We start from the raw sequence: 121,896 nt of genomic DNA, 5'->3' as shown, positions 1-121,896 counted from the left end.
ACTCCCTGTGTATTGTTTCTTCTATGGTGTCTCTTCAACTATAGTCGGATATGGGTTATGACCAGTTCTTGGTCGCTGTGTATATCTGCGCTTCGTTTTGTACGGACGTCCGTTAAGGAGCTTCCCCATTGCTTCCGGATACAAATGTGATCTATTTGGTTTTTCGTGTTTCCATCTGGCGATGTCCAAGTATATTTGTGGATTTCCTTGTGCGGAAATAGCGAACAGCCTATGACGAGGTTGAAAGCTTGGCACATCGCGATAAAACACTCTCCATTATCAGCCCTATTCTGAACGCATGGGAGTTGGGAATTTTTTCCCATTCCCACATTTTCGTATTCTGAACAAAATTTTTTGGGAGTTTTTTTCCCATTTCCCATCTCCCCTCATTCTGAATGAAGTTCGAATTGGGAATTTGTTCCCATGGGAAAAAAGTATACATTCTCTATCTTGAATTGTGGGAGAATTTTGTGTCTTTTTGTGGGAAAAATCTCCCCAGCAAACAGTGTGGGAGTTTGAAAAAAAAATTCAAGAAATTTCATATTTTTATGAAATTTCATATTTTAAGACATCTACACGACAAAATTATTGCAAATATTTATAATCGCCATGTGTTTGCTTAATAAAAGCATACAAAATGTACTGTAAAATATGTCATTAGTAGACTTCGGATTTTGCATATTCTTATATGATACAAAAACCTGCAAGAATCTAACATGTTTTACACCGATAAAAAATTTTCCTTTATGTTATCGAACAAAACAAAAAAGTAGTAAAAATTAGTAGATTTTTGCAGTTCTGGAACAGACCATATGTATTGAAATACGAGAAAAAGAGTCATGGTTGATTCTATTAACGCAGAACAACAAGTAAAAACAAATCAATTTCAAAAGAATTTTTGGCAATAATTATTAAAATATATTGGAAAATAACCATAATATACAATCTTACCAACAATACCAACGTTCTATTGAAAACGTGTTAGTCTCCTCAACGACACGACAAAGATCACAGGCGTACATACATATATGCCAAATTATTGCAATGCTATTCCATTTTCCGAAATGCCTTTTCTTGAATAGGATCGTTATTTTTGAACGTAGAAGCTTGAAATTTTGCAAGGGCATGTGTTTTAGTTTTAGATTCAATCACAAACGTATTTTATTATTATTATTATTTATTTTTTTTTTTTTTTTTGAGATACGTCTTCGGATATTTATGGTGACGATATGTAATAACAAGCAAAAATATGTAATAATCGAGAAAAATATCCGAACTTATCTTTTTGAATTTTTTTAAAAATATGCAAAATACGAGTTCTAGCGATCATTAGGAATAAGTAAAACTAGCGATATACTCGTTAAACCCCTAACTAAAATTACTCGGTATCAACATACAATTTTTAAATTCGTTACAAACTTAAAAAGTTCCTATTACTTTTTACATAAAAATTATGTTTGCCTACTAATTAAAAAATGCTTACACCAATTCGCACAATCTGAAGAAAATGTGCTTATTAGAACAACATCACACATCGTTGACTCCATTCACTTAAAAAATCCATAAATCAATGCACGGTTATTGAATTAAGTAAGTTGTGCTTTTGCTAATCTAATTCAAAAACCGCGAATTCAATGCAAATAGGCATTTTGTATTACAAAACAAAATTACAGCCCCCTAAAAGTATGCTATCATAATTTGGTGTAACTAATTTCGAATTTCGAAAATTCAATTCCCATGATTTGATGTTCCCACGTCGTTGAGAATATGGAAAACGTGGGAATGGGAAATTTCGCTCCCATGGGAAACAGTTCCCATGGGAATGTTCAGAATAGGGCTGTATAATTTTTTCCCATACCGTGTTTGCCCATTATTTGTGTTAAGGCCTCGACACATAAGCCGCTCCGCTTTCTTACTTAATTCATTTCTGGTAAAGGAATAAAGAAATGTCAGAACCACATTTCAATTAGGTCGAACTTGGTCTTTTACCAGAAATGAATTAAGCAAGAAAGCCGAACGGCTTATGTACCCAGGCCTTTATTCCTGTGTTTTCAAAGCCAATTATGGCATTGAAGTCGCCAATGACTAGTAACATGTCCCGACTAGGGACTTTCGCTATAGTAGCGGTCAATTGTTCCTAGAACTGGTCTTTATTTATACTCTCAGCGTCTTCTGTTGGGGCATAACATTGAACAATTGTAACACATTTCCTCACTGCAGTATTGAGGCGTGCCGTCAAGTTCCTATTCGTGTCCTTTTCCGTGTGCCAAAGCTCGTCAACGTTACGGGTGTTGTTATTTCATTCATTGTAGACATTCTTAAGTTTCAGGTAACTGGGTGATTGGTCCACTGTACCCCAGAATGGCAATGGGGCTGCCACCTTTAAGCCACCATTCTGGCTTTAATTGTATTTATTGGCTTTACACTCCGGCGCCAATTACTCGCCCTGTCACTACCGGGATCTCTGGTAAACTCGGGAATTTGTGGCTTTTATAGCCCCCGAGACTTTCCCCCTATAGTCGCTGAGCTGTCCGCTACTGCTTATTTAATTCGCAGCTACCCAATATATCTACTGGGCTTTCCACTATCCGCAACCCGTGGACACGTCCGTTAGCATTCAGCCATGCTTCCCGACAGGGCGGGAATTTACATCCCCGTAATTAAGTAAAAAATGGTTTGTATTACTATTGAATAGTATTTGTTTTATTTGATGTATATATAGATGATCTATATAATATATATTTTTTTAACAACAACTAGAATATATAATCGATTTCCATTCTCTCTCTTCTTTTGCTTATTACTTGAAAAAAACCACATAGAAATCTTTCAAAGAATTGTTATTATTTTATAAGTCTCAAAATGTTTTAACACGGTTATAATAATTTTTTTAGTGATTATAGAGTGGATGACTAGAATTTGGAAAAATTAAGAAAAATAAACAGTTTTTTTATTATTCATAATAATAAATAGGCGTTAAAAAGTAAGTAACATTGATAAATAGGAATATTTGTAAGTAGGTATGTGGAATAGGTATAGACATCGAATTGAAGCCCTTTATTCTTTGGTAATAAATATTTAATAATAACTTGCCGTTCATTCAAAATGTGTATGCTTTTTGTTAGGGGGTGGTAAATTCTCTTTGAATAAAGAATTTGTTTTTGTAATAATAATACAATAATAATAATGTAAATAACTATTACTTAAATGCATAAAAATCTCATTTTAATTGTATGCAATTTCTATTATAAATATGCTAATAGACTCAATTTTAATAGACTTAGTTAAATTTAGGTACAATTAAGCCTTTTAACATATCAAAACTATTGCCATCGGGATGGACAACTTCTTTAGTGCCATTGGCAAGCATAACCTCCAAATAGCCATATTCATCAATACCAGCAACTTTGGCTTCCTTTTTGGAACCATCTTGATCACATATGGTTATTGATTGATCGCTGGAAATTAGAAGATGTTAAAACATGTCATGATATATGTATGTACATAGTTCCTTGTGTCGTACTCACCCATGTAACCACAAATTATAATAAATTTGATAAAATTTATCAAAATCTCCTTGCTGTACCAGCTCCAGCAGCCTTTCAATTTCATTGAAAATCATTGCTAAAAATTCTTCATATTTAAGCGGAGGAAGTTGTTTTTGATTTGTATGATTATATTCCCTGATCATGTCGTTTATACAAATGGTTGGCTTGCCATTATCCAAATTGATACCACATCCTATATTAACAATAGCATTTGTACCAATCAATGTGGTTTTAACAACAAGACCACCAATTTTTGTAACACCATTGGCATAAGTATCATTGGGCCACTTTAAACCAATATTGAGAACCTAAAGAAAAAGAAGAAAATGATATTAAAGATTAGATTTCTCAAGGTACAACAAGGAACAAATATCGGGTTGACATTTCTAACATTAGTAGTCCTTTTAATTTAGTTAGCCGGAAATCGCCCTCGATTTTAAAACTTCATCCTATGGATAGGTGCAAAAGACGGCTTCGCGAGCCAAACTTTCCTTTAAATAGTAAATTTATTTTATAGTGCGTTTGCCTATAACCGGATTTCATAAATCCACTGGATTTCAAATGCCAATTCCACTGAGTATACGACAACTAAATTCCCGTAAGGAAGGTTATTTAATCCGACAAATGGAGTAATTCAAATTCCTTTAAATGTTTTCTTATTTTAAATATTGTTTTGGAGTAGTCAGAACCCAATGATATAGTTTTTTTATTAATTAGATTTTTTAAATACTTATTATTTTATTATTAACTAGCTGACACGGGTCCGCGTTGCTGGCCCGTGGTTTGTGTTCTTCTGGTAAACTATCTGTGGCTCTCGGCCGAGTTTTTTATGCCTTGTTCATACTAAGGCTAATTCGCTCTCTATTCGTAGTTCGAACCCATATTACTATAGCTGTGTTCCAGAACTAAAAAGTTTTTACAATTTTTACGACTTTTACGCATTTTACTTGAAAAAGCGTTCCCGTACACAAAAAAGTTGTAAAATGTTCACTTCTCTTTAAACAAAAATGGCGCTGAATGACGCTCTCTTTAAAAACTTTTTACACGACAAATTTGGGCGAGTAAAAAAATAGTAACATGGTTGCCGGCGTGTGATTGGCTGATACGCCGACTTTTGTTCCAGTTTTTTGACGTTTTTTCCGTTCCCGAACTATTTCAGAAAACTTGTGTGTGAGAACAAAATTTTTGCAGTTCTCTCTTTTACGAGTTTTACCATTAAAAAGTACGGGAACGAAGCTTATATAATTACTTCATTTCCCATGCAAAATTTTGAGAACGAACAACGATTTTGATTTTTGTACATTGTTCAATTTAAATTACTCTCTGAACGACAATAAAATATGTCCCATCTCTAACAAATGAGAGAATTTATCGAAGAAAATTAATTATGACAGAGAAAATACAAAAATTAAACATTTATTGTAAAACTGCAAAACATGAATGAAAAGGAAACGGTTTAACGACTAGTATACACTCAAATCAAAGCAAATGTAGTCTTCTCTTTCATTGAAGTTACTTTTCCATCGTTTCAAATTCGCGTTCAAATCCAGAAACAAAGTCTTGTGCCAGACTATGAAAATTTTCATGAAAATGTTTTGAGCTAATGGGTAAGAAGGGAGAAAGGGAGCTTCTTCACCTCCGCTCTCTCCTAAAAGCTAAAATATTTTCATGTGTTACTTTCAGTGTCTGGCACAAGAGAAAAATCAAATGCCTGCCACAAAGTCTGTACCTATACCAAAAAGATATTTTGGCAGGTCTCTCTCTCGTTAATTTTGAAAATAGAAAAATTAAAAAATTTACTGAAAACACCAAAATTGTGAGAAAAAATAGAAAATATGAACGAAAATAATATAATTTAATATTAATATTAAAGAATTTACCTAATTAATTGCGTGTTGCGTGCGTTCAAAAAAAAAATACATGTATTTGTTTTTGTTTTCAATTTGAAATACATGTACTTTGTTTTTTCTGAAAGAAGGACAAATATTTTTTCGGTTCGTGTCATTAATTTTAATCATCTTTTTGCTGAAACCTTCGGTAAGTAAAAAGTATGAAAAAACAATTTCCCGGAAAGACTTTTCATATCAATGATATGTAACCTCCTCCAAGTCCGAACGACGAGCTGCACAATAAAACACCGCTTATAGAGGCGGTACAACGTTTGTTAATATGTGAGGTATTTTGTTAAATTTGAAAAAAAAACAAAGCCCTAATCAACATGTGCTTCTTTGATTTCAAAAACAAAATATTGAACCAACTTCTCCTTTTTCAATAAACTTCCAGCGACACCCAACATTTTTGCAAGAATTCTACTTTCTGCGAGAAATTATGCATTTAGTGAAATGATGTGGAAACATTCATTTTGGAAAAATGTGTGCGTTGAACTCATTTTTGACAGTTCTCTCTTTTGCAAATTTTACCATGAAAAAAGTACTGGAACGGAGCTAGTGTTTTGTAGACGGCCATTTGCCACAAAACTGTGAAATATTTTTCACAAAAAAAAAAAAAAAACCAATGGTAGCTTAAGGTCTGATCTATCGGAAGACAACAAAATCTTCTGTAGTGGTATTCTGTAACTCATTTTTTGAGTTACCGACAAAAATCGGTAACATTAAAACGCAAAATTATGAATGAAAAGTATCAATAAAAGTTGACAGCACTGTTGAAATCGGTAGGATTTTGCAAAAGCTTTATTTTGGTTGTTAATTTATCAAAAATTTTCGTTAATTACCAAAATTATAAGCATTTTTATTTTACCGATATTTGTCGGTAACTCGAAAAATGAGTTACAGAATTCCACTACTGAACGAATTTTGTAGATTTCTTGTAAAAAAAATGTATGAAAAATTTCATTTTTCGTGCTCAATAAGTGGTCCACTGGGTTGGCTAGAGTCGAAACGTACTGTAAGTTTATTTAAGTAGCCGAACTTATGAATTTTCCTTAGCTGAGAAATTGTCCCTAAGTACTCCCCATACGCTTTAAAATGATATCCATATTGACCAACTTAGAATAATAAAATGTCAGGCCCATATTTCGAGAGGTATGGACTTCACCCAGAAAACTACACAGAACAAAACGAAGAGACAGTTAAGATGCAATGGCCAAGTTATATTCCATGAGTAGATTATCTTCCAACAGCAGAGTCTCTCCCACGATAGGATTTATTCCGAAAAAACACACTTCTACTGTTGTGAAAGGTTTTAAAATTGCAGAAAATAATACCAAGTTTACACTGGCGCTCCAAAATCCACTGGATTTCACGAAATCCTGAAATACACCCCGGTGTTTACACTTATTTTTTATTGATTTCAAACATATCACAATGATCAAGGTAGATGCATATGCGCAGCTGATCGAACATGACTGTTTAAAGTTGTTGTAAATTGAATTAATCATCAAAAATATAAAAATATAGAACTTTACAACTTTATTTGGAAAATTATCGTAAAATTATATATATATTGTATTAATTGTGTATAGTACTAACAAATGAAAAAATAAAAAAAAATGATTTTATCGTTGAGACATCATAATAATAAATTTTGATAGATAAAAGTTGTGCTCAGAACCTGCATAATATTTGTACTTGCAGTACATTTCCCGTTTAGTGCTAAAAATGCGTTCCCGTGCTCCGAAATCTAGCAAGACTTGCACTTCTTTTTAAACAAAAAATAGCGCCGAATAACTCCTTCTTCTCCTGTTTCCTGCCATACAATTTTGGCCTAGTAGAAACTAGCAGCAAGTATTTTCATTGGCATCTTATATGATAGCTAATACGTTGATTTTGACATTTATGCAATTTCCGTCATTTTTCCGTTCCCATATTCTTTAAGAAATTTGTATGGGGAAGCAATTTTTGACAATTCGCTCTTTCTTCTAACATTACCATTAAAAAAGTACGGGAAACAATGCAAAATAGCATTGTAACGAAGTACTTTAATATTTTTTTCACATTGTTTACAAAATTTGATACTAACATTTTTTGTTGCAGCGATTCGAACATCTACCTTGTTTGTTGTGATACGTGAAAAGTGTTGCAACTTTTGGTACTTTTTTAGGCAAAAGCAAGGTTGTATATCTGTGTACTGTGATTTCGATGTTGATTTCGCTGAAATCACGAAATGAGATGATATCATTTTTGCATGCGAAATCATGATAAATTTAGCTTGATTTCGCGCGAAATCACGAGACGCCTTCGAAATCACGAAACGACGCCGAATGTAAACTAAGCATTAGCATTATTCTGCCATGGAAGTTACTGAACTTGTACACATTTGTACAAATTGTTAATGGGTACTTTACACGATATGTTTTTTACATATGAGCTGTCACTTTACATATATATTTTGTATGGGAGAAGTGACAAATCATATGTAAAAAACATATCGTGTAAAGTACCCATGAGTAAACGAACACACCTAAAGTCAGATGTATCTATTCATAACAGAAGGCATGGTGAGGGTGTATCTTAAGAATAATAGCATGTTTGTACTTATGAAGATTGACCCACTGGATCTATTAAATCCAGTGGATTAGTCGTTGTATATCTTTACCGATATGTATATCTTTACCGATATAATCCATAATAATACGTTTATATATAACCGGATTTAATAAACCCACTGGGTTTCAAATGTCAATTCCTTTGCGTATACTTCAAATAAATCCTCATTAAGAAGGTTAACTCTGCAAAAGGCTATAATATAAACATGGCCTAACCCAACATAATTTAAGTGTCAAAGAAATATTACGATGCGCAAAGGTTGGACCAATGTAAACCACTTCGATAGTTATCGTGCCCATCAGGCATTTTAGTTGGTCACCGTTTATTTTTAGACCTTTTGGACTATTATGTCAGGAAGAAAGGACTTGCCCACAAAAACATTATAACGCTGTAAACATGGACTACAAAGAGTACTCTCGGTAAAAATTTGCAAAAGATACTCGACAGCCATTAAATGTTCTAAGCACAAATGTTGAATTTTTGTGAGGATGGTACCCGAAGATGTTTTCCAATATGTGTATGTGGGAACTGGGTATAATATACTTACTATACATATGCTCTGTTCCAGAACCTGCAAGAAGCTACTATTTTTTACTATTTTTTCCGATAACATAAAGGAAAAAATGTTATCGTAGTAAAAAACAGTAGCTTCTTCCAGGTTCTGGAACAGAGCACATGATAAATTTTGCTTGATTCCGCCCGAAATCACGAAAAGCCTTCGAAATCACGAAACGACGACGAATGTAAACTAAGCATAACAGCTAAAACTGACGCCGTTGAAAATGACGGCGATAAACCGACGACTTACGCATATCGATAACTCGATAACTTTGTGAGGGTTTTCTGTTGCAAAAAAGACGTCGTCGATAAGACAATAGTCAACACAGATCCCTAACTACGAACGAACACAAAACGAAGAGGACAAATATTTTTCTTTGCTGACAAAAAAAGTTTATCCATCAAACGAAAAATTTTGTGAAAAATTAAACAGAAAAATCGGAAATAAATTAACGAAACGATAGAACGCAATGTCCCCGAGAAAATTGTTGTCAATGTATGCGGTTGTTTATGCGAAATAAGAAACGAAATACAATAACAATTATGTAGGCACCACTGAGGCCAGGCACAAAAGAAATGGAAAAAAGTTGGCGACAAATTTGCAAAAATTGTTGGTGTTCTATACTAATCCCCAACGATAGAAAAAAGTGATGAAAGATAAAGTTTTTTAAATGAAAAAAAAATTTGTAAATGATACAAAAAACACGAGTGCTTGTATTAAGTAATAATGATTTGAATTTCTTTTAATTAAATGAAAGCCAAGTTTGGTGCTACTACTATACAAAAAAGAATAATAAGAAGAAAATACTATACCTAGCAGAGAGCAGAGTCGTCGCCGCGACGTTGTCATCACCCCACCTCCTCCCACTCTGTTATACTTTCGCGTAATATGTTGTAGACGACCAACGTCGCGCTGCTGCTGCTATTGCGCTGGGCCAGACGTAGAAAAATAAAAGGCAACACAACCAGCCGATTGACGAAAAAAAAAGAAGTTTACCAAAAAAATAATACCTTAAAAAGTTTAAATGTCTTTATCGATTATGGATAACAACAAAAGCTGCAGTACAACGTTTGTGCATTGAATTTGGAAAAGGTAGTTGACAAACAATGAACAATTATTTTATAAGTTATTGTTTTGAGTTCTATAGAAATAAATACATCCTTGTTTTTAGATGGTCATTACTCAATAGCCAGCAAAGGGGTGGGCTAGACATTATTGCTCATAATTAAAAACAGTTTATTATAAATTAAGAACGTTTGTTAATCATCTTCGTAATTGTGCGTTTATAATAAATAGGCTGTGAGTGGTAGTTTATTGATGACAAATATGTAACTTAAGTGGTTTCTATTGAGGGAGTTATGTGTCAATTGAAATATGAATAAATAATCAAAACAATTACATATATTATTTTATTCTAAAAGATTTACGATTTTAACACCTTAGAAAAACCCCAAAACTAAGTTCATTATGTACATTCTTATTAGAACATTGTTCTGTCATTATTTTCTTTTAAACAGCAGACAATTGGAATTACTTGTTTGAGTACCATTTACACAAGACCTTCCTATCGAGATATCTTGGTTTAACTGATGTAAACATAAACTATACATATATAAATTACTAAGATTACTCTCTTCTAAACCTAGTCTCATTTATTCATGTTTGTTTACAACATCAACAACACTCCGTAACTATGCCTTCCCTTCAATCCTTGTCAAACCGTTTTTCATTACAACAAGGATTTTCATCTGTAAAAAGTAAACATGTTTGATTTTGTCTCTTCCTTCGGTGTGGCATCCTCGTTGTATTCATCTCTTATTAACGAGAGATAGTTTGGATCAGCTATGCATTGTTTTTTGTTATAAAAATGATGATCATGTCTTGACCATGATAATTTCTAGTAAGAATCTTATTTTCCGTATCAAACATGTTTGTTACATTTCCCTAAAATCAAGTGCTCTCTCACACCAACATGAGAGATGAGAAACAAAGCGCCGAATGTCACTAAAATTTACTTAGAGAACTGCTGATCTTTTGCATTTTATAACATAGAGAAGGAATTAATTTTATATTCTAAACAAAATCTAATCTATTTCCCCATACTAATAAATTCTTTTTTCTTTCCTTTTAGGCATTTTGGAAATTTCCTCATTATCTCGCAGACGGCACCAAACACAAACATCATACATGTAATTATACATTGTGTGGTCATGATAAATAGCAGTGCTACATTGACGACGACGACAACTACGATTCCAAATAAAACAATGACACCCACTAATCCCACAGCACAGCCGCCATCGACTACGACTATTTCTACTACTAATCATCAACAGCAGCAATCCGTTTCAACACACTCAACGCCGATACGCAGTCAGCCCCATCAATCCAGTCCACATTCAGCCTCTGCATCATCTCTGCCAGCCAATGATTTGGATGTAATACAAGATATGATCGATTGTTCAGCCAATCGTTTGGAGGGATTGCGTACACAATGCTTAACCAGTACCCTACTAACGCAGCGAGAAATACGCAGTTTGGAAACCAAATTGTTGCGTATGTTCTCCGAGTTACTACTAACCAAAAGTAGATTAAATGAACGTTTACCGGCTAGCGGTCTACCACATACCTCAGGCAATGAGCTACGACAATGGTTAAGGGTTGTGGGCCTTAGCCAGGAAACATTAAATGTTTGCCTGACACGGCTGTCGACCTTGGAACAACTATTGGAATTAAACGAAAATGAACTAAAGGAGCTGCTACAGCATAATCCCAATTATCGTGAAGAAGAACTGAGGCGTTTAACCAAAGCCATGCAAAATCTAAGGAAATGCAAAGAACTGTTAAGCACACCTACACATGAAGCTGCCGATACTGATGTGGTGGCCAACGACATGGACAGTAAATCTTCAAGAGAAAATAATGAACACCTAATTGAACAACTATTTTGGGATTCATGGGATCGTCATCATCGTGGCAGTGTGGGTAATATTGGTGTTACCGCCTCGCCACGTACCAATCGCAATGCTTTAAAACAAGCAAAACAACAACAGCAACAACATCAATCCAACAGACAATCTCCCTCAAATGATAATCAACAACAGCATACATACAAGTCATCATCCAGCACCTCAGTAAACAACTCCATGAATGATGACAACAACTCCACACAAAGTAGCCAGAGCTCAGCATTAACATTAACCCTAACACCATCGCCACCAAATTCACCATTTTCCATATCAACTTCAGTATTTGGCGGTGGCAGTTTAAATGGTACACCACAAAAAACCAAAATTGCCGGAACACCGCCACCAATGAAAAAACACATGACCTCTCTCAACAATGCCCAACCTTTGACACCAACACATGCTGCATCACTGCAACATAGCAGTGGGGTTGGTGGTGTTGGAGGTTATCACTATCAACAGCAACACGATCACATACCCATACCTTTGTCAAAATCCAAATCAAATGAATCCCAGTTTCAGGATACTTCATTATCCTCACTTTCGACAGTTATTAATTCACCAACCATGGCCAACAGTGTTGGTGGTACCTTAAAATATAACTCCGGTTATGGCACCAATACCGCGACCAGATCAAGACTCAACACAGATCCCAGTCCTGACAGCCACTCATCAGCAAGTTCCGATATCTTTGTGGAATCATCAAATAACAGTAGCAACAACAATAGCCTACAAGTCCCGCTGTCACCTTGTACACCCATTGTCAACCTAAGCATGAGTCACAATATTGCTCATCGTTTTAATACGGTGGTGAAAATGGCCACATGTGATTTATGCCTGAAGCCCATGTTTATTGGACGCAAATGCAAGGAATGTAAATATCGTTGCCATAAAGTGTGTGAACCAGATGTTCCACCCTCTTGTTGTTTACCTCCAGAGTTTATTGATGAATTTAAAAATGCCATCAAGGATCAAGTGGCTGCCGGTTATCATAATCAGCTGACGCATACATTGCAAACTCAATCGCCCAACCAAAGTCATGGTACTTTGGGAAAACAGCGTAAGGGTCGAGCCACTGGTGGCGGCGGAGGAAGGCACCAGAAGCATGGTTCCAATGTCAGTGCGGCTACCATGGGCGGTGTTGTACATGCCGACAGCAGTTCCCCTGGCTCCAGTTGTAACAGTTCTAGTCCTTCAAGTCCTGCTTTGTTTAATCTACAGCATCATCATTCTTCAAGTGATATGCAGGCTGCAACAATTATGAGCTCCTCGGCTGGTGGTTCAAGTACAAGCTCAAACATGTTGTCCACACCTTCATCTCACAAAAATGCCAGTCAATTTAATTTTCCCGATGTTACCATTACCTCCAATTGTAACAATCCAGCTGGGGCCACAACGGAGACAATTCTCTCCGCCCAAAATGCAAATACCTGTTCACCCAATCATGAATACTCCTCCAGCATGGATGGTCACCGGTCACGTAATAACAGTCATGAGGCATTGATTTCATCAACAAGTAACAATTCTAACAATTTGAGCGGCGGTGGTGGCGGAGGAGGATCAAGTGGCATGCAAGGAAATAGTTCAAACACCAATGCATCAACATCTTCAACCAACACAACACCATCACATCATAACAACATTTCTGCGGCAAACAACATTGTCAATGCTGGACCTGCAACATTTTTCCCACGCAAGCTAAGCTCGGCTGGTGTGGATAAACGTGGCAACTTCACCGAATTGTCCGATACACATAAATCAAATGACAGTGACAAAACTGTCTCCCTATCTGGCAGTACCTCAGCATCCACGGATTCGGATAGGACGCCAGTGAGATTAGACTCAACAGAAGATGGTGATTCTGGTAATTGGCCACGGCAAAATTCCTTATCACTCAAAGAGTGGGATATTCCCTATGGAGATTTGAAAATGCTGGAAAAAATTGGTCAAGGAAGATTTGGCACAGTACATCGGGCCATGTGGCATGGTTCTGTGGCTGTAAAACTTTTAAAAGAAGACTATTTGGCTGATGAACAAATGCTGGAGGTATTCAAGGCTGAGGTTGCCAATTTTAAAAAGACTCGTCATGAAAATTTGGTGCTGTTTATGGGTGCTTGTATGAATCCTCCGTATTTGGCCATTGTAACATCCCTATGCAAGGGTAATACTCTCTACACACATATACATTCTCGGCGTGAGAAATTTGTCATCAACAAAACAACACTGATTGCCCAACAAATTACCCAGGGTATGGGTTATTTGCATGCCCGCGGCATTATACACAAAGATTTGCGTACCAAAAATATCTTCCTGGAGAATGGCAAAGTTATTATAACCGATTTTGGTTTGTTTAGTTCAACAAAGCTGCTGTACTGTGATAAGGGTCTGGGTGTACCTCTGGGTTGGCTGTGCTACTTGGCACCCGAATTAATGCGTTGTCTCATGCCCAGCAAACCAACGGGTGAGATATTACCATTTTCGGCTGCATCGGATGTGTATTCATTTGGTACGGTTTGGTATGAGCTGTTGTGCGGAGAATTTCCTTTCAAATCCCAGCCGCCGGAGTCGATAATTTGGCAGGTGGGTCGTGGCATGAAACAAACATTGGCCAACTTACAAACCTCTCGAGATGTTAAGGATATTTTAATGTTATGCTGGCATTACACTGTCGACGATCGACCTGACTTCCCTAAACTGCTAACGTTATTTGAGAGATTACCCAAAAAGCGTTTGGCGCGATCACCTTCACATCCAATACAGTTATCCAGATCAGCTGAGGCGATATTTTAAGGAGTACATCATTTCTTTGAATGTGGTGATAGATGGAGATGCATCCAACCAACAACCTAAGATTGTGTGAAATTTACTTACAACAGCCAACAAGACATTGGCAACAACAAAAACAAATTATATAAATACATGTAAATATATTTATAAATTATTGACAAAAACAAAAAATACATACATACATATATGAAAAACAAAACAAAAGGACTTTTTTCCGAAAAAAGGCATTCCTCCTCTTTTCTAGCAATTGCATGCAAATTAAATTATAATAACAACAACACACTTAACATCTTTTACGTTTACCAAACAAAACAAAAAACAAATATATAAATATATAATTTAAAAAAATGCAAAGTACACTGATTGTAAATATTTATTGAGTTAGAAACTTAAAATGGCAAATCAAATAAAACAGCAAAAGAAAACCCCATCATAACACATGAGTAAAATTATTTAAGCAAAACAAAAACAAAAGAACTATGCTTTAAGTAATTACAGAAATCATCATATAAATAAAAGTACTATGTAATATTATTAGCTAAAAGACAAGCAAAAACAAAAATTAAATTTCAAGAAAAAAACCGCAAACAAACAACCTCTTAAACAAAACATGTGAAACTCCTCTATATTTACATTATAAATAATGTAAGCAAAATATAATTTAACTAAAATGAAATTACATCAACAACAACAAAAGATAAATAAAGTAAAAATATATGACATTACACCATAACAGACATAAATGGATATTTCATTTTCATATTCTCCTGAGTTGCAAGGGTGGGGTTTAAAGAATATTTTCAGCAGAAGCACAAACGTGGATTTGGCTGACTTCCGTATCGTCAGTTGCTTTGTGTTGTTTAAACTTCGTTAAAATATTTCAGTTGCACACTCATACATTGTTCCTCGAAAATGCAACTAAGTACTTTAGAAAAGACCACAACACGAGAAGTTTTAAAAATATTTTTGCCAAGTGCAAATAACCACAAAACGTGGGTTTTGAGAACATCAGACGTCAAACATCAACTGTTTTAAAATTATTTTTCCAGGCCCAGAAGAGCCATAAACTTCGATTTGTTTAATGAGCAGCAGACCAACATAGGCACAATCTGAAATTGTTGAAAATTTAATTTTTAAAGAACCAACAAAAACAATGATGATGCTGTCTGGCAGTACTTCAGCATCCACGGATTCGGATAGGACGTCAGTGAGATTAGACTCAACAGAAGATGGTGATTCTGGTAATTTGTCACGGCAAAATTCCCTATCACTCAAGGAGTGGGATATTCCCTATGGTGATTTGAAAATGCTGGAAAAAATTGGTCAAGGACGATTTGGCACAGTACATCGGGCCATGTGGCATGGTTCTGTCGCTGTAAAACTTTTAAAAGAAGACTATTTGGCTGATGAACAAATGCTGGAGGTATTCAAGGCTGAGGTTGCCAATTTCGAAAAGACTCGTCATGAAAATTTGTTGCTGTTTATGGGTGCTTGTATGGATCCTCCGTATTTGGCCATTGTAACATACCTGTGCAAGGGTAATACTCTCTACACACATATACATTCTCGGCGTGAGAAATGTGTCATCAACAAAACAACACTGATTGCCCAACAAATTACCCAGGGTATGGGTTATTTGCATGCCCGCGGCATTATACACAAAGATTTGCGTACCAAAAATATCTTCCTGGAGAATGGCAAAGTTATTATAACCGATTTTGGTTTGTTTAGTTCAACAAAGCTGCTGTACTGTGATAAGGGTCTGGGTGTACCTCTGGGTTGGCTGTGCTACTTGGCACCCGAATTAATGCGTTGTCTCATGCCCAGCAAACCAACGGGTGAGATATTACCATTTTCGGCTGCATCGGATGTGTATTCATTTGGTACGGTTTGGTATGAGCTGTTGTGCGGAGAATTTCCTTTCAAATCCCAGCCGCCGGAGTCGATAATTTGGCAGGTGGGTCGTGGCATGAAACAAACATTGGCCAACTTACAAACCTCTCGAGATGTTAAGGATATTTTAATGTTATGCTGGCATTACACTGTCGACGATCGACCTGACTTCCCTAAACTGCTAACGTTATTTGAGAAATTACCCAAAAAGCATTTGGCACGATCAGTTACATCATTTCTTTGAATGTGACGGAGATGGAGATGCCTCCAACCAACAACCAGATTGTGTGAAATTTACTTATAACAGCCAACAAGACATTGGCAACAACAAAAACAAATTATATAAATACATGTACATATAGGTACCCAGCAAAATAAATTGGAAGTAGTGCATTGTAGACTAGTTCTTTCACGGCATGTTTTTATGCAGTTCAAACGGAGTCGTGAAAAAGGCACTCCATTCCTCACATTTTAACCGCATTTGGATGCAATCCAAAGAATCACATCCATTTCTCACATTTTAACAACATCCGGAGGCAGTTCAACGGAGTCGTGAAAAAGGCACTCCAATTCCTCACAATTTAACAGCATCCGAATGCAGTGCAAACGGAGTCGTGAAAAAGGCACTCCGTTCACTACATCCCAGCAAAATTTGACGGAAGGGGTTCTTTTCGATGACGTGATTTCATGTCATCTTTTGCATTGGTTCAAAGGAAGTCGTGAAAGATCCGATCTTTTCATTAGGATTTGAACCAATGCAAAGGAAGTCGTGAAAGATCCGATCTTTTCATCAGCATTTGTACCCATTCCATCGATCCAATAGAGATGATGTTTGTGTTTTTATTTACACACCTGTTTATTTTCACTTTGGTATGTTCCAGTACTGCAAAAATCTACTAATTTTTACTATTTTTTCCGATAATATAAAGGAAAAATTGTTATCGTAGTAAAAATAAGTAGATTCTTGCAGTTTCTGGAACAGACCAAAGTTGTTAGAACTGTCGTCGTGATGTTGTCTTACATTTCCTGCATATCAAGCAACTAAAACTTCTAAACAATTGGTATTATATGAAGTCTCAACCATCGATCTAAAAATAGAATCGGACTGCACACATTGCTATTTTAAAAGTTCCCTTGTCTGTTCTAAATATGACATAGAATGAAATCAATCAAATCTCGCTTCTTGGAATTTGAAACAAAAAGTCCGAAACGAAAAGGAACAAGAATCTGAAAATAAAGAAGAAACTACTTTTGGAAAGAAACAATTAAAAATAAATTAATTAAGCATAAATGGTATTTTCCATAAAAATCTCTCCTCCCCGTTCGTTACATTTTGTTCTTAGAGATCCCTAAAGCAAGCCGGGTTGTAGATCCCTACATATTTCCGTCACTAAGCAAAAGAGTATAAATTACCAAAATGTTGTTATAAAATAACAAAATTATAAAATAAAAGTAATTTACGAAAAAAAAAAAATACTTAAAGGAGTGCATTTGGAGTCCATGTCGATATCTGAACTGGTGATGGGAAGGTAATTGAAAAAACCTTTTGTAAGATGAAAGAATATCAGTTGCGGAGAACGGAGGAAGTAATCTTTTGCGTTGCTGCGGTGGTGATTACATTGCAATTTTGGATGTAAACTTTTGAAAAACTAAACTGATAAATTAATTGTAGTTATTTCATGAATTCGTTTGAATTAATAAAGAGTTTTGTTTTTCATGAAAACCATATTTCAATATAGCATTTCCATTTTCCAAACAAGACATGAAAATTTCATGCCAAGGGGTTGGTGAAAATGACATGCCAAAGCATTGGTTAAAATGACATGTCAAAGCATGGGTGAAAATGACGTGTCAAAGCATTGGTGAAAATGACATGTCAAATCATTGGTGGAAATGACATGTCAACGCATTGGTTAAATTGGCATGCTTAGGATCCAGAAAAGAACGTCATCTTTTGGGGTCCACGCTCATATGAAATTCATCGATGAAGATGCTAAAAAGATGACATGCTAGATCACTTGCACCCATGATTGAATGTCATCTTTGGCATCGAACATTTTGCTGGGATTTTATTAGCAGTTGTTAAAAATCCCTACATGTAAATAAATCAGTTTGTACATCTCTACAGGCAGTGGAACCCAGCAAAATGTTCGATGCCAAAGATGACATTCAATCATGGGTGCAAGTGATCTAGCATGTCATCTTTTTAGCATCTTCATCGATGAATTTTATATGAGCGTGGACCCCAAAAGATGACGTTCTTTTCTGGATCCTAAGCATGTCATTTTAACCAATGCGTTGACATGTCATTTCCACCAATGCTTTGGCATGTCATTTCCACCAATGATTTGACATGTCATTTTCACCAATGCTTTGACACGTCATTTTCACCCATGCTTTGACATGTCATTTTAACCAATGCTTTGGCATGTCATTTTCACCAACCCCTTGGCATGAAATTTTCATGTCTTGTTTGGAAAATGGAAATGCTGTATTGAAATATGGTTTTCATGAAAAACAAAACTCTTTATTAATTCAAACGAATTCATGAAATAGCTACAATTAATCTATCAGTTTAGTTTTTCAAAAGTTTACATCCAAAATTGCAATGTAATCACCACCGCTGCAACGCAAAAGATTACTTCCTCCGTTCTCCGCAACTGGTATTCTTTCATCTTACAAAAGGTTTTTTCAATTATCTTCCCATCACCAGTTCAGATTTCAACATGGACTCCAAATGCACTCCTTTAAGTATTTTTATTTCGTAAATTACTTTTATTTTATAATTTTGTTATTTTATAACAACATTTTGGTAATTTATACTCTTTTGTTTAGTGACGGAAATATGTAGGGATCTACAACCCGGCTTGCTTTAGGGATCTCTAAGAACAAAATGTAACGAACGGGGAGGAGAGACTTTTTATGGAAAATACCATTTATGCTTAATTAATTTATTTTTAATTGTTTCTTTCCAAAAGTAGTTTCTTCTTTATTTTCAGATTCTTGTTCCTTTTCGTTTCGGACTTTTTTTTTTCAAATTCCAAGAAGCGAGATTTGATTGATTTCATTCTATGTCAGATTTAGAACAGACAAGGGAACTTTTAAAATAGCAATGTGTGCAGTCCGATTTTATTTTTAGCTCGATGGTTGGGACTTCATATAATACCAATTGTTTAGAAGTTTTAGTTGTTTGATATGCAGGAAATGTAAGACAACATCACGACGACAGTTCTAACAACTTTGGTCTGTTCCAGAAACTGCAAGAATCTACTTATTTTTACTACGATAACAATTTTTCCTTTATGTTATCGGAAAAAATAGTAAACATTAGTAGATTTTTGCAGTACTAGAACATACCAAAATGAAAATAAACAGGTGTGTAAATAAAAACACAAACATCATCTCTATTGGATCGATGGAATGGGTACAAATGCTGATGAAAAGATCGGATCTTTCACGACTTCCTTTGCATTGGTTCAAATCCCAATGAAAAGATCGGATCTTTCACGACTTACTTCGAACCAATGCAAAATATGACATGAAATCACGTCATCGCAAAGAACCCCTTCCGTCAAATTTTGCTGGGAATACATTTCCAAAAAGATATAATCGTGTTAACATTTCCAAACATTTGTTAATACAAACTAAATAATATTTAATTTGTGAACATGAAGCAAAAGCACATAAGCTTGGATTAAATGAAGAGCGGAGGAATTCAATAGAGAATTTTCATAATTTGTGTTAATTTAATAAAGTTATTAATATTTGGGTTTTACACAAATAATAAATCCATTTTATTTTGTTATTCAAAACACGTGCTCTGGACTGCCTCCTATTCTACCCCAAAGGGTCAGTTAAAATGCAATGCCAAAGGGTCAGTTAAAATGCAGTGTCAAAGGTTCAGTTAAAATGCAATGCCAATGGGTCAGTTAAAATGCGGTGCAATGGAGTGCATCTTTCCGGGGTCACTCCCTTGTAAAAATCATGAGTGAAAATGCATAATTTGATGCACTTCCAAATTACTTGTACATATCATTTAATTGCCTCTTTGGAGGCAAACTTTTCGCTGGGTATTTATAAATTATTGACAAAAACAAACAAAAAAATACATATGTATGTACATATATGAAAAACAAAACAAAAGGACTTTTTTCCGAAAAAAGGCATTGCTCCTCTTTTCTAGCAATTGCATGTAAATTAAATTATAATAACAAACAAAACGCCACACACACACTTCACATCTTTTACTTTTACCAAACAAAACAAATATATAATTTAAAAAATACAAAGTACACTGATTGTAAATATTTATTAAGTTAGAAACATAAAATGGCAAATCAAATAAAAAAGCAAAAGAAAACCCCATCATAACACATGAGTAAAATTATTTAGGCAGAACAAAAACAGAAGAACTGTGCTTTAAGTAATTACAAAAATCATCATATAAATAAAAGTACTATGTAATATTATTAAGCTAAAAGACAGGCAAACAATTGCAAGAAAAAACCGCAAACAAACAACCTCCTAAACAAAACATGTGAAACTCCTCTATATTTACATTATAAATAATGTAAGCAAAATATAATTTAACTAAAATGAAATTACATCAACAACAACAACTAAAGAGAAATGAAGTAAAAATATATGACATTACACCATAAAAGACATAAATGAATATTTATTTTAATTTATTTAATTCCAAGGGTGGTGTTTAAAGAATATTTTCAGCTTGGCTTTATTAAGGATATTTTTAAAAATACTTTACAAAAGACCATACACGGGGAGTTTTAAAAATATTTTTGGCAAGTGCGAATAACCACAAAACGTGGGTTTTGAGAACATCAGACGTCAAACATCAACAGTTTTAAAATTATTTTTCCAGGTCGAGTAGAGCCAGAAACTTCGATTTTTTTAATGAGCAGCAGATCAACGTATCCAGAACATGAATTTGTTGAAAGTTTCATTTTTAAAGAACCAACAAAAACAAATTTTATTTATTGTTGTCTTAATAGGTGTGTTGTTTCAAGTTCAAATTTCAAGAGGTAGTTTTGTTAAAGAATTTTTTAATTATATTGTTCTATGTCTCCCATATATAGCAGGTATTTGTCGCCAGAGTCATTTTTGGGGGAGATGGTTCTACTTCCAATGTGATATTTCACTGTGCAAAATTTTTAAGGCGATCTTGTGCAAACAATTCGAACTGAGGGTTTTTTGAAAGTACAGACCCAAACGACAAGAAACCCTAGTTGGGTTTTGTTGTGTCAGATCCAGCTCGGATTTTATGGCCCCATCTAAACATGGTTAAATATTGAGTTTTTAAAGAAATTCGGGGCTATATCTCTGCAACCAATGCGAATCTTCTTCTGACCTCTGAAGCAAATTTGTAGATAAGGACAAGAATAAAATATTTGGAGATATAATGAACTCGAAAAACTAAATTTATTGCCTCAAATGCATCAAAATATATGCAAAAGTTCCACAAATTTTATACATTTCGCACCGTATCTCCAAAACGGTTAATTTTTTCTGAATTTCTTTCTTTTGGAAAAATGTTCCCTGGAATGTAATACACAACTCTTCAGAACATGTCATTGTTGTAAAATGCCTCCATGCCGTTGTTTTCAGTACATTTTTCAACGACGATTTAATATAAATGTCAATAATGTAGTGAAATACGAAATGCGAGAATAAACTGTTGGTGTGAACTGTGTTTGAAATAAATATGTGTTGTAAAAGATATGATGCAAAATACCCCTGAAACAACATGAAGTAAGCATTGTAGAGTTTCAGAGTGTTCTAAAGAATTGTTGAGAACTTTATTTGGAAGATTTTTGCTAAAGGTTACTTGGTTTAACTCCCAATAGTTTAGCCGATACTGACCAGAATTTCAGCAATTATGTAAAATTTTCTATATTTTATAGATTTTAATGCCCTAGATGGAGTTTTTCTTACCCAGCAAAATTAAATGGAAGTGATTCCATGTGAAATCATGATTTCACTGGTTCTGCATGAGTGCGAAAGGAGTCGTGAAAGATCCGATCTTTTTCATCGAATTTTCATGAGTGCATTTGAACTCGTGAAAGGTCCGATCTTTTTCATCGAATTTTCATGAGTGCAATTGAAGTCGTGAAAGATCTGATCTTTTTCATCGAATTTTCATGAGTGAAATTGAAGTGGTGAAGTAACCGCACAATAAATTATCAAATACTCATATACCCGAATAATTGTGTACTTGCAAAAGTATTTGTTAAAATGAAAATAAAAGTCAGATGAAAGTGGTCGATAGTGGCAAAATTTATATATTTTAATTAAAAATACAATGTAAATTGATGTAAAACAAAAGAAAAATATATTTTGTGTTTGGAAACCTGTTTCGTTTTGTGGATATTAAAATAAAGTATGAAAAAGACCCGGTCTATAAACCACGAGCTTCCCCAGCCGACCAACACCGATATAGTAAAACATATCGAGCTGCAATTATTGGGTTGGTTGGGCCATGTTAACAGGATGGATAAAGATGCCACCGGCATATGAATACGAGCCATTTGACGTTATGCGACCCGAGGGAACAAAACTCCAATGGAAAGATCACGATATCACAAAACATGGCATGCAAAGTAGAAGATCGGTAAAATAAGTATAAAAGAGACCATAACATGGTAACTATTAGAGGATAAGATTTTTCTTTTGAAATAAAATAACAGAATTCAAATTTATACTAGATTTCCCAAACGATGAGCTTGGTTCAGAGATTGACACATAATTTATCGAATATTGGAAAAACGGAACCCCCAAGTTGAAAGAAGTATCTTGCAGCCATCGGAAGAGATAAATATGATATTGCAGATTAATATAATATATAATTTTGAAAATTACATACAAAATAAAGAAAAATAACATCTGGCGATACAAATCATCTGCGCATTGTATTCTTATTAATTCAACAAATTACATAATTGTATTGCGAATTTTATTTCTGATTGGCGAAAATCCGGATCCAAAGCATTGGTGCAAGAAGCCATGACAATGAACTGGTTCAAGAAGCCAAGACAATGAACTGGTGCAAGATGCTATGACAATGAACTGGTTTAGCAATCCCACGGCAGCGGGTTCTTTCGTACCGGATTGACCCGGAACAACACAAAACCAATGTTCCGGCCAGCGGCTGCCACCTCAGTGTGTACATGTTCGTATTTGTTTCGTTTTTCTGTGTTGGGAGCAGCATATCCCGGAATGCCTGCTCCGAATTCTATTGGTCCGAGCCGGGACGGAAGAAAACCCAGGACCAATATATCTGTGCTCAGTTTGTCACATTCGCATCTTCACCCACATCCAATCTTCGGTGAGATGCAATAGATGTCAGGAGTGGGTGCATCTAAGGGGTTGCTCTGGACTCGTCCACGTGAGGGACTACGACAGGGACTATGTTGCTGCATGCTGTGTGAACACAGTTCCCAGTGAGTCGTCGTCGGATTACGAGACTCCCTCGTCGTCTGATTACGAAACTCCCCCGCAGTCCCCTCGACAACAACCACACACGCAGCCTTTAACACCAGCAGTTGTTGTCCCAATCCCCGAAAATGCAGCCTTTTTGCAATTGAATTGCAATGGACTCCGAGGTAAGATCGAGGAGATAGTAGATTTTATGAGTCGGAAGAACATCAAGGTCGCGGCGGTGCAGGAAACCAAGCTGAACAACAACCACAGCTTACACGAACACAAACACATAATTGTTGAGGTGACGGCCCCTGGTCGAAGATTCCTCCGAGTCAATCCGGTGCATAGAACCGGCCGTCGCGGGATGCCTGGAAAGTTGGCAGGGTGGTCCCGCTACTGAAGCCTGGCAAGGATGCCAGCAGAGGTGAATCGTACAGGCCGATTTCACTCCTGTCGCCAGTAGCAAAGATCCTAGAGGCGCTACTCCTCCCCACGATGAGAAGGTGTTTTCCAGTTGCCCAACATCAACATGGATTTCGGAAAATGCATAGTACTACAACAGCATTAGACGCCATATCCACACATATCAGTAGAGGACTGAACCAGAAAAGGCCGTGCGACCGAACAGTCATGGTGGCTCTTGACCTATCGAAGGCCTTCGATACGGTCAACCATGCCAAGCTGTTCGAGGATATAGAGAAAACTAATCTCCAGCCATGTTTGAAACGTTGGGTAATCAACTATATGTGTGGACGCCAGTCGTTTGTAGAATTCAGAAACAAGAAGTCCAAAACCCGTAGAGTGAAACAGGGAGTTCCCCAAGGAGGAGTGATATCTCCGGAACTGTTTAACCTCTACCTTTCTGAAATTCCACACCCTCCAGACGGCATAGAGATCGTGATGTATGCGGATGATTGTACGATCTTGGCGTCGGGTCCTATCGTCGATGACATACAGTGGTGTGAAAAATAATAAGGACAGCGACATTCACAACTTTTGGTCGCTCCTAAAATGTGTAAAATGGAAGAATTTGCGATGGAAATTTGTTTTTGAAAATGTACATCTATTGCAATAAGAAATCCCGTTACGATTTTGGTTTCTTTCTGTTTAGTTTTTATACGAAACAAATATTTTTCGTAAAATCCGTGATTTCTGCTGTGAAAAATAATAAGGACAGTTTTTCGTTTTAGTAAAAATAAATTGATATTATTTTTTGTGATTCTTTCCTGTAAGTAAAAGTTTAAAATTAGTTAATTTCTATTCATTAAATGTTAAATCTACCGGTATTTTTTAGTTTCCTTTGCAAATACGGGTAAAAATACGCATTGTTATCACGCTACTCGAGAAATCATTAAATGTTTACGAAAAGAAGGAAATTCGTAGAGAAAAATTACAGAAAAAGCTTAGAATCTTTAAAAACTATGGTGGAGGATGCAGCTAAGTGAACTTCAAAGATAAAAGTCGTAGCAGAAATCCAAAAATTGCACCTGTACTAATAAATGCGTTATTCGATGATTAAAAAAAGATCCTTTTACCACATTTTTACAAATAAAAAACTACTTAAATATTAATTTTGACGACAACAAGTCCTAAAACCCTCTGTTGTGGCCACATTAGAGCTCACATTGTCAGAAAAGTATCATTTTAATCAAAAAATTATACACTTCCCGCGTAGTGGTGTAGGGTATAAAAATATTCAGCAAATAATACAGGTTGCTAGAAATCACATCGCTTGGCCTAAAAAAATTGCGTACCATTCTTTGGTCTGATGAAACAAATATATTTTTTTGTTCCGATAGAGGAATTTATCAGGGTTGAAGACCTAAAAATCAATAATATAACCCAAAATATACTCTGAAGGCAGCTAAATATGGCAGAGGTAACAGCAAGGTGTGGGGCTCATTTTCTTACTATGCTGTGGGGTTTCTATACAGTATTCAAAGTGTTTTTGAAATCACCAGATTACATTGAAATTTTGAAAAATATAATTCTTCCGTATGCTGAAGGGGGTGTGCCTCTCAAATGAGTCTTCAGCAAGGTTAATGACCCAAAAATGACGGCAAAACAAAAAAAGGTGTTCCAGGATAATTAAGTTGTTAAAATGGCCCATACAATCCCTTGATTTGAACCCGATTGAAAAATGTTGTGGAATGAAGTTAAAAAATCAAGCAGGGGAAAGTGTCCATCAAATTATGGCGACCTTTGGCAACTTATACAGGTTGCGTAGGACGCGATACCAGTAGAGAAGTGCCAAAATTTGGTCGACTCGATGCCCAGACGATGCGCTTCCTTTTTAGAAAACAAAGGATGGTCTACAAAGTATTAATGACACTGAAACACTTTATCTACCATTCTTTAGTAAAAACCGGCATTAATTTCTTTCAAGGATGGTCCTTATTAAAATATGTCATGAAGTGTCCTTATTATTTTTCACACACCAAACAACGACAATTCGCATAAAATATAAATGATAAATAAAATATGGTCACAAGCAATCAAAATATTTTTATAATACTTTTCTTAACATTTTAAGAAAACAATAAATTTTATAAGCTAATGTAATTTTCACTTTTTTAGTCAGTTTTCAATGTAATCTTGGTTATGGATTAAAGTGTCCTTATTATTTTTCACACCACTGTATGTGATAGGTTAAATGTCTACATAGCTGACCTAGTGCAGTTCTTCCATCTGAGGAATATGAAAATATCCGCCGCTAAATCCACAGCCACGCTATTCACCACATGGACGGCTGAGATGAGGCTCCCACTGAGCATATTGGTCGATGGTGCACTGATTCCGACCACTAACTACCCTAAAATACTGGGTGTAACGTTCGATAGCATGTTCAAGTCGTCCGCGCATGCCACAGCTATTTGCAATAAGATCAGAAGTAGGAACAAGGTTCTCAAGTCGCTGGCCGGCAGCACTTGGGGTGCTGATAAAGAAACCTTGTTGACCACCTACAATGCAATAGGCCGGTCTGTGGTAAGCTATGCGGCGCCAGCGTGGTCCGCAAAGGTTAGCGCATCGCAGTGGAAGAAGATTCAAACCTGCCAGAATGCCGCCCTGAGGACTGCAACAGGGTGCCTCCTCATGACACCAGTGGACCATCTTCATGAGGAGGCGAAGGTTTTACCGGTGCGTCAGCACAATAAGATGTTGTCGATGCAGTACCTGCTTGGGTGTTACCGCAGTGAGCATCCCTGTCACGATTTAATGGACAGGCGCCCCCCACCCAGGCACGTCAGGAGAGACCTTCATGATCTAGAGAGAGAGGTCCAAAGGTATAAAAGAGAACCGCTAGATCAACGAGCCTATCAGGCAGGCTTGAATCGCATTCACACCAACATGGTTGCGCAAGCAGTACGAAGATACAGTGTGAATGCCGTACTTGGAAACCATCCCCCATCCATCGCAGCAGAAGAACGACAGCTGCCAAGGCAAACACGAGTGGTTTTAGCTCAGTTAAGATCCGGACGATGCAGCCGCCTCAATTCGTATTGGGCCAGAATTGACGCCACGATACCCAACATATGCCCAGCATGTGGATTGGGACCACACGATACTCTGCATTTATTCAACTGCCCAGCTAACCCCACTCACCTGTCTCCTCATTCTTTATGGACGCAACCAGTCCAGGTTGCAGAATTCTTGAGTCTGGATACAGAGGAACTTGATAACTGAAATAATACACGAACAAACATAAATGCGTTGCTACAACAACAACAACAACAACCACAGCTTAGAGCATTGCGATGGTTACAATGTTCTGAGGAAAGATCGCACCAGAAGTGGAGGTGGGGGATTGGCTTTCCTATTGCACCAGTCTGTCCAATACAGACCTATCTCGCTTGAGCCTGTCTCTAATGACCCATACATGGAATGTATGGGGGTAGCAGTCAGGTGTGGAGCTGCCGAGATAGAGTTGCTGAATGTATACATCCCGCCGAGAAATAGCTGTATCCCTGATTATAGGCCTGACATTAGCCCGCTCTTGCAAGGTCATAATCGTCTGGTCCTGGGGGATTTTAATGCGCATCATGAGATGTGGCATTCGGCCCTCGGAAACGACCAGAGAGGTACAGCGCTGGCTGAGCAGATTGATAGCTCTACGTTTTGCACGGTCAATGAGGACGCCCCTACCAGAATTAGAGGAGAGTGTCACAGTTCGCCTGACATAACCATCGTGTCACCTGGTCTGACAAATGACGTTACCTGGCAACCCGTCATTTCCCTTGGATCAGACCATCTCCCCATAATTGTCTCCATTAGCAGACCACCCGACTTCATCACCTCTGAACGCCGCACGTTCGTCAATCATAAAAAAGCTGATTGGCCGAGTTTCAGAGAGTTCACCAATCACCGCTTCAGAGAATTGCCCAATCCTTCTGATGTTCGGGTAGCGGAAAGGATCCCGGAACGTCCTTTCATCATCACTGCTGCAGCCGCTCGCCATATCCCTGCTGGTCGAATACCCGAAGTAAGACCAAATTTCCCAGCAGAGGCGACGGGATTAGCAAACGAGCGTGATGAGCTTCGTCGTATCAACCCCAATGACCCCAGAGTCAGGGAGCTGACACTGGAAGTTAACAGGCTGGTCGGCGAGCATAAGCGGAACAAATGGTTAAATCATCTGAAGAGCTGCAACATTGGAGCCGGTATAGGTGAATTGTGGGCAACGGTTAAGTTACTCTCGAACCCTGGAAGAAGGGAAGATAGGACCTCAGTCACGTTTGGCGACGTTACGTTGACTGACCCGAAGAGGTGCGCAAGTAATTTCAATCGACAGTTTCTCGAGCATCCCGAGAGTGACAGGGCGAAGAGAAGAGTATTACGTCGCATCAGATCTCTTCCTGCCGAGGATGAACCACCACAATTTACAATGGATGATGTTGCCAATGCCATCAGGAACGCTAAATCATCCAAAGCGTTGGGCCCTGATGGAATCTCCATGGTAATGTTGAAGCAACTGGATGAGCCGGGAGTCGAGTATCTCACCAAAGTCTTCAACTTGTCGCTAGCCACCCTCGTTGTTCCCGAAGTCTGGAAAATGGGCAGGGTGGTCCCACTACGGAAGCCAGGCAAGGATGCCAGCAAACGTGAATCGTACAGACCGATTTCGCTTTTGTCCCCCGTAGCAAAGACACTTGAGGCCTTGATCCTCCCCAGTATCAGAAATAGCTATCAAGTTGCCGATCATCAACATGGATTCCGTAAGCAGCACAGCACGACAACAGCGCTGCACGCCATTACCACATATATCTGTAAAGGACTCAACCAGAGACGGCCGTGCGATAGAACAGTGATGGTGGCTCTTGACTTATCAAAAGCCTTTGATACAGTCACACGGTGCTCTTGAAACAATTTTGAATGGAAGGTGCTTACACCTCGGAAGTTTTTGCGGATTCTGAAACTACAATGTTCATAGATGAGAACAATCAAAAAACAAAAAAAAATCGCCGGAGCGCTTTTTAAATAAATCGCGATTTAAGTTGACATTTTTAGGGGTTGTTTAGGTTTTCGCGATTTTGCTTAGAAACCGCATTTCCTATCAAAATGGGACTAAAACAAATATTGTAGCTATGAAAATTCTCTACAAGATCGACCTTTATGGTATTTTCGTAGTTTTTACCATTTTTGAGATATAGAAGTTCAACTTGGGACAATGCACTGACTGTATCGCCCCCTTATAAAACAATGTCATGTAGGGTGCGCCTTAACTAACTTTTGATGAAAACCGCTTACACAGGGAAAGTTTTTGTGAATTCTGACTCAGCAGTGTTCATAGATGAGAAAAATACAAAAACAAGAAAAAATCGCTGTAGGGATTTTTAAATAAATCGCGGTCAAAATTCAAATTTTTAGGTGTTTTTTAGGTTTTTACGATTTTGCTCGAAAACCGCAAGTCCAATCGAAATGGAGCTAAAGAAAATGTTGTAGCTGTCAAAATTCTCTAGAGGATTGACTTTATCATTTGTTCCCAGCTTGTACCATTTTTGAGATAAGGAAGCTCAGTTTACATTTTTAGTTTTTTTTGTTAGGGTTTCGCGAATTTGCTTGAATACGGTAAGTCGTATCGACATGTGACCTGAGAAAATCTTAAAGCTGTGAAAATTCTCTACAAGACTGGCTTAAGTAACTTATCCTTAGTTGTAACATTTTTTTAGATATATAAGTTTAAGTTGGGAATTTGCAGTCATGACATTGTTTTATAAGGGGGCGATACAGAATTGAATTGAATTTGAATTGTCCCAATTTGAACTTCTATATCTCAAAAACGGTAAAACCAACGAGAATATCATCAAGGTCAATCTTGTAGAGAATTTTCATATCTATAACATTTGTTTTAGTCCCATTTTGATAGGAAATGTGGTTTCTAAGCAAAATCGCGAAAACCTAAATAACCCCTAAAAACGTCAACTTAAATCGCGATTTATTTAAAAAGCGCTCCGGCGATTTTTTTTGTTTTTTGATTGTTCTCATCTATAAACATTGTAGTTTCAGAATCCGCAAACATTACCGAGGTGTAAGCACCTTCCATTTAAAATTGTTTCAAGAGCACCGTGGTCAGGCACTCCACGCTGTTTGAGGACATTGAGCAGACAACCCTCCGGCCAAGCTTGAAACGTTGGATAGTCAACTATATGTGTGGACGCCAGTCGTACGTGGAATTCAGGAATAAGAAGTCCAAACCCCGTAGAGTGAAACAGGGAGTTCCCCAAGGTGGGGTGATATCTCCGGAACTGTTTAACCTCTACCTCTCCTGTATTCCACCCCCTCCAGACGGCATTGAGATCGTGACGTATGCGGATGATTGCACGATCTTGGCGTCGGGTACCTATCCTGATGACATCTGTGAGAGACTGAACAACTATTTAACTGATCTTACCACCTTTTTCCATTCGAGGAATATGCAGATTTCCCCACAAAATCTACAGCCACTCTGTTCACGTGAGTTGAATGTCGTGGTCGACGGTAGCAGAATTCCGACCACAAACTGCCCTAAAATTTTAGGGGTCACATTCGACACTACATTCACGTCGTGCGCACACGCCACAGCTATCTGCGACAAGTTGAAAAGTAGGAACAAGGTCCTCAAGTCCCTGGCCGGCAGCACTTGGGGTGCAGATAAAGAAACCTTGTTGACCACATATAACGCGATAGGTCGGTCTGTGGTAAGCTATGTGGCTCCAGTCTGGTCCCCGAGATTGTGTGATTCGAACTGGAAAAAGATTCAAACTTGCCAAAATGCAGCCCTGAGAACAGCGACAGGGTGCCTCCTCAAATCTTCAGTGGACCATCTACATGAGGAGGCAAAAATTCTTCCTGTAAAGCAACACAATGAGATGCTTTCGTTGCAGTACCTGCTTGGATGTTATCGTGTGAGCCATCCCAATCACCATCTTGTGGGTAGGCCCGGCCCATTCAGGGAGATCAGGAAGGATATCCATGCTCTAGAGGGAGAGGTCCAACGATACAGGAGAGAACCCCTAGATCAACAAGCATATCAAGCAGGATTGAATAGCATTCACACGGACGCAGTTGCTAAGGCCTTAAGCAATTATAGTGTGAATAAAGTACTTGGAGTACATCCTCCATCTATCGCAGCTGAGGAGCGTCAGCTGCCACGACAAACTAGAGTAGTTTTGGCCCAACTACGCTCGGGATATTGCAGTCGCCTAAATTCTTATTGGGCGGAAATCGATCGCACCGTGCAAGACATCTGCCCAGTATGCGGCATGGGCCCGCACGACACACAACACCTTTTAAACTGCCCCGCCAAACCTACACATCTAACTCCAGTGGATCTATGGCTACATCCCATCGAAGCAGCCACTTTTCTTGAACTGGAGATAGACCCAGAGCCAGATTGAACAGAGGAACGAACAAATAAACATAACAAAAACACTGTTACAACAACAACAACATGAACTGGTGCAAAATGCTATGACAATGAATTCGTGAAATCATGTGTCACTTCCTTGTAAATATCATTGGTGATTCACCTAAATTTTCACCTATGACATGTCACTTGCACCTATGATTCAACTCATGATTTGTCATCGAACATTTTCCTGGGTATGTGGTTTTTTTCAAAAGATAAGTTCTACTAGTTTAGGGCTACAATAATGCTAAAGACAGCAAGGCCAAATTCCAATTCGGTTCTGAGATAAAGGCCTGATAAATGCAAAAAGTGTAGATTTAGCCCGGTTTAGATGAAGCCATAAAATCCAAACTGGATCTGACAGGACAAAATCCTACTACGGTTTTTGTAGTCTAAATATGTGCTTTCAAAAAATGCATACTAGAAGTTGTTTGCATTTCCAGTGCTGCATAGTGTTTTCAAAGCAGGTTGTATTTATCGGATATCTTGTATATCGGCGAAATATTTTGCTACGGAGAACATTGCAATTATACTGTAGAGAAACTATGTCATATAAAGTGTTGGTAAAGATACAACAACAACGGAAATCCTGTTTTGTCAGATCCAATTTGGGTTTTATAGCTTTATCTAAAAATAGCTTTTTAAGACAAATCGGAGGCTATATCTTCGACTTCCGTATTGTCAGTTGCTTTGTATTCGTGCCTGGTTCTTATGGAACTCGATTTAAGAACCCCTAGTTTCATGTACGAATACAAAGCAACTGACAATACGGAAGTCAGCCTATCTTTCTACAAGATTATAAAGAAACTTATTTGAGAAATAATCAATTCTTTCCTAATTATTGTGGTCCTGTTTGAGAAATAAGTTGTACCACTTTAGGGCTATAATAATTGTGTCCTAGAACCTAGTACTATTTTGCAAAGTAGTAAAAAGTAGAAAAATTTGCACTTCTCTTTATAAAGGGTAATCCATTTAGAGTTTCCTACTTTCTTAAAAAAAAAACAACAAAAAATCAAATTTAATGGGGTATGTTTATCATCATTTGAAAGAACATTCGATGACATTTATTTTTTCCAGATTATGTCTAACAAATGGGTGCCACCGTGGTGCAATGGTATGCACACCCGCCTTGCACGCAGAAGATCGTGGGATCGATTCCCCGGCCAGGCAACATCAAAATTTTCAACGGTGGCAAAATACCACTCAGTAATGTTGGCGACATTTCCTGAGTATTTCAGCCATGTAAAACTTCTCTAAAAAGTGGTGTCGTAAGACACGCCGTTCGGACTCGGCGATAAACAGTAGGTCCCATATCATTGAACTAATATGAATCGGGGTGCACTCATTGATATGAGAGAAGTCTCCCTTGTCCCGTCTGGGGTGTTTGTGGAACAATTATAATTATTATATTATATTATATATGTCTAACAAATATTGGCCGAGGCTACGTCTCAGACGGTCAAGCTTTCGACTGGTAACTGGTGCCATTCTGATTTTTCCCCCCCAAGACCGGAATCGAAGCGGCTTTATCCGCATACAATTTTGACTTTACATATTCTCACAGGAAAAGTCTAAGGGAGTTATATGAGACGATCTTGGTGGCCAATCGACTGGTCCAAAACGTGCTCACCGAAGTGTTCTTTGAATAAATCCATTGATTGATGCGATGAGTGGGAAGTGGCGCCGTTTTGTTGAAACCCAATGTCGCCGAGATTACGAGCTTCAATTTTAGTCATCAAATAGTCTGTTATAACGACACAATAACGATGAAGTCCTAGCCAGCATCATTTGAAGAAATAGGGTCCGTTAAAATATACAGAGTTTATTTGCGATTCATAAAAATACGGTCAAAAATAAGAAAAATAAGAATTAACTACTAGTTGGAGGTGACAATAAATGTATTGCAATGACCAAATCTACGGTTTTTTGGAGAATTACCAAAGTTATGTTCCTTAATGAGTTGTCTATCCACTTTTGACATTCATTGGAGCAGTAATGAGCTTAGTTAAACCAAAATATAAGGCTCGGCATGTTACACTCTCTAAGGGTACTGGTTCCCCAAATTTTTATTAAATCTTGATCTTACGTTGGAGGACTTTTTAAGGGTTAAGGGTTGATATCAGGAGGTTGACCCGAGGTAATTATCAGTTTAGTTTTGTTATATTACATCAGCAACTTACACAAATAAGATTAATATGTCATGATCTGGCCTTTGGAATTGTGGTATTTGAATTATCATTATTATACCCGTGAATCCGATTATGCATACTTTTTTGCTTGGTAAAAAATATAGTACCCAAAAATTCGGCATTCCAGCCTTTCTAGAAGGTGTATTATTTCCATATTTGATGGGTTTTATAACATTTGGCGCACTTTTTGGGATTTATTTTGATAGCAGATTATAAAATCTATCCATTTAGTAAGAATGAAGTGATTCCAATAATATTGAAAGAGGAAGTAGAGCTCTGTTGTAGGTCTTTCAAAATAATACACTGAGGGTCTATTTTTCCCTATAGTGTCCAGAGGTATTTCGATGTTTTCAAAGCCAAAATCGGACTGTTTTGCATTGGTCCATTATCCGACAATACATATTGAGTCAAATATTCATTCTTTGCATACTTGTCTGCGGCCGATTCGTCACTGCTTATTGTCAATATGGTCTCATACGTTTTTTACCTGTCTTAACACCCTCCACGACGGCTTTTATTATCACTGAACTTTATGACATTCAATACTGTTAGTCCATTATTAGACTCAAAAGTCATAAAAATGCATAATGACTACAAAAAATTTCAAAAATTATTAGTTTTATAGTACTGCTTTTCCGTATGCAATACACTTATTGTCACCTCAAAGTAGTAGGTAATTCTTATTTTAGTCCGTATTTGTTATAAATTCCAAATAAACTTTGTATATTTCGACGGAATATTGTTTTGAGGACCAACAGCAAGAGTTGTGAACAAAAAACCGTATAGTTTTTAAATAATTTGTTGCCATAAGCGAAAAATGAATATGATATTTTTTACATGTTTGGCCTTTGCAATACATCTGTAGTCAAACTGTATATTCAATCTTTAAAAAAAATGTTCAAATGTGTCCATCTCCAAATCGAATATGGAAGATAGCTGGGGGGGTCTGTACTAATAAATTAAAAAGTCTAATCATGATCAAATTTTCCACAGTTAAAATAAAGTGGTTTCTTTAGATATTTTGGGTATTTTAGCGAATCTTTATTGTTGTTGTAACAGTGTTTTTGTTATGTTTATTTGTTCGTTCCTCTGTTCAATCTGGCTCTGGCTCTATCTCCAGTTTCAGGAAAGTGGCTGCTTCAATGGGATGTAACCACAGATCCACTGGAGTTAGATGAGTAGGTTTGGCTGGGCAGTTGAAAAGGTGTTTTGTGTCGTGTGGGCCCATGCCGCATACTGGGCAGATGTCTTGCACGGCACGGTCGTTTTCCGCCCAATAAGAATTTAGGCGACTGCAATATCCCGAGCGTAGTTGGGCCAAAACTAATCTAGTTTGTCGTGGCAGCTGACGCTTCTCAGCTGCAATAGATGGGGGATGTATTTCAAGGACTTTATTCACACTATCGGGTATGTGATGAAAACCGAATCGACTCGATTTGCAGAATCGAAATGGTATATAATCGGAGTGCCGTTGATGATATATATAGTTTTGCTTCGCAAAAGCCCCTTTTTTGAACAATATTTTTGAAATCCATTTTCAATTTCATTAAAATATTCACAAAAATTAGAGATATACGATTTCGATTTATGGCAAAACGAGTCGAATCGCTTTCCATCACATACCCGTATAATTACTTAAGGCCTTAGCAACTGCATCCGTGTGAATACTATTTAAACCTGCTTTATATGCTTGTTGATCTAGGGGTTCTCCCCTGTATCGTTGGGCCTCTCCCTCTAGAGCATGGATATCCTTCCTGATCTGCCTGAATGTGTCGGGCCTACCCAAAAGATGGTGATTGGGATGGCTCACACGGTAACATCCAAGCAGGTACTGCAACGAAAGCATCTCATTGTGTTGCTTTACTAAAAGAAGAATCTTTGCCTCTTCATGTAGATGGTCCACTGAAGATTTGTGGAGGCACCCTGTTGCTGTTCTCAGGGCGGCATTCTGGCAAGTTTGAATATTTTTCCAATTCGTATCACATAATCTCGGGGATCAGACTGGCGCCGCATAGCTTACCACAGACCGACCTATCGCGTTATATGTGGTCAACAAGGTTTCTTTATCTGCACCCCAAGTGATGCCGGCTAGGAATTTAAGGACCTTGTTCCTACTTTTCGTTTGTCGCAATGTAACCCCTAAAATGTTGCGGCAGTTTGTGGTCGGAATTCTGCTACCGTCGACCACAACATTCAATTATCTTCCAAACTGCGCTGTCCATGTGGTGAACAGAGTGGCTGTTGATTTATTCCTCGAATGGAAAAAGGTGGTAAGATCGGTTAAATAGTTGTTCAGTCTTTCACAGATGTCATCAGGATAGGTACCCGACGCCAGGATCGTGCAATCATCCGCATACGTTACGATCTCGATGCCGTCTGGAGAGGGCGAAATACAGGTGAGGTAGAGGTTAAACAGTTCCGGAGATATCACCCCACCTTGGGGAACTCCCTGTTTCCCTCTACGGGGTTTGGAATTCTTGTTCCTGAATTCCACGTACGACTGGCGTCCACACATATAACACTATACAACACTGAAAATGCAAACAACTTCTAGTATGGATTTTTTGAAAGTTCATATTTAGGCTACAAAAACCCTAGTAGGATTTTGTTCTGTCAGATCCAGTTCGGATTTTATGGCCTCATCTAAACCGGGCTAAATCTACACATTTCTGCATTTATCAGGCGTTTATCTCAGAAACGAATAGGAATTTGGCCTAGCTGTCTTTACCAATATTGTAGCTCTAAACTAGTAGAATTTATCTCTTAAAAAAACCACATAAGAAAAACTACATCTAGGGCATCAAAATCTATAAAATTTAGACAATTTTACATAATTCCTGAAATTCTGATCAGTATCGGCTAAACTATTGGGAGTTGAACCAAGTAACCTTTTGCAAAAATCTTCGAAATAAAGTTCTCAACAATCCTTAGAACATTTTGAAACTCTAAAATGCTCACTTCATGTTGTTACAGTGGTATTTTGCATCATACCTTTTACAACACGTATTTCAAACACAGTTCACACCAACAGTTTATTCTCTCATTTCGGATTTCACCACATTATTGACATTTTTATTAAATCGTCGTTGAAAAATGTGCTGAAAGCAACGGCATAGAGACATTTTACAACAATGCACTATAGGTAATTGGCCCTGTTTTTGAGGCAAAAAGTCGATTTTGCAACTTTTAATAATAATAATTTTTTAGTTGGCTTTGAAAAAAAGAACATGTTAAAATTTATTAATATGAATGACATTTTTCAAAATAGCGTAATTATCGCGGTTTAAATTGCAGCCAAAGTGAGAATTTCGAAGAAGAACTAAAAAAATATATATTGTAAGGAATATTTCAATGTTTTTAAAACCGCGGAAAAATAAACCAAATATAAATATATGTAAAATGGTATAGATTGGCAATTGCGAGACGAATTTATTTCATATAATATAGCTTAAACATTTTGGGTAGCTACCAAAAAAACACAAAAAGTAAGAAATAAATATTTTATTTTTCTTAAACATACTTCATATAGACTTATACTAAATTGGCCGTGTTTGGCCGTGATTTTGCCACCTAGAACACATTACTGAAAGTCTTCTGCATTGGTATTACTAGGTTTCGAAACCCGATTTTGCCCGTTTTTTGATAAAAAGTCTTAAAATTGTGGAAATTTGGTTTGAGGAAATAAATAATAAATGTAAAAAATATTGTTGTTTACAATTTCATTGCAAGTAAAATAAGTAATGGCGAAAAATTTTTCGCTATATCCGTGGTTTTTTATAAACGGTGCGGCAGTACTAAGCTTTATTTTATCTCTCTATTACATATTAATCATTGATACGGTTTAAAGGAGTACTAAAGTCGTCTTTATTAACGTATATTCAAAAAATATACAAAACTGTAGTAACAATTCGTTGGAAAATCTACTCGCGGGGACAAAATTTGTGTTACTTACTACCGTGATCGTTTTCATCAGTTTGTTGTGTATAAGAAAACTAATGAAAATGGAATTGGAAAAAATAGTTTTGTTCGTTATATAGGTAGTTGCTTATAACCGTTGTTCCTTATATCCGAATTTATCTGTAAAAATTTTTGTTTTATCTCAGGGTTTTTATCTAGGGTTTCTTGTCGTTTGGGTCTGTACTTTCAAAAAATCCTCAGTTCGAATTGTTTGCACAAGATCACCTTAAAAATGTTGCACAGTGTAATTGACTATCCAACGTTTCAAGCTTGGCATGAGGGTTGTCTGCTCAATGTCCTCAAACAGCGTGGAGTGCCTGACTGTATCAAAGGCTTTTGATAAGTCAAGCGCCACCATCACTGTTCTATCGCACGGCCGTCTCTGGTTTAGTCCTTGACAAATATTTATGTGTGGTAATGGCGTGCAGCACAGTTGTCGTGCTGTGCTGCGTACGGAATCTATGCTGATGATCGGCAACTTGATAGCTATTTCTGATACTGGGGAGGACTATGGCCTCAAGGGTCTTTGCTACGGGCGACAAAAGCGAAATCGTCCTGTACGATTCACTTTTGCTGGCATCCTTGCCGGGCTTCCGTAGTGGGACCACCCTGCCCATTTTCCAGACTTCGGGAACAATGAGGGTGGATAGCGACAAGTTGAGAACATTAGTGAGATACTCCACTCCCGGCTCATCCAGCTGTTTCAGCATTACCATGGAGATTCCATCAGGGCCCAACGCTTTGGATGATTTAGCGTTCCTAATGGCATTGGCAACATCATCCATTGTAAACTGTGGTGGTTCCTACTCGGCAGGAAGAGATCTGATGCGACGTAATACTCTTCTCTTCGCCCTGTCACTCTCGGGGTGTTCGACAAACCGTCGATTGAAATAACTTGCGCACCTCTTTGGTTAGTCAACGCAACGTCGCCAAACGTGACTGAGGTAATATCTTCCCTTCTTCCAGGGTTCGAGAGTGAGTTAACCGTTGCCCACAATTCACTTATACCGGCTCCAATGTTGCAACTCTTCAGATGATTTAACCATTTGTTCCGCTTATGCTCGCCGACCAGCCTGTTAACTTACAGTGTCAGCTCCCTGACTCTGGGGGCATTGGGGTTGGTTCGGCGACGCTCATCACGCTCATTTGCTAATCCCGTCGCCTCTGCTGGGAAGTTTGGTCTTACCTTGGGTATTCGACCAGCAGGGATATGGCGAGCGCCTGCAGCAGTAATGATGTCTCGGAACGTCCTTTCTGAAGCGGTGATTGGTGAACTCTCTGAAACCCGGCCAATCAGCTTTCTTATGATTGACGAATGTGCGGCGTTCAGAGGTAATGAAATCGGGTGGTCTGCTAATGGAGAAAATTATGGGGAGATGGTCTGATCCAAGGGAAATGACGGGTTGCCAGGTAACGTCATTTGTCAGACCAGGTGACACGATGGTGATGTCTGGCGAGCTGTGACACTCTCCTCTAATTCTGGTAGGGGCGTCCTCATTGACCGTGCAAAACGTAGAGCTGTCAATCTGCTCAGCCAGCGCTGTACCTCTCTGGTCGTTTCCGAGGGCCGAATGCCACATCTCATGATGCGCATTAAAGTCCCCCAGGACCAGACAATTATGACCTTCCAAAAGCGGGCTAATGTTAGGCAGGTAATCTGAGATACAGCTATTTCTCACGTGGACAAGTACAGAGCAACCCCTTAGATGCAGCCACTCCTGACATCTATTGCATCTCACCGAAGGCTGGATGTGGGTGAAGATGCGGATGTGACAAACCGAGTACAAATATATTGGTCCTGGGTTTTCCTCCGTCCCGGAGCAAGCATTCCGGAATATGCTGCTCCCAACACAGAAAAACGAAACAAGTGCAAACATACGTACACTGAGGTGTCAGCCGCTGGCCGGAACAATGATGTTGTGTAGTTCCGGGTCAATCCGGTACAAAGCACCCTCTGCCGTGGGATTGTAGCGAATCTTTATAACCGATTCGGCTGATATTTGGTATTTCGACCCCTTGGAAGGTATGCATCCTTCGTACCAAAATGTATTAACATATGTCAATGTTTTGGTTTAGACCCCATAGAAGGCGACCATCCTGTTCAATGAATTCGGCAGTTTTGGTCGATAAAACGTAAAGCGGGCCATAGACTATCAAATTGGCTTGTCCATCCGATGAACTCCTTCTGTACGTGTGTGCTTGATAAGTGTGTAGCAAAGCATTCAATCAGCCTTCAATCTGCAAACGAAATCTTCAAATTGTCCTCTAAAAACGAATGAACTTAATTTTTTTTTTATTTTTTTTCCAAACACAATGTTCTCTTTTTCAAAATTTATTTTTGACAATTTTGAAAATAAACCCTATTCATCGGATTGATTGGGTTTCATTTTGAAAATCAAAACTATTTTGATTTTCCTCAATCCATAAAATACACAAATACATTCTCATTTTTTGAAAAATGTACACATACTACTACAAATGTTGACATCAAAATTTGATAGTGTATGGGGCCCTTTAGAGTTGCTGTTTGTACACATTTATTATAAACAATAATCAATTTCAATACAAAATGAAATAGATGAAACAGTTTTGGCCAGAACATTTGTCTGCTGTTTTTTCACAATGCTTTTCAAACTAAAACTTGACAAAAAAGATAAATATTAAATCGCTCTAAAAAGTAATAATAATAATAATAATAATAATAATAATAATAATAATAATAATAATAATAATAATAATAATAATAATAATAATAACATCAATAGCAACGTTTTCAGCCGCACATGATATAAAAAATAACTTCTGACGACAAACAAAATCTTGTATATGAACCCAGTTCAATGGTGACAATCAAGGCACATTTATATAAGGTAGATGCATGATTTACAACAACTAACAAATTTACAAAAACACATTGTTGTTATTGAAAATTTAATGTCAAAGAAAATATTGAATAATGGGATCGTTTTACAATTTTATCAGGAGAAACATAAATACATTTTGAAAATCCTCTAAAATATAACAAATTTGAATCAAAATGTAAATATTAAGCATTCACAATTGTCGTGGATCATTTTGATTACACGTTTGAAATGAAACGAAGAATTTTCTGGATGAAAATTTCGAATTTTTAAATTTCATGACTAGACCCTATTACATTTTGAAAACTAAATTTACAAAAAAAGTAAAAATACAGCTGATTGTCCATGGTACAATAATACAGGTAGCATTATCATGCCAGCTGATGGTAACATAATGTGTCAATTGCATTGAATTGATGTCAAATTTTGACATCTTATGTTGCCAACAATTGCCGATGCGGCTACCTGTGTATTTGTACCATGTGATTAGGTGTGTCTTTTTACGTGATAATTTGTAATAATTATTACGAAATGTTACTAAATGCTGTCTTTTTACACAAAAGTTCAGTAAAAGAGAGCGAAGAGAGAGAACAATTTTGACAGTTGTTTGCTGAGAAATTGCTAAAAGTTGCTGAAAGAATTTTTCCCAGCAACATTTAGCAAGTTCGATCAGCTGTTTTTAATCATCTGGAAATAGTCAGCTGCTCAATGTTTATCTTATTTTTGTGGAAAAATAATATTAATATTACGATTCTGGTTTATTTATTGACTATTTTATAAATATATTTATTATTTTTAATTTATTTTGCTTAAAATTTAAGAACTTTTTCGTTGCTTTGGAGTTATTGTTTTGTTCATGCATTGGCGCCAATGTTTTTGTTTTGGTTATCAATTGTTATCTTGCTAAAGTTTACTAAATGCTGTCTTTTTACTTCTTTCTCTATTTTCGTACCAAAGAGCAAAATCTCTCTTACTCTCTGAAAAGAAGTTACTGAATAATTATTACTGAAAAAGTAAAAAGACACAACTATTGTCACTTCTACCTTGGTGACAATGAATAAAAACAATGAATAACATCACAACGTTGCTGATTCACCTAAAAAAATATTCCATGACAAATCCCTCGCACTAATGATTAAACGAAAGATTTGCTGGGATTATTTATACCCAGGTATATTTTCAGATTGTATATTTAGGGCGAGCACTCACTGAGGTTACGATATGTGTTCTTTTGAGATTAATTAACAATTTTACAAGGTTTTGTCCTAAATTTCAAAAATAGTGCATTTTCACAAGTTCTCGTACAGAGTACATATTATAAAAAATATTGGACATTACTTGGTTTTTAAATAAATAAATGAATGAAAACAAAGTTACTTACCTTATATTGTTCGTGACTTTTCAAAACGTTAGCCATAGCTGCGCCAACAATATGTTGTACCAAGGGTAGACGTTTTCCCAAGGCACTATTCAAGGATATATGCAATTGTATGGAAAACATGGCACAGCCTAAGGGACTTAACCACTGAAAAAAAAAATAATAAATTAATTTTTTTTTAGCGCGTTTCATTTAAAATAATATTGGATGCAATTTTTTAAAGTTTGGATATATATGAATATGCAATCATGCCCGCTAGCCGTAAACTGTATTGAAGAGAACTGCATTGTCTAATCATATGAGACAAGTCTCCCTTGTCCCTTCGGACATGTTGTGGGAACATATGTATGAGAATCACAAGGTTTACCTTTGATGAAAATTTCCTCGAACAGCCCTTAAACTACACATAAACGAACATTTTGAACTTTTGTGAGGGAAATACTGGAAAGCGGTTGGACGATATAGTGCATCGTCGATCTTGATTTAAGTTTGAAAATTTTGCAAAGGTTGGACCAATGTCAGTTACTCATTTCGATTGTTATCCTGGTCAACACATACATTTAGTTAGTTTAGTATTTTGGAAAATTATGTGCGGAAGCATGCACTTGCCCACGAAAAATATTCTATTGTTGTAAACGGGAGGAAAAGAATTACCTGCGGTAAACTGCACTTAACGACAATTTTGAACTTACGTGAGTTAGATTAGTTTAGTTGTCCGAAATTTAAGTTCTTGGAACTTAATGTATATTTGGAAAAAACTTTACGATGTGCAAGGTTTCGCCCGGATACTCAATGCTTCTCAGTTGTTGTTGTAATAGCATATGATATTTTTTTAAATTTCATTTTTTGCTTATATCTCTGTTGGTATATCTCTAGTTCTAGGAACGTGGCTGCTTCGATGTGTAGTCAGTTGATAGAGGTTAAACAGTTCCGGAGATATCACCATACCTTAGGGAACTTCTTTTTGCTGAATTCCAACGTTTCAAACAGCATGGAGAGTTGGACAGTATCAAAAGCTTTTAGTTAGTAGAACGCCAGCGACACTGTGGAGTTGGCGTACAGCGCTATTGTCATGTCATTCGCCAATCGTGACTAATGTCCTATTTAACTACTTGCTAGGGTTCGAGAGTGACTTAACCGTTGCCCACAATTTATTTATTCCAGCTCCTATTTTGAGACAATTATGGGGAGATGGTCTGACCCAAGAGAAACGACGGGTTGCCAGGAGATCATTTGGCAAACATGGCGTCACGGTTGTTGTGTTTGGCGAAGTGTGACACTATCCGCTAATTCAAAAGGGGCGAATGTGCAAAACGTAGAGCTATCAATCTGCTCAGCCAGCACTTTATAACCTTCCAAGAGGGTGGGCTAATGTTGGGCCCAGGATATAGGCCCAGTACAGTTATTTATTGGCGGGAGCTCCACAACTGGCTGCTACCCTCATACATTCCATATGCGGGTTATTAGAACCAGATTCAAGCGAGATCGGTCTGCATTGAACCGACTGGAGCAACAGGAAAACAAGTTCACACCTCCACCTCTGGTGCGATCCCTCCTCTGTGCGTAGTAACTATCACAACCCTGTAAGCTGCAGTTGTTGTTGACTTGGTTTACTGCAGTGCCTCGACCATGATATTCTTCCGACCTATGAAGTCCATTATTTCCTCGATCTTATCTCGCAGTCCATTGCAATTAAATTGGAAAAAGAAGGCATTTTCACACGCAAAAAAAAACGGCCTCTCTAACATATGTCCCAAACATATTTTGCAGCAAACATATATATGTTTGCAACAGTCCCAAACATAATATATGTTTGGGTCTGCAAACAAATATACGTTTGGGTGCAAACAAATATATGTTTGGGTGGAAACAATTTTATGTTTGGGTGCAAACATTTTATATGTTTGGGTGCAAAAAAATACAAACCCAAAAGTCACAAAAAAAAAACTAACACATGCACCAGTGGGCGATTGCTGAGAGCAAGGGAGCGTAAAATTCAATGTAAAACACTTTAAAATGTGTGCTCACTTGCTCTAGTAAGAACTCACTGGCTATCTCTATAGCAGCGACGACCACAGAAATACAACCAAAGCGAAGACATGTATGAACGTATGAGTGAAAAAAGCAACAACCACATTATGTTTTTGTTTGTTTTCATTCATTTACACTGTACGTGAGAGAGAGAAGCAAATGCAAAAACAACTCAGTGGGCGCCCTCACTATACGATCTAAGCAAAGAAGCTCGTCCCTGCTCTATAGTATACACACAAATGTTGTGGTTTTTTATTGTAAAGCAAAAGAACAACAAACACATAGGTACATACAAAATTCCAAAGAAATACATAACACACTTTAATAAAAGAAAAACTGATTGAAATAATTTGTAAATAGTCACACTTTTAAAAAGGAAAAATATATAGAAACGTAGTTGAACGCTTCTCCTTAGTTGTGAAATAAAACAAATTCTCCTCATAGTTGAAATAATCAACGGGGAATCGGCAGCTAGAATCAAATGATTATGTATATTTCAAATATACATAAGTATGTATGTAGATACCAATATTAAATGCGATTTCTTCCTTGTCCAATAAAATATTCCCATTCACCTTATTGATTCAATTATAAAATTTTCAATTATAAAATGTATTGGGCATTTAATTTACTAAAAAGCACAATTTCTTTAAGAAAGCACAAAACACTGATTTATTCACTCACTTTACCGTCTTGACTCTACAAAGGCAACTAAAACACTGAAGAAAGAAAAAAAAATATAATTCATATCATTTCTTCTTTTCTTCTTCGCCAGCTAAGTTGGTTAAAACAACAACAAAACAAGAAACACACGAGTTTGACGCATACATGCCACTAAAGCCCCCTTCTTCGCTTTTACGTCTTCTATTATACAATACCCACAGCCGCGAGAGCACTAACAAATTTACAAAAACAACACTGTTGTTATTGAAAATTTAAAGTCAAAGAAAATATTGAATAAAAATTTTCTCAGGAAAAACATAAATACATTTTGAAAATCCTCTAAAATAGAAAAAATTTGAATCAAAATTAAATATAAAGCATGGTATAAGTAAAGAGGTAGATTTTTTGATGGACCAGGGCATATTCGCAAAAGGGAACAATGCGGGATGCATTGTATATATGTGTGTTAGAGTGTCTTTTACATTAATTAATGTAGTTCTTGTTGATGCATTTTCGCAATATTTTTCTTTCCAGTATCTCCAATTCTTTGGCCACTATCCGCTAATTCAAAAGGGGCGAATGTGCAAAACGTAGAGCTATCAATCTGCTCAGCCAGCACTTTATAACCTTCCAAGAGGGTGGGCTAATGTTGGGCCCAGGATATAGGCCCAGTACAGTTATTTATTGGCGGGAGCTCCACAACTGGCTGCTACCCTCATACATTCCATATGCGGGTTATTAGAACCAGATTCAAGCGAGATCGGTCTGCATTGAACCGACTGGAGCAACAGGAAAACAAGTTCACACCTCCACCTCTGGTGCGATCCCTCCTCTGTGCGTAGTAACTATCACAACCCTGTAAGCTGCAGTTGTTGTTGACTTGGTTTACTGCAGTGCCTCGACCATGATATTCTTCCGACCTATGAAGTCCATTATTTCCTCGATCTTATCTCGCAGTCCATTGCAATTAAATTGGAAAAAGAAGGCATTTTCACACGCAAAAAAAAACGGCCTCTCTAACATATGTCCCAAACATATTTTGCAGCAAACATATATATGTTTGCAACAGTCCCAAACATAATATATGTTTGGGTCTGCAAACAAATATACGTTTGGGTGCAAACAAATATATGTTTGGGTGGAAACAATTTTATGTTTGGGTGCAAACATTTTATATGTTTGGGTGCAAAAAAATACAAACCCAAAAGTCACAAAAAAAAAACTAACACATGCACCAGTGGGCGATTGCTGAGAGCAAGGGAGCGTAAAATTCAATGTAAAACACTTTAAAATGTGTGCTCACTTGCTCTAGTAAGAACTCACTGGCTATCTCTATAGCAGCGACGACCACAGAAATACAACCAAAGCGAAGACATGTATGAACGTATGAGTGAAAAAAGCAACAACCACATTATGTTTTTGTTTGTTTTCATTCATTTACACTGTACGTGAGAGAGAGAAGCAAATGCAAAAACAACTTAATAAAAGAAAAACTGATTGAAATAATTTGTAAATAGTCACACTTTTAAAAAGGAAAAATATATAGAAACGTAGTTGAACGCTTCTCCTTAGTTGTGAAATAAAACAAATTCTCCTCATAGTTGAAATAATCAACGGGGAATCGGCAGCTAGAATCAAATGATTATGTATATTTCAAATATACATAAGTATGTATGTAGATACCAATATTAAATGCGATTTCTTCCTTGTCCAATAAAATATTCCCATTCACCTTATTGATTCAATTATAAAATTTTCAATTATAAAATGTATTGGGCATTTAATTTACTAAAAAGCACAATTTCTTTAAGAAAGCACAAAACACTGATTTATTCACTCACTTTACCGTCTTGACTCTACAAAGGCAACTAAAACACTGAAGAAAGAAAAAAAAATATAATTCATATCATTTCTTCTTTTCTTCTTCGCCAGCTAAGTTGGTTAAAACAACAACAAAACAAGAAACACACGAGTTTGACGCATACATGCCACTAAAGCCCCCTTCTTCGCTTTTACGTCTTCTATTATACAATACCCACAGCCGCGAGAGCACTAACAAATTTACAAAAACAACACTGTTGTTATTGAAAATTTAAAGTCAAAGAAAATATTGAATAAAAATTTTCTCAGGAAAAACATAAATACATTTTGAAAATCCTCTAAAATAGAAAAAATTTGAATCAAAATTAAATATAAAGCATGGTATAAGTAAAGAGGTAGATTTTTTGATGGACCAGGGCATATTCGCAAAAGGGAACAATGCGGGATGCATTGTATATATGTGTGTTAGAGTGTCTTTTACATTAATTAATGTAGTTCTTGTTGATGCATTTTCGCAATATTTTTCTTTCCAGTATCTCCAATTCTTTGGCCACTATTGGGGAAATAGAGAACCAGATCGGGAATCCATATAGCAGAACGGGCTTCATTGCTACCTTGTAAAGAAGGAGCTTGGTTTTTTCTTGTAAGTGTTTGCTGTTTAATATAAATGCAAGCCTGGCTAATATACCCTTTGTTTTTTGCATGGTTACTCGCGCGTGTGAATTAAATTTCATGAGATTGTTGAATTGGATGCCGAGGTATTTCAATGTTGATTTGAAGGGTATCTCCACTCCGTCTAAAGAAAGTTCTAGCAGTTTGCTCTCCGGAACTACGTGCCTTCGACATTTTCCTGAAGCGTTGCGTATGCAGATTGCAAGTGATTTGGCGGCATTAATTTGTATACCCCACTTCTTGTAATAATCGTTCACAATTAGGTGATTTTTTGCGTTACTTAAAGCTAAAGATGGTAATATATTATGTGCGTAGATCAAACAATCATCGGCATATAAGATTGCTTGTGAATCCTGTATGATATGAGGAAAATCATTAAGAAACAAATTAAAGAGAAATGATGCCAAAATGCTGCCGTGTGGGACACCACTTTCTACTGAACCCAATGGTGATGATGGCTCATTAATATGGACCGAAAACGAACGTAATGTGAAAAAACTATTCATTATTTTCACAAGATATGGATCTATACCAATTTCAACTAGATTATACAGGATTCCCATATGGCATACAGATTCGAATGCTTTCTGGATATCTAAGGATATCGCAACAGTGCAGTTTTGGTTCCTTAAGTTCGAAGTAATATCGCTACGAAACTTGAGCAGAGCGTGTTGAGTTGAATGGCCAGGTTTAAATCCAAATTGGAAGTTAGAAATTGCATCAATTATTAATTCATTCTCAATTTTTTCCTTCAGAACCGACTCAAAGATTTTTCCTATGTTTGATAACAAAGAAATCGGGCCACTCGCTCTCTAACCGCCAAGGCGTAAAGTCGAACTTAAGCTCAACGGCATTTCGTAGTGAAGAAACAAATTACAACAACTTTCGTGATCAACTTAAATTAATAGCGAAATAAACTATTTAAATTTGACAACTAAACAATCTTTGATGCGCTGCATCAGATATCTTTGATATTTTTGCTTATGCAAAATTCGAATTAAAAAATATAAGAAAATAAAAAAGAAAAGATCGGTGACAAATTAGACGGGAAATATCCCGTTACTTTTCGCTCTCTATTCTAATTTTTTGTCGGTGAATAGAAAATAAGCACAATACAAGTGCAAATATAACAGTGATTGTTACGGTGCCAATATGGAGGAGGACGTAGTCCTACCTCCACCACCATCCCTGCCGCCTCGTGGGCCAACCACGAGTAGGCATAATCGAGAAAGAAGCAGAAACGGTTCCCGAATGGAAACCAATCGAGATAGAAGCAGAAGCGCTCCCAGAATGGAAATCAATCGAAGCAGAAGCAAAAGTGGCAATAGAAATGAGGCTGCAAACAAAAAAAGACTAGAAGACAATAATTTGGAATCAACAACCACGAACATGGAGACGACAGCCACGAATATACAACCGACAGCCACATATTGTGAAGATCCACCAATTAGCCTTAGTGAACAAAATAAAGAAACTTCTGGAAGCACCTCCTCAGGTAAGGTTGACCAATCGAATGAGTACAATTTCTTTTATGATGAAGACCATAAAGGGCCTTATGTTGTCTATGTAGACAAAATACAGAAAGATAACAATGACCGTATAATGCTAAATTCTGTGAATTTAACTAGGTTAATTCATAACTTAAGAATTCAGGGCGTTCTTGACGTTAAAAAAATGGGCTTTGCCAATTTATTGGCTGCCAATGAGGAGTTAGTAGGAAACGGTTATAAACCGCAAATTTTCTCCCACTTTATATCAAAAATAGGTCTTATATTCGGCATCCCAACTGATATTCCGGACGAGGAATTAAAAAGTGTAATCCAATCTGATGTTCAAATAATCAAAATAAGTAGAGTTACGAGAATGCAAGAAGGAATACGTGTGCCAACACAACGTGTCAAAATATGGTTAAAGGGTCTCGACTTACCACAAACTTTCAAAATCTACGAATATTATAGAAAAGAAGTTCGACATTATATTCAATTTGGACGCTGTTTTAGGTGTTTCCGCTTCGAACACACAGCGGACCACTGCAAACAGAGGATTGAGGCTTGTAAAAAATGTTTCTCCCCACATGAAGAAAGTCAGACATGTGCTGAACAAATAATTTGTGTTAATTGCAAAGGAGACCACAGTCCCCGTGATAGAAGCTGTCCAGCAAGACAACGAGCATATGAAGTCAAACGTATCATGACAATAGAAAATCTCTCAAGAAAAGAGGCAAGAGATAACTACGCAGGGCACTTCAACAGATTTGATATTCTGGCGGAAGACATTGACACCACGTTCCCCACCATAGATACAACTAGAGGTAAACGGGCAGGACTCAATCAGAGCAACGCGCAGGGCAAAACTATAGACAACAACAAGGAATCAGCCAGCTACATACATTCTAGAAGTTCATACACCAAGGTAGTTAAAAACAATAAAAACAGAATGAGAGAGCAAGAGAACGCAAGAAAGAACATGCAAGAATACAGGGAAGCTCTGGCGGAAGGTGAAACGTATGTCTCACCAAATGGCTCGCAAATATTGAAAACCCAATCTGTTTTGGAGTCGTTGTTAGAAAACATTAATGAACTAACATCAGAAAAGAAAGGTAATCTTAATGTTGAACAAGCTACAACACTCAAAAAAATGAAATCTAAATTAATAAATGAAATTTTAAACATAGACGTATCTTTAGTTAATCCAGACCGTAAAACGAAAGAAAAACCAAGTATCATACAGGAATTAATATTTTCAGACCCGCAACTCTAATAATAATCATCATGGCGTTAAAAGTGTGAACAAGAAAGAAAATAAAGACCTCATCGAGCTCTTTTTAGAGAACGAGAAGGTCGACATTGCACTTTTGACAGAAACATGGATTGGAAATACCACTACAACAAATATTACTAATTATAATTTCTATGGAAAGGGAAGGGAAGATGGCTACGGAGGTGTAGGCATCTACATAAAAAGAAATTTCAAATATTCATTGATTAAATTCGAACAGAACGACGACGTACTTGGTATTACTGTCCTCAACATCAAAAACCCCTTTAACATCGTAGTAACCTACATACCACCGAACATTAATAGATCTATTTATATCGACACCGCCACAAAAATATTTCAAAAAATCAGCACTCTACGACTCCCAACACTACTTGTCGGAGATTTTAATGCTAAATCTGTGACATGGGGCAACACTCACACAGATCCACAAGGTGACGTAATAGCCAGGTTTGCGGAAAAGTTAAAAAAGCCGCCTAACAACAGTTGGAGCGACGACCAAAATGAGGAATTCTTGAACCACATAACCAGCTCATCTTCAATCTGCACGACACCTACTCCAGTCACCTTTGGAAACATTATCACAAGCAAACCGGAACTAGACATATCTGATATGGAAAATTTTTTAAACACCAGAAATCAAGATTCTGCACCTGGACCAGACAAAATATCCTATAATATGATTAATAATCTTAATTCAACTGAAAAAACAAACTACTTGAATATTCTTAATAAAGTATGGATTGATGGAAATTTTCCTGAGGAATGGGAAAGAATAAGAATAGCGCCTGTGCCAAAACGAAACAAAGACCCGGCAGAAGTTAAAAATTATAGGCCAATTGCACTGATGTGTACATAACAAAAAATCTTAGAAGCAGCACTCAAACCATTGATACAAAGCCACATCGAGGAACATCAGGTGATACCACGACGATCGTATGCCTTTATGCCCGGCAAGTCAACCACCAATTGCATAAACGACTTAGTGAACACTGTAGAGCAGCATAAAACAAGTGGAAAAACGGTGGTAGGCGCGTGTATCGATATTGAGAAAGCCTTCGATAACACGGATCTCGGCAAATTAACTTTGATGTTGTTTAGAATTGGTTTAAATACACACATAATCAAGTGGATCTATGATGGTATGAAAAGTAGAACCTTAACCTTGGGTAACAATAGCGTAAGAGTATGTAACGGACTTCCACAGGGCAGTGGACTAAGCCCCATTCTATTTAATATATATACATCGGAACTACACAAAATCACGAATGAAAACTGTAATTTACTGCAATTTGCAGATGATTTCTTTATACTCTGTCATGACACAAACTTTGATTCAGCCAAAGCCATGCTGCAGTCCAAAATTGGTGAATTTAAAAGCTACTGTGAGAATGTGAATCTTCATTTTAATATGAACAAAGTACATATAGTTCATTTTAGTAGAAGACCGAAGCAACTAGACATTATAATTAACGGTGAAAAGCTAAATCAAACCAATAGGATTCAATATTTGGGAGTCACAATCACCTCTAGTGGTTCTGCAAAGGTGCATTTGGATGAAACGTCCACAGCAATCAAATCTAGCTGCAATTTTTTAAGAATTTTAAGTGGATGCAAACTTGGCATTAAGCCTTCAAAGGCCATCCACTTTCATAAAGTATATGCAAGATCAAAAATTGAATACGGCGCTTCCTCGCTATCCAATCTAACCAACGAGTCCGAAAGGAAACTTAAAACTTGTACACAGGAAAATTTGAGGAAAGCTATAGGTCTTGTAAGATCCACAATCGTGTATAACTTGGCAGCTGAATTACCACCCAAATTTAGATTTCAACTGGCCACCGCTAAGGAGCTTGCCAAATGCGTTGCGTTTGATTTACCTGGAGCGGAAATTATGAAAAATAATTCTTCAGTCAACACCAGCTATGCTAATGTATGGTCCAAATTTGAAAACATTCTCACCAACATTGCACCTACTAGGATTCTGGGCCTTAAAACCAATATAATTGCTACTGATGTCAACTTCTTCAAAAATATCGTTACCAAAAAAGCTGAAGCAAATCAAGAAATAATAACGCAGTTCGCAACGGAAAAAATAAATGAACTCCAAGGCTTAGGACATGACTTGTTTTTCACTGATGGTTCAGTTGCGGGAAATGTAACTGGCGCGGCCTTTCACCACATCAACACTAATACCACCAAATCATTTTTTGTGCAAAAAAAGCTTTCTTCCATGACATCTGAAGTAATCGCCTTTCTAAAGGTAGCGGAATATGCAGCAAACAATGACATTAAGAGATTTGCAATATTAACAGACAGTTTGAGTGGCATACTGGCCCTTGGCAACCATAGACACAAAAATTTCCTGATTAACGCATTTATAGAAAAGGTAAATATTTTTGCAAATGATGTACAATTCCATTACATTCCAGGCCATTCTAACATTAAATTTAATGAAATTGTTGATAGGGCAGCCAAAAACGCAGAAGCGGTAGGAATCCAATTAGAAATTAAGTGGCCAATAGCAGACGCCATTAATGAAATGGCCAGAACTCTCTGGAGTGAATGGGCCTCTGAATATGAGGAGGAAGCTCGTAATGGTAATTCACATTTTTATAAAATATTTCCCACATTGTCAAGAACGCCCTGGTTCAAAAACTCAAATTTAAATCCAATTTTACAAAAACAAATTAATAGGGTATTGTCCGGTCATTGTTTCTGCAAAGGCACATTGGCCAAAATGAACTTATGTGAAGTTTGTGGGGTCGAAGAAACGGCCTCACACATAATTTTCCACTGTCAAAAGTATGATGCAAAGAGGAGGTGCTTCCAAAAATTATGCGATTTCTTCTCAGTTGAAGACTTCGTAAACTCACAAGGCTTAGAGGGTCTAAACATTGTGGCTAAATTCCTAAAAGAGGCAGAAATCGATTTATGATGACAACGTTAACCATCCAATTTGGATTACAATCACACAGAGACATTGTCTCACATTGTTGTATGGCACTGAACATTCTATTTCAGTATAGAACGTGAGCCAAAGGAAGAAGAAGAAGGGGTGCGCTTAATGCGGAAAAAAAATCGGGCGAAAATCATCCACATATGCACTATTTGATTTTTTTAATGGGTATGATTTTGCAATAGAAAATAGCCGTTGTTGATGCAATTATTAAATAAGCAGGCCAGGACTTTTATTGTTGCCTCTGGAAATTTTTTAATCATATAGTTTGATATTCCGTCAGGGCCGCTAGACTTTTTTGAATTAATATTAAAAATAATGCTCTTTATCTTTTCAGAGCCAGTGAAATGATGGGTGTCTGGATTGTTCAAGGCAGAGAAACCATTATCAAAGGAGTAAATGCGTGATGAAGTGGCGTCAATACAAGATGTTACTCTAGAATTGAGATCATGGACCGGATTTAATGGCAATTTTCTTGAAATATTGAGCAATAAAATGATTGGAACTGGTTTGCAATTTCAGTACTGCTTGTAATAATATCATTACCATGTTGGAGCTTCTGACAAAAAGGAGATTTGGACCCCCGTGAATTGTGAAATTTTTTAAATGCCGACGGGCCAATTTTGATTTTTTTCAGTTTATTGTTGAAAGCATGAGCAGATTATATTTCTATTAGCTCTTTTATGATAGTTTTTAGTAGTTGTACTTGTTTGGAAAGGATTGTGTACTCACGGCTGATCCTATTTCCTGTTCGGTGAATTTTAATTTCTGCCATTGATGTTTAATTTTGATGAACTTTTGGACTTTATTAGATAGAGGAAGCTTTCCATCCTTTAGCATATCCTTTTCCGAATGGGAGTTGTGAATGCGGTTAAATACGCTATTAAAACTATCGATGACTGTTTCAATCTCGTCGTTATCCATGTTTCTATTTGTTGGGGGCATGATTTCTTGTGATGCTGACTGCAAATCATGTCGGAAATCATTCCAGTTTGTATTTTTATATGATATGAACAATTTTGGCTGACTCAGGATTATACTAAAAATATCAAATTTCAGCATGAGTTTAATCGGGAAATGATCCGAAAAAGTCGGCAAGGCGGATATTCGGTAATTCTGGGTACCGTGGTTTATAGGTGAGCGCATAATAAAAAGTGGTCCAGGAAGAATGGTCCGTTAGGGTATGACGGTGTTATGTCACAAAGTCTAGTGACATCTAACGTGTTGTTATCAAGCCACGGATTAAGTTTCCATTAGAATTTTCATATAAATCACCCCATATAGGACTTTTGGAGTTGAGATCTCCACCGAGGATGAATTACAGAGTTGGAGAAAATTATTTAGATCTGCTTCGAGTCTGCTCACTGGATAATTGCAAGGTATATAAACCGACCCAATCAAATACTTTTTGCTTGCATTGTCTGAAGAAGTCGCTACCTTTATGAGAGAGGTATTAATGCCAATATCGCTTGTATTCACCCGAGTGAAATGAATGCTATTTTTCACAAAAACGCCTATTCCTATAGGTGAATTGTCGTAAATAAAGCTGTATCCATCTATTTTCACGTAATTATTCTTCCGAAGATGGTATTCTTGAATAAAAGCAAAATCAATCTATTCATTGTGAAGAAGGTTTCTCAGTTCCAATCGCATCAACTAGTGAGCGCACATTGAAGGTCAAGAATTTAATGAACCTATGGTCCATAATGAGTCTTAACTTTTGTAAAAAGCCTCAGAAACTCCTTTTTAGCTTCTGTTTTTGATATGTTTTTTTTTTTAATATTTTAAAATCAATTCAATTTCTTGCTCTTGAGTTAGTGTTTCTGGCTCAAGAAATACATTGACAAGTTTCATGAACTCCTGAATTAACGCAGGCTTTTGAGTTTCGTGTTTGCTTGAAGAGCTTGGTTCAAGTATACTGGAAAATGACTTTCCTGGAGAAATGATGGACATATTCAACATCCGTTTAACATTAGCTTGAGGAATGTTTTTGGTTTCTATAGTCTTAGCTACCTTACTTTTTCTGGCGGCAATATACTGCTTGTAGGACGGACAGCCTCTGTAATTAGCGGGATCTCCAGATTTGTTGCAGCTTATGCAAAAAGGCTCGGTGGTGTCAGAGTTATTACGTTGACAATCCACTGGAATGTGAACTTGGCTGCATTTGATGCACTTGTAAGACGAGTTGCAGTTTCGTAAAAGATGACCCCAACGTTGACATCTATGACATTGAATTTCGCCGTCTTTCTTTTTGGGTTTTTCCCATGGAATTGATTGGTTTTACAGACCTCGAATGTGGGATACTTCTCCAAATGTTTTACCTGGTAACAAAGTTACCAAGAGACGTCCAGTGTCTGTGTTTGTTTTTATGGATCTAGGCGTTTTGAATTTGGACACGCTTGCCACTGTATCCGGCACCAGGGTATCAAGTTCCTGTTTTATATGGTCGGGGTTAGTGTGTGGGTAAAGATCCCTTATTATCATTGGGACTTGCTTGAGCTCTTTGGGTTTAAAAGAGTAGGAGTTTATATTTTGGACTTCAGGACTGATATCATTGAAGCATGCAATTTGGGGTCTGCGAAATAAAGTTTGTTTTTCGATTTGTTGACATTTTTTATTCTGAACGAAGATTCCGGTATGGATTTTCTTAATGTCTCCACTAAAGCATTGATGTCGACATTAAATAAGAAAATTGGAGGGCACCATGTTTTCTTGGGCTTGGGTACGCCGACTTGATTTGTCAACTCAAAGTCGATGTCTGCTAGGGCTCCTAGAATACCGAACCTGTTTTGATCCTGCGCATTATGTTTCAGTAATTGATCATTTAGACCAGAAATATCAACATGTATAGGGGAAAGTGCACTTTCGAGCCTCTGCCTTTTCCGCTCATTTTGTTGCCACAACTTCTGCCACATCATGTTCCAAATCAGAAGGGGTATCAGACATCTTCATTGCAAATAAATGCAAATTTGGATGCCTGTATACAAGATATTTTTGTTAAAATCCACAAAATGTAATTATTTTTGTTGAGCTAAAATCAGTACGTCTGTTAAGATGTAGGGTTCACTAGTTTTCAAATCTACTTTTAAAATCATGGTAGAATAAGAAAAGGTAGCAGCAATACACAGCTGACTGAACTGGGTGGTAACGTTAGTGTCAAATTTCATATGACATTTTATACATTTATTTCTATTTCGATATACATTAGGGACATATATTTTTTGAGAAAAAAATATATCATTCGGAAAAAAACATTTCCCAGAAAGATTTCTTCATATCAATGATATGTAACCTCCTCCAAGTTCGAACGATAAGCCGCGCAGTAAATCCCGCTTGTAGAGGCGATACAACGTTTGTTAATATGTGAGGTATTTTGTTAAAATTTAAAAAAATAAAGCCCTAATAAACATGTGCTTCTTTGATTTCTAAAACAAAACATTGAAACAGCTTCTCCTTTTTCTATGAATTTCCAGCGACCCCAAACTTGTCTGCAAGAATTCTACTTTCTGCGAGAATTTATGCATTTAGTGGAATGATGTGGAAACATAAAAATTGAAAATGTAACGAATTTTCATTCATGTTTTCCAAAATATTGAACCGAATGTGAAAAATTATTAGTTTTTTAAATTCCAATAATTTATAGACATTTCCTTGTTTTGTTTACAAATACAACTGGCAGTAACGTTACAAACAAAAACAAATTCCTTTGTGATTGTTGTTCGAGTTGTATTTGTTGTCGTATTAACTTTACCTTGTATTTGTTCTACCATGTTTTAAAATTTTTATTTTCACAAACATTTTATTACCCAGCATACCAACTCTATCGAAAAATTGTATCTTCTTCAAATGATTCTTTACAGTTTTGCAAAATTTTTTTTAATATTAAAAATATCGCGACTAAATTAAATTTATTTTTGCTTTATCGTAGTGAAAAAGTCAATGGTTGAAAGTATATTTGTTTCGCATATTTTGGCGAACTTTTGTAAAACTTTATGAAATGGTCCGCTGGGTACAAACAACACAAACAGCTGTTTCATAAAGGCAGAAACTATCGGCTGCAGGATGAAAAATTAATTTAAATTAAGGAATTTTTAATCCAAATTAACTCTGCCGTCGGTCTAGGGTATAAGTAAGAGTGTGTAGATTAAATTACTTATTATTTGTAATTAGATTATAACTAATCTTCTAAAGAAAATCGCTCTTCCGCGATTCAGTTGATCCTGGAGAATCTCGAATTATAATTACGCGATAGAAAATGTTTGCTGGGTTCGCATAGCAGCATCCACCGTAGTATGTTCCAAGTATGTTGATGTTAGCTTATTGGATTGTTAAACAATCAAATGTGTGGGTGTCTGAATATGCCATTGGTCATTTCGCATAGAAAACGTTTGCGAACGATTCATTGTGTTTTGTTCGTGAATAAAACAACTCGGAACAGCATAGCCGAAGTACATTTCAGCAGTAATACAGTTTTGTTCTTCTTCAGTTGAAATGTTTGTGGTTTTGTTTTGAGAACGAAACGATTCAGAAAAAATGAAAAGTTTGACTTTGTGTGAATGGTTCAGAGATCTTTCCGTTTGTCTGCGTTCATTGGTTTCGGGTACCTCCCTCTCACACAAAGATTGCAAGTGTGCAATTTAAGGACTTATCTGGGATCGTTTTTAAATTTTTGACAAAATGTCCATACTTCCTGAGATATTGGCCCAAAAACTCTAGAACTGCAATAATCTATTAATTTTTACTAGCTTTTTCGATATTATAAAGGAAAAATTGTTGTCGTAGTAAAAATTTTTAGATTCTTGCAGGTTCTGAAACAGAACAATAGTTGGTCTGTTCCAGAACTACAAGAATCTACTGATTTTTACTATTTTTTCCGATAACATAAAGGAAAAAATGTTATCGTAGTAAAAAATAGTACCTTCTTGCAGGTTCTGGAACATAGCAAGTGTTTACTTATTTTCTTTAGGTCCGAGTCTGAGGCGATATCTCGTTCGACACAGCAGCTGACTGACATTTTCTTACTTGTTATAACCTAATTTCAGCTTACCTGATTATTGCTGCGACCCACGCCTGAAGTTTGTTGTCTTGGAATAACTGCAATACCATTACTCAATTCCAGATCGGTAATAACATGCTGAGAACTGCTAACAACCGGGGCATATATAACTAAACGACCCACATAAAGAGTCTTGAGTTTCTGTAGAAGGGAATTTTATTAATATTATTATTACTTTAGAAAAGAAAAAAACACAGAAAACTAACATCAAAATATTCTACAGTGGAAAAATCCTCTGGACAGGAATGTATAAGTATGGGAAGTATATTGGAATTAACATTTGGCAGTTTGTCATCTGGACCACAAAATTTCATCATTAAATTTGGTGTGGAAATGGCGTTATCGCTGCCACATTTATCCTTAAGTTTTTGCAGCAAATCAAATTTAGCCTGCGAAGAGAGAGGTAAAGAGAAAAGTGATGCTATAAATTATTCTCAAGTGAGACGCAGAAATATTTCCTGAGAAGTCATTGAAATTTGGGGAAAGAATCAGGAATTTCTTGTTAAATGTTTCCGGAGTTGCAGATATTGAGGGTTATTCAGAGTAAAAACTCCCCGTGAGTTTTATTTCTCTGCCGTTTCATCTTAGTGGAGAGTGTGAGAAAACTCACGGGGAGTTTTCCTTCAGAATATCCCTCATTATGTAGCTTACAACATACCTCATGCTTGCCCAAAAAGTAGGCTTTCTTGTAAACGCATTTTGGTCCAGAAGCAGAAACATCTCCGCCAGCAACAACTTTCTCCGATTTAACATTTAAACTTAAATGTTTCTTCAATAAATCGGAAAATATTTCATGGCGTATTTTATCGTTTTCTTTCAAGATGGCATATTTTATTTCATCCGATTCAAATTCACTGGGATTTATTTCCAGGTGGACCTTAAAAAGCGTTAAGAGATTTTGTTTAAATTATTGAATTTCTATAAAGTGGATTTCTTACCTGTGAAAATACCGCAGATCCACCACTTCTCTGATTCGTGGCCAATAACAGACTTGGTGTATTCCATGTTTCTTCAGTACCCAAAACTTTCACATCCAATTGATGTAGATGGCCTTTCAAATCCTTCAGTTCAATGGACCTTGGTGGACACACTAGAGCTCTAAATTTTGTTGTCGTGGTGGTGCATTGTATGTTGTTGTGCAGGATTTTAAATTTGTTTTTTGTTTTTTGACACACAAAAAATCCTCATATGCGAAAACCATTTCGCATCACAGAACATACAAACACGCATACAACATACATATACAAATCGTACGGAAATTTTTGGTTTGTTTTTGGTTAGGTTGGAATTGGTGATTTTGTTAGAAGTAGAAATTTACAAATTACATTTCGTACATACATTTAGAGTTTGGAAAAAAAGGAACACATACAGCCCAGCAGAACGAGGAGCAAGCAATGTATGTAGTATATTGAATTGTATGTGGTTGTTGTTGTAGTTTGATAGGTAGGTATTTAGTAGTAGTATTTAGTTTAGTTTTGTTTTATTTTTTTTTTTAATTAGAAGACAACAAATTTGAAGTATGGGCAAAAATTGTTATGGCATATGATAAAAATGGTTTGATTTTTATTGTTTTCGTTTTTTTTTTTATTTTTGGGATAAAAATGACAAAAAAGAAGTAGTAAAAAAAGAAACCCAAAGAAAATCAGAGATTTAAGAAATGTCCTTAAAACAGAAATTTGCTATAATTATTGTAAGTGAATGTTAAATAAGGAAAATTTCAAGTATTTATAATTTTGAAAACAAACCATTAAAAAGCAATAACTCAAACCGTTCATGCTGTGCATGTACATGAAGAAAGAAGAAATCAAATCAATGTTATGTTGTGGTAGGTGGTATTGGCCAAAAGAGTGTTTTTGTTAGATTGTGGTGTAATTTGTTAGTTTCGGTTGTTTTGGTTTTGATTTGTTGTGGGAAAAATATTAATTTTGTTTTTTGCTTTTGGATAGGAAACTAAACATTTATAAAAAAAAATATTTACAAGAATTTGAAAAAATCGTTTCAATTGCTTTTTTGTCAAATACAAACCAATTAAGCTTTACAAATCTATACAACAAAACACTGTTATACAAAGGAAATATAGAGGTGGTGAAGGATTCGTTTTTAGTTGGATATACTAATTGTGAGAGCAATTTTCAGATTTGTTTTACTCCACACTTTATTGTTTGTCTGTTTCAGTACTGCAAGAATCTACTAATTTTTAATATTTTTTTCGATATGATAAAAAAAAAATTGTATCGTAGTAATAGCCTAGACAGACGGCAGAGTTAATTTGCATTAACTGCCATAATTCAAATTAATTCGTGCATTATCCACATTCTTAATGCACAAAATCGAGCTGCATTTAAAAGGCATTTAGGTACTTCAATATGGCAATGCCGTAGAAGAGAGCCCATATTCATATGGAGGAGAGAGCATATTCGTGCTCTGAGACACAAAGAAAACAAAAAATACATTGCAAACAACAACAACAACAACAAAACAGCAATCAGCTGTTTCGTAAATGCAGAAACTGTCGTCTGTCAGGCCAAAATTAAATACAGTTATTAATGCAAATTAACGCTGCCGTCTGTCTAGGGCAGCGACGACCACAGAAATACAACCAAAGCGAAGAAATGTATGAACGTATGAGTGAAAAAAGCAACAACCACATTATGTTTTTGTTTGTTTTCATTAATTTACACTGTACGTGAGAGAGAGAAGCAAATGCAAAAACAACTCAGTGGGCGCCCTCACTATACGATCCAAGCAAAGAAGCTCGTCCCTGGTCTAGGGTATAAGAAATAGTAGCTTGGGCAGTAGGCCTGGGCGATTTGTATGGAAGGAAAAAACTTTAATGGGCGCGTTTCTGATTCCTGGGATTGAACTGAGCAAAAAAGTCCTCTAGAGCATAGGTCTACGGTGAAAATAGAGCCCCCCGATTTTGACTTTAAGTTTTTTATCCACGATTTTCAGACATTTTCAGGCATCTTAAAGTTTTTATCTACATTTTCAGCCTGAATTGGCTATAATTTTGGTCAAAAAATTCAATTACTGAAAAGTTAAAAATAAAAAAATTAATAAAACAAAGTTATGTTTGTTTTATTTGTTTTTTATTTCCAATATTTCGGCCGTCTTTGACGGTCATCATCAGGGATCTTTTTTGAAATAAAGATAAACATAAACATTAATTATATAAATTAACAAACAAAAATACAAAAAACAATAGATATTTACATTTTTTGTATTATTCAACTAAAACACAACTTTCATCCTTTGTCACTGCTGATGTTGAACTGATGTTTCTTCTTTGGTTTTGATGTTTTTGGATGACGTTTCGATATATTTGCGCACAGTGTTCCGTGTCCGACTTATAATTTATTCTTTTTTCTGTAGGAACATTTATTATGTGGAGCATTTCCAATATATACCGTCGTTTATAATTGTCTTCTTGACATAAGATTTTCACATCCTTAAAATTTGGAGTGTGACCTGTTCTGGAACAATGTGCTGCTAGAGCAGTTTTTTGTTCTATTGGTTTGTTGTTGGCCTTTTGGTCAGACTTATGGCCGCTGAGTCTGGTCTTTAGTTTTGTTTTTGTTGTGCCAACATATGCCTTTTGGCATATGTTGGACTTGTCTCCATTACATTCTATTCTGTACACTAGGTTAGATTTATCATCATTTGGTATTTTGGATTTTGTATTGCTGAAAAATTTATTGTTTGTGTTAGTACTTTTAAGAGCTATTTGGTACTGGTTTTTATTATATAAATTGGATCTAGAGAAACGCTCTGAGAATCCATGCACATAGGTAGATCGTTTGTATATTTTTGTATCTCTGTGAAGGTGGAAGTCGCCGGCTCGTTTCCACCACACTAACCAGTGGTTTCTCTTTTATTATATTTTTTTTTATTATTAATATTGTTTTCCCTTACCATTATAATTTTTTTTTGTTACATATATTTTTTATGAATTTCTACTATAAAAATGAATTACCAACATAACATCTTTTTTTATTCATAACCTGGTTCCCGTTCTGAGTAAACCACCATCGTCACGATTTTCCCTGCCTGACCGAGTGGCCCTCATTGTTGTTTACTCCAAAAATGAATCAAAACAACATGCCGTTAGGCCACAGTGCGATCGCCAAAACCATCAAAACAAGTAGCAACAACGCACATGCATAAAGGGATCGATGCTGGTGATGGACGAAAACAAGTAGCAACAACGCACATGGGTAAAGGCATCGATGCTGGTGATGGACGAAAACAACAAGCAACAACATACATGCGTAAGGGCATTGATGGGCAACTAGTAGGTAAACAACTAGCAACAACGACCATGCGTTAGGGAATCTAATGCATAGAATGAGAATACCTAAGAACGGGCAACATAATGGTGTTGTTGCTAGTTATAGAAGAGTGATGTTATTAACGACACTATAAAAGGGAGTTGATGACGCTGAAAGGGGACAGTGAGTGAAAGTGGAAAGTACGAGTCGGACGCATATATTGTGAATTTACCCCTGGACAACTTGAAGCAGTTGGTGAGTAGAGTGAATTAGTGACTATCGAGAATAAAAATGGTGAATCCGCGAGTGCCGCTGACCATCCGATTGTGCTAAAGGGACGACCTCGCGACTAAGTGCATATAAGCGTGTTTCGTTTGCCGCTTCTCACAGTTTTCGTGCTGTCACCCAGGATAAGCGTGTTTCGTTAGCCGCTTATCGCAGTCCTTGCGTTTTCACCCCGGATAAGCGTGTTTCGTTTGCCGCTTATCGCAGCCTTCGCGTTTTCGCCCCGGATAAGCGTGTTTCGTTCGCCGCTTATCGCAGCCTTTGCGTTTTCGCCCCGGATAAGCGTGTTTCGTTTGCCGCTTATCCCAGTCTTCGTGCTTTCGCCCAGGATAAGCGTGTTTCGTTAGCCGCTTATCGCAGTCCTTACGTTTTCACCCCGGATAAGCGTGTTTCGTTTGCCGCTTATCGCAGCCTTCGCGTTTTCGCCCCGGATAAGCGTGTTTCGCTTGCCGCTTATCCCAGTCTTCGTGCTTTCGCCCAGGATAAGCGTGTTTCGTTAGCCGCTTATCGCAGTCCTTGCGTCCTCACCCCTGATAAGCGTGTTTCGTTCGCCGCTTATCGCAGCCTTCGCGTTTTCGCCCCGGATAAGCGTGTTTCGTTTGCCGCTTATCCCAGTCTTCGTGCTTTCGCCCAGGATAAGCGTGTTTCGTTAGCCGCTTATCGCAGTCCTTGCGTCCTCACCCCTGATAAGCGTGTTTCGTTCGCCGCTTATCGCAGCCTTCGCGTTTTCGCCCCGGATAAGCGTGTTTCGTTTGCCGCTTATCCCAGTCTTCGTGCTTTCGCCCAGGATAAGCGTGTTTCGTTAGCCGCTTATCGCAGTCTTACGTTTTCACCCCGGATAAGCGTGTTTCGTTTGCCGCTTATCGCAGCCTTCGCGTTTTCGCCCCGGATAAGCGTGTTTCGCTTGCCGCTTATCCCAGTCTTCGTGCTTTCGCCCAGGATAAGCGTGTTTCGTTAGCCGCTTGTCGCAGTCCTTGCGTCCTCACCCCTGATAAGCGTGTTTCGTTCGCCGCTTATCGCAGCCTTCGCGTTTTCGCCCCGGATAAGCGTGTTTCGTTTGCCGCTTATCCCAGTCTTCGTGCTTTTTGCCCAGGATAAGCGTGTTTCGTTAGCCGCTTATCGCAGTCCTTGCGTTTTCACCCCTGATAAGCGTGTTTCGTTCGCCGCTTATCGCAGCCTTCGCGTTTTCGCCCCTGATAAGCGTGTTTCGTTCGCCGCTTATCGCAGCCTTCGTGTTTTCACCCAGGATAAGCGTGTTTCGTTTGCCGCTTATCGCAGTCTTTGCGTCTTCACCCCGGATAAGCGTGTTTCGTTTGCCGCTTATCGTAGCCTTCGCGTTTTCACCCCGGATAAACGCGTTTCGTTGGCCGTTATCTCAGTTCACAGGGTTTTGACCCAGATAAGCGAGTAGACCCGGTAATCTCAAGTCTGATAGGCGCGTTTCGAACTGCCCTAGCACCATTCCTTGTGGGTACCTCCGTTCTCAGCGTGTTTTGGTACGCCGCTTACCTGTGACAACAGCCTGGACAGATATTCCTCGCATCCCTACTAGCGTGTATCTTACGCCGCTCATCGTCGGCCGAAGGACGACAGCAGATCGGGGCGGTTAGGACGCCTGTACAGAGCCCAGACAGCACCCGTGGAGCAGCCTAGACACGACTTGAAGCGTGTAGTCTACGCCGCTTCCGTCGTCGGGACAAAGGAGTTCCGTGCAAGGTCTCCTGCCGTTTGCGCCGGATTTCCCACAGAATAAGTTAACTCTGTCGTTTATATTTACGATCGTTCTTAAACCAATAAACAGAAACAGATCCCCAAACATAGTGCGTTTTCCTTTACTCAAGTCACTGAATCAAATAAATTTCTGTGACGTAACCTTGGCCGCCGCGAGCTCACCCCAGCAAACGGAGGCAATTGTGTCGTTACATCTGTTTCTATTTTGTTATGGGTTTGATTTTTTACTTGTGTTATAAGTTGATTTATTGTATGTTTTGGGAAATCATTCATTTGTAGAATTTTTCTAACCTTTTTCTCGTTTTTGGCATGAAATGTTTGGTCGCTGATATTGAATACTCTCTTTATGAAGTTTAAATCTGACTATGAAACAAAAATGAACCAAATATTGATGGATATGTGTACATATAAAAGACTAAGAAGAGGCCCGACCACTGGTTTACAAGAAAAGAACAACAAGTTGGTTATGAAAATGTTTGATTTAAAATTGATCAATGAAAAAGAAAAAAACAGATTGATAAATAAAACTGCGGTAGCGCCTAGAATATATGGCTTACCAAAGATTCATAAGGAAGGAACCCCCTACGTCCAATTTGTTCGAGTGTAAATTCCCCATCGTATGAATTATCGAAACATATTTCTAATATCTTAAAAACCTTAACCAAGGAATCTATATATAATGTCAATGATGCAGAAGAATTTAAAAGAAAAATGAACAAACAGCGTATCGACGAGGATGAAATATTGATATCTTTCGATGTAGTATCTTTATTTCCTAGTCTACCGGTAAACTTGGCGTTAAATATAATAAAAAGTAAATGGATCCACATAGAAAAACAGACCAATATACCAATGGACCTTTTTATTGAAAGTTTGATGATCTGCATTAAAGATTCAAGGTATTTCATATACAAAGACAAGGTTTATGAACAGCAAAAGGGAATGCCTATGGGGTCACCGATTTCACCAATTGTCGCCGATATCGTGATGGAAGAACTACTCAAAGAAACTATAAAAACATTAAAGGTAAAACCGAGGTTATTAACAAAATATGTAGATGATATTTTTTGTATCATAAAGAAGAGCCAAGTGGAGAATACATTAATGGCATTGAATAACTTCAATAAACAAATCCAGTTCACTATGGAATGTGAAACAAACAAACAATTACCATATCTAGACGCGATGGTGCAGAGACATGGAAATTGCATTATGTTAGATTGGTATCAAACCCCAACGGCCTCGGGAAGAATTATAAATTTTCACTCGAAACATCCAAGAAGAATGAAGATCAACACGGCGACAAACTTCATAAAGAGAGTATTCAATATCAGCGACCAAACATTTCATGCCAAAAACGAGAAAAAGGTTAGAAAAATTCTACAAATGAATGATTTCCCAAAACATACAATAAATCAACTTATAACACAAGCAAAAAATCAAACCCATAACAAAATAGAAAGAGATACAAAAATATACAAACGATCTACCTATGTGCATGGATTCTCAGAGCGTTTCTCTAGATCCAATTTATATAATAAAAACCAGTACCAAATAGCTCTTAAAAGTACTAACACAAACAATAAATTTTTCAGCAATACAAAATCCAAAATACCAAATGATGATAAATCTAACCTAGTGTACAGAATAGAATGTAATGGAGACAAGTCCAACATATGCCAAAAGGCATATGTTGGCACAACAAAAACAAAACTAAAGACCAGACTCAGCGGCCATAAGTCTGACCAAAAGGCCAACAACAAACCAATAGAACAAAAAACTGCTCTAGCAGCACATTGTTCCAGAACAGGTCACACTCCAAATTTTAAGGATGTGAAAATCTTATGTCAAGAAGGCAATTATAAACGACGGTATATGTTGGAAATGCTCCACATAATAAATGTTCCTACAGAAAAAAGAATAAATTATAAGTCGGACACGGAACACTGTGCGCAAATATATCGAAACGTCATCCAAAAACATCAAAGCCAAAGAAGAAACATCAGTTCAACATCAGCAGTGACAAAGGATGAAAGTTGTGTTTTAGTTGAATAATACAAAAAATGTAAATATCTATTGTTTTTTGTATTTTTGTTTGTTAATTTATTTATATAATTAATGTGTATGTTTATCTTTATTTCAAAAAAGATCCCTGATGATGACCGTCAAAGACGGCCGAAATATTGGAAATAAAAAACAAATAAAACAAACATAACTTTGTTTTATTAAAAAAGAGACCTATAGCCGAACAAACCTCAAAAATAATAAAAAGATCAAAGGTCGACAAAAACACATTCAGAATAAAAAAATTAAGTTACAGTGTTTTATTAATAAATTCACTTAAAACTAGAAAATCATTTTTCATGATGGAATCTCTCAAATAAAACGCTTGCATTTGAATTAAAAATTGTGACAATACACGGCAAGCGTTTTATTTGAGAGATTCCGTCATGAAAAATGTTTCTAGTTTTAAGTGCATTTATAAATAAAACACTGTAACTTAATTTTTTTTAACTATTTTTTATTTCTTGTGTGTTTCTTTTGTTCGCCAAAAGTTCGAAAACGATATCATTTTCGAACGTTTGGCAAATTTGTTTTCTTCACAAGAAAAATTGTCGCTTAAGTGCAGCTTTAGAACTGTTCGAGGAATGTTTTGAAATTTTTACCGAAAGTATTTATTATGGTGATTTTAAAGGTAGGCACTGACGGCCACCCTGGTTTACCACCATGTCAGAAACAATGATAGTCGGAAGACCGGTTTCGACAAACAACCAGTATGACCTTCGCCGATTCTCCCGTCGGGGTAAGCTAGGTCGATGATTGCTACTCGAAAGTTGTCAACGGCATCAGTGACGACGGTCTGGCGTAGGATTTTTTGCGCCTTTGGCCATGTACCTTGATGGTCGCTTTTCCAGAAAGTAGTTCCTTTCTCGTAGAAGTAGTTCCTAGTCGTAAAGTTCTACCGATAGCAAGAGTTTTGTCAAGTTTTATTTGAATTTCTCATTCATAATTTTGCGTTTTAATTTTACCGATTTTTGTCGGTAACCCGAAAAATGAGTTACAGAATTCCACTACTGAGAAGAGGGATGCGGGCCTTCTGAAGATTGGACCCGTTTCACAGTTTTATGCTGTAAAGATTTGTCCGTCTTCTGAGAAGATGACTTGCTTGCAGATTTTTGGACTGGTTTTTCTCCGCTTTGCCCTTGACTTCCGGGTTTGAGTCCGACTTACGAGTTAAACGCCTTCGCCAAATAGTTACCTTTACGGAAGTCATTTGGTTTGAAAGTAGATTATTAAGCCTTTTTTATTCCCTTCTGGGTTAAGCTCGACTTCGGGATACAGATCGCATCCACCTTTTTGCTTTGGGCAGTAGGTTACGTCACCTCTACTTTTTTGCTTTCCGCCTTGGCTTCTTTAGGGACTTTGGTTTGAACAACTGCAAGTGCTGGAATGAATATTCTTTTCACCTGAAGAACTTCCTTACGTACCTCAACTTGCTTTCTTATTCAATATGCAAATTCGCGTAACGTCACACGAATTTGCATTTCCTCCGGGAACGTGTCTCGATTCTGCTCGTCTGGAACAAGTCTATCCAGTTGGTCGAGGAATTGCTACTCTGTCTCTCTAGACTATCTCCAATAGTCTTCAGTCTTGTGTAGGTCGGGATATCGTCATCCTTAAAGATCGCCGGTTCGTCAACTATCATGTCGTTATTATATTGTGCACTTGTAACAGGTCCAGTTGTAGGTGCCAAGGCAGCCACACCTAAAACAGCCGGATCACAATCACTTGATCTCGACCACACAGTGCTTGTGGTCTCACCAACGCTTACCGCCGGTACTGGGTTATTTAGTACCTGCACTGTAACTTTATACCATTTATTTTTCCTACCCATCGTAGATGTTTACTTTAAGGGAACTACTCCAATCCATTTTGTGTCCACAAGGGATTCAAGGGATCCACAGAGTGCAGAGGAGAGATGAGTAGAGATCTATTAGAGGTTACCTCTGTTAGATGCCACTCCTCTAACCCAAGGTCGAAGAGTCATGTTGGATCAGGCCTGTCAAAAGCTTACCCTCAGACAGTTCTGATTCAACATGCCGCATCAAGTTCGCGGTTCGGTTCTTACTAACCTATAAAAATAGTTAATAGAAGTCGTAAATACTTAGTTAAGTTGGTAAGGGGTTTTGCAATGAGTATTTTTGCTGGGTGGTGATACGACAGCAGTGAGGATAGAAGAAGACTCTTAAAAACTATAGATCTATTTGCGACAACCAACTTTCCGGAATGCATGGACGCCAATTCTAATCTGTATAACGTATAATTTTTGAGAGGGTTTTTCTTGATACGTTAATAAGTAATCCAAGAATTTCATGGGCGATCAATACTTTCCAACCTATAAATCAATCACCTGGACCCCATTATAACATTCCGGCGATGCTTCAAAACGCAATTACTGCATTGATTACCATTCTAAAAGGAATTTTTGAGCTTGTATGTTACTGTCACACATTTTCGCACTATAGAAAGATGGGAAAACAAGTCAGTCAACACCGATAGACTACAGACCGATTAGCCAGCCTTTCCTCTTTTCTAGTGATTAAGATATCGTCTTTTAAGTGAATTATCATTCCCATTGCTTTTCAAATGCCAATTCAATTATTTAAAACCAACAATTTTGTATAGAAATTAGTCACACCTCTTTCATTCTCGTTTGCATAACAGTGTTATAATCTTTGGTGGTTTTTCTTCTATAAATAAACGTACACTACAATTCAAAAATATATTACTCGCTGTACTTACGGTTTGCGATTTGTACCATAAGCCGAATCATCGCTGTCGGTTGAAAAGTTTTTCTTTACCGGGGATGGTTGATAGCAGAATATGTGATGCATCATTTTAACCTTTTGCCATTTGTCATAGGAGAATTGTACCAATTCATGTTCACGTACCTAAAAGAGTGATGGGTGGGGGTGGTCATGTAAGCAAAATGAAAATTATGTTTAGCATGTTTAAGTCTAAGAAACATAGGAGAAAAGCAAACTAAGTCCAGATTTACATTTGGCAATTTTCCTTGCGGTTATTGACAATTAGACGGTGAGAGAAGTTGCTGAGAGGTAAAAGGCTTCAATATACCTCCTACTTCTCTCTCTCCCTTAAACCGACAATTGCTGCAAGCAAATTTACATAACGTAAAATTAGGCTAAGTAATACCCTACACCACCATGTGTAGTCCCTTTAGATTAGAATTATATTCCACATAAGAAATAGTCTTAAAATATTCTAGACGACATTATGGTGTAAGGTATATATCGTGTAATTGCTAGAAGCCAAATGACCATTGGTTGTTAGTCATTGTATTACTATTATTACCTCAGCTGTGCGATATGTTGGTAATATAAAATGTAAAACATCGGAACACAATGACAGCACTTTGCCACCATGGAGAAAATAATCAACAAACAATTCGCCCATTGTATTGGATACTGAACCGCATACCACCAATAAGGCGGTACTGTTGAGCCAATGTTTCTGTTCGACTTGTTGTTGTGTCATGGGGTAAATAGTGTAACTGCAAAAGACAAAAAAATGAAAAATGTCATAAATTTTATTTGTTTAACATATGTATGTATGCAAAGACAGGGGATTGTGGAGGGAAGAGGAAGAAATAGCTCAGTTATGGTTTGTGGATAATAGCTTGTAATAAAAAGACAACAGAATAGTTGACGTCAACTCACGTGTTTTCGGCTAAAATTTCTTTTAAAATATTGATGGCACTTTCTCTAGCCGTTGCCGTTTCGGCATATACTAAAACATTTAAGGGTTTACACTCTTTAATGCTGTCCTTGTGACGTTTTAAACTGGGCCTTTTGGCATTGTCCTTAATGGGTGAAGCCGAGGCAATTGCTGTTGCAGTCGATGGCAAAGATGGCGTGGCAGCAGCAATTGTGTTAATAGATTTTTGTTGAGTTTGGTCGGAAGTAGTTGCTGATATTGTTGTTGTTGGTATATCCACTTTAGGCAGTGAAGCCGTTGCCTTTGTTGATTCAGACTTATTTGGGGTTGACATTTGTTTACTACCACCGTCTTTGGGGATTTCTGAAGATTTTTCGGCATGTTTTTGTGGAGATTCAATGTGGTCGATTTTTTGAGATTGTTTCACTTCTTTTGTGGAAGATGGTTTCTTCTCCGATACTTTTTCCTCGGGTTTTGTTGGTGATTTTGATTTAGAACGTTCTGATGCAGCAATTTTTTCTAATTCACTGGATTTTTTGCTTTCAGCCTCTATTAAAGCCTCCGAGGAAGTCTGAAAATTATACTCCATTATAGAAAGAGACATAAAAGAAAATAAGTGTTATTTACCTTTGCTGTTTTAAAACGTCCTGCATCCGTTACTCCAGGCTTCTTAATTTCAGTTGGCTTAGCCCTTAATTTACTGGGACTTGCTGCCTTTTCCAAGGTCTCCGATGATTTTTTAGCTAATTGTGGATCCACCACTTTTGGACTACTTGTTGTTGTTTCATTTTGTTTGGCTTGTTCTGCCTTGATTAATTTTTCCGAGGCATCTTTAGATGGCAAATTTTCTTTATTAGCACCACCATCCACCATTTCAGTTCTTGGTTTTATGTCCTGTTTAACTTTTTCCGCACCAGCATCTAACTTCTTTGAATCTGCTGATGTCGCTTGAGGTTTCTTTGGAGATTCTTTATCATTTTTAATGCCACTTTCTGTACGTTTCTCTTGAGGTATAAGATCGGGTTTAATAGGACTGTTTCCTGCCGACGCCGATGATGATGTTTTATGTTCCGTCTTGGTTTTATTGGAAGCATATTCAATGGCTTGATTGGCCAAAACACTTACGGCACGTAGATCATCTAAATGTTTCGACCATTCATCGGGTTTACATTCTTCCATGCTACGTGCTGGTTTACGTAAATGACTACACAACAGTGAATAAGGCTGGGGGACACCATCATTGCGCACAGCTATGGTTTAAGGGAAAAGAAAATGTCAATTATTTTCCTTTTTGAGTATAACACTTAATTAAGTTCCATTTAGATTGGTTTGGTGCTTACACTCAATCCTTAACAGAGGCAGATGATCATTGATAAATAAATTATTTTGTAAAAATGTATCTATTAATAATTTGGTGAAGTGCTCAATGTCAGTTTCTATGAGCACTGCAAGGTGGGAGTCTATTTTCCAGGCAATCAGCTTACCATAATTTTCAATCTGCAAAGGAAGATATAGACAGATTCAATTTCGAATCAATTTTTGGACCAAAAATAAATCATTTTTCTTGTGTATAACAGTTTCACAAAACTGTTATACGTATCTAAAATTTTTAGTTGTGTTCATCTAATTAAAAGAATTCTATCAATATTAATTTTAAAAATATTATTATGTATCTATATAATATGAAATCCTTTTTAAACTGTTATACAACTGTTTGTCGATAAAGAAAATATCATACTCTATTAAATGCAGAATATAATTTCTAGTAAAACAACGCAGATCGACAATAATATAATTTAATAAGTATAACAGTTATAACATTTTGTTAAAAACTTGTTATACGTGTGCTAAAATGTTAATTTTGCACCCAAAGCAAGAAAAAATAATTAAACATCTATTATTCTATCGAAAACTGCTATATTTAATCAGTAGCATACAATTTCTATGAGTATAACAGTTTCACAACATTGTTGTACGACTCTAAAAATTTTATTTTTGTCCCGAAACAGGACGAATTTAATCACATCATATAAACTTTAATGAGTATAAGAGTTATAAAATTTCGTTAAGTGACTGTTATACGTATGCTGAAATGTTAGTTTTGCAACCAAAGTGAAAAAAACTATTTAAACAACTATTCTTATATTAAAAACTGCTATATTAAATAAATAGCATACAATTTCTATGAGCATAGCACTTTTAGGAGCAGGTTGAATGTTTGGACTGGATTCGGATCGATCTGAAATTTTTACCACAGGTAGGGCTTGCAGTGCTGATCACGCCAATATATATCATGGGCAGGAAGCCCATACTAGGCTCAGAAAGTTCAAAAAATCCATTGGTTTTGACGATAAGTTTAGTTTAAATCGAAATTTTTTCATATATAGGCGGCCTTCGGCCGGGGATTTAAAACTTTCTCATATGGACAGGAACAAATCTCGGCTAACGCGAACAAAATTTTCCTTTAAATCGAAATTTTTTTATCATCGATCCGAATCCAGTCCATATATTCAACTAATGCCCACTTTTATAGCATTGTTATACTACTCTAAAAATTGCATTTTTGTATGCTAAACCATAAACAGCAAATGTTAATTCATGCAAAACCATAAAGATAGAGTTTTAATTCAACATACAAACTGTTATGAGTATAACAGTTATGTTTCGTTAAAGGAATGTTATACGGGATCTAAAATGATAATTTTGGCAACCTTAATAAGAAAAGCAATTTAAACAACTATTCTTCTATCGAAAATTGCTATATTTGGTCAGAAGCATACAATTTCTATGAGTATAACAGTTTTACCACATTTTTATACAACTCTAAAATTTTTATTTTTGTCCCAAAGACCAACCAGAACGAATTTTAATCACATCGTATAAACTTTAATGTATAGCAGTTATAACATTTCATTAAAAGAGTGTTATATGTGTGTTTAAATGTTAATTTTATAACCAAAGTAAGAAAAACTGATTTAAGCAACAAATATCCTATCCAAAACTGCTATTTTTAATCAGTAAAATGAAATTTTTATGAGTATAACAGTTGTATATCTTTGTTATACGACTCTAAAAATTATATATTTTTCATGTTAACCATAAACACCGAATTTTAATTCATGGAAAACCATAAAGAACGAATTTTAATTCAACATATATAATTTTATCAGTATAGCAGTTATAACGTTTCGTTAAACGAGTGTTATACGTGTGCTAAAATGTAAATGTTGAAACATAAGTTGGAGGAACAGCGTAAATAACAATTCAGTTGCCAAAAACTCTCATATTTAATCAATAGCATAGAAATGTTCAAGTATAACAGTTTCAGAACATCTTTACAAAAGAAATAAAAGCTCGTTAAATTGTTTATTTAGCTACGTAAGAGTTTGAAGAAAGGTAAGTAACAGCTTTTTAAATATAGATTGCTAATTTCAAATTTACAAAACTGCTATACTAGTGTGAAACATAGATGGAACAAATTTCCTTTACGGACAGATCGATTTTTTTTGAATCGTGAGATTCTCTTATAAGGCGGCCTTCGGCCGGGATTTTAAGACTTTCTCCTAAGGACATGTACAATTCTCGGGAACAGGAACACAATTTTCTTTTAATTTATAATTTTTCTCTAAGTAGCCGGCCATTAAATATGGGAATTTTCAGAACTTCAGATGCCCATATTTCAGGAAGTATACATTTCCCCAGAAAGTGTTATACGTCTTTGGAATCAGGACGAAAAGCACTATCTGTAGTATATGTTTCATAATTTTCTGCATACTGTCGGTAAAGGAAAGATATGCCTTGCCATGAGTATAACAGTTTTTTGAAGCTATTAAAATATATGCACAATAGAAAATAATGCAATGTAAACTAAATCAATATAACATTCAAATCCAAATATAATTTAATCAATACCATGTACTTCGACTTATGTTCTACTTTTTAAAACTGTCGCACGACTTGTTCCACAGCCCTAAGGGAGCTGATATCAACAAAAAGTTTCAATTTATGTCTTTGTTCCTCCGAAGCCACAAATTAGTTTTTGTTTCCATCTATTCGTTCGTATGTAGAAACCAGACCAGACCATAATGATTTAAAAATAAACTGTTATACAACTGGCAAATAATGTCTCAACTTATAGTGGAGATAGTAATACAAACAAAGCCAAGCTGTTATAAATAAATCCATAATAGATAATATAGCACACAGCATGATGCCACATCACACACACAAACACATTCTTGCACTTACCCTGACTACATCTTGTTGCCACACACGATCATCGTAACATGGTGTAGTTTCCGTTTCTAATAAAAGTCGTATCAAGCCGGCACCATGTCTATCTAAACTTAAGCTACGTTGCAGTGATTCAGGTGATTTACCAAAATGGAAAGGCCTAAGGCCTGGTGCATCGGGAAAGGTTATCCATGCTGAAGTGGGTATGGATTGCAAAGGCATCAGGCAACAGCCGCGATTGTTGTCATGTAACCATAGAATTTCCGTTACTCTGGCTATTTGACGATTCTGGCACATTTCTGAAGTAGCCAAACGGGAATCTACAAAGCAAAGGAAACAAAATCACAATTTGAGTAAGTTCCAAATACCGGCCCACATAAATACTTACAGAAACCCTCATCCCTGTTCTGGGGCAAAACATAAAATGCTATTGTAGCCTGTTGTGACAATTGCTCGCTAATTTTTTGGCATATCTTATTGATACGCCAAGATTGTAAGAATGTAGCGCTCACGTAATATAAAGTTAACATGCTGATGATGACTAGTAGTAGTTAGTTTTTCGGTAAAATAAACTTTGTTGCACTTCCAAGGATAAAGGACACACACACGGAAGGTATGAAATTGACGCAACAGCAAGGAAATCCAATAAATCAAATAGTATGTCAAAGATTTAAAGTGGCTTAGCAAAGGAAGAGAAAGAAATAAGACTTTTCAGGGATAACAGGAGCAGGATATTATATTTGTTGCTAAGCCTTTGTTTTTTTTCTCCTTATTGTTACAATTCTTTTTGCAATAACTTTACACAACAAACTTTGCCTTTAAGCAATTAGTAAGAAAAAAACACCCAGAGCTCAGTTGAATCAGTCCGCGTTGCGTTTCATAACGTTTTTTAAAGACCTATTTTTATAGAATGAATTCTACCTTCTTTCTCCCTTTACGAAATGTAATTTTGTTCCGCACCAATCCGTCTCTTGTGGTCTATATTTTGTTGTTGTGTGTTTCTTTCCTGATTTTTGCGAATTCACTTTGGTTCACATTCATACCCAGCAAAAAGTTTGCATCCACGGAAGCAGTTAAATCACTGGTGCAAGTGTCACGAAGTGCTTCTTTTTCTATGAATTCCTCAGTGAATTTTACAAGGGAGCGCGCAGAAAGGAAGCACTCCATTTTGCTTCCGCAGCACGCAGTTAGGAAGCACTCCATTTTGCTTCCGCAGCACGCAGCTAGGAAGCACTCCATTTTTACAATTTTTACCACTTTTACGAGTTTTGCGTTCCCGTACACAAAATTTGTATGAAAATCGTTTACGACTTTTACCACTTTGTAAAGTACGGGAACAGGCCATTAATAAGACATTTTAATTTTATTCTTATAGGCCGTTTATATATAACAAGGTTAACCCAGTGGGTCTGGGTTTCAAATGTCATTTCCATTGTATATACTTCAAACAAATCCTCATAAAGAAGGTTAACCCTGCAAAAAACTATAATATAAACGCCGTATTACTTTAATTTCATTTGTTGAATGAAAATTGAATTTTTTATCGTTTATACATAAAAGTGCTTGTTGGATGTAATCCAAATGTGAGGAAAAGGATTGCCTTTTTCATTAGTCCACTGGAAGCGCATCCATGCATGTAATGAAATCCTCTCTCCAACTTGTACCACTTCCATTTTTTTTTGCTGGGTAACAAATGTTTCTGCTTGCGTTACTAGGGATATACAAATAGACTTTTGAACAAATCGACTCTGAAAAGTCGATATTTTGCATAGAACGCAATTGAAATAATAGGCCTGTTCGATAACTTCGCAAGTAAAAAGTATTTGGAAGTTTTTGCTACTACTTCTCATTTCTCTATTACTGAAAAAGTTTGTTATCGAACAGCATTTTGTAAAAGTTTGTACAAATTTGTACAAACTTTTGGGTTATCGAACAGACCTAATGAAATAAATACTTTTAATTCTAGATTTACATTTACGGAATCGACTCGATTTCAACAGTCAATTCCATTGCTTAAACGTCAAACTAAATCCAATGGATTTTATAGGCCATTTAGATATGACCTAATTAGCCGGATTTAGCGCATTATCTGGTTTTATTTATTTATTTATTTTTTTTATTTTTTCAGTGAGTGCAATTTTAATCCCTAGGGCCGATTATAATTAAATTGCAAATTAAACTACTCCAAGTTACATATAATGTCATGTTCACACGAGCATTTCAATTACGTTGTTCGCCTGTCGAACGACGTACACGAATTAACCCGTTTCCACACCATTCGTAATTAACAGAAACATAAACAAAATTTCCTTCATTTTTTTTCCTTGTTTTCACGAAAATTTTAACCGAAAAAACATAAAATATACATTAGATGAACAGGAAAAGCAATAGACTTTCCTTAAAATGTATCTTCTATATTTAAATGCACACATTTCAGTCATTTTTTTCATAAATTCTGAATAATTTTGTATTTTCAATATATTTTTATATATTTCTATTTTCAAAATTAAAGAGAGAGAGAGAGACATGTCAAAACAATATTTGTGTATACAGCCTTTCAGTTATTTGTTTCCTTTTTGTTTCTAATTTTTTACGCGATTTTGAACTAATGGACAAGAAATGTGTGTGGAATTAAGAAGGAAACACAACCATCTTCCTTCTGCATCTATATAAAAAGTTTAGCACATTAATTTTCATTCATCTTTTTCCTTTTTTCTAAAAATGTTTGTGTTTTCAACAAATTTGTCAATTTTGAATTTAGACATGTCATAATTAATTTTTTCGATAAATTCTCTTATTTGTTAGGGATGGGACATACTTATTCGTCGTTCAGAGAGTATTTCTAATCGAACAACGTAGACAAATCGTCGTTCATTCATAGAATTTTGTGTGGGGAAATAAGTAATTTATTCGTAGTTATGGGTCGAACAACGAATAGAGAACGAACGACGTACCGTGGAAACGGGCTATAAAAATATTGTTATCTTAAAAATAAGTTATAATTATGATAAGTTACTGAGCGTTCGGCAAGTAAATAACTACTCAAATAGTATGATTATCATGAGATAAATACAAATAATTTTTTTTTTAATTTTTAGTACATGTTTTCTCAATGATTGATTGGCAAGTAGAAAAAAACTAATCAAGTATAATAGTGTTGATGAGATAATAACAAATGTTTTAACGATTTTAATAGATATTTTCTCAAAATGTATAATTAAATTTAAAAAAAGGTTAACTATGCCTTCCTATAAATATACCATATAGAGAAAAACTACTCAGGTAAAAAAAAATATTTGCTAAATCCGGCGATAATCTACCAGATTTCCCATACAAACACTTTCTCAAAGTCAAGCATAACTGGCAAAATCAACTGAAGAAAATCTTTCATCGCACTGGTAACAGAACTAATCATGAGTACTCAATAGTTTCTAAGCAGATTCAGCTTCTTAAAAATATTATTAAAGAGCTAGTCAATATCGAGTCCGCCCAAGAATTCAATAACAAATTGGCAAAAATCAAACCCAGTCCGTTTGCTTTTAAGCAAATATCCCAATCCGCGGGCAAATCAAAATCGCCTTTTTGAAAAAAGCTGCAAGATGGCAACAATGTAATAAAAAACAGCAGTGAAATAGCGGACGTCATTTAGGACTCAGTGACCAATTTCATGAAAATTAAGGGCGGTTTAACAGAATCAAATGCCTTCTGGATATCAGGGGATATTGCAACTGTCCATGTTTTATCCCTCATTTGATTCTGTTTGTCATATTGGCATTTTATACAAATTGATTCAAATTGGCTTCGATCCGTTTATAATAAAAATACTGCGAAGCATCTTCATGTCACGTAGGTTAGGTTAGGTTTAGGATGCGTAACTGCCGTGCCGGCAGCCACTCCACTCGGAGACCTTGAGGTCCATTGTGATCATCCTGACTATTGAAATGTATGTGTTGTGGAGATGATGATGATGTTACTGTGATTCGATGAGGTGTATGGTTGGTTATTGATTTGTAGATGAAGAATGTGGCTATGTGTATAGTTAAAGAGGTGTACCGGTTGTGGATTTGATGGATGGATGATGGATGGTGTTGAAAAGAAGATTCATTGTAGACTATAGGTGAGATGATGTTAGATGCAGCTATACGGTGATGTGTGAGTGCAGATGGTGTTGATGTGTAGTGGAAAGTGTGATGTGTTTCTTGCTGTGGACAAGGCTGTATGATGTTGCGTGACTGCAGATTGTGTTCTGAATGGTGCTGTAAGCCTGCAGATGATGATGCAAGGCTGTTTATGATGATATAGTGAGCTATGTGGGAGGAGATGGTGGATTAAGTTGGAAAGTTGGGAAGGAGGAAATGGGAAAGTGATAAGACAAAAGAGACAAAAATAAGAAGAATGAGTAATTGTAAAGGAGAGTAACAGATTGTTTTAAGAAGAGATTATTTTTCTAGACTGTACTAAGCCTATTCTGACCCGCCCCAGAGCCACTTTAGACTCTTGCAGTAAACCACCAGGATAGTAGGGTCAATAGAGGAGAAGTAAGATAGAGAGTCAACCACATGTACACCAAATAGTCTATGCCTTTTGACCATCAGTCTAGGACATTTACATAAAAGGTGCTCGATTGTCTCCGTTTCCTCCTCATCCTCACATAACCTACAGTGAGAGAAGGGACGCAGTTCTACGCCCTTAGATTGCCGGCCAGATTGACTTCGATACCTTGCAACCAGGTACGTCTTGCCAAATTCTTACGGTTTTCTCTGCATAAAACTGGCAGAGTTTGCCGAGGAAGTAGCAGAGCGGTGGCTTGACATAGTCCTCTACCCTAAGGTCAGAGGACTGGGAGCCTCGTCTTGCTAGTTCATCAACAATCTCATTCCCTTCAACATTGCAGTGCCCTGGAACCCAACAAAGGTTTACGCTTAAATTGCAAGTTTTAAAGGTGGACCTATAATTTTGAACGATCTTAGATTTAATTGTGTAAGATCCTAACTGTCCTGCCTGCGTTTCCTACTACTAATTCTAAGGCCTTCAATACTGCAAAGACTTCAGCCTGAAAAACACTGCAATTTGCTCCCCCTGCACGCAAAAAAACGGCCTCTCTAACATATGTCCCAAACATATTTTGCAGCAAACATATATATATGTTTGCAACAGTCCCAAACATAATATATGTTTGGGTCTGCAAACAAATATATGTTTCGGTGGAAACAAATATATGTTTGGGCGCAAACATATATATGTTTGGGTGCAAAGATATTTATGTTTGGGTGCAAAGATATATATGTTTGCGTGCAAAGAAAGATATGTTTGGGTGGAAACAATTTTATGTTTGGGTGCAAACATTTTATATGTTTGGGTGCAAAAAAATACAAACCCAAAAGGCACAAAAAAAAAACAAACACATGCACCAGTGGGCGCTTACTGAGAGCAAGGGAGCGTAAAATTCAATGTAAAACACTTTAAAATGTGTGCTCACTTGCTCTCAGTAAGAACTCACTGGCTACCACTATAGTATACACACAAATGTTGTGGTTTTTTATTGAAAGGCAAAAGAACAACAAAAACATAGGTACATACAAAATTCCAAAGAAATACATAACACACTTTAATAAAAGAAAAACTGATTGAAATAATTTGTAAATAGTCACACTTTTAAAAAGGAAAAATATATAGAAACGTAGTTGAACGCTTCTCCTTATAGCCCGTTTCCAAGGTACGTCGTTCGTTCTCTATTCGTTGTTCGACCCATAACTACGAATAAATTACTTATTTCCCCACACAAAATTCTATGAACGAACGACGATTTTTCTACGTTGTTCGATTAGAAATACTCTCTGAACGACGAATAAGTATGTCCCATCCCTAACAAATGAGAGAATTTATCGAAAAAAAATAATTATGACATGTCTAAATTCAAAATTGAAAAATTTGTTGAAAACACAAAAATTTTTAGAAAAAAGGAAAAAGATGAATTATAATTAATGAACTAAACATTTTATATAAATGCAGAAGGAAGAATTCCACACACATTTCTAGTCCATTAGTTCAAAATCGCGTAAAAAATCAGAAACAAAAAGGAAACAAATAACTGAAAGTCTGTATACACAAACACAGTTTTGATATGTCTTTCTCTCTTTAATTTTGAAAATAGAAACATATAAAAATATATTGAAAATACAAAATTATTCAGAATTTATGGAAAAAATGAATGAAATGTGTGTAGTTAAATATAGAAGATACATTTGAAGGAAAGTCTATTGCTTTTCCTATTGATTTAATGTATATTTTATGGGTTTTTTGTTCAAATTTTCGTGAAAACAAGGAAACAAAAATGAAGGAAATTTTGTTTATGTTTCTGTTAATTACGAATGGTTTCGTGGAAACGGGTTAATTCGTGTACGTCGTTCGACAGGCGAACAACGTAATTGAAACGCTCGTGTGAACATGACATTAGTTGTGAAATAAAAAAAAATTGTCCTCATAGTTGAATCGGGGAATCGGCATCTAGAATCAAATGATTATGTAATAATGGATATGCCATATTTCAAATATACATAAGTATGTATGTAATTACCAATATTAAGTGCGATTTCTTCCTTGTCCAATAAAATAATTCCATTCAACTTTCCGATTCAATTATAAAATGTATTGGGCATTTAATTTACTAAAAAGCACAATTTCTTTAAGAAAACACAAAACACTGATTTATTCACTCACTTTACCGTCTTGACTCTACAAAGGCAACTAAAACACTGAAGAAAGAAAAAAATATAATTCATATCATTTCTTCTTCGCCAGCTAAGTTGGTTAACAACAACAAAACAAGAAACACACGAGTTTGACGCATACATGCCACCAAAGCCCCCCTTCTTCGCTTCTGCCCAGCAAAATAAATTGGAAGTAGTGCAATGTGGACTAGTTCTGTCAGGGCATGTTTTGATGCAGTTCAAACGGAGTCGTGAAAAAGGCACTCCAGTCCTCACATTTTAACTGCATTTGGATGCAATCCAAAGAATCACATCCACTTGTCACATTTTAACAACATCCGGATGCAGTTCAGCGGAGTCGTGAAAAAGGCACTCCAATTCTTCACAATTTAACAACATCCGGATGCAGTCCAAACGGAGTCGTGAAAAAGGCACTCCGTTCGCTACATATTATTAGCAGTTGTTAGAGATCCCTACATGTACATAAATCAGTTTGTACATCTCTACAGGCAGCGACATAAATTTTCCAATAAGAGATAAGCGTGTTAATATTTTCAAACATTTGTTAATACAAAGTGAATAATATTTCATTTGTGAACATTTTTCCGGTAACTCAAGAGAAGAAAATTTCCGAATGGAGTGCTGTTGGAGTACATGTCGAAATCTTAACTGGTGATGGGAAGACAACCCATTTAGCAAATGAAACAAAAACTGTTCAGCTTGGAACAAATGGAGAGCGGAGGAAACACGCATGTTTGCGCTTGAATTCAATGGAGAATTTTCATAATTTGTGTTAATGTAATAAAGTTCTTAATATTTTTGTTTTACACAAATAATGAATTTTATTTGTTCTGGCATATTTTGTAATGGCTTGCACAATTTCCGCAGAATGCCTGTATCAAAACACGTGCTTTGGACTACCTCCTATTCTACCCCAAAGGGTTAGTTAAAATGCAATGCCAAAGGGTCAGTTAAAATGCAGTGCCAGAGGGTCAGTTAAAATGCAGTGCAATGGAGTGCCTCTTTCCGTTGTCACGCTCTTGTAAAAATCATGAGTGAAAATGCATAATTTGATGCACTTCCAGATCACTTGTACATATCATTTAACTGCCTCTTTGGAGGCAAACTTTTTGCTGGGTACCTCGTCTATTATACAATCCGCACAACTCTTTATTATAAAACAGCATTCCACAGCCGCGAGAGCACTGTTATTACTCTCGTTGACAAACATCCTCTCTCCACCCATGAAAAAAAATTTCTAAATGTTCCAAACATATATTTGTTTGCAACCGGCCCAAACATATATTTGTTTGGATCCAAACATGGTACAATAAAGTAAAGGTAGGGCACAGCTAACAGCTGATTACAATTTTTTTCTTTTTATGGCCTAATCTGTCAAAAGCAGGGTTGACATTTTGTACTGTTTTTGACATTATGCAATCATAAAGGTAGATGTATCGCTGAATTGTTCCAACAAAAACTTCTGCTGTAACACTATAGCTCTGTTCCTTTACGTGCAAGAATCTTCAAGTTTTACAACTTTTTACTCGAAAAGCGTTCCTTTACTTCAGACACCATACAATTCATATGGAAGCAGATTACAATTTTTGCTACTTTTGCCGGTTTTACCATTTTCAAAAGTAAAGGAACAGACCATATATCTTAAAATTGAAAACAAGGACAAAAAATATGCATTCGCGCGGCAAAATAAAATTGTTGATTTTTTTAGCAAAACTTACGAATGAACAATTTATCAAATATTGATATTAATTTAAATTTGTTCCAAAAGTATGGGAATGTAAAAATTACAATTGTTGTAAAAATTCTGCTGACATTTATCTGCAAATCGGATACCAGCAATCACGATGTCAGATTAGCCAAACTTGTCAAGTAGAAAATAAGTGAATGACATTTTTTCACTGTCATAAGTTTGGGAAGAACTTTTGCTATTTTTGGAACACTTTTCCAACAAGAATATTCTGGAGCCTAGCTAAAGAAATGTTTTTACACTATATGGCACTTTTAACATATAAAAAGTGAAGCTTTATGTTCCATATGTTTTTGTAATACGGGATAGCTATGCAGGTACATCTACCACTATTATTGTACCATGCCATTTGACGTTTTAAGCCATGGCTGCAGGGTGGCATTTCTCAGTGATTTTCATACCTGACCTACCTCTACTTTATTGTACCATGGATCCAAACATATTTCTAACATAAATGTTTCTGCGTGTGGTAACAGATCATCCTTCAAATATTTGGGCAAAACTTCAACAATCTATTGAAGTTCAACCACCACGCACGTTCTGCAATTCAAAAAGCAAGAAGAATATCAGGGAAGTTCACGTATATTCTACACAATAATTACTTATGTGTCTCAGAATACGAAAATGCTTTTGTACAAGGTTGCAATCAGACCAATATTATCCTACGGGTTTCCTCCAATATGCTTCACTATTTCACACATAGTGGCCAAGGAGTTGGAAATCCTAGAACGAAACATTCTAAGAAAATGTATTAACAAACACTATGAGAACTTACAAAAAAATTCTCCAACTCTTTCATATAAGGTAAATCTCGAATAGTTCCATTCAGTGAGTATATGCAGCATCATCTAAAGAAATTCGTGGAAAGACTGGAAATCCACGATAATCCTCTAATAAACGATATCATCGAACATGAAAAACACATACCATGGGCAGAATCATCTTACCTTTCTCCAGTTGGGATCATGAAGGAACCAGCTGCTGATGTTTCAGACGTCTATGCCATGCCGCAGTTCTACAAAAAACCGCATCTGGTTGTCACAGAGGTTAAATCCATTTATTAGTTATTAAGTCCCGGTCCAAACTAGCGTGAATTTCATTAAAAATTTTAATGAAATTAGGCGTTCCTAGTTCGGATTCCCCACTACAGCAATTTTATGATTTTACTCTACTATGTAACTCGATCTAGAGACGCATAATTTCATGAAATTTTTTAATGAAATTCACGCTAGTGTGTTACACACTCTCTCATAAGTTGTGAACTCTGTTAGCTATGGTGTTTGACAGACCTATTGTTATCTAGTTTTATTGTTTGTTTTTATTTTTATATTTATCAAAACACAGACTCTATTGCTCTGTTCTCTTTGTTTATTTTATATTTGCTCTGTTCCAGAACCTGCAAGAATCTACTAATTTTTACTACGATAACAATGTTCCCTTTATGTTATCGAAGAAAATAGTAAAAAATTGTAGATTCTTGCAGTTCTGGAACAGATCATTTATTACGTTCCATCATTTTTCGCAAGTAGCGTATCTTTCGACGTAATTAGAACAAGACGAAAATAGTTCTACGGTATTAAGTTATCAATTCGTAGTACATGTCTCAATGTTATTGAAAAGAAGAAGCTGCAAAAACCAGCAAGCAATCAGCTGATTTGTCCAAACAGAACATTTTTGTTCACAGGGTACGTTTGTTAAAAATGCAACCTTCTGTAAAACATAAGAAAAACGGTCAAAACGGAATTGTAAAATTGCAGCAACAGTTGCGTATGTGTGAACGAACCGTGAGTTATAAAACCTTGTGTAACAACGCCCGCCACCAACACTGAGCGGCGTCAATTTTTGTCACGGCAGCTAAGAACTCTTTATGTCAACTGCCATATCCCTATTTTTCCAATCCAGTAGAAGGAAGTTCGATAGCAGTCAGAGCAAGCTAGAAAAATGCCAAAAATTATCAAGCAAGGAAACGGAAGAAAGTCCTTTTTTTACCACTACTAACGAAAGAGAAACCTTAATCGGTGCTAGACGGCAACTATCATCTAACTAGACGACAAATCCCACGAAAATTAATTAACGTCAAAAGAAGAAAAACTAAGAAAAAGAATTTTGCAAAATACATATTTAAGCAACGACTAGCAGTAGACAAGCAAGTGTGAGTGGTTGTTTCAGTGTTTGTTTCGTATAGACACCCTAAATTTTGTAAATTGAATTGGGTCAGTACATACCACATTATTCTAAAATACCAGACCAATAGTGAAAAAAAAAATCAAAAAGAAAAATACCAATTCTAATTAGACATTCACTTTTTGTGCGTGCGTTTGTTTAATTTTTTTTTGTTCTTTTATCATTGCAGTGTATTTTTTAGTGTTTTTACTCTCGGATAAAGTTACTACAACAAAGCATCGGCTGAATGAATATTTTCACAATATTTTGGTTTCTACTTAAAATGTTCTATCAACTTTTATGTTGTTCATTTAGTTTTCTTACGTTTTTATTCAATGTGTTCTGGTTCATGTGTAATTTGGCATCAGCCGGAATACCATGGGTTACTGTGTTACTGGTGGTCATATGTGTACTCTCAAAATTTGTCAAACTACGAAGTCCAGACGAAAAACGTCTGCAACGTTTGTTGGCATCGGGCAGTCAAGGTCTCTATCCGGAAGATTTATCATTTTGGCCAATAGCCCATAGAGGTGCTGGTTATGATGCTCCAGAAAACTCGAAAGCGGCATTGAAAAAGGTAAGTTATTGTAACATTTTGGAAAAGAGGGGGGTCGGTGGAGGGACATACACAGACATATAAAAATTGCCAATAAATTAACAATGACGTTATTGTTTAGTTAGTTTTGCCCATTCAATGAGGGTAGACAAGTGGCCATTACTTTGTGTACATGAATGACTCTCCCCGAATTGGGAGTTTTATTTTATTGTGCAAATGTAATGAGAAAGAGAGTTAGCTTTCTTTTGTAATTTTGAGTAAATTTAGGTGGTTGTTATATGAAAAACGGCAAGGTTTGCATTATTGTCTGGAGAGGGGTTGAACAGATGTTTAATTTTATGATGACGATGCCCTTTAAGAATTGAAAAGGAAAGAAGAAAAAGTTTAATTCGTAAAGTGAGACTCTCAGTTTATGCTGTTGAAATAACATACATGAGACCGGCGAAATTAGTAACGTTTTTGTCTGACGTATGAGGAAAAATCTGTTTATTGGGCACAGTTTTGATCAGTTGGAAATTTTGAAAGTGATGTTTAAAAATCCAAAATTTTAGCATTTCAGCTAGTCTTAAAGCCTTGCAAAATAGGGAAAAATTTAGATTTCGTCCACCGAAAAGCTAGTTCAATCTATGCCAAAAAGGCTCAAAGCTGTAAAAGATAACAAAATAATAACATACCAAGTTCTAAACACCTAAGAAATCAGCTCTGTTCCAGAACTAAAAAGTTTTTACAATTTTTACCACTTTTACACCTTTTGCGTTCCCGTACACAAAATTTATATGAAAATCGTTTACGTTTGCTTGAGTGGAGTATTCGACTTTTACAACTTTTACCACTTTATAAAGTACGGGAACAGGCCAATCATTTTTGTTTAATAAAACTTTTAGTGTGGATACTTTTCCCTGTGAAGTAAAAATCGATGTCTAACAATTTTTTATCTAAATTTACCTGAACTTTGCTAATTTTGTTTTATTAATTTTAAGTTGCAAAAATATAAAAAAGATTAATATAAATCGATAAATGGTGGCTTAAAAAAGTCGAAAGAAAAATTGCGAGAAAAAGTTGACGAAATGACATTCTCATTGATAATGATTCCTGAAAGTTGTGGAAAGGAGGAAATTGCTTAATTTCCGAAAATGAATGCGAAAGGACACCATTTCAAAAAATATATTGCTGAATGTTTATAGATAACCTTTAGGAAATGCTAAAATTTTATGAAAAACGAGTTACATTTTAAGCTTTTACATCCGTCTACTTTACTCTATTGGCATCCCATAAAATTCATTCAAATGGGAATTGACACCCACGCTTATGGAAAATTGTTTGTTTTCCTCTTGTTAAATAGAGAAAGACAAGTGATCATTGTTTTCGACGAAATGGAAATTAGAAAGGAAATGGCGTCCAATAAATCAGAAGATATTATTGACCGGTTTGAAGATTTTGTAGATGCCATCAGACATAAGGGAATTGCTACAAAACCTTTAAGGCCTGGGTACATAAGCCGCTCGGCTTTCTTGCTTAATTCATTTCTGGTAAAAGACCAAGGACCAAGTTCGACCTAATTGAAATGTGGTTCTGACATTTCTTTATTCCTTTACCAGAAATGAATTAAGTAAGAAAGCCGAGCGGCTTATATGTCGAGGCCTTTAAGGCCTGGGTACATAAGCTGCCTCGCCTGCTTGTCTTGCTTCTGATAAAAGAATAAAAAAGAAATGGGTAACCTAGTTCGAAATTTGCTAGGCCTTCTTTATTCGTTTATTTTTATTATGTCAGAAATGAAGCAGGAAAGCAAGGCAAGCAGGCGAGTACTGGAAATATAATCAAGATTGTTACGGAACATCTGATATCGTTGAGAAAATTGGTCTGACCGTGAGGGGTACAATTTGTGACCGAGGAAGCAGTAATGTGAAGTTGCATAATCAGCTGTGTTGCCCAGAAGAATATTTTTTTACATTTGAAAATAGAAAAGTTGTTTTCCTATGGGACTGTCCCCATGTTTTTAAATCAATTAGAAACAATCTATTTTCAAATGGGTTTGTTATTGATGGCAACCGTAAAAAAGAGTACATAACAGCAGTGTACGAACATGGCCAACAAAATGTTATGGTTAAACTGTGTCCAAAATTGACCGAGAGACACATCCATTTAACTAGCTGGGATAAGATGAATGTTGCAAGGGCAATTCAGATATTTAGCCATACCGTCTCAACTTCCACCATAACTCCTGTTAATAATGGGAACCTTACGGAAGACGCTCCTTCATTCAGAATATGAATAAATTATTTGATGAGCTGAATGTTAGGGGTCCAAATAATCTACCAATTAAAAGAGGCAGTAATCGAAAAATCGAGGCTACTGACAAAGTTAAATGTATTAAGGGACTAACACAGATTTATTACCCTTTCACTGGAAACATTAGGAGACTGCAATGAGGTTCAATACATTTTAACGGGAGAACTAAGCCAGTATTTTCTTGAAAATACTTTTTCAGTGAAGTGAGTTACCAGTTAGCTCCATATTGTATGTACATCTCAAAATATATTCGGGTATGTTCTGAGACACACTTCACCTCTCACTTCACGCCTCAGGCATTTTGTTCACCCCATTTTCGCTGATTTTTCAAGTATTTTATGGATGGACTAGGGCGTACTCTTCTTTTTAAATACCCTAGCGAATCTTAGTCCAAAGAAATTCGCAAAAAGTAGGAGTAAATGGGGTGATTACAATGCTTGAGGCGTGAAGTGAGAGGTGAAGTGTGTCTCAGAACATACCCGATTGATTAGCGTTCGTGGCAGTGTTCCTAAGAATTGTGAGCAGGACATTGATGAATACCTCAAATGGAATACAATTCCAACAGTGAAAACCAACAACGACGCATTTACAAATGATGATGAGGTTAAGAAAATCGTGATGTTCTTAGATAAGTTCGACAATATCCAAACGAACGACATCGAGAGCCAAGCCGCACGTTACGTTGTTGGAAACACACTTCTGAAGTCCATCATAATTAAAAGCTCTGTTCCTTTACGTACATATGTCTTCCGGCTTTTTACCATTTTCTACGCGAAAAGTTTTCCCTTAAATCAAAAAGCATTCAATTTAAACATATGACAGCAATCCACCACTGTTACCATTTTTTGCAACAGACCAGAAATTAAGTGTACGAAATGCACAGCATGACAAAGGTAACGACAGATGGCAGCACTTCAGAATTTTTCCTGAAAATGAAAAACTACAATTCGAAATACCATAAAAAAACTATCACATTTCTTGTATACCAGTACGAAGTGTATTGGTATAAAAACGTTTTTAAAAAATTCCCACATATTTGTGGCTTGAAATCTGCTGTATATCGGTCAATAATTGTAAAGTTGGACGAAAGGTTTCAATGTTTTTTAAAGTCCAGATCCATATTAGAGTGATTTCGTTGAAAAAATATCATGAAATTATGCGTCACTAGATCGAGTTTCATAGTAGAATAATATCATGAAAATGCTGTTGTGGAGAACTTGATCTAAGAACGCCTAAATTCATGAACAATGATGAAGAGTGCAAAGAACATCGCAAAAAGTCATTTGCCATTTGTTGCGATTGCTGAAAAACGCAAAATGGATGTCCGAGAAACTAGCTCTGAAACAGGCTAATGCACGCCACGGTCGAGGAAAAAATGAAAAATGTAATATTTTATTAAGAGGACAGAAAAGAGAACTACATTTTTGGCGTTCAGAGTCGAGGCAAAATTCATATTTGAACACCTTCAGCCACAATTTTTTTGAAGGAATAGTGTGACATTTATGCGAAGGCCTCTGATATTCAGAAACATAAAATTTAGTAAAATTAGTAAATTTTCTACAACTAAGTAATATTTTTCAAAAAAATGAACAGTAACGGGGTATTACATTAGACTATGCCTGTTTTAGCAAATCCAGTGGATTTAAGTTGTCATTTTCCTACAATATCTGTCAAATAAATCGAGATAATGCTCTTAATCATCGTATAAGTGTATAGTCTACACCAAGTTTTAGATAAAGTGCTATCTTCTTTTTTTATATTACACCAAACCTTGGACTTAAAAAAATCGGGCAAATTTTCTTTGAAAATTTTTTTTTCTGATGGCTCTATTAGAAAATATTGCGTTCTCACATGCAGTAAAACAGAGTAAAATGCAAAAGAGAACGAAAAAATTTAATTTTGATTCAGATATACCAGATTTAGTAACGAAGCATGGTTTAGTTGAAGAGACTTTAAAATTAATATTCACCAAACATTTTTACTCAGAGGAAGAATGAGATGGAAATAGAGTTTACCATAAGGTAAACGTAAGGTACCTTACTCATAGAAGTTGTAACAAGTGTTAATAAAAATATTGATGATTTACCCATAGGAGATTTACCAAATTATAATGCAGACCATGGTAGAACAAATATAAGGTAAAGTTAATACTACAACAAATACAACTCGAACAACAACCACAAAGGAATTTGTTTTTGTTTGTAACGTTGCTGCCAGTTGTATTTGTAAACAAAACAATGAAATGTCTATAAATTATTGGAATTTAAAAAACTAATAATTTTTCACATTTGGTTCAATATTTTGGAAAACATGAATGAAAATTCGTTACATTTTCAATTTTTATGTTTCCACATCATTCCACTAAATGCATAAATTCTCGCAGAAAGTAGAATTCTTGCAGAAAAGTTTGGGGTCGCTGGAAATTCATAGAAAAAGGAGAAACTGTTTCAATGTTTTGTTTTAGAAATCAAAGAAGCACATGTTTATTAGGGCTTTATTTTTTTAAATTTTAACAAAATACCTCACACATTAACAAACGTTGTATCGCCTCTACAAGCGGGGATTTACTGCGCGGCTTATAGTTCGAACTTGGAGGAGGTTACATATCATTGATATGAAGAAGTCTTTCTGGGAAATGGTTTTTCCGAATGATATATTTTTTTCTCAAAAATATATGCCCCTAATGTACATCGAAATAGAAATAAATGTATAAAATGTCATAAGAAATTTGACACTAACGTTACAACCAGAGATCATCAATGAGTTACTTGCCCCCGTAAGCCAATTGAGCACGCATAAGTTTTTTGGGCCTTTTGCTTTTTTAACGCATGTGTTTTCTTACACTCGGTATTTTTTCCACCACCACAAAAAATACTTACGACGCATCAAGACCGTTGCTTGTGCGTAATAAGTAAAACAAGTGTCCATCGTATTTTGCACTGTATACAAAACTCGCAATCGTAGTTGGCAATTGGCTTATCAAGTAGAAGCACACACACACAACACTACAAAAAATAAACAATTGTAATTTCATTTGTTGTTGTTTCGTTTGTGTATGCTTTTCTTTATTTGCTTGGAATGTTATGTGTGTTTTTGCATGTTCCTTTAACGTTTGAAAATCAGTGTTAGAAAATGATCTTAACTCTCACTCTCTCGAAGAGCACGAGACAATCGGTTGAATTACAACCCAGCAAAATTTGACGGAAGGGGTTCTTTGCGATGACGTGATTTCATGTCATTTGCATTGGTTCAAAGGAAGTCGTGAAAGATCCGATCTTTTCATTAGGATTTGAACCAATGCAAAGGAAGTCGTGAAAGATCCGATCTTTTAATCAGCATTTGTACCCATTCCATCGATCCAATAGAGATGATGTTTGTGTTTTTATTTACACACCTGTTTATTTTCATTTTGGTATGTTCCAGTGCTGCAAAAATCTACTAATTTTTACTATTTTTTCCGATAACATAAAGGAAAAATTGTTATCGTAATAAAAATAAGTAGATTCTTGCAGTTTCTGGAACAGACCAAAGTTGTTAGAACTGTCGTCGTGATATTGTCTCACATTTCCTGCATATCAAACAACTAAAACTTCTAAACAATTGGTATTATATGAAGTCCCAACCATCGAGCTAAAAATAGAATCGGACTGCACACATTGCTATTTTAAAAGTTCCCTTGTCTGTTCTAAATCTGACATAGAATGAAATCAATCAAATCTCGCTTCTTGGAATTTGAAAAAAGTCCGAAACGAAATAGAACAAGAATCTGAAAATAAAGAAGAAACTACTTTTGGAAAGAAACAATTAAAAATAAATTAATTAAGCATAAATGGTATTTTCCATAAAAAGTCTCTCCTCCCCGTTCGTTACATTTTGTTCTTAGAGATCCCTAAAGCAAGCCGGGTTGTAGATCCCTACATATTTCCGTCACTAAACAAAAGAGTATAAATTACCAAAATGTTGTTATAAAATAACAAAATTATAAAATAAAAGTAATTTACGAAATAAAAATACTTAAAGGAGTGCATTTGGAGTCCATGTTGAAATCTGAACTGGTGATGGGAAGATAATTGAAAAAACCTTTTGTAAGATGAAAGAATATCAGTTGCGGAGAACGGAGGAAGTAATCTTTTGCGTTGCAGCGGTGGTGATTACATTGCAATTTTGGATGTAAACTTTTGAAAAACTAAACTGATAAATTAATTGTAGCTATTTCATGAATTCGTTTGAATTAATAAAGAGTTTTGTTTTTCATGAAAACCATATTTCAACACAGCATTTCCATTTTCCAAACAAGACATGAAAATTTCATGCCAAGGGGTTGGTGAAAATGACATGCCAAAGCATTGGTTAAAATGACATGTCAAAGCATGGGTGAAAATGACGTGTCAAAGCATTGGTGAAAATGACATGTCAAATCATTGGTGGAAATGACATGCCAAAGCATTGGTGGAAATGACATGCCAAAGCATTGGTGGAAATGACATGTCAACGCATTGGTTAAAATGACATGCTTAGGATCCAGAAAAGAACGTCATCTTTTGGGGTCCACGCTCATATAAAATTCATCGATGAAGATGCTAAAAAGATGACATGCTAGATCACTTGCACCCATGATTGAATGTCATCTTTGGCATCGAACATTTTGCTGGGAAGGGTTGAAAACAATACTTGATGTGCAATGAGCAAGAAAGTAAGGGGTAGTTTACACTATATGTAAATGTCATATGACATGAACTTTTCCATCGTTATATATTCGCTAATATGTGCAATATTGGAGATTTTCCTTACGCAATTTACTCTGTGCGTCCACACCAGCAACAATCTAATAAAACTACGTCTTCACATTGTCTCCGTGGGTAGATATGGAATGATTTTATTTTGTGTCACATGACATTTACATATAGTGTAAACTACCCCTAAGACAGAAAATGTTATTGCGTATTTAAAACTACTTGGCAAAACATACGCAAGTGTAAAAAAATATCCATTTTTAAATAACTTATTTTTTGAGTGGCTAGCCACACTCGTACATATTTTGAGAATGGCAATCAACACTTGCATTTATTTTTTAGAGTAGCAAGCCGCACATGCGCTTGTTTTTTTAGCATGTGGCTTATGAGTGTCAAAATCAGCTACTTGCGCACTTCTCTGGTTACAACCCAGTTCAGTCAGCTGTGTATTGCTGCTACCTTTTCTTATTCTACCATGAATGCAGACATTAATATATTAACCTTAATAATATGGATAATGAGGTTCATATATTTGGACTGAACCAGGGAATGTTCCCCATGATAATGCAGAAGAAGTACTGGAGGCTCATAATGAAATAGAATTAGTTTAGGAAGATCATTATACCCTCCATCATATTATGGAGGGAATAATTAAATTTGTAACATCGAAATATTTGTCGGATACCCTATAAAGTATATATGTATTCTTGATCAGCATAAAATTCTAAGTCGACATAAACATGGCCGTTAGAGCTGGAGAGTTATCGATAGTCGGACCATCGTTTTGAGCAATGTCGTAAGCTTTGTTTATATCGGACACAGAAGCAATTATGTTTTAAAAAATTCGTAACAGATAAAACTTCCTTTTGTATCCGACATAACCTTTGTTTTACGACAGCTATTAAAACGATAATCGGACTACGATAGTTTACCAGCTCTAATGTCCGTTCGTCGTTCTGTTGAAATCAAGATATTGCTCTCACTACTTTAAGATAGAGCTCTATAATTTGGTACTGAAGTACTATTACTCCTAGAATGTTTCGTGCTGAAAATGGGCTATATCGGTCCACGTGTTCATATAGCCCCCATAGAACGTTTTCGATATTTTGAAGGTTTTGGTCTCAATATCCAACGGAAATGGCTGTAATTTGGCATTTAATCGTCGTTTGGAGTATACAACTTTTCACCAGAAAGTTGTCGGTATAAAGTTACTGAGCACTTCATACGGGAGCAAATTCCATATCCATATGTATACAAGATTATATTGTTCTTTGTAAACATTTTCCACTCCATGTAATAAAATAAAGTGTATCTAATGCATTTACCCATTTATCTGACTTCAACTTACTAGTAATTTTGACTATCATTTCTGACTACCGAATTGTCTTTCACACGACTATCGGATTGGGTGGTTACTGGTAATGCAGTGAGGGGACAATAGACCGCCTCCCTATGTCATCCCCATGTTAAATTCACCAGTCTATAGCATTGCGAGTAGTTTGGGTGGTAACTAGTTGTGTTCATCAGTAGCCAGTAAAATTGCTAGTTATTCCCTAGTTACCCGAACAACGCACAACCTTTCACAAACACACGCATTGTCAATAACAAAAAAAAACAAAATAGAACTTATGAATCCGTAGAACAAAAAGAACGAGATGAGCGAATAGAACGAGATGGACAAAAGGAAATAGATGAACGAAAGGAACTATATAAACGAACGAGTCGCATATCGTTCCGATAGTTCCAGTCTCGGAATAGTTCCAATGAACTAGTTCGTTCCGGTACTATATAACTCCACATTTTTATTGCATCTTTGGGTGCAAAAAGGAGTGCTTCCTAGCTGCGTGCTGGGAAGAACAATGGACTGCTATCTAGCTACGTTCTTGGAAGCAGAATGGAGTGCTTCCTAACTGCGTGCTGGGAAGCAGAATGGAGTGCATCTTTTCTGCCCGCTCTCTTGTAAAATTCCTCAAGGAATTCAAAGAAAAAGATGTACTTCCGCGGCATTTGTACTGTGTACACTGTGGATGCAAATTTTTTGCTGGGATATGAGCGCGAACAGATTTGAAACCAGAAAATTTTCCTTAAACTCTGCACCAAAAATAGTAGATGTGCTCACAAAAATTTTACATTTTTTCAAATGGAATTGAAAAATGTTCCTCATCGAAATAATGATTTTGGTCCCCACATATCTTCATTGTCCGTCTGTATGGCTGAACCTCTCGTAGGGAGTAACAATTTTGTTCCAAACTTTGTATAACCTAACCTAAAATTTGGACATATAACAAGCATATAAGGACTGTTTGTTTGTTCTTGAAGTCCAGTTTACAGCAATATAACTTTTTTTCAGGCAAGTCCATACTGCCTGAGGTAAAGGCTATATAATAATTGTTTCACAAACATCCCAGATGGGACAAGGGAGACTTCTCCCATGGCTATAAACCTCTTTAAATTTATAAGTTCATCAACTAAATTAGTTGGTGCGCTCCTTAACTATCTAAATGAGTAACCGATTCCAGTTCGAAGATGGGTCATATCGTTCCACATCTTTGGTTATCTCCCATAGAGAAGGGGTGCGGACGATAAAGCAACGAAAGGAGTAAAGGCCTGAATACATAAGCAACCTCGCCTGCTTCATTTCTGACATAATAAAAATAAATGAATAAAGACGAAAAGTTCAACCCAGTTCGAAATTTGCTCGGCCTTCTTTATTCTTTTAATTTTGTTATGACAGAAATGAAGCAGGCGAGGCTGCTTATGTACCCAAGCTTGGTTACTTCTGCACATTGTAAAATTGCTTCCAAACGTACTGACCAGGCTCCAAGTTCTTAAGTCCTTTGCATAACCAAACTCGGCCAAACACTGCACTACATATTCTTTATAAAGAAACCGGTCATTACAAGTTTAGCTTCGCAGATCACAATCCTTATACATTTGCGGTTGTCTTCATTCACCCCCTTCCTTCTCCATTTTTATATTAAGGGATTTTCCTAAGGGTGGGTTACTACTTAGATGACTTTTTATTGCTTTGTAAAATATCAATTTGCTTATTTACATAATGACATCACAAGGTGTGACATAGCTTAGGCAAACACTTGACCTTTTATGTACCTTTACATCTTTAATACAATTTTCAATTCATTTTTTTTTTAATTCTTTTCCCTCTTTTTTGTTTAGTGTGTCTCACGAGGCTATCGCAATGTTCTAGTCGATGCAGGACTAACGTCGTGCGGACAAATTGTCATCGTTAATCGTTTGACATTGGAAAAGGCGGGACTTTCTGGTAGCATAGGTGTTCACACATTGGAATCGCTAAAGAAAATCAACATAGCCGAATTACATCCAATGGGGTAAGTTATCGGACATTAAGTTAAGTTCACGACTAAAGAAATAATAAAATATGTTTTAATTTTACAGAAAACACTTTGAACCGGAATATGTTTTAACCTTACAAGAACTACTAGAGTTTTTAGAAGAAAATAGGCTAACCGTATTTTTATACATATCAGATAATAGCTCACAAATGATTGAAAAATTAAAGGCTAGCATAAATGCTGTATTTATAGAACGAATTATCGTAATAACAAGATCTCCCGTAACCATATATCAGGTAAGTGATATTCCACCTATAATATCGTTAGGAATTTTTTAGACCTAGACCCTTTTGCGGGGTTAACATTCTTAAGTAGCAGACATGGTCTCATAGTAGGTTGTACTTGTTTCAAGTACAAACGTAGTCACAAAACGACATGGATATCTCCAGATAGGAGGACTGAAAACCAGATTGACCACTTTTGCAAAAGCCGTAGATGGTGATGTACGGGTAAAACGTAGTGCTGACATTGGTTCTGACCACCACCTATTTCTGGCGATATTGCAAATGAAAGTAAGCGCCGTCAAAAATTTCCCTCATCAAAGTTTGACGCAGAAAAATTAAAATACCCTCGTTATCAGGAAGCCGCAGAAAATGATTTAAATATGATGTTAGAACATGAGAATGACCCAAACGAAGGCGTAGAAGAACGCTGGAAACGTATCAAAAATAATCCTTTACAAACATGTGAAAATGTACTTGGATATTATGCCCCCGGAAAAAGGGAATGGTTGAGACCATCAACATGGACTTTAATAGAAGAAATAAGAAATCGACGGAGAAAAGTATTGAATTGAAAAAATTATACTCAGCAAAAACAAGGAAATAATATCGGCTTGTAAAAGAGACAAAAGAGCATACACTGATAAACTTGCGACGCAAGCAAACGAAGCAGCCATAGGAGCGACAATAAAGCGGTCTATGAGATAAAACAGCTAGCAGGATGAAAACCTTCTAACAAAGGATGGGACCGTTCTAACAAACGTTACTGAACAAATTTTTCGCTGGCGCACGTACTTCATGGAAACATTAGATAACACGCTACAACAGTTACCAAACCCCATTTACCAATGCCTGCGACTAACCAACTCAGCGCCGAACCAACTTCCCTCATTGATATAGGGAATGCTATAAAAACTCAAAAACAACAAAGCCCCCGAATACGACCGAAATGAATCTAAGGAAAGAACAAAGCAACATATATATATGACGTTTTTGGCAGCATATTCCGGTCCTAAAAATGCGAGCTATTACAAACAACAGGTATCCCGTCAAAACTCATAAACTTCAATGGTCGTTTATCGGAATCATTCATTTGTGAGGCAGGGCTGCCTACTGTCGCAACTACTATTTCTTCCTGTAATTGACAATGTGATGAAGGAAACAATTGCAGGTAATCGTCATGGTTTCCAATGGACTTTTAGCAGTCACCTTGAGGATTAGGACTACGCGGACGACATTTGTCTACTATCCACCAGACATTCAGATATGCAGTCTAAACTCGACGACTAGTTGCCCAATCAGCGAAAGTCGTTTGAAAATTAACACAGCAAATCCCTTTGTTATTGGCGTCGAAAACGGCGCACGGACTGACATTGAATTTGGAATTTGTGAAGCAAATGGTGCATCCTTTCAATTACGAAACATCTGGAACTCAACCGTTATACTAATGAAGTCAAAAATCAATATATTCAAATCAAAGGTACTGTCAGTACTATTGTATTGTTGCGAATCATGGCTAACAACATCAGCCTTAAACAATAAATTGCAAAGCTTCTCAAATATATGAATACGATCAACTTTAAAAATCAGGTGGTCAAACCGTCTTCATGGGGATTTATTTTGACGTATACACAAAGGAATTGATATTTGAAATCCAGTGGTTTTATTTAATCCGGTTATACGCCTCCAGACAGCACAAGCCTACTCCGCTCAACTGACTCGCATGCTGGAAAACAGCACTCCTTGTCCCGATAATGTAGAAGCACTTTGGCAAAGAATAGCCCACTCCCGTCAGACTGCCGCAAAAACCATACTTGGGTACCAAAACCCTCCACCTAAAAATTTACGGTACGATCAGGAGTGTCGTAAAGCTACAGAAGAAAAGAACGCGGCATATAGAACAACACTGCATTGAGTAGCAATACGAAGAACGAAAGAAACTTATCTGGAGAAGAGGAGAGAGGAAAAGCGTATTTTCAGTAATGTTGCTTGCATACGCAGATGACATAGACATAATAGGTATATCAGCGCGAGCCGTAACAGCCACCTTTGCAAAAATTGAAAATGAGTCTGCCAAAGTGGGTCTGGCAGTCAACGGCGATAAGACGAAGTTCATGCTATCAACACGCAAGTCGTCCAGTAGACTCGGACCAACTGTGGATGTTGATAATTATAAATTTGAGATAGTAAATGACTTCATCTACCTCGGCACCGCACCCCCGTAAATAAAACCAACAATATAAGCCTTGAAATAAAGAGAAGAATAATATTGGCCAACAGATGCTACTTTGGTCTAAATAAACAGTTTAAAAGCAAAACCACCTCTCGTCAAACAAAACGTACACTTTACCGGACACTGATACTACCCGTTCTTATGTATGGGTACTTGCGAAAGCAGATGAGGCAGAACTTGGTGTGTTTGAGAGAAAAATTCTTCGAAAGATTTATGGACCAATATGCGTTGAAGGTGAATACCGACGTCGTATGAAACACGAGCTATACCAGCCGACCGACATCGATATAGTAAAACGTATCGAACTACAACGATTGCGTTGGCTTGGCCATGTCAGCAGGATGGATAAGGCATTTGAATACGAGCCACTCGACGGTATACGCCCCAAGGGAAGGCCAAAACTCCGATAGAAAGACCAAGTTGAAGAAGATATCAGAAAACATGGCATCCAAAATTGGAGAAGTAAGGCAAAAGATCGGTGCATTTGGAAATCTATTCTCAGTTCGGCTTATGGAACAAGACGTTCTGTTTAGTATAAAAGCCATCTAAGTAAGTATACGCATCCACGGTGTTTCCCAAGGATGGGTGATATCTCCGCAACTGTTTAACCGCTACCTTTCTGCATGTCAATGCTCTCCCAACGGCAATTACGCACACCGATGATTATATGCTTATGTCGTCAGGTTCCACCGTTGATAACATTTGTGTCAGGTCACTGAAAATGACCGCCACTATGTTAGGAGATGGATCTTTCAATGAATGTGGAAATCTGTGGCTCAGTAATTCCGACCACATTCGACCATACATTCGATAGTTTATATAAGTGGTCCGCGCAGGCCACATCTAAGGACAGCTCGGAAATGGAGGAGAGAGGGTCCTGTCCTATTTACATCGGATGACATTAGCACTGTCATCAGGAGAACTAAACCATCAAAAAACTTTGGACCTGATGGCATTTCCTCATGGTGAAATCTTGAACCTATCGGTCAATAGGTCAGTGATTCCAGAGATTTGGAAAATGGAGAGGATAATTCCGCTACCAAAACTTGACGAGCCAACTAGCCAAGGAGATTCATATCGTCCAATCTCCAGCTAGCCAAGGTTTTGTAATCTCTGGTACCTAGCATGACCGATCCATCTTCCTGCAGTTCTTCACGGATTCAAAAAGGCACACAGCCCCCACAGATATCGCCAACAATATTGCAAAGGGCTTAAATCAAACAAAACCTGCCGAAAGGATGTTCGTATTACACCCCGGTTACACTTAACTGGATTAACCCAGTGGTTTTGGGTTTCAAATGTCAATTCCATAGCGCAAACGTCAAATAAATCCTCATGACGTGGGTTAACCCGGCACAAAACTCTAGTGTAAGGGACAAACCTATAGCTCTGCGTGTTGCGTGTGCGTTCAAAAATACAAAAACAAAATACTTATATTTCAACACGCGGAGCTATAGGTTTGGCACTAACCGTACTATTAGCCCTTAAATTGTCAAAGCATTTGGCACAGTCGTTCATGCATTATTGTTTGACAATATTTTGTATGTCACAGTACGACGAAGAAAGGGTTATGTAATTAGGCAGGGCGTATCGCAAGCATATGTGATATCTCCCTTGCTGTTTAACTTTTATGTCTCCAACTCCTTCCTTCCACTCCAGACGGCGCAAAACTGGCAGATGACTGTACCGTTTTGGCCAACGGGGTATGGATTGACGAACTGGAGAACAAAATCAATGCTTATTTGATCACATTGGGTGTCACAGTAGTGTAATGCGATTCGATTCCCAGGTCGGGCAAATACATCATACCTTCGGACGGTAGCAAATACCTAATTTCCTGAATATTCCAGCCATGTAAAGCTTCTCTATAAGTGGTGTTGTAAAACGATAAAAAATATGTCCCATATCATTGACCTAATACGAATCGGAGTCAAAAATTGCGAAGACTGAAACTGTCCGGATTACCAGTGGTGTCTGTGTCAGGGACAACCAACTCGGTTCCATCGGCCCCAACGACATTGTCGGACTCCTCTAAGGTGGTTCCCGCTCATAGCAGCCACACAAGGCCTCAGCTAGTGTGACAGCTTCGCCTGTGACTAACGCTAAAGCTGCTGGGGGAAACAGGAGCTGGAAGGGTTCTGGAATTCCGAATTTGCACCAAACAAGTTCAAGTTCTCGATGAAGAACGGAGCTAGTTCAAGGAAAAAGGATGCTGCGGCGGGGAGTCAGGTGGCTGATACAACAGACAGTCCTTCAACCTCAAAGCAGGCTAGTGGCCCCAAGACAACCACTTCACAAGAGACGTGTCTTCTGAAAATCAAAAGCCAGGTGCTAAGAGTATGGTAGAAAGGTCGTCGAGCAGTTACTCGGATTCATACGCGAAACTGACAGTTCGCCGGACAGTTTAAAGTAGCCTAACCTTGGATGGTCTGCAAGATAGACCGGGACACAAACTAGAGCTGGCAAAAAACCTATAGTCCGACTATCATTTTGATCGCTGTCGTAAAGCTTTCTTCATATCGGACTCCAAAACAATTATTTAATAAATAATTCGCGACAGATGACCCAAACAACATGTTTTGGTGGTCGACGTTACCTATGTTTTGCGACAGCAATCAAAACGATAGTCCGTCTATTTATAGTTTGCCAGCTCTAGCACAAACCCCCAAAACCTTCTGGTGAGAAGCCACATGAGCCTACCGCTTGGAGATGTTCTGCGTAAAAGACAGCAACGTAAATCCTATCGCAGGTTAAAACTGCTAAGACTAGAACAAGCTTGGAAGTGCACCCATACCCAACATTCATTATTAATGTTCATTATGATGTCGGATTTGTAAGTGAAATAATTAAGTTTACCTTGGTGTAGTGGTTAGCATGCCCGCTCGCCTTGCACGCTGAATGTCTGTGTTCGATTTTCAGGTTAGACAGCATCGAAAATTTGTAGCCGTGATAAAACTTCTTCTTTGAATCTTCTCTACAGGTGGTTTCATAAGAAACGTCGTTCCGAGTGGTGTAGAGAAGGACTGTATTTATTGATATGAGATAAGTCTTCTCCAAAATTATGAACTAAAATACATCTGAAATCTCATTAGCGGTATTCACTCATGTTTGTAAAGTGGCATTGTAGATCTTGTACATCTTGTTAATATTGTAGATCTACAAGTGTTTACAATACCACAACAACAAAATACATGAAAGTTTAATTTACCACAGGGTTCTTAATTTTATGAAAAAAGTGTAATAAAACTGAAACTAAAAGCTAGACTTACGACGGCGTTAAGATGCTTTTATTTGTTTACGATATTCACAATAAAAGACATTCACACTTCGCTGTAAAGAACCCTGGTACATATAGTACATTAACAAGGGTTGTAAATCTACCACAATGAATACCGCTATTGCTTTGCAAATTTGTACTTCTTGTATTCCTTGTGGTATCTGGGTATCTGTGGAAACCCCCTTGTGTCCTAAACTTTTCCACAGTAAGTCCCAATTTACATTAGGCGAGTTTACTTGTGGCAATTGTCAGTTTGTTGGTGAGAGAGGGTGCTGAGAGGCAAAGGGTTACCATATGCCTCACCTCTCTCTCCTACAAAATGACAGTTGCCGCAAGTAAACTCGCCCAATGTAAATTGGGACTAATTCGTGTCTGTTCTGATGTCAACGAAGTTATTTATTTCTATTTTTTGTCTACATGACCAGAATGTCAGTGAATAATACTCCATTGTTTATTTCTTTCTAAATTTCTTACAGTTACGTAAAGTAAATCCCGATGTTATCTGCGGTTTGTGGACTGAAAAATCTCTTGCTTTGCCACTGCTCAAAGCTTCAACCTTAATTACCTCAATATATGGTGCTTTCTTCCGTAATATAATTTCACCCGTTATTGGAATAAGTGTAGTGTTCCTTTCCAAAGAAGAGTTCAATCTGTAAGTAGAAAAATTAAAATTAAACATAGCATCCAAAAATATATTTATGTATACTTTCCTTTTTGACAGACATATAGCTGAACTATGGCGTAATGTGGGTGTAAGGCCCATCGTTTACAATGTCAATTCACCGAATGAAAAACGTTATTTCCAAAAGACAATGAAGACACAATATTTAACCGATTCTCTGCGATCCGAGCCACATCTATTAATGAAAGCCTAGGTGGAGGTGTTGAAATCATAAATAGATTTGGCCACAAATAATTTCTCGTTTAAGTTCAAAACAGTCAACTACTGAATTGCAGCAAAACATGCATTTTTGCATCTTTTATTCATGTGTTTTTAAAGCAAAACATCATCATCACAAATTGATATTATGTATATGACAAAATCAATTAATATCATTATTTAATCACAAAACATTTATCAAGTCATCCATCAATCACAAAATTTATCTCCTTTCATAGTCTAATAGATTATAAAAATGGAGAAAACGAGACGAGACGATTCGAAACGAAGCGACTTGCAAGGGCATTATTAATTTTAAGCATATATGCCGCAATGATAGAATATACAAATATGTTTGTATGTTTCGTTTTTTTCAAATGGCATATAAATACATAGAAATGTCAAAATCTAAACTCCTTACCTCAAAATGGTGGTATAAAGTTTTTGATATTTCCTCTTATTATCAAAATATCCGTTTGGGAAACATATTTAGAATATAAATATGCAAATAAATACATATTCTCTCATATAAAAATACATATTTATTTATAGTATATCCAAAAACAATGAATACTAGAAATATCTTTTTTGCTTGTATTTCTCCAAAATAAGCTTTTACATAGTCTTCTTCCTCAATATTATTTTTATTTTTATTATTATTATTTATGGATGCTATATTTATTATTTTTGCCATTATTGTATTATTTTTATTATATAATATATATATTTTTATTATATATATACTTTTGTTATTATTCTGTTGTGCTTTTTTGTTTATTATTTATTATATACAACAATGCTTTATATATGTATTTCAATCGATCATCGTCGTCATCATCACGCTCAATTTGTAACTATAAATTGCACAAATTTTGTTTTTAATTTATTTTGATTCTCATTTTTTACAAAAAAAGCAAAACTTTTTGTTGAAACATTTTTTTAAAAAAGAAAATCTACTTTTTTTCTTTGTATAACTATAAGTATCGTAGGGTGTAAAACGTATTTTTATTTTTTTATACAAAAGAATAAAAACCCACAACCCAAAAGATCCGATGAACAAGAAAGTGAAAACGAATACTTAGAATTTCCTTAAAAGACTTTCTATAAAAAAGAAAATAAATACTCCTCCCCTTACTGTATTAAATTATACCAAAAAAGAAAAAGAAAACAAACAGAATAAAGTGAACCAATAAAAATAAAAACAAACAATAAATATTGTAGTTTCTGAAAGAAGAACATCTTTTTATTTCTATTTATCTGATGGGTATTGAGGGTATACGGGAGTTAGAGATAGTTGAACGACTAAACCCAGCTAACAATTTTTTCCGAGGGCTCTGATTTCCGACTTTTTTCCGAGATTTTCTGAATATTTTTTTAGAAATTTGCCGATTTCTCTAATATTTTCTTAGAAACTCTACAGATTTTCAAAAAGTGAAGAATCTTCGTTCAGATTTCTAAGTGATTTTTTTGATCGGTTATTGACGAAAAACAAAGTGACAGGTTTTAAAATTCGCATATACCATTTTTAATTTTTATTAATATAAATGCAACATATAATAATTCATGCTAGTGTTGATAGCTTCAACATACTCGTGCACATTGTTCTACTTTTAATCACAAAATGATAACAGGGAAAAAATATATCGCATTAAAATAAAATTGTTTCTGAGTAGGGTTTGTTCTGTATTGTGTCAATATCAAAGGCGTCAGCGCCTAAGAATTTTTTCCGATTTTTTTTCTGAAAATCTTAACTTTTCATCGAATTTTTTCAGAATTCAGACCGATTTCTGGCAGAAAATCTAAAAATTTCTCCGAACTTTGCAATAATTTACTTCCTAGTTTGAACCGAATTCGTCGCGAAACATTTACTCCAAATCTTTCCATAGAAAATTTTTTCCGAATTCTGTGCGAATTGTTAGCTGGGAAGTAATAAGTAACTGTGGCACAATGGCTGACTTCCGTATCGTCAGTTGCTTGGCAAATGACTGCAAATGTGTGAAGTATTATGTTTCAAGACGTCACAAATACGCATTTTTAACGCAGGTAAAAGGCAAAGATGTATCATTTTTATTTCTGATGCATTCAGTTGCATTTTCAAGGAACAATGCATGAGTTTGTAATTAAAATATATTGACGAAGTTTAAAAAACGATACGGAAGTCAGCAAATCTCACCATACAATTGTTATCGAACACGATATCGTTTTCGAATGTTTCTCGATAGTTTTGCGTATATTTTGTTCGAGAACGACACACGAGAATAAATTGAAAACGATTCATTCGTCGCTCAGTTTGTGACAGGAAATATCGAATATCGGTAATAATATAATGCCTGTTCCATAACCTGCAAGAAGCTACTATTTTTTAACTACGATAACATTTTTTCCTTTATGTTATCGAAAAAAATAGTAAGAATTAGTAGATTCTTGCAGTTCTGGAACAGACCAATTATTAGCGAATGAATTGACGATAGTTTTTACGATACCGGCGAAAAACACTTTTAGTAAAGTTTCTTGATGTTTCTGTTATGTACATTTTTCGTCTTTATTTCTTTGTTATGTTTGTGACTCGATATGTAACTGATAAACATTGTTGGTCTTGTGTTTGGCAACCTGTCCATATGTTGTCCTTATGAACACTTATGCTTGGTTTATATTTACGAAATCCACTCGATTTGAACTGTCAAATGTTCAAAAATGATATCGTTTTCGAGACTTGTGGCAAACATTCGAAAAATAACAGCAAGTGGTATGGTGGGATGTGTATGTGTCCGACTACACACACACAAAATACTTGAATTCGAAGATTTTTTAATTTTTTGTTTTATTTTTCTTATTGTTCAATTTTTATAATTATTTTATATTTTATTATTTTTATTTTTCATTATTATTTTCATCATTTGGTTTGTTTTTTGTTATTATTTATTTATTTTATTATTTTTTAATATAATTCATTTATTATATTGTTGTTTACTATTTATTATTATTTTACTATCACATAATAATTTTTAATTACTTTTTATTTTTTTATTTAAATATTTTATTGTTTTTGTATAATTTTTATTTTATATATATTTATATTATTAATATTATTTTTTATCATTTGGTTTTTTTTTAGCAAATTTCTCATTTTATTTAATTTGCTAGATGGCTTTATTGACCTGTTTATCGATACAGAGTCGGCGAAAAAAGGGGACTGATGAAGTTGTTTGGTGACAACTGAAACTATAGTATTCCCTACCCTTCGCCCGCAACTAATCAATTTCATATCCACTTTAAAATATTTTGTTGTTATTCAAACAATTGAATTACAACAAAATATGGACTCAAGCTGAAATAAACACAAAGATGTAAAATTCTGCAATCCAACAATAAAAAACGCCAACAATATTTTTTATTATTCGTTTGTATTAATAGTTGTTATTGTTTATCATTCGTTTTTATTATTACTTATTATATGTTTTTTTAATCTCATTATTTTATTAATTTATAAAACTTATCTTTAATATAAAATAATATTAATTGGGAGAATAGCATTTTTAGCTTATGCCATCACCTACAGCTAATTTTTTAATTTATTATTTCTTTATCATTTGTTTTTTTTTCGATCAATTGATCAATTTTTTGTTTATTTTTTACCATTTATTTTGATTTTTATTATTATACTAGCCGACCCGGACCGCGTTGCTGGCCCTTGAAGCACTTTTATGTTACCTTAAGTCAGCGATTGTATTTTTATTGCATCGCTAATTAGTCGGGATCTGCAAGTGATTATAAATTAAATATCTTCAGATTTGTTTGTGTCGATATGCAATTTTACATACCGCCAAAAAGCTGATGACTTGAGGCATGCATTTATTTCATCTGCTGGAATAGTATAACTGGAAGTGTTTGTCTAAAATCTAAAGGTGAATTGCTTCTTAAATTATTATGTGCCATTGTAAATTCGTTCCAGGTGATAACTTATATTTAATATTGCATATGTGCCCTTCATTCACATGAATGTTAGTGGTTTAAGGGCCAACTGTGTCGTCCTTCCACTTTCATATAATGTACATCTTTTATACCTGATGAAGCTAAAGCTATCGATATGTTGCCTTCTAATTTAAATACTTGCTTTCCAATAAGACCAAAGCTTCGCTGTGCATAACATCTGGTATTTCCATTGATTTGTAACATATTTAAGAAAGTAGGAGTGGTCGGGTCTTATGGTTTGTACATTTTACATATATAGCGCATTTAAAAAAATAGGACGCAGGGTATAACCAGCACCTCCGAAATTTAACAAAATTTATAGCATTTTTCCACAAAGGACCATCCCTGTACATCATCTGAAAATTACATGGAAATCGGTTTAGAAGTTTTGAAGATATAACACATTTAAAAAAGTGGGCGTGGCGGGGTCTTAAAGCCACAAATAAGTCGGAGACACAACCACCATTGTCTATCGAATTAATTCAATTAATTCAATCCCACGGCAGCGGGTTCTTTCGTACCGGATTGACCCGGAACAACACAAAACCAATGTTCCGGCCAGCGGCTGCCACCTCAGTGTGTACATGTTTGTATTTGTTTCGTTTTTCGTCCACGTGAGGGACTACGACAGGGACTATGTTGCGGCATGCTGTGTGAACACAGTCCCCAGTGAGTCGTCGTCGGATTACGATACTCCCTCTTCGTCTGATTACGAAACTCCCCCGCAGTCCCCTCGACAACAACCGCACACGCAGCCTTTAACACCAGCCGTTGTTGTCCCAATCCCCGAAAATGCAGCTTTTTTGCAATTGAATTGCAATGGACTCCGGGGTAAGATCGAGGAGATAGTAGATTTTATGAGTCGGAAGAACATCAAGGTCGCGGCGGTGCAGGAAACCAAGCTGAACAACAACCACAGCTTAGAGCATTGTGATGGTTACAATGTTCTGAGGAAAGATCGCACCAGAAGTGGAGGTGGGGGATTGGCTTTCCTATTGCACCAGTCTGTCCAAAACAGACCTATCTCGCTTGAGCCTGTCTCTAATGACCCGTACATGGAATGTATGGGGGGAGCAGTCAGTTGTGGAGCTGCCAAGATAGAGTTGCTGAATGTATACATCCCGTCGACAAATAGCTGTATCCCTGATTATAGGCCTGACATTAGCCCCCCCTTGCAAGGTCATAATCGTCTGGTCCTGGGGGATTTTAATGCGCATCATGAGATGTGGCATTCGGCCCTCGGAAACGACCAGAGAGGTACAGCGCTGGCTGAGCAGATTGATAGCTCTACGTTTTACACGGTCAATGAGGACGCCCCTACCAGAATTAGAGGAGAGTGTCACAGTTCGCCTGACATAACCATCGTGTCACCTGGTCTGACAAATGACGTTACCTGGCAACCCGTCATTTCCCTTGGATCAGACTATCTCCCCATAATTGTCTCCATTAGCAGACCACCCGACTTCATAACCTCTGAACGCCGCACGTTCGTCAATCATAAAAAAACTGATTGGCCGAGTTTCAGAGAGTTCACCAATCACCGCTTCAGAGAATTGCCCAATCCTTCTGATGTTCGGGTAGCGGAAAGGACGTTCCGGGACATCATCACTGCTGCAGCCGCTCGCCATATCCCTGCTGGCCCGAAGAGGTGCGCAAGTAATTTCAATCGACAGTTTGTCGAGCATCCCGAGAGTGACAGGGCGAAGAGAAGAATATTACGTCGCATCAGATCTCTTCCTGCCGAGGATGAACCACCACAATTTACAATGGATGATGTTGCCAATGCCATCAGGAACGCTAAATCATCCAAAGCTTTGGGCCCTGATGGAATCTCCATGGTAATGTTGAAGCAGCTGGATAAGCCGGGAGTCGAGTATCTCACCAAAGTCTTCAACTTGTCGCTAGCCACTCTCGTTGTTCCCGAAGTCTGGAAAATGGGCAGGGTGGTCCCACTACGGAAGCCAGGCAAGGATGCCAGCAAAAGTGAATCGTACAGACCGATTTCGCTTTTGTCGCCCGTAGCAAAGAAACTTGAGGCCTTGCTCCTCCCCAGCATCAGAAATAGCTATCAAGTTGCCGATCATCAACATGGATTCCGTAAGCAGCACAGCACAACAACAGCGCTGCACGCCATTACCACATATATCTATAATGGACTCAACCAGAGACGGCCGTGCGATAGAATAGTGATGGTGGCGGTTGACTTATCAAAAGCCTTTGATACAGTCAGGCACTCCACGCTGTTTGAGGACATTGAACAGACAACCCTCCGGCCAAGCTTGAAACGTTGGATAGTCAACTATATGTGTGGACGCCAGTCGTACGTGGAATTCAGGAATAAGAAGTCCAAACCCCGTAGAGTGAAACAGGGAGTTCCCCAAGGTGGGGTGATATCTCCGGAACTGTTTAACCTCTACCTCTCCTGTATTCCACCCCCTCCAGACGGCATTGAGATCGTGACGTATGCGGATGATTGCACGATCCTGGCGTCGGGTACCTATCCTGATGACATCTGTGAGAGACTGAACAACTAGTTAACCGATCTTACCACCTTTTTCCATTCGAGGAATATGCAGATTTCCCCCACAAAATCTACAGCCACTCTGTTCACCACATGGACAGCGCAGTTTGGACGTGAGTTGAATGTCGTGGTCGACGGTAGCAGAATTCCGACCACAAACTGCCCTAAAATTTTAGGGGTCACATTCGGCACTACATTCACGTCGTGCGCACACGCCACAGCTATTTGCGACAAGTTGAAAAGTAGGATCAAGGTCCTCAAGTCCCTAGCCGGCAACACTTGGGGTGCAGATAAAGAAACCTTGTTGGCCACGTATAACGCGATAGGTCGGTCTGTGGTAAGTTATGCGGCTCCAGTCTGGTCCCCGAGATTGTGTGATTCGAACTAGAAAAATATTCAAACTTGCCAGAATGCCGCCCTGAGAACAGCGACAGGGTGACTCCTCAAATCTTCAGTGGACCATCTACATGAGGAGGCAAAAATTCTTCCTGTAAAGCAACACAATGAGATGCTTTCGTTGCAGTACCTGCTTGGATGTTATCGTGTGAGCCATCCCAATCACCATCTTGTGGGTAGGCCCGGCCCATTCAGGGAGATCAGGAAGGATATCCATGCTTAGAGGGAGAGGTCCAACGATACAGGAGAGAACCCCTAGATCAACAAGCATATCAAGCAGGATTGAATAGCATTCACACGGACGCAGTTGCCAAGGCCTTAAGCAATTATAGTGTGAATAAAGTACTCGGAGTACATCCTCCATCTATCGCAGCTGAGAAGCGTCAGCTGCCACGACAAACCAGAGTAGTTTTGGCACAACTACGCTCGGGATATTGCAGTCACCTAAATTCGTATTGGGCGGAAATCGATCGCGCCGTGCAAGACATATGCCTGGTATGCGGCATGGGCCCGCACGACACACAACACCTTTTGAACTGCCCCGCCAAACCTACCCATCTAACTCCAGTGGATCTGTGGCTACATCCCATCGAAGCAGCCACTTTTCTGGAACTGGAGATAGACCCAGAGCCAGATTGAACAGAGGAACGAACAAATAAACATAACAAAAACACTGTTACAACAACAACAACGAATTAATTTTCAAACCACGCTCCGCCGAAATTCCACAAAATACATATTGTTACGGAATTAGATTTAACTAATCTCCGTGTAGACGTTGTTTTATTCCCCGATACGATTTGTACCAAATAAAACAGGGTTCGTTTTAGATTACGTTTCTACAATGCTTTATTTACTTTATTACACTTATTCAGAACCGACTTTAATTACAAAGCACACAGCAAGTCTCTAGTTAGCACGCAGCTCTTATTTAACCGATCTGTTCAGTTCAACGCTTAAAACACAACTCAACTCAATGTTGCCATTCGTAACTCTATTTATACCCAAAATCTCCTTGGTCTAGAAATATCTAGAACATATGGCAACCTCTCGAATCTGTGCAGCGAACACACAGACACACATTCGCACTAAGCGAACAACCATACTCACATACATACAAGTAGACAAGCACAGTAATGACGTAATTACAACAACAAACAACTACACGAAATACAAGAAGTAGGAACTAAACGATAATTACATTATTATGGCAAAACAAACAAAAGAACATTAACAAAAGGTAATGTAACGACTAGAATGATGAAGAGAGTTCTACATGGTAGTTGTTGTTGCTTAAATAAAGTAAATGCGTAATACAAACTTTACGTTATAATTCAAATTTTTAAATTAACGGAAATAAAACTAAACTAACATAAACCTATCAGTTACATTCGTAACATTGCCTCCCGCTTAAGCCTGTTCGTCCCGAATAGGCACAGTTCCCTCTCTGTGGTATGGGCATCGGTAACACTGCCTCCCGCTTAAGCCTGTTCCTCTTGACTAGGCGCAGTTCTCGTTCCGTAGTGGTGGCAACCGATTTAGATGTACCCTCTACTGCGTCAGCTTTGGACTTCTGCTCTTCTGGACGTTGCTTTCTCCCCAGGAATCTTGACGTTATACCTTCTTTCTTTGTGGTCACCTTCCTAAGTGCCACCTGGTCTTCATCGGACTTATCCCTCCTTGTTGTACGGCCGCTTTTCGATGGACGTTTCCTCGACGTACATCTTCGCTTTTTCCTCCTCGTTGCGAGATTTTTCCGCTTTCGTACTGGCCATTTTTCGGCGGCTTCCACCTTCAGCGTACGGACATCTACAGCGATTTCGTCAGATTCTGCGCTAGGGCGACACATGCTTTTCTTCTCTTTGTAGCCCACATTAATCGGTATTTCCACATTGGACCAAGTCATCACACGGTGCTTTATGTCCAGGTTTATATCGAAGGCAATCATGAAGTCTACACCAAGTATAACTTCGTCCATAATATCGGCCACTACAAAATCGAAATTTACAGATTTTCTACCCATGCTCAGCCTTTGGTAGGCCTTTCCATGCACCGTTGTAGTCTCGCCTGTGGCCGTCCGCAATTTAACTCCATTTAACGGCAATACCTTCCCTTTTACCAAATCCGGTCTAATAATGGACTTTGTTGCTCCGGTGTCCAATGTCAAGGTACGCAATACACCATTGACGAAGCCTTTAACCGTCAAGTTGTGATTCTTCTGCTGGACTATGGCTATAGAAATTGTGGGACCATCGTTTTCATCCTCTGCCAGCGGCGCCTCGTGATTAGCAGAACTTGCTGTATCTGATTCACCTGATGTCTCTCTTTGCAGAGTCTTGGCCACCGGTTGGTCGTTGCTTTTTGAAGGCGGTGAGGTGGATCTGAGCCTTGGTCGTTGCAATATGCATTCTCGTGCAATGTGTCCAGCTTTACGACAGTTGTAGCAAGTCTTTCTCGTTTTACCAGCCCCTCGTTTCACACGCATTAGTGCATCCTTTAGCGGATCGACAACGGTCTGGGAATTGTTGTCCTCAACTTGCAGCCTCCTCACGTTGTAGGCTTTAGGTTTCACCAGCATCCTCGCGGTTTCTTGGGCCAGGGCAAATGACACGGTTTCTGCAAATGTTCCTATCGGTGCCGCATACGTCGCAAATTTTATCTCTGGATCACGAATACCACTTGCAAATGTCTCAATCTTTATGCGGTCCACCAATGGATGTGTCTCTCCTGGATATGCCAACTGCGCCAACCGCTCTATATCAGCCGCAAAGTCTTGTAAGGTCTCATTTGGCTTCTGGACTCTTCCCCTCAGTTCCATTCGGTAGATCTCTTGCTTGTGTTCACTACCGTACTTACGTTCAAGAGCAGCCATTATATCTCCATAGTTGTTCCTAGAAGCGGCGGGAATACTCTGTAATACGTCAGCAGCATCACCCTTCAATGCCATAAGGAGTGATACCGCCTTGTCGTTGTCGTTCCAAGAATCTCTAGCAGCCAATGTCTCGAACTGTAATTTGAACACATTTAAAGAGGTTGAGCCGTCGAACACTGGAGGCTTGATTTTTATCGTGTTATGAATAGCTCTCACTGGGCCACCTTTGATTTCCAGTTCCGACATTTTCCTCTCTATGCCCAGAATCTTCTCATCTTGAGCCAGAAATTTCTCGTCAACAGACAAAATCTGTTTATCCAACTCTTTAATTTGTACCTCCACGTTTTCTACTCTCTTTTCAATCACCATCGTGATGTTCTCGAGTTTCTCGTTAATAGTTCTAGAATTTGCCTCTAGTTTCTCTTCCATGCCCTTAGCGATTTTTCTAGAGTTCTCTTCTAACTTTTCCTCTAATTTGTCGTCGAATTTGGCAAATCTTTCCTCCAATTTTCTGGAATATTCTTCACTCTCTCTGGAATTTTCTTCCATTTTAGCATCTAATTTCTCCATCATTTTACTGGAATTTTCTTCAACCATTCGACAATTTTCTGCTTTCATTTCCATCACAAGTATGGAAGTTTCTTCGCTCTTTCTGGAATTTTCTTCCATTTTAGCATCTAATTTCTCCATCATTTTACTGTTGTCAGATTTCATTTCCAGCATCATCATAGCCAGCATTGATTTCAAATCGTCACCCCTGGCAGCTACCGATGAAACTTCCTCAACAGTGGATTCGCCCTTTGCGGGTAACTCGACTTCCTCCTTACCGTCGAACTCATATTCATCGATGTTCATTCCACGGCGCTCGAACTCTTCCAACAAGCGTTTTTGTAGTTCGGCATTGTTGCCAGTAGAACACAACTCCAACTTACTTAGCTCCTTCTTCAAGTCTTCCACTCGTAGATCCTTAAACTTCATTGTAGGATGATCGTAATCTCACTGCTGACACCAATTGTTACGGAATTAGATTTAACTAATATCCGTGTAGACGTTGTTTTATTCCCCGATACGATTTGTACCAAATAAAACAGGGTTCGTTTTAGATTACGTTTCTACAAGCTTTATTTACTTTATTACACTTATTCAGAACCGACTTTAATTACAAAGCACACAGCAAGTCTCTAGTTAGCACGCAGCTCTTATTTAACCGATCTGTTCAGTTCAACGCTTAAAACACAACTCAACTCAATGTTGCCATTCGTAACTCTATTTATACCCAAAATCTCCTTGGTCTAGAAATATCTAGAACATATGGCAACCTCTCGAATCTGTGCAGCGAACACACAGACACACATTCGCACTAAGCGAACAACCATACTCACATACATACAAGTAGACAAGCACAGTAATGACGTAATTACAACAACAAACAACTACACGAAATACAAGAAGTAGGAACTAAACGATAATTACATTATTATGGCAAAACAAACAAAAGAACATTAACAAAAGGTAATGTAACGACTAGAATGATGAAGAGAGTTCTACATGGTAGTTGTTGTTGCTTAAATAAAGTAACTGCGTAATAAAAACTTTACGTTACAATTCAAATTTTTAAATTAACGGAAATTAAACTAAACTAACTTAAACCTATCAGTTACATTCGTAACAATATAGTTTATTTTTACCAAACACCAGGGGACATATATGCAGCCTATTTTCACCAGGATTATCCCGGTACATTCCCTGAAATTTGTAGGAAAATCGGCTCAGACGTTTCGGAGATAGAAATTGGGCGTGGTCGGGTCTTAAGGTCGCAAAAAGAGTACCTAGGGTCGGAGAATCGAAAGGTGGAAGTTCGGAGCAGGGTGGTTCGTTGCAGAGTGGTTCGATATGCAGAAGTTCGGAGCGGGTGGATGGGAGGGTGTGGTTCGAAGGGTTGAAATTCCGAGCAGGGTGGATCGGAGGATGGAAGTTCGAAACATGGTGAATTGGAGGGTGGAAGGTCGAAGCAGGGTGAATCGTTTCATTTTTGCTAAAATAGCGGTATTATTAAATCAGACATAGTGGAGGTACCAAACCCCTCCGAAATTCAACACAATGTGTAGCCTATTTTAACCACGGGTCCTCCCTGTAAATTTTCAGGAAAATCGGTTCAGTAGTTTTAGGTATGTAACGTATTTAAAAAGTGGGCGTGATAAAATAGGGTTTTTATAAAAATAGGGCATGGGGAAGGTACCCCGACCTCTCCGAAATTAAAAAATATATAGCCTATTTTCACCACGGGTGTTTCCTGTACATTCCCTGAAATTTTCAAGAAAATCGGTTCAGCCGTTTTTGAGTCTATACGGAACATACAAACATGCACACATTGTCTTTTATATACTAGATAGTATTTTTAAAGAAATAGGGTACAGGGGAAGTACCCCGCCCCTTCTGAAATTCAACAAAATTTTTAGCCTTTTTTTACCTGTACATTCCCTGGCAATTTCAGAAAGATCGGTTCAGTAGTTTTTGTAGAAATGACACAAATTGAAAAAAGTGGGCGTAAAAGTGAGCGTGGTCAAAATTTCTTTGCATAAAAACCCAAGTCGGGTTATGGCGCACATTTTACAGAAAGAATTATCGAAATCGGTCCAGCCGTTCTCAACTGGTGCCATTACCAACGAACGACATTTGATTTTTATTTATATACAGGTACAGTGTTGGTCACAGAATTAGCACACCCCTTTGTGGCAAAATGATTTCAGTCAGCTAAGACTTTTGATAGGGAAAATTTAAATATTTTCGTAAACAAAATCGTTTTCTATAATGTATTTAACAGATTTAATGATATAAGGGAATAGTATTATCAGTGGTTTTTTGAAAATAAACGTTTTGTGAAGACGCCCAAATTATCAAGCGGGCATATAATTAGCACACCCTAAGATTTTTTAATTTAATTCAATTAATATACAAAAAATTAATTTATATTGAAGTAAATTCATATTCAAAACGTATTGAACAAATCATTTTTTGAAAGAAAAACTAATTTATCACCCCGGAATCTCAAAATATATCCCTATAGCGGACCATTTTTCGCAATGTATACTTAAACGTCAGAAAGTCGCCAAAACTTCAAAAACAAATGTACAATTGGATCTGAGATTATTGGAATTGTTAACCGATTACCGAAATTTAAATATAAAGTGCAAAAACTTTTCAAAAAGTGTTAAAGGTCGATGATTCATTCAAGAAAATTTTCGATTTGGAAGGGGTTTATAGAAAGTAGATCAATAAAATGCACCCTTATGTGAAGAAGGATCAACTTATAACACCATTTGTTATTCAAAATTACACGTCTGAATAACACTAAAGACCTATCACTACAAAACTGTCAACAAAGCACTATGTGAACACGTAGCACATGAGTATGTTTAAAGGTATAACCACTTTCTAACATTAAAGGATTTTGAGGTTTGCTGAAATTGGTTAAAATCCACGAACGTTGGCATATACTATTCAAGATAAATGTTTTCTGGATTATTGATTTTAAATTTAATCGTTTTAAGCTCCGGGAAACATATTATCTTGCGGTCTCACTAGACTATCTCCAATTTGCCTTATGTTTAGAAAATTATTGAATTTTGCGTAGGTCCCATAGAGATGAACATAGGTTTATCGTGGCATACATCACGACATATCGGTAGAATTCAGTCCAGATGGATAAGTATTTATGAAATCAATAGCTCAAAGCATCATATTACAGTTTTTAATGAAAATTGTTGTGTCAAATGGACTTTACAGATGCACACTGCTGGTGGGTACATCCCACTATTCGCAAATTTACAAGGATGAACAAGAATATGCTGTTTTATTTGATGTTCTATGAACTACTTGCCTCAATGAATTTGTTTACATGTGAAAAAATCGATAAAAACACTAAAAAACTGAAATTTCCATCAGTCCTTGGGACCCAAGGTGTACCTCATATAAATCCCTTCTGACACTGAAATTTCGGAGACTGGTGGATAGTATAACTAGCAGACCGGAACTTATTCCCAAAAGAAAGGTATTTAAAACTGAATAATGACGAAAATATTGAAACTATTCACAATATTAGTGATTCTTTTAAGGTGTGCTAATTACGTGTCCAGTGAATTTAGGACATTTTTTACATTTTTGGAGGTTATTCAAATTTACAGTTATGTTTCAGTTTCTGTATTGCGTTGGATTCTTTAAGCATACTACCGAGAATATATTAGTACAAATACTTTATTAAATACAACTACTTTTGAAGGTATTTTTAGACAAAATAAATTTTGGTAGTGGGGTGTGCTAATTATGTGACCAACACTGTATGTGATGGAAAACGATTCGACTCGTTTTGAAATAAATCGAAATAGTTTTTCTCTAATTTTGGTGAATATTTTAATGAAATTTAAGATGGATTTTAAAAATATCATTCAAATAAGTGGCTTTCGCGAAGCAAAGCAATAAATATCATCAACGGCATTCCAATTATATACCATTCCGATTCGATTCGGTTTTTATCACATACCTGATAGATTTTTTGTTATTGCTGTTTTCATTTATTATTTTTCATCATTTATTTTTTATTCAGGGCAATCATGAATATTTCCGCACGGAAAATTATTTTAAAAAGTGAAATTCTTTTAAAAATCAATATTTTAAAACGTTGAAAACTACTATAATCACTTAATTATGGTATATTCTCGCCGAATCGATAAAAATATTACCTATTTGTAAATAAATATGGAAATAAAAAATTGAGAAATTGGTGAAATTGACCAAATTCCGCACGGAATTTTTATTCATGATTGCCCTGATTATTTAACTATTATTTATATTAATAGCGGTGGAGTTAGTCAACATGGGCACAAACATTCAGAAGAGCACAAAACATCGATGGAAAGCACAAAAGAAGTAGGAAAAACCAAGTGGAATATTATGTCTCATACAATGTATTGAAATTACAAATAAAAAATAATTAAAAAAAAAATAAGTTTCAGTGTTTTATTTAGAAATGCACTTAAAACTAAAAAATAATTTGTAGCTTAGCCTCAATAAATACAGTTTGTCAAGTAATTGTTTTCGAACCAAGAAAATTAGCATTTTTCTGTATTAATTTATGAAAAAATTACTGATAATTTTGATAAAAATGTCGGGTTTTTTTGCAAAAATTAGTTGGACGACTTATTTAAGACAAGATAGGATGTATAAATAAAAAATTAACCCACGTAGTCCAACAAAAAATAACGAAACCCAATAACTACATGTAATGCAAGTTGTCAAATAAATGTTTTCGAAATGTAATGGAGGTTCCAAAATATCCCATATTTTCGGTAAATACTTGAAAATCATGACATTTTTTTAACAGGGATTAACTACTAACTAGTATCAATATTAGACATCGAATATCCATACTAGGAGGGTTACCATGTGGACCAACGAAGTACCAGGTCATATTACATGTAAACAGGGTCCTATAGGTCTTAAACCGGAAAATCTAAAAACTATGTCGTTTTGTGAGTTTGTTTAGTTAATCAGGATGGTCTGCCATCGAATACAATAAAAATTACCTCCAGCATAATTAGATCAGGAAGGTTGCCAGATCGACTAAAAGGTGCCAGATTATATAAACAGTAAACGAGACCCACCTGTGTCTCAAAACAGGGCACCGAAGTTTGTTGTTTCACTTAATATTAATTAAGAAATAATAACATTTCACGAAACTATCGGAAATATCGCAGTAAGAGACTAATATTTCTTAAAAATGTATGGGGCACAGATTTTGACAATTTTCAGAAATACCTACGGTACTACTGTAACATATTTTCTAAGGGAAAAGTAATGCTGACGGCAAAGTAATGCCTCAATGTTGCCATGGAAGCCAAAAAAACTTAGAGAATTCCTCTGAACTGGCTCTAAACAGTTGAAATTGGATATCCAATATAAAATCGGTATAGACTGACAATATCTTGCATATGTATTTCTAAGCGATATTAGTACTTTTATGTCATACTAGCAAAATGCCCGCTACTTCGTATGCGGAAAGGATATAAAAAAACAAATAAACAATATATAATATGGAAATGGCAAACACTGAAAATTTGGTTGCACTAATACCAATTTTAATCAATATTTATTTTTATCTTAGTACTGTTCGTACCCCTTAAGTTCGATTTTCAAAAAGATCAGCCGTATCTCACCCTTACACATTAACAGGGATATCAACGTTGCACACCAATACACACCCTAACTCCAAAAAATAAAGATTCCAGCACTGTCCCTACACCCAAAAACAAATTGCGTACCATTGAGTAATTTTCATTTACTTATGGTACTTATTTCGACGACATATCTCAGCCATACACGGACATTAATAAAAAAATATTTACAGTAAATTCCATAATAATTACAGTAATTCCAAATCTCCAGATTCCAGCTGTATCCGTTCGTCCAATTCCAAATTGTATCAAACTTAGTATCAAGTCGAACTCTTCGTACTCATAAGTTAGATTTTCCAAAACTACCTCAATCCTTCACTTAAGCAGTAATCTTACTTCCAAATTTCAGGATTCAAACTCTATCCGTTAAACCAAATTAAAATTGTACTAAATTTAGAACAATTTAGAATTTTCGTACGAATTTTCAAAACTTCCTCAACGCAACAGGGCTACAATAATCATACTTTCAAATTGCAGGATTCCACCGCTATCCGTTCACCTACATACAAATTGTACTAAATTTAGTACCATTTAGTACTTTTCGTAACCATAAGTTTGCTTTTTCAAAACAACCTGAATCCTAATCTTCGACTGTAATCGTAATTCCAAATTTCAGGATTCCAGCTCTATTAATTCACCCGAATCCAAATTGTATAAAATTTAGTACCATTTCTTTCCCAAACAACCTGAATCCTACACTTATACAGTACTATTAATTCCAAATTTCAGGATTCCAGCTCTACCCGTTCACCCAAATCCATATTGTACCATATTTAGTACCAGTACTCGTACCCATACATACGACTTTTCAAAATTTCCTCAATACTACACTCCAACAGTAATCTTAATTCCTAATTCCAACACTATCCGTTTACTAAAATTCACATTGTACCAAATTTAGTGCTTTCTGTACCAATAAGTACGAATTTCCTAAACTACCTCAATTCTACTGTCCGGTAGTAATCTTAGTTCCAAATTTCAGAATTCCAGCTCTATCCGTTCATCCAAATCCAAATTGTACCAAATTTAGTACCATTTAGTACTTTTAGTACCCAAAGGTACGAATTTCCAAAACTATCTCAATTCTACACCCCTACAGTAATCTTAATTCAAAACTTTAGGATTCCAGCTCAATCCGTTCACCCAAATCCAAATTTAGTACTGCTCGTAATCATAAATACGAACTTCCAAAACCATTTCCTTATTTCAACGCCACTTCCCAACCTTGATTCCCATACCAAATTTGAAGATTCAAGCTTTATCCATTAAAAATATGCAATTGGTACCAAATTTAGAAGCTTTTAGTACTTTTCGTACACTTATAGGTCGAGTTTCTAAATACCATTTGGTACCTCTTCCCAATTCTCCATCAATGACCACTCGTTCAAAATTTCAGAATTCGAGCTCTTCGCATTGGCCTAATACAATGGATTCCATATTTAGTACACTTTAGTACTTTTCGTACCTTTCTACGACGAATTTCCAAAAACCCCTTTACACAAAAACAAGTTGTACCAAATTCTGTACAATTCGATTTTCCAAAACTACCTTAATCCTTCACTTCAACAGTAACCATAATTCCAAATAACAGGATTCCAGCGCTATCCGTGCACTCAAATCCAAGTTGTACCATTTGGTACATTTCGTACCCATAAGTACGAATTTCAAAAACTACTTCCATCTCAATCCTATACTCCAACAGCAGTCTGACCAAATTCCAGGATTCCAGCTCTATCCGTTCCCCCAAATCCAAATTGTACCAAAGGTTGTACCACTTAGTACTTTTCGTACCCATAACTACCTCAGTCCTACACTCCAACAGTAATCCTAATTTCAAATTTCAGGACTCAAACACTATCCGTCACCCAAATCCAAATTCTACCACATTTAGCAGCATTTGGTACTTTTCATATCCATAAGTACGAATTTCCAAAACTACCTTAATCCTACACTCCAACAGTAATCTTAATTCCTAATTCCAACTCTATCCGTTTACTAAAATTCATACTTTAAATTAAAATAAATAAAATTAAAATACTTAAAATTCAGGATTCCAGTTCTTTCCGTTCACCCAAATCCAAATTGTAATAAATTTAGTACCATTTAGTACTTTTCGTACACATGAATACTAATTTCCAAAATTTCCCCAATCCTATGCTCTAACAGTAATCTCAATTTTACATTTCAGGATTCCAGCTCTGTCCGTTCACTCAAATCCCTATTGTACCAATTTTAGTACTTTTCGAACACATAAGTACGAATTTCCAAAACCACGCTCATATCTAGGTCCTACACTTCACAGTAATCTTAATTCCAAATTTCAGGTTTCCAGCTACATATATATATACGTTCCCCCAAATCCAAATTGTACTAAATTTAGTACCATTTAGTACTTTTCGTACCCATAAGTACGAATTTTCAAAACTACCTCAATCCACCAGTAATCTCAATTCCAAATTTCGAGATTCCGACTATATCCGTTCACCCAAATTCCCATTGTACCAAATTTAGTACCATTTAGTACTTTTCATACAAATAAGTAAGAATTTCCAAAACTTCCCCGATCCTACACTCCAACAGTAATATCAATTCCAAATTTCGAGATTCCAGCTTTATCCGTTCACCCAAAATCCCCATTGTACAAAATTTAGTACCATTAAGTACTTTTCATACACAAAAGTACGAATTTCCAAAACTTCCCCAATCCTACAATCCAACAGCAATCTCAATTCCAAATTTCAGGACCCCAGCTCTGTCCGTTCACCCAAATTCCTATTGTATCAAATTGAGAACCTTTTCGTACACATAAGTACGAATTTCCAAATCCACCCTCATATCTCAATCCTACACTTCAACCCAAATCCAAATTGTACTAAATTTAGTACCATTTAGTACTTTTCGTACACTCATAGCTTCCAAAATCCCTTTGGTGCATCTTTCTTACTCTTCATCAGTGATCCTCAGTCCAAATTTGAGGAATCAAGCTCTATGCGTTCACCCAAATCGAAACTGTACCAAATTTAGTACTATTTAGTATTTTTCGTACCCTATGTACGAATTTCCAAAACTTCCACAATACTAAACTCCACCAGTAATCTCAGTTCCAAATTTCGAGATTCCAGCTCTATCCGTTCACCCAAATCCCCATTGTACAAAATTTAGTTCCATTTAGTACTTTCCGTACACATAAGTACTAATTTCCAAAACCACCCTCATATCTCAATCCTACACTTCAACAGTAATCTTAATTCCAAATTTCAGGTTTCCAGCTCTATCCGTTCACTCAAATCCAAATTGTACTAAATTTAGTACCATTTAGTACTTTTCGTACCCATAAGTACGCATTTTCAAAACTACCTCAATCCTACACCCCACCAGTAATCTCAATTCCAAATTTCGAGATTCCAGCTATTATCCGTTCACCCAAATCCCCACTGTATCAAATTTAGTACCATTTAGTACTTTCATACACATAAGTACGAATTTCCAAAAGTTCTTCAATC

General features: G+C 36.6%; 5 protein-coding genes across 8 annotated transcripts; 4 read left to right on the top strand and 1 right to left on the bottom strand.

Annotated features, from left to right (window-relative positions):
• Window positions 1-2,681: 2,681 nt before the first annotated feature.
• On the bottom strand, window positions 2,682-75,586 carry Hcs (holocarboxylase synthetase-like protein). 3 transcript variants are annotated; one of them, XM_073983063.1, is made up of 15 exons: window positions 75,120-75,243; window positions 74,587-74,877; window positions 74,214-74,518; window positions 71,306-71,462; window positions 70,593-71,215; window positions 69,968-70,536; window positions 69,603-69,801; window positions 69,033-69,181; window positions 58,884-59,022; window positions 58,604-58,822; window positions 58,152-58,334; window positions 57,937-58,086; window positions 41,969-42,112; window positions 3,528-3,856; window positions 2,682-3,458 (listed from the first exon to the last, which is right to left on the bottom strand). In XM_073983063.1, the coding sequence occupies exons 2-15, from the start codon at window positions 74,726-74,728 to the stop codon at window positions 3,281-3,283; spliced, it is 3,486 nt and encodes a 1,161-aa protein (XP_073839164.1). In that variant the 5' UTR covers window positions 74,729-74,877; window positions 75,120-75,243; the 3' UTR covers window positions 2,682-3,280. The 3 variants fall into 3 exon arrangements, with proteins under 3 accessions (XP_073839164.1, XP_073839145.1, XP_073839153.1); XM_073983044.1 differs by having other exon boundaries at window positions 58,884-59,043; window positions 75,120-75,219; XM_073983052.1 differs by having other exon boundaries at window positions 74,587-75,586.
• Window positions 8,886-15,108, top strand: LOC141402212 (uncharacterized). Its single transcript, XM_073983072.1, has 2 exons — window positions 8,886-9,704; window positions 10,744-15,108. The coding sequence occupies exon 2, from the start codon at window positions 10,823-10,825 to the stop codon at window positions 14,366-14,368; it is 3,546 nt and encodes a 1,181-aa protein (XP_073839173.1). The 5' UTR covers window positions 8,886-9,704; window positions 10,744-10,822; the 3' UTR covers window positions 14,369-15,108.
• LOC141402226 (kinase suppressor of Ras 2-like) lies at window positions 15,380-16,530 on the top strand. The gene has a single exon (XM_073983099.1). The coding sequence runs from the start codon at window positions 15,519-15,521 to the stop codon at window positions 16,500-16,502; it is 984 nt and encodes a 327-aa protein (XP_073839200.1). The 5' UTR covers window positions 15,380-15,518; the 3' UTR covers window positions 16,503-16,530.
• On the top strand, window positions 27,402-28,740 carry LOC141402218 (uncharacterized). Its single transcript, XM_073983086.1, has 2 exons — window positions 27,402-28,645; window positions 28,692-28,740. The coding sequence occupies exons 1-2, from the start codon at window positions 27,402-27,404 to the stop codon at window positions 28,714-28,716; spliced, it is 1,269 nt and encodes a 422-aa protein (XP_073839187.1). The 3' UTR covers window positions 28,717-28,740.
• Window positions 75,587-84,548: 8,962 nt separating the features above from the next.
• LOC141402191 (glycerophosphodiester phosphodiesterase 1) lies at window positions 84,549-103,466 on the top strand. Of its 2 annotated transcripts, none has more exons than XM_073983024.1 (6): window positions 84,549-84,828; window positions 85,030-85,416; window positions 95,595-95,767; window positions 95,835-96,027; window positions 101,999-102,174; window positions 102,244-103,466. In XM_073983024.1, the coding sequence occupies exons 2-6, from the start codon at window positions 85,087-85,089 to the stop codon at window positions 102,395-102,397; spliced, it is 1,026 nt and encodes a 341-aa protein (XP_073839125.1). In that variant the 5' UTR covers window positions 84,549-84,828; window positions 85,030-85,086; the 3' UTR covers window positions 102,398-103,466. The 2 variants fall into 2 exon arrangements, with proteins under 2 accessions (XP_073839125.1, XP_073839134.1); XM_073983033.1 differs by having other exon boundaries at window positions 84,553-84,889.
• Window positions 103,467-121,896: the final 18,430 nt, after the last annotated feature.

The sequence above is a fragment of the Musca autumnalis genome, unplaced genomic scaffold, assembly GCF_047663935.1.
Source record: "Musca autumnalis isolate F117 unplaced genomic scaffold, ASM4766393v1 scaffold_1, whole genome shotgun sequence".
NCBI classification, from domain to species: Eukaryota; Metazoa; Arthropoda; class Insecta; order Diptera; family Muscidae; genus Musca; species Musca autumnalis.
This window is presented reverse-complemented; position numbering and strand designations above follow the sequence as displayed.

Coding starts and splice junctions, on each gene's coding strand:
- LOC141402218 (XM_073983086.1), top strand. CDS start 27,402: ATGCGTTGCTACAACAACAACAACAACAACCACAGCTTAGAGCATTGC. Junction 28,646..28,691: donor TTGGGCCCTGATGGAATCTC/CATGGTAATGTT, acceptor GTCGAGTATCTC/ACCAAAGTCTTCAACTTGTC.
- LOC141402191 (XM_073983024.1), top strand. CDS start 85,087: ATGAATATTTTCACAATATTTTGGTTTCTACTTAAAATGTTCTATCAA. Junction 95,768..95,834: donor GCCGAATTACATCCAATGGG/GTAAGTTATCGG, acceptor TTAATTTTACAG/AAAACACTTTGAACCGGAAT. Junction 102,175..102,243: donor TCCAAAGAAGAGTTCAATCT/GTAAGTAGAAAA, acceptor CCTTTTTGACAG/ACATATAGCTGAACTATGGC.
- Hcs (XM_073983044.1), bottom strand. CDS start 74,728: ATGTTAACTTTATATTACGTGAGCGCTACATTCTTACAATCTTGGCGT. Junction 70,537..70,592: donor GACGTTTTAAAACAGCAAAG/GTAAATAACACT, acceptor TATAATTTTCAG/ACTTCCTCGGAGGCTTTAAT. Junction 42,113..57,936: donor TGGGTCGCAGCAATAATCAG/GTAAGCTGAAAT, acceptor TTTTTTTTTCAG/TGGTTAAGTCCCTTAGGCTG.
- LOC141402212 (XM_073983072.1), top strand. CDS start 10,823: ATGATAAATAGCAGTGCTACATTGACGACGACGACAACTACGATTCCA.
- LOC141402226 (XM_073983099.1), top strand. CDS start 15,519: ATGATGATGCTGTCTGGCAGTACTTCAGCATCCACGGATTCGGATAGG.